Source organism: Pseudophryne corroboree, chromosome 11, assembly GCF_028390025.1.
Source record: "Pseudophryne corroboree isolate aPseCor3 chromosome 11, aPseCor3.hap2, whole genome shotgun sequence".
Lineage (NCBI taxonomy): Eukaryota > Metazoa > Chordata > Amphibia > Anura > Myobatrachidae > Pseudophryne > Pseudophryne corroboree.
Window position 1 is genome coordinate 356,638,066 of NC_086454.1, and position 144,179 is coordinate 356,782,244.

General features: G+C 46.4%; 1 long non-coding RNA gene across 1 annotated transcript; it reads left to right on the forward strand.

Moving 5' to 3' along the window:
- The first annotated feature begins 12,438 nt into the window (after positions 1-12,438).
- LOC134970275 (uncharacterized) lies at positions 12,439-79,335 on the forward strand. The gene is made up of 3 exons (XR_010189752.1): positions 12,439-12,622; positions 77,653-77,758; positions 77,850-79,335. It is a non-coding gene; the product is annotated as an uncharacterized LOC134970275 (long non-coding RNA).
- Positions 79,336-144,179: the final 64,844 nt, after the last annotated feature.

A 144,179-nucleotide genomic window follows, 5' to 3' on the forward strand; every position in this document is an offset into this window, starting at 1 on the left:
GTGTGGTAAATGGCATATTGGCAAGTTTACGCTTCTCCTCCGACAATTTTATTTTAGGTTTTGGAGTCCTTTTTTTACTGATATTTGGTGTTTTGGTTTTGACATGCTCTGTACTATGCCATTGGGCATCGGCCTTGGCAGACGACGTTGCTGGCATTTCATCGTCTCGGCCATGACTAGTGGCAGCAGCTTCAGCACGAGGTGGAAGTGGATCTTGATCTTTCCCTAATTTTGGAACCTCAACATTTTTGTTCTCCATATTTTAATAGGCACAACTAAAAGGCACCTCAGGTAAACAATGCAGATGGATGGATTGGATACTAGTATACAATTATGGACGGGCTGCCGAGTGCCGACACAGAGGTAGCCACAGCCGTGAACTACCGCACTGTACTGTGTCTGCTGCTAATATATAGACTGGTTGATAAAGAGATAGTATACTCGTAACTAGTATGTATGTATAAAGAAAGAAAAAAAAACCACGGTTAGGTCACTGGTATATACAATTATGGACGGGCTGCCGAGTGCCGACACAGAGGTAGCCACAGCCGTGAACTACCGCACTGTACTGTGTCTGCTGCTAATATATAGACTGGTTGATAAAGAGATAGTATACTCGTAACTAGTATGTATGTATAAAGAAAGAAAAAAAAACCACGGTTAGGTCACTGGTATATACAATTATGGACGGGCTGCCGAGTGCCGACACAGAGGTAGCCACAGCCGTGAACTACCGCACTGTACTGTGTCTGCTGCTAATATATAGACTGGTTGATAAAGAGATAGTATACTCGTAACTAGTATGTATGTATAAAGAAAGAAAAAAAAACCACGGTTAGGTCACTGGTATATACAATTATGGACGGGCTGCGGAGTGCCGACACAGAGGTAGCCACAGCCGTGAACTACCGCACTGTACTGTGTCTGCTGCTAATATATAGACTGGTTGATAAAGAGATAGTATACTCGTAACTAGTATGTATGTATAAAGAAAGAAAAAAAAACCACGGTTAGGTGGTATATACAATTATGGACGGGCTGCCGAGTGCCGACACAGAGGTAGCCACAGCCGTGAACTACCGCACTGTACTGTGTCTGCTGCTAATATATAGACTGGTTGATAAAGAGATAGTATACTCGTAACTAGTATGTATGTATAAAGAAAGAAAAAAAAACCACGGTTAGGTCACTGGTATATACAATTATGGACGGGCTGCCGAGTGCCGACACAGAGGTAGCCACAGCCGTGAACTACCGCACTGTACACTGGTTGATAAAGAGATAGTAGTATACTCGTAACAACTAGTATGACGACGGTATAAAGAATGAAAAAAAAACCACGGTTAGGTGGTATATAATACAATTATGGTTGGACGGACTGCCTGCCGAGTGCCGACACAGAGGTAGCCACAGCCGTGAACTACCGCACTGTACACTGGTTGATAAAGAGATAGTAGTATACTCGTAACAACTAGTATGACGACGGTATAAAGAATGAAAAAAAAACCACGGTTAGGTGGTATATAATACAATTATGGTTGGACGGACTGCCTGCCGAGTGCCGACACAGAGGTAGCCACAGCCGTGAACTACCGCACTGTACACTGGTTGATAAAGAGATAGTAGTATACTCGTAACAACTAGTATGACGACGGTATAAAGAACGAAAAAAAAACCACGGTTAGGTGGTATATATTATAATACAATTATGGATGGACGGACTGCCTGCCGAGTTCCGACACAGAGGTAGCCACAGCCGTGAACTACCGCACTGTACACTGGTTGATAAAGAGATAGTAGTATACTCGTAACAACTAGTATGACGACGGTATAAAGAACGAAAAAAAAACCACGGTTAGGTGGTATATATTATAATACAATTATGGATGGACGGACTGCCTGCCGAGTTCCGACACAGAGGTAGCCACAGCCGTGAACTACCGCACTGTACACTGGTTGATAAAGAGATAGTAGTATACTCGTAACAACTAGTATGACTATGACGACGGTATAAAGAAAGAAAAAAAAAACCACGGTTAGGTGGTATATAATACAATTATGGATGGACGGACTGCCTGCCGAGTGCCGACACAGAGGTAGCCACAGCCGTGAACTACCGCACTGTACTGTGTCTGCTGCTAATATAGACTGGTTGATAAAGAGATAGTATACAATACTACTAATATACTGGTGGTCAGGCACTGGTCACCACTAGTCACACTGGCAGTGGCACTCCTGCAGCAAAAGTGTGCACTGTTTAATTTTAATATAATATTATTTATCATGTACTCCTGGCTCCTGCTATAACAACCTGCAGTGCTCCCCAGTCTCCCCCACAATTATAAGCTTTATATACAATACATTGATGTGCAGCACACTGGGCTGAGCAGTGCACACAGACTGAGTCACTGTGTGACTGTGTATCGTTTTTTTCAGGCAGAGAACGGATATATTAAATAAAACAAACAACTGCACTGTCTCTGGTGGTCACTGGTCACTGTGGTCGTCAGTCACTAAACTCTGTCTGCACTCTGCACTCTCTTCTAATCTACAGTATCACAGCAATCTCTCTCTCTCTCTTCTAAATCTAATCTAAATGGAGAGGACGCCAGCCACGTCCTCTCCCTATCAATCTCAATGCACGTGTGAAAATGGCGGCGACGCGCGGCTCCTTATATAGAATCCGAGTCTCGCGAGAATCCGACAGCGTCATGATGACGTTCGGGCGCGCTCGGGTTAACCGAGCAAGGCGGGAAGATCCGAGTCGCTCGGACCCGTGAAAAAAAAAGTGAAGTTCGTGCGGGTTCGGATTCAAAGAAACCGAACCCGCTCATCTCTAGAAAAAACGGCATCTCGGTCAAAATCGGGACCTTAGTAAATATACCCCCTTGTCTTTAAAAGAGAGCTCTTCACAACTGCTCTGATTTGCTCAGTCACATGCCTTCAGCTGCACTGGGGTGCAGGGAGAAACACTGAAATCACAAACAGGTAAGACACACATTTCTAACTGTGCAGCACTCTGTTCCTTTTGCTAAACAGATGCTGCTGTCTACTGTAGATACTTTTTATATATATATATATATATATATATAATTTCTAATAATTGTATTTGAGCAATATGTTATGTAAATCATGCAGGCATTACATTCTGGTGTTAAAAAGTGAAAAGAGACAAAACACTGATAAATAAATGGAAGACATTGGGGGCTTGCTGCCTGGGCTTCCATTGGAGGGATAAAGGCAGAACTATTACATTAAATGAAAGTGATGTGTGACACAGAGCCTGCATACTTCCTCCACTGGGGTCACTGACCCGACCATTACTACAAGTGAGCTGTCAGGTGAGACAAATGGGCCCCATTCCACAACAAGTCATGGGAATCACTTAGCAACACATCCGACTGGAGCATCAGCTCTGTGGGTGAATAGATCTGAACTGGCTGTAAGAAATACAGCAATTCGCAGGAGTCTTAAAGGGCCACTAAATCCGATATACAACTATGGGCCTAATTCAGACATGATCGCTCGCTAGGGGTTTTTTGCACTGCTGCGAGCAGATAGCCGCCGCCCATAGGGGAGTGTATTTTTGCTTACAAGTGTGCGATCACATTTGCAGCCGAGCGGTACAATAAAGTAGCTCAGAACTTACTCAGCCGCTGCGATCACTTCAGCTTCTCAGGTCCCGGAATTGACGTCAGAACCCGCCCTGCAAACGCTTGGACACGCCTGCGATTTCCCAACCACTCCTAGAAAATGGTTAGTTGACACCCACAAACGCCCTCATCCTGTCAATCTCCTTGCGATCGCCAGTGTGAATCTTCGTACCGTCCATCGCACAGCAACGATCCGCTTTGTACCCGTGCGACGCGAAAACACTTAGCGTGCGCTCAGGTCTGAATGGGCCCCTATGAGTAAACATGTCAGGAGCTTACTGGAACTGAAGACGCTGGAAATAAAGTTGGGATTTCCTAGGACATCAATGACTTCCTGGCAGAAGGTCACATCACCAAGCCGTGTGTTTCCGCTTCTTTCAAAATATGGCTGATAACAGAGAACAATACCTTGTATGCACCTACGTTGCATTTGCAAATAATTTCATGTCGTGATGGAATATAAACCTTTAGATATGTATAAAACAGCCGCACTAACTGGGTGCTGTCAGGGGTGGATCACTGCAGTACATTACCTGGCTCCATAGTAAGATTTGAGGTTTGGCTATGCGGTTTATTCTCCCGTGCAGAGCCGGCCCTAACCAATATGATGCCCTAGGCAAGATTTTGGCTGGTGCCCCCTAGCACCACCACTGGTTCCGCCTCTGACCTTTCACCTCTTTCCCAGCACCATCACCCCTCACCCATAGAAGTCGTTATTTTGGTGTTTGTACCCCCTATATTTTAAATAGGAACAGTTCGCACATTTGGCGCACAGCCCAAAAAGGGGTGTGTTTTTGCTGGCAAGGGGCATGGCCACACAACAGTAACCCCAATTCAAATTACGCCACACAGTACTGCAACTTTATTCACATTTGATCATGCGATAGTGTCCATAATTCATATTACATCCCACAGTAGTATTACTTTACCTTATATACGTTACTCCTCACAGTAGAGCCCCTTATTCACATCACATCACACTGAATTGCTCCTTATTCACATTACACCACACCCTATTGCTCTTTATTCATGTTAGACGACACAGTAGTGCCCTTTCTATATGCAACGCCATATAGTAGAGCACCTTATACACATAATGCTTCACATTAGTAATGCATTTATACACATAATTCCACACAGTAATGCCCCTTACACATATGAGATACATTAATGTCCTTATAAACATAATGCGCCTTACACATTATGACAACCTTTATGAATGCCCTTTTACACATATTGTCCCTTACACATATGCCGCACATTATTAATGCCCTTATACACATAATGACACACATAGTGCCCCTTACACATATGTTGCACGTTATTAATGCATTTTTACATGACACACATAATGCTCCTTACACATATTCTGAACACTACTGCACAACCAACCCACTCACATGCACACAGCACTCACACTGCCACTAACACTGTGACCTCTGCCTCTGCTTGTATACAGATGTGTCCTCATAAATCTTGCCTCATTGCTAATGTCGGGCACCTTTTTTTAATGAAAATGCATCTTATTTGCATTGCTATGTAGCTAGGATGCACAAGCAGCTTCTGCTGATTAAACTGATATGCGGCATGCCTATATACTGTGTGAGACTGTGGCTGTATCTGCATATGAAATGCTACACACAGAATATAGGCATGCCGCATATCATTTTAATCAGCAGAAGCTGCTGATGCCCCTAGGCATATCAAATGCCCTAGGCAATTGCCTAGTTTGCCTATGCCTATGGCCGGCTCTGCTCCCGTGAGTGCAGGTAGTGCTGCTGACCGGTCTCCTAATACCCCCGCACTCACTGCACCCCTAGGTAGTTACACATTGGGGTTACATATTCATATTATTAATAGCTATGTCACATGTGCTTGCAGTACAATTCTTGTCTCTTTAATGGAGTTTTATCATGCAAACAGGTCTTTACATTTGTCTAATTTACTTAAATATGTTTTAGGCAAATTGTTTATTAAAATTATATGTTGAGAGACTCACTTCCTCTGAATGATCTTGTCCAGCACCATGAACCATCGTCCTCTGAGTCCATTAGAATATGATGGTAACCAGTAACAAGTAATTTCTGTCCGCAAAATACTCTATCACCGGCTGTTATGGCAGTTTGGTGTTGCCTAGAATGTGCAATCTGTTATGCTGCCACTAGAAGGCAGTGGTTACACAGTAGGTTGTTGTGTCCTTCTTCCATGTCTCCAGTAGGTGGCTCACTGTCTGTACCGCAGGACTCAGCTAATTGTGTAGTATTTTTGGGTAATAATAATTGTGTAATAATAACTATTGGATCTGGCCCCTACTGTATATATTTCTGGCCTGTTATCACTTAACTCCTTTATCTGACCTAAGATTGCTTTATCTAATATATATATATATATATATATATATATATATATATATATATATATATATACAAAATTGGAAATGCCGGCACTCCGTCTCCAGAATGTTTAAGATGCCTCGGTGCCTCCAATACAATGCTAAGCAGCAAGGTAATATGTAGAGCGAAAGTAGTGGCACTCACACGGACTTCTATTGTATCAAATAAACGGGCGCAGCACGCCACTGCAGGTTAACGTTTCAGTTTTATTATCAAAACTTTCGTCAGAACAAAGTACATTAGAAAGAAGCTTACCTTTATACCAAGAAACCCGTGAAGACACCCACATGGAAAACGAAGACTGCTGAGCGCAGGGTCGGTGACGTCACGATCCCGCGACGTGCGCTCTTGTGCGCATGTGCCGAACCCTCCGTTACCTAGCAACATGAATAACATTATGTGAAAAAAACCATCACCTTGATTGTTAGCTAACAAGCCGCAATGTCTCTTATATAGACTGCAGTGGCGTGCTGCGCCCGTTTATTTGATACAATAGAAGTCCGTGTGAGTGCCACTACTTTCGCTCTACATATTACCTTGCTGCTTAGCATTGTATTGGAGGCACCGAGGCATCTTAAACATTCTGGAGACGGAGTGCCGGCATTTCCAATTTTGTACATAGTCTAGGAGGAACAAGTGAGGAAAGCACCCCACAGCCCTCCTTTTCTTGCAAGGCACCGGTCCGTTTCTACATTTCACGGAAGAACCTCACGGGTGATTATTGGCTCCATATGCACAATTGGTGCACCTACACTGTGGTGATCAGCTAAACATAGCCCATACAACATGTCATTTGAGGCCAGTGGCTATCGTAGTATAGCTTTACCTTAGGGAGAAACGTTAAGTTTTTCTGACGCAGAGGCACAGGATATTTATTTTACCGATGACTTCGCTGCCACAAAAGGTTCGGATTCTAATGAGCAACTGTATTTCGAGCTTCTTAAATACAAGAAAAAAGAAATGGATTTTTTAATGCATGGAGTCACCCTCTCCGACTACCATCGGAATAAACAGATCCCCAGAGGATTCCGTATCAGGAATACCCCTACCATAGGGAGATATAACCAAGATTTCTGCAGGAGATGGGTGGCTGTATTGAATAAATGCAGCTTTGATCTTATTCTATTAGTGATTGAAGAGTCGGCACGGGAGTTGAAACTGATTAAATCCAGCATTTCCAAATTCGAGGACATGCACATGGAAGCCCTCACTAATGATCAGGAAACCAAGTGGTTAGACAAATTGACTGAACAGATGGACGCTTATAAGGCAAATTTGGTCAAATTCAAGAAAGAAAAGCTTTCCACAGTCCAGCGTGACTACATGGAGAGTAGGGTTTATGCCTGGGTCCAGAACCCTGGGGCACTCAATCGCCAGAGGTTTAGAGACAAGAAAAAGAATTACAGAAGTACCGACAGAGACACCTCCAGCGGGGAATATACCTCTTTCAGTGGATCGGAAGAAGCCGGCACGTCAAGTTCAGGTAAACCCCCTTTAGGGGTTCGAACCCGCGCACAGCGCGGCATACCCCCAAAAACCGCACGAGGAGGGGGGGGGGGGGCAGTGGAAAAGAGACCTCAAAAAAAAAGGAGCAAAAACAAGGAAGTAACCACTGTATTTAACCTTTCAGACCGGACACTAACTCAGCATGACATTTCCCTGCTCAACAAAGGCCTATCATTCATACCATCTGGAAAATTTGATGCCCTACAATGGCACGTTGATTCCTACCGCTTTGCCAGGCAACTTAGAATCAAGGAATATTTTGACAAGCAACCCTTGCAGCCTTTGGACCCGAAATCTGATGTTCCACCGCAGCTTAAGGTAAGGTCAAAATTTGACCCTTTTTCGAATAATCTCTCTTTGAAATGTTATACACGGACACTAGACCAGAAAGTGATAAGTTACAGTAAAAATGTGAGACCGATGCACAATAACATCAATAAAGAGGAACGTTTAGCATTGACTAATCTGCGCACATACACGGATATTGTGATCCGTACCGCTGATAAGGGGGGCGGTATAGTGGTACTTAATCTTGCAGATTATAAAGGTGAAATTTATTCTCAGCTGAACAATACTGAAGTCTACAAAAAATTGGAGCAAGATCCCACGATCCAGTACAAGATTGAACTGGATAATATACTAACAAAAGCATCAGAGGAAGGCACTATCTCTGTGGCCATGTCAAAGAATTTAAAACAGGAGTTTCCAATAGCCCCTGTATTTTACACCATACCCAAAATTCACAAAAATATGACAAATCCACCGGGCAGGCCCATTATTGCTGCAAGAGACTCGTTATATTACAAAATCTCACAGTTTATTGACATATATTTGCAACCAGTGGTACAAAGACAGCATATGTATTTAAAGGATACCACAACATTACTTAAAAGATTGCAGCAACATACACCTTTGCCACCTGGTTGTATATTATGTACTATGGATGTGGTGTCTCTGTACACTAATATACCACATGAAGAAGGCCTTACAGCGACAAGAAACCTCCTCCTCAATGACAGGGACTACAAAGGTCCTGATATAGACTTTATGATCCTGCTCCTAGGACTCACACTGAAATGTAACTATTTTCTATTCGATGGCCACTGGTATAACCAGCAAAAAGGGTGTGCGATGGGATCCTGCGTGGCCCTGGCGTTCGCCAACTCCTTCATGTTCGCCAAAGAGAAGGAATTATTATTTGATTCACCAGACTTTGCACAAAGGATAATATGGATCACAAGATTCATAGATGACCTGTTCCTGATATGGCAAGGAAATACACAAGAACTGGAACAAGCCATAACAAAAATCAACTCCATAGACCGTAACATCAAATTCACTTACACCATCAGTGACACAACGGTCAATTTTTTGGACGTCAAAGTTTCACTGGAAGGTAACCTGTTGTATACTGACCTCTACAAAAAGCCGACAGACCGAAATACATACCTGCATGCCTCCAGCCAGCATCCCCCGGCCTGTATAGGGGGCATCCCCTACTCCCAGTTTTTGAGGGTACGGAGAATAACAGATACCAAGGAGAAAGCAGAAACAGCCATTAAAGAGATGATGCAGATGTTTTTGGACAAAGGCTACAGATATGATGATCTGGTCCACGCTAAAAATAAAGCCCTAGCAAAATCAAGATCACAACTTATGGAACCAAAATCTAAAAATCCACTTAACAAGAAATCCCTACCCTTTGTACAACAGTACCAATAAGATAGTGGGTTTAACGTTAACACAGCTAAAGATCTATGGCCTATTGTCACTCTTGATCCAGAGTTGAAGGGTTTCAAAGACTATAAAATCTTGCCTAGTTTTTCTAGAAAAAAGAACCTTAAAGATCTTTTGGTTGTCAACGATATTGCACACCTCCAATCAGCTTCAAAAAAGAATTTTCTTTCACGAAAACCAGGCTGTTATAAGTGCACCGGCTGCACAACTTGCAGCTATTTGGAACCTGGAAACACTTTTAATCATCCACACACCGGTAAAAAAATTGACATTAAACATATTCTGACCTGTACTAGCAAGTTTGTAATATATTTTATACGTTGCCCATGTGGACTAATGTACATTGGTAAGACTACCTGTACTTTAAGAGAAAGAATGGCGACACATAGAATGTCGATTAGACATGCTTTGGAAGGCTCAGATTCAGAACAGCCTGTGGCTAGGCACTTTAAACTGCACCGACACAATTTGGCGACCTTGCGCTACAAACTTATAGATCATGTCCCCCCAAGTATAAGAGTAGGAGATAGAGGCAAGAAACTCCTACAATTGGAAGCAAGATGGATCCATTTTCTGGACACGGTGGCACCAAGAGGACTAAACGAACAATTGAATTTTAGTTGCTTTATTTGATTGTTTGTTTTATTTCAGTTTAAAAGTGCATTGCTTTCCCTCTGTTTGAATAACACGAGTACCCCATACTAAGTTTGTTAAATGGTTACAACCTGGTATCAGGTTTCTTTTAGTCTATATAAGAGACATTGCGGCTTGTTAGCTAACAATCAAGGTGATGGTTTTTTTCACATAATGTTATTCATGTTGCTAGGTAACGGAGGGTTCGGCACATGCGCACAAGAGCGCACGTCGCGGGATCGTGACGTCACCGACCCTGCGCTCAGCAGTCTTCGTTTTCCATGTGGGTGTCTTCACGGGTTTCTTGGTATAAAGGTAAGCTTCTTTCTAATGTACTTTGTTCTGACGAAAGTTTTGATAATAAAACTGAAACGTTAACCTGCAGTGGCGTGCTGCGCCCGTTTATTTGATACAATAGAAGTCCGTGTGAGTGCCACTACTTTCGCTCTATATATATATATATATATATATATATATAAATTTTGCGGTAGTGTTACGTGGACACAGTGTGCTATGGGCTATCTGATGAGTCCCGGTGACGCTCACGCAATTACCCTTGCCCAGCAGTCTTCTACCCTCCTGCAGCCAAAGACTTTGCCTATAGCAGCCACCTTTCCAGGGCAGATTAGGTCCGCCCCATACTCAGATGCCCCCAGGTTTTGAATATAGACAAGGAGGCTATTGGAGGCGGGGCAAGAGTATTTCACAGTACGGTGAGACGTACAGAACCCTAGCTAGATGCCGCTGCACTACTTGCAGATAGAGAGAGATAACTTAATGCCCATGAGTGCAACAATGCACAGGTTGGAATATAATATTAATATTACACAATAACTAAGTACTTGTACAGGGTGTTATGAACAACAAGACTGTAAATACTAATGATTTGCAAATGCAATAATGCACACAGTGCTGAACAACAAGACTGTAAATACTAATGATTTGCAAATGCAACAATGCACACAGTGCCTCTGTGGAAACTCCACACCAAAAACCTGAATGCAAGGCTAGCTGGATAAGATCAGGAAGGCAGGGTCTCAGGAACAAGGGTGTAACACAGGCTCACACGAGCCGACAGGTTCTCACAAGGGTAGCGATTTGGGAGAGGCCAGAAATGGAATATAAATGGTGCTAGCACCAATCAGAATCCAGTAGTCTCATTAATAAAACACTGTGCAGCTGCCATGCTGCATGTCTCTAGAACTTAAGCAATGGGGAACGCCTTCTGCTTCTGGCGTCCCCGTTGCCAAGGAATGCGGCGGCCCCCAGCGCCAGACTGTTGCTAGGTGCCGGGCGGGGACCAGGAGACCTAGCCCCCAGTTTCCGCCTGTTGCTAGTGCCGGGCGGGGGTCAGCGGGAGGTGCGGCGCCCCGGCTCCTAGGTAACGTCCAAGACATACGCCTCCCGGTGCTAACAGGTAGACAGGGGTTTTGACACATTTTCCGTTTAGTACATCCCACCCTCAGTCTGTTATTTGTCATTTTATACCTACAAGTTTACCATGTTGCATTGTATTATTGTATTATTATTCATTATGTGGATACCACAATGCAGTACAATCAAGGGAATTCTTTGTCGATTCACATACTAAGTCCCTGCCTCTCAGGCCCTAAAATTTTGCCCACGTCATTATTATGGGTCGGTGACCGTGTGCCAGAGGGTGTGGTCATAAGTAACAGGAGCGTGGCCTCACGAGAGCCCAAGTCTAACGGGTGTAGTACGGTAAGCCGGCGCTCGGGCTCCCGGCGACCAGCATACTGGCGCCGGGAGCCCAACCGCCGGCATACCGACAGCAGGGCGAGCGCAAAGGAGCCCCTTGCGGTCTCGCTGCGCTCGCCACGCTGCGGGCATGGTGGCGCGCTACACTATTTTATTCTCCCTCCAGGGGGGTCGTGGACCCCCACGAGGGAGAATAGCTGTCGGTATGCCGGGTGTCGGGATTCCGGCGAGAGTATACTGTGCGCCGGGATCTCGACATTCGGCATACTGAATACCACCCAGTCTAACATGCCGTCCAAGCACAGTGGCGTGAGGTGGAGTTGCTTGGCCAGGCCTTCAAACAGCCCATCAGGCCATTGGCCCTTCTGGCATTTGCCAGAAATTCCAGGCAGTCAGTCTAGCAGTAGAAGAGGGGGGCAATAGTTGACAGATGGGGGGAGGGGAGGCCACATAGGAGAGGGTGGGGCTCTGCACGGTGACATCCCGTTTGACCCAAGTTTAGGGCCACAGTGAGGTAAGACAGCAATTCTTACCGATATCTCTGGCGATGTAACCTCTGCACTGAGGCATGCGAGAAGACACGTCTAGCATAACCTAGCCAGGATAATGAAAAGTGCTATTAATGCAATGACTTCCCGCAGCTGCTTTGTGAGATCTAATTTCTCTCTAGGAGATCAAGTTCCCCCTGGCAGATAGTGAGAATAAATCCAAGTATTATTTAATTATGCTTTTAACAATAAAGGCCACTTTAATCTGCAACCTTTTGGAAGCCCTTGCCTTGTAGTCATTTATTCAAACAATGAAAAAGTCACCAGATATTTATATTGGCAAGAGTTATGAAAGAATGGAACACCTATCCGGGGCATTAACTTACGCTCTAACTGGCTCTGTGGAAGCTGCGACCTCCGCTTTCATTAGAACGGAGATTATTTAATGCATTGTCATCCGCCGAAGAGGAATGCTGTATATCCAAAGGGAAAGGTGAGCTCATTCGTGTTTCTTTTCAGAAAGATCTGTTCTCTAGGATAATTCCCTCAGTACAGGGCCCTTAAATGTCAGACCTTCAATAGGGAAACGTGAGGTCTGTACAAGGTTAAGGACAGTAAATTCTCCTCGGCTGAAGCTCTGGGAAGGAATTGCTTCTGTCCTTCCCTCTGCAGACAGGAACTGCAGGTATTTTCCTGAAATATAATACTTTATAGTTACGCAATGGCGTGTCATTTATGCAAAGCGCAGTACTTTTCCAACCATCATTTATATACATGTAGCGCCTGATTTACAAATGGACGCAGTAAGCGCAGCACCTTTGTACGTGGCGGCTGTGCAAAAAGGATGCGGCCTCTGGCTTCAGCACGCCCAGAAAATCAACCTGAATGCCCCGTTGTCTGGAACGCTGCCTGTCACTGCGCCCAAACACCATAGCAGCCCCAAATTTTCTCATTCGCAGTGCAGCCTCTGTGTCACCTTCTGCAGCCTCTGCATCACCTCCTGCAGCCTCTGCATCACCTCCTGCAGCCTCTGCATCACCTCCTGCAGTATCTGCGTCACCTCCTGCAGCCTCTGCATCACCTCCTGCAGTATCTGCTTCACCTCCTGCAGCCTCTGCATCACCTCCTGCAGCCACTGCATCACCTCCTGCAGTATCTGCATCATCTTCTGCAGCCTCTGCGTCACCTCCTGCAGTATCTGCGTCACCTCCTGCAGTATCAGCGTCACCTCCTGCAGCCTATGCATCACCTCCTGCAGTATCTGCTTCACCTTCTGCAGCCTCTGCTTCACTTCCTGCAGCCTCTGCGTCGCCTCCTACAGCCTCTGCATCACCTCCTGCAATATCTGCATCACCTCCTGCAGCCTCTGCTTCACCTCCTGCGTCACCTCTTGCAGTATCAGCATCACCTCCTGCAGCCTCTGCATCACCTCCTGCAGTATCTGCTTCCTCCTGCAGCCTCTGCTTCACCTCCTGCAGTATCTGCTTCCTCCTGCAGCCTCTGCTTCACCTCCTGCAGCCTCTGCGTCACCTCCTACAGTATCTGCATCACCTCCTGCAGTATCTGCATCACCTCCTGCAGTATCTGCATCACCTCCTGCAGCCTCTGCATCAACTCCTGCAGTATCTGCATTACCTCCTGCAGCCTTTGCATCACCTCCTGCAGCCTCTGCTTCCCCTCCTGCAGTATCTGTGTCACCTCCTGCAGCCTCTGCATCACCTCCTACAGTATCTGCATTACCTCCTGCAGCCTCTGCGTCACCTCCTGCAATATCTGCGTCACCTCCTGCAGCCTCTGCATCACCTCCTGCAACCTTTGCGTCACCTTCTGCAGCCTCTGCATCACATTCTGCAGCCTCTGCGTCACCTCATGCAGCCTCTGAATCACCTCCTGCAGCCTCTGCATCACCTCCTGCAGCCTCTGCGTCACCTTCTGCAGCCTCTGCGTCACCTTCTGCAGCCTCTGCTTCACCTCATGCAGCCTCTGCATCACCTCCTGCAGCCTCTGCATCACCTCCTGCAGCCTCTGCGTCACCTCATGCAGCCTCTGCGTCACCTCCTGCAGCCTCTGCGTCACCTTCTGCAGCCTCTGCGTCACCTCCTGCAGCCTCTGCATCATTTTCTGCAGCCTCTGCGTCACCTCATGCAGCCTCTGCGTCACCTTCTGCAGCCTCTGCGTCAGCATCATTTTTCAAAAAACCATTCTAGAAATTTCAACTTGATTTGAAATAATGTGGATTAAACGGATAATTTGCATGTGAGTAAAATGTAATGCTTTATACTATCACACCATTCAGTATAGCGTTGTTTAAAGTGTAAAGGAGTATTTCCTGCCTGCCTTGTCACTATGGCAAAAGACAAATCTTTTGTTTTATGTCTCCTTGTCTTTAAAGTAATCAAATCTTTACCATGTACATATTATTGTAATAGATATGATTTTGTTATTGTATATATTTAAATATGACCAGGTGAGTGTTTATTACACCCCTTCTTGATGGAAGGGGTTTAACCAGGAGTTGCCCAGGCATTATCTGGTCTGAGACTCTAGTTGGGTTTGATTGTTCCAGGCTGTAGCCATAGATCCAGCCCTAGGCATAGTCTTTATAGGCAAATGCCTAGGGGCATCCCAAGCCTAGGGCCGTCTGCGGATTGGGGCATTTGGACGGCTTCTACCGTGAGCTCAACTGCTCCGATCGGGCGCATGCAGCACCTCTTTTTTCTTTTCTTTTTGGTTGTTCGTTTTGTGGTGGAGTTACAGGTTCCCCATTAGAGGCAGCGGTTCAGTGTTTTCATTATATTTGTATGTTATATTTGCCAATCTCTCATTGTCACTCACTGTAAAAGATTACTTCCACAGAGCCCCCTCCTTAATATGCCATCAGAGCCCCGCAGCCATAGGGTAGGGTTAGGAGTCAGGACTCAGTAGAGGCGCCAGTAGAAAGTAATGCAGGCAGCTGCTGCTGCTGACAGTGTGGAAAGCAGTCACGGCTGAGACACAGCGCTGCCCGGCCAAACGTTTAATAGGTGCTGTCCTAACGCCGGCTGACGTACTGCGCTAGTCAAAGTTCCCAGCAGCTGCACTGAGCCCCTGCTCCACTTGAACGGCCTTGAGAGCCAGTCCTGGCAACGCTAGTAACAACAACCTTGCGGGCGCCTAGTAAAAGGACACCCCAAGAGTACATTATTGAACCATCTTGCTCTTTAAACATATGGCTCTGTCATGATGTAGTTAAAGAGCAAAAGAGTGTAAAGATAGTGTAATAATGTTGACAAAGCTGTTGACACAGCGAAACGCGTCGGTTTTTAAGAAGTCCTCCAGTACAGATCTCACAGATATCCTGGAACACGCCTAGAAGTCCACCCTTGCATAAACGGGGAACCATTTGCTGTCCAAACAAGGAGTATAGGACCAAGGTTTCAATAGGACTCTGCTGTCCGGAATCAAGCAATAAAGGTCTGTGCTTCTTACTCCGTAAGGACTAACAACATCTGACAAGTGATGTATGCACCTTTGGGACTGTGGCTTTATTTCCATGGACTTTAAACAGGAGATCATGTGAGGCTTCTATATATGATATCTATTCAAAACTGCTGTGTTGAGTTTGCCCCATTTTTTTTTATATTGCCAAATTTTAAAAGCATTTATAATTTTCTTCATATAAGTACTTATGATATGTTGCAACAATTATTTTCCTTTTTTTAATAAATTGTGTATCTTTATATCCAGTTCATAGCGCTGTATACCCTACTTTCGGAAATAATAATGTCTTCATGATAGAATAAAAACACCTGCAGTGCTAATATACAGTATATATAACATTTTATTGTTGCAGCACTGGAGGTGTACCTTAAATATTAATAGTCAATGTTTAAATCATACTTGCCTACCCTCCCAGAAAGGCCGGGAGGCTCCCGAAAATCGAGTGGCCCTCCCGCCCCCCCCCCCCACCGGAAAGGTTGGCAAGTATCCCGCTTTTCCTGGAAGCCCCCGCACTCCCCCTCGGCCGCCCACAGCAGAGAACAAATGGGCGGTCTGACGGGGATACGATGACCCGACTTGCGTCATCGTAGCTCTGCCCCCCCGCTGTACAGTGCCTGTTTTCTCTGCACTGTCTAGCGGGGGTGGGGCTACGATGACGTGACTATGGTGCCACACCCCAGGACTGCTTGCTTTCCCAATCAGCCACGCCCCCAGACCGCCCACATTGCCACCGGATATGCCCCCATTAGCCTACTACGCTGAAGCCTCCCGGAGGGTGGTGCAGCAAGGTAGGTAACTATGGTTTAAATAAAGGGAAGGGGAAATCCTGAACACTAGACAAGACCATAATAGTACAGGTGTATGTGAAAATGGTATCTGAAGGTCCACTATACAGAGCCAATAGATCCCAATAATTGGGATAACACTTATTGTGTGGATCTGCGCCCCTGAGAGGTAGGATTAGCACAGGGCTTGGAAAGAAAATAGACACTTGTCTTTGTGGGTGCACTCTTGAAAAATGTTTCAAATAAAACATAACTTTTAATATATTTAATTTGAATGGCTATGTAGAAAACACAAGATGTTCAATATAGACACAACATCTACACCGGCACTATGATTGCACCAACCATTTCACTTCATATACTGTACTTGCTCTCAAAATTCATAGATGGCATATATGCACATTTTCCCATACAGAGCCACAGTAGTTGTATACTGCCTTTCCTAGGAGTAGTCTCAACAATTAAACAGATAATACCCATGTAAATATTATCCCCTTCCCCTCCATAGGGCTTGCACTTACTGAAAAGTTAATATTTGCCACCATGCCTTCACACCGTTATAACACTGCTGCAACTTACAGTATGTCCACATGTTCAGAATTTTGATGCTGGCATAATGTAATGTTGACACTGTCAGAATGTCAACAATGATATTTTAGCCTAACCCTGATTTCATATGTCGATATCCGAACGACATTTTCCCAATTGCTCAAAGAAGTAAAAATGGAAAGAGGACTTAGCCTGTGCTCCTTCTGGTGTCTCAGATCAGTCAATCTCCATGATTTTTGCTCAGTGGTTTACTCTGGAACAAAACACATATATGGATTTATAGTGAATCACAGTTTAATAAAAATGTAAAATCAGCAGACAAGCGTGTAAAACACAATAGCAGCATATCACAGATGAGTAAGTGTATAAAAACACAATAGCAGCATATCACAAATGAGTAAGTGTATAAAAACACAATAGCAGCATATCACAAATGAGTAAGTGTATAAAAACACAATAGCAGCATATCACAAATGAGTAAGTGTATAAAAACACAATAGCAGCATATCACTAATGAGTAGGTGTATAAAAACACAATAGACATATCACTATGAGTAAGTGTATAAAAACACAATAGCAGCCTATCACAAATGAGTAAGTGTATAAAAACACAATAGACATATCACTATGAGTAAGTGTATAAAAACACAATATCAGCATATCACAGATGAGTAAGTGTATAAAAACACAATAGCAGCATATCACAAATGAGTAAGTGTATAAAAACACAATAGCAGCATATCACAAATGATTAAGTGTATAAAAACACAATAACAGCCTATCACAAATGAGTAAGTGTATAAAAACACAATAGCAGCATATCACTAATGAGTAGGTGTATAAAAACACAATAGCAGCATATCACAGATGAATAAGTGTATAAAAACACAATAGCAGCATATCACAAATGAGTAAGTGTATAAAAACACAATAGCAGCATATCACAAATGAGTAAGTGTATAAAAACACAATAGCAGCCTATCACAAATGAGTAAGTGTATAAAAACACAATAGACATATCACTATGAGTAAGTGTATAAAAACACAATAGCAGCCTATCACAAATTAGTAAGTGTATAAAAACACAATAGACATATCACTATGAGTAAGTGTATAAAAACACAATAGCAGCATATCACAGATGAGTAAGTGTATAAAAACACAATAGCAGCATATCACAAATGAGTAAGTGTATAAAACACAATAGCAGCATATCACAAATGATTAAGTGTATAAAAACACAATAGCAGCCTATCACAAATGAGTAAGTGTATAAAAACACAATAGCAGCATATCACTAATGAGTAGGTGTAAAAAAACACAATAGCAGCATATCACAAATGAGTAAGTGTGTAAAAACACAATAGACATATCACTATGAGTAAGTGTATAAAAACACAATAGCAGCATATCACAAATGAGTAAGTGTATAAAAACACAATAGCAGCATATCACAAATAAGTAAGTGTATAAAAACACAATAGCAGCATATCACAAATAAGTAAGTGTATAAAAATACAATAGCAGCATATCACAAATGATTAAGGCCCTCATTCCGAGTTGTTCGCTCGCTAGCTGCTTTTAGCAGCTTTGCACACGCTAAACCGCCGCCCTCTGAGAGTGAATCTTAGCTTTGCAGAATTGCGAACGAAAGATTAGCAGAATTGCGAATATAAATTTCTTAGCAGTTTCTGAGTAGCTCCAGACTTAGTCCTACACTGCGATCAATTCAGTCAGTTTCATTCCTGGTTTGACGTCACAAACACACCCAGCGTTCGCCTAGCCACTCCCCCATTTCTCCAGACACTCCCGCGTTTTTCCATGACACGCCTGCGTTTTTTCGCACACTCCCAGAAAACGGTCAGTTTCCACCCAGAAATACCCACTTCCTGTCAATCACACTACGATCAGCAGAACGAAGAAAAAACCTTGTTACGCCGTGAGTAAATTACCAAACTTTTGTGCAAATTTACTTAGCGCAGGCGCACTGCGAACATTGCGCATGCGCAGTTTGTGACTAATCGCTCCATAGCGAAAAAAAATAACGAGCGAACAACTCGGAATGAGGGCCAAAGTGTATAAAACCACAATAGCAGCATATCACAAATGAGTAAGTGTATATAAACACAATAGCAGCATATCACAAATGATTAAGTGTATAAATAAAACCACAATAGCAGCATATCACAAATGAGTAAGTGTATAAAAACACAATAGCAACATATCACAAATGAATAAGTGTATAAAAACACAATAGCAGCATATCTCAAATGATTAAGTGTATAAAAAACACAATAGCAGCATATCACAAATAGTGATGTGCACCGGAAATGTTTTGTGTTTTGTGTTTTGGTTTTGGATTCGGTTCCGCGGCCTTGTTTTGGATTCGGACGCGTTTTGGCAAAACCTCCCTGAATTTTTTTTGTCGGATCAGGTGTGTTTTGGATTTGGGTGTTTTTTTACAGAAAACCCTCAAAAACAGCTTAAATCATAGAATTTGGGGGTTATTTTGATCCCATAGTATTATTAACCTCAATAACCATAAATTCCACTCATTTCCAGTCTATTCTGAACACCTCACAATATTATTTTTAGTCCTAAAATTTGCACCGAGGTCGCTGGATGGCTAAGCTAAGCTACACAAGTGGCCGACACAAACACCTGGCCCATCTAGGAGTGGCACTGCAGTGTCAGACAGGATGGCAGATTTAAAAAATAGTCCCCAAACAGCACATGATGCAAAGAAAAAAAGAGGTGCACCAAGGTCGCTGGATGGCTAAGCTAAGCGACACAAGTGGCCGACACAAACACCTGGCCCATCTAGGAGTGGCACTGCAGTGTCAGACAGGATGGCAGATTTAAAAAATAGTCCCCAAATAGCACATGATGCAAAGAAAAAAAGAGGTGCAATGACGTAGCTGTGTGACTAAGCTAAGCGACACAAGTGGCCGACACAAACACCTGGCCCATCTAGGAGTGGCACTGCAGTTTTCTAGCGAGAGGATGAGTGCTCCATCCTCATGTGAATCTGAACCACTAGCCACGAACATAGGCCAGGGCCTCAGCCGTTCCTTGCCACTCCGTGTCGTAAATGGCATATTGGCAAGTTTACGCTTCTCATCAGACGCTTTGAATTTTGATTTTTGGGTCATTTTACTGAACTTTTGTAGTATACTTGACGACACAGAGGTAGGTAGAGCAGTGGCCTACTGTACCGTACTGCTATATATTATATACTGGTCGTCAGCAAAATTATGCACTGTCCTCCTACTATATATACTGCGCACAACTAAAATGCACCACAGGTATGGATGGATAGTATACTTGACGACACAGAGGTAGGTAGAGCAGTGGACTACTGTACCGTACTGATATAATACTGGTGGTCACTGGTCAGCAAAATTCTGCACTGTCCTCCTACTATATACTACAATGCAGCACAGATATGGAGCGTTTTTCAGGCAGAGAACGTAGATATTTTCAGCACACTGAGCACAGATATTTGCAAGCACACTGAGCACAGATATTTGCAAGCACACTGAGCACAGATATTTGCAAGCACACTGAGCACAGATATTTGCAGCACACTGAACACAACTGAGAGATCGCTGCACGTCCTCTCCCTATCATCTCCAATGCACAAGTAAAAATAGCGGCGACGCGCGGCTCCTTATATAGAATACGAATCTCGCGAGAATCCGACAGCGGGATGATGACGTTCGGGCGCGCTCGGGTTAACTGAGCAAGGCGGGAGGATCCGAGTCTGCCTCGGAACCGTGTAAAATGGGTGAAGTTCGGGGGGGTTCGGATCTCAACGAACCGAACCCGCTCATCTCTAATCACAAACGAACAGGTATTCCAATGGAGAAAGGTGCAGTGGATAATTTCCAAATCCTCTAGAACTGTGGCCAAACAGTTCTACACCAGTATACAGGCTTTTTTCAGGGAATCCCTGAATTCCCTTTTCCACGTCACACTGGAGCAGAAGAATAACTCTCCTTGTCTCTTTCTCCGACGCGTTTCAGCCCCCACGCTGGGGTCTTTTTCAACATATATGGATGTATTTTCACTATACATCCATATATGTGATTGGTTCCATGGTAAACCACTGAGCAAAATTGATGGAGATTGACTGATCTGAGACACCAGAAGGAGCGCAGGCTAAGTCTTCTTCCCATTTATACTTCTTTCAGCACTTGGTGAAGGGAAAGGGCCTCAGGAAAGAGTTCTATTTCCAGCTGCTCAATTGCGCACTATTAGATTTATTTTTGTTGTTTTTAGTACATTTTCCCAATGTGGATATTCTGAGTGTTGTCATTCTGACTACACCCCAATTCTTAGAACTTGTATTAGACCCTTGACATAGTGCCCCCGAATTGATAGAGCAAGACATTTCATTACAGCAATATATCAACTGGTGAGTGTATGGCCAACTGCTGATTCCTAATCACTTCATGTCTCCTAGCAGCATGTCTAACAATGATCCATACCATTAGGAAGACGGGTACAGCGGTCAGGAGTGACTGATTACTGGTGTGCAGGCAGGCTTTATGGTGTAAGTGGGTTGGGAACCGGTCAGGATCCCGGTGGTAGGGTTCCCGACAGTCAAAATATGACCCTGAAATCCCAACACTACTCAGAATGCCGGCAACACACTTTCGGCACCAGGATACCGATCGCCGGAATAACACACAAGGATTTGCTGGACCACCAGAGAGGTAAGCTGGGGGGGTGTTAGGTTTAGGCTGCGGGGAGAGGGTTAGGGTTAGGCACCGCCGGGGAGGGTTAGGCTTCGGGTGATGTTTGGTTAGGTTTAGGCTGCGTTGAGAGGGGGTTAGGGTAAGGCACCACCGGGAAGGGTTAGGCTTCGGGTGATGTTGGGTTAGGTTTAGGTTGCGGGGAGGGAAAATTAGGGTTAGGCATGCCTGGGGAGGGTTAGTCTTCGGGTGATGTTGTGTTAGGGTTAGGCTGTGGGGATAGGGGGTTAGGGTTAGGCACCGCCGGGGAGGGTTAGGCTTCGGGTGATGTTGGGTTAGGGTTAGGCTGTGGGGATAGGGGGTTAGGGTTAGGCATGCCTGGGGAGGGTAAGGCTTCGGGTGATGTTGGGGTAGGGTTAGGCTGTGGGGATAGGGGGTTAGGGTTAGGCACCACCGGAGAGGGTTAGGCTTCGGGGGATGTTGGGTTAGGGTTAGGCTGTGGGGATAGGGGGTTAGGGTTAGGCATGCCTGGGGAGGGTTAGGCTTCGGGTGATGTTGGGTTAGGGTTAGGCTGCGTGGAGAGGGGGTTAGGGAATGACATGCCTAGGGAGGGTTAGTCTTCGGGTGATGTTGGGTTAGGGTTAGGCTGTGGGATAGGGGGTTAGGGTTAGGCACCGCCGGGGAGGGTTAGGCTTCGGGTGATGTTGGGTTAGGGTTAGGCTGTTGGGATAGGGGGTTAGGGTTAGGCATGCCTGGGGAGGGTTAGGCTTCGGGTGATGTTGGGTTAGGGTTAGGCAGCGGGGATAGGGGGTTAGGGTTAGGCACCACCGGGGTGGGTTAGGCTTCGGGTGATGTTGGGTTAGGGTTAGGCTGTGGGGATAGGGGGTTAGGGTTAGGCCTGCCTGGGGAGGGTTAGGCTTCGGGTGATGTTGGGTTAGGGTTAGGCTCCGTGGAGAGGGGGTTAGGGTTAGGCATGTCTGGGGAGGGTTAGTCTTCGGGTGATGTTGGGTTAGGTTTAGGCTGTGGGGATAGGGGGTTAGGGTTAGGCACCACCGGGGAGGGTTAGGCTTCGGGTGATGTTGGGTTAGGTTTAGGCTGTGGGGAGAGGTGGTTAGGGTTAGGCACCACCAGGGAGGGTTACGCTTCGGGTGATGTTGGGTTAGGGTTAGGCTGTGGGGATAGGGGGTTAGGGTTAGGCACCACCGGGGAGGGTTAGGCTTCGGGTGATGTTGGGTTAGGGTTAGGCTCCGTGGAGAGGGGGTTAGGGTTAGGCATGTCTGGGGAGGGTTAGTCTTCGGGTGATGTTGGGTTAGGTTTAGGCTGTGGGGATAGGGGGTTAGGGTTAGGCACCACCGGGGAGGGTTAGTCTTCGGGTGATGTTGGGTTTGGTTTAGGCTGTTGGGAGAGGGGGTTAGGGTTAGGCACCACCAGGGAGGGTTACGCTTCGGGTGATGTTGGGTTAGGGTTAGGCTGTGGGGTTAGGGGGTTAGGGTTAGGCACCACCGGGGAGGGTTAGGCTTCGGGTGATGTTGGGTTAGGGTTAGGCTGTGGGGATAGGGGGTAAGGGTTAGGCATGCCTGGGGAGGGTTAGTCTTCGGGTGATGTTGGGTTAGGGTTAGGCTGCGTGGAGAGGGGGTTAGGGTTAGGCATGCATGGGGAGGGTTAGGCTTCGGGTGATGTTGGGTTAGGTTTAGGCTGTGGGGATAGGGGGTTAGGGTTAGGCACCGCCGGGGAGGGTTAGGCTTCGGGCGATGTTGGGTTAGGTTTAGGCTGTGGGGAGAGGGGGTTAGGGTTAGGCACCGCCGGGGAGAATTAGGCTCTGGTGGATGTTGGGTTAGGTTTAGGCTGTGGGGATAGGGTTATGCACCACCTGGGTGGGTTAGGCTTCGGGTGATGTTGGGTTAGGTTTAGGCTGTGGGGAGAGGTGGTTAGGGTTAGGCACCACCGGGGAGGGTTACGCTTCAGGTGATGTTGGGTTAGGTTTAGGCTGTGGGGATAGGGGGTTAGGGTTAGGCACCACCGGGGAGGGTTAGGCTTTGGGTGATGTTGGGTTAGGTTTAGGCTGTGGGGATAGGGGGTTAGGGTTAGGCACCACCGGGGAGGGTTAGGCTTTGGGTGATGTTTGGTTAGGTTTAGGCTGTGGGGAGAGGTGGTTAGGGTTAGGCACCACCGGGGAGGGTTAGGCTTCGGGTGATGTTGGGTTAGGTTTAGGCTGTGGGGATAGGGGGTTAGGGTTAGGCACCGCCGGGGAGGGTTAGGCTTCGGATGATGTTTGGTTAGGTTTAGGCTGTGGGGATAGGGGGTTAGGGTTAGGCACCGCCGGGGAGGGTTAGGCTTTGGTGGATGTTGGGTTAGGTTTAGGCTGTGGGGATATGGTTATGCACCTCCTGGGTGGGTTAGGCTTCGGGTGATGTTGGGTTAGGTTTAGGCTGTGGGGAGAGGTGGTTAGGGTTAGGCACCACCAGGGAGGGTTACGCTTCGGGTGATGTTGGGTTAGGTTTAGGCTGTGGGGATAGGGGGTTAGGGTTAGGCACCACCGGGGAGGGTTAGGCTTTGGGTTATGTTGGGTTAGGTTTAGGCTGTGGGGAGAGGTGGTTAGGGTTAGGCACCACCGGGGAGGGTTAGGCTTTGGGTGATGTTGGGTTAGGTTTAGGCTGTGGGGATAGGGGGTTAGGGTTAGGCACCGCCGGGGAGGGTTAGGCTTCGGGGGATGTTGGGTTAGGTTTAGGCTGTGGGGTTAGGGTTAGGCACCACCTGGGTGGGTTAGGCTTTGGGTGATGTTGGGTTAGGTTTAGGCTGCGGGCAGAGGGGGTTATTGATAGGCACCACCCTTTATAGAACATGTTCCCGAAGATCTCACTCATTCCAATAGAATTTCCTGCTATGCTAATATTCACATTTCTATTTGGACATACAATTAAGGCTGGAGCTTGTCTCTCACTGTAGACTGTCAGATGTTATGACCACAGCTGTACAGAAACGGTATAAGACTTATACAATTGAAGTCAAATAAGTAATTTACCTTTTGATATTTTTTTTTTAGTACATAAACCATTGATATGATTTTATTGTCATATTTTATAAGGCTAAATATTGCGTTAGACCAGATTGCCCTGGGTCTTGTTAGCTCTAGTACATGTGCGGAGAAAGGGTGTATAACACTCCTAGATTACACTTGACAGTCAATCATGCACTGACTGAGCAGCTAATTATACCGCTTTGCACATGAGCGCGCATAACCCGCGTTCAGGTGTATTTCAACCCTGGTCGCAAGCAGAGTTGAACTCGTGTTCAATCCGACTCACTGTGCAGGGTGAACAGGAGCTGGGTTGGTGTGACCCGTTTCCTGTTCACTCTCTCTGTATGGGCGGCCACCCCCGCCACGTCATCGCTGACATCACCAACTCGGCACTGTGCAGGGCGTGAGGCGGGCCACACACTGGGAGCTCCCATATCAGGCTCCCATGTGTGACCCGCTTCAGGCGGTCTGAAAGGGGTATTACTGTCTGTGTATGTAATATACTGATAATAAGTCAGTACATTCCCACAATTGAAAATATTCTGCTTCATATGGGACCAGTTTGCACTGAATATACAGTAGGTCCATTTTTATTAATATTTTTAACTTCCATCTTAATTTCTTTCCTCCAGAGAGACGCTAGACATCTGTGGCCTTCTAATACTGGGGGTAATTCAGACCTGATCGCTAGGCTGCATTTTCTCACAGCCTGCGATCAGCTCCGAACTGCGCATGCGTATGCACCGCAATGCGTAGCCGCGAAGGACCACAGCAACGGGGATCGGTGCATAGCGACGGGATGGTGCGAAAAAAGTGATCGCACGGGCGATCACAAGGTGACTGACAGGAAGAAGGCGTTTGTGGGTGGCAATTGATCGTTTTCAGGGAGTGTCTGCAAAAATGCAAGCATGTCCAAGCGTTTGCAGGGCGGGTGTCTGACGTCAATTCCGGTCCCGGACAGTCTGAAGTGATCTCAGCAGCTGAGTAAGTCCTGGGCTGCGCAGAGACTGCACAAGATCTGTTTGTACAACTCGGCTACACGTGATCGCACACTTGCACAGCTCAAAAACACTCCCCTATGGGCGGCGACTATCTGATCGCAGCGCTGCAAAAATCGCTGCCCAGCGATCAGATCTGAATTAGGCCCACTGTTTGGTAGCCCCCTCAACAGACATTTGTATTTCTTATTAAAAAAGAAAAGTCCATGCTGCCAGTGCCATCACATTGCTAGATATATGTAAGACTTAGATGATCATTGTGCTGCTCTAACAGTTGCTCAAAAAAAAATTAGGAGCACAAAAGGATTTCTCTGTTACACAGTGGCAGAGCCGGCCCTAACCAATATGATGCCCTAGGCAAGATTTTGGCTGGTGCCCCCTAGCACCACCGCTGGTTCCGCCTCTGACCCTGCACCCCTTTCCCAGCACCATCACCCCTCACCCATAGCAGTCCTTGTTTTGGTGTTTGTACCCCTTATATTTTAAATAGGAACAGTTCGCACATTTGGCACATAGCCCAAAAAGGGGTGTGTTTTTGCTGGCAAGGGGCATGGCCACACAATAACCTCAATTCCAATTACGCCACCGTGCCCGCAGCGCCGGTATGCTGGTCTCCGGGAGCCCGAGCGCCGGCATACCGTACTACACCCCTCACATGCACACAGCACTCACACTGCCACTAACACTGTGACCTCTGCGTCTGCTTGGATACAGATGTGTCCTCATAAATCTTGCCTCAATGCTAACGTCGGGCACCTTTTTTTATGAAAATGCATCTTATTTGCATTGCTATGTGGCTAGGATGCACAAGCAGCTTCTGCTGATTAAACTGATATGCAGCATGCCTATATACTGTGTGAGACTGCGGCTGTATCTGCATATGAAATGCTACACACACAATATAGGCATGCCACATATCACTTTGATCAGCAGAAGCTGCTGATGCCCCTAGGCATATCAAATGCCCTAGGCAATTGCCTGGTTTGCCTATGCCTATGGCCGGCTCTGCACAGTGGTAATGTGATATAATGAAAAAAAAAACCCATAAAACACACAACATACTTGACCAATATGTAATAATGGAAATGATCCTAAAATCTAATCTCTCTGAGATCTTGAAATTAAATTAGCAAAGACCCTCCCATCCCTTCCCCCTAATGAGGTTAATTTCAAACACCCAGCAGTATAGGGGGGTGGTCTTCAGTTTGCCGGCTGTCGGGGGCCTGGCGCACAGTATACCGGTGCTGGAATCCCGACAGTCGGCATACCGACACCGTTTCTCCCTCTTGGGGGTCCACGACCCCACTCGAGGGAGAAGAGATAGTGTGGCGCATGTAGCGCGCCACCGTGCCCGCAAGGGGCTCATTTGCGCTCACCACGCTGTCGGTATGCCGGCGGTCAGGATTCCGTCGCCGCTATGCCGTGCGCCGGAACCCCGACAGCCGGCATACCGTACTACACCCATGTAAGGTTGTTTGTACCAGTGGCTGCCAGACTTCAGGTGCCCAGGATTCTGCTGCTGCTTACACTTTCTGCAGCTCTCGTCTCTCCCGAGTAGCGGTTTGCACACAGTGACAGACGCGCCGATCTCCTCTATGCACACCGGCACACCGCACTATTTCTCGGCTCCTCTGTGCATCCGACTGCTCAGGGTCACGGCCGGATGTCGCTTGAGGTCCGCGATCGCCAGAACACTGAATGCATGTCACGGGAGAGGAGCACCGCACTGATGTGTTCAGCTCTCTGCTCGGCAGCTGCTATATTGGAAGCACATGGAACGGGGGAAAATGGAGAAAGTGCCCCCTTCAGGCCTGCAGCCCGGCGGCAGCTGACTCCATTGTCTCCGGCAGTTCCGCCCCTGAGTCCCACCCATTCAACTGCAAGGACAGAGACAACTAAGTGCTCGATTCAGACCTAATCGCTGCTGTGCATTTCCGCAGGATGGACGGTTATCGATTGACTGCGCATGTGTACGGATCGCAATGCGCATGCTTGAGGCCAAATTGCAAAAGAATCCAGCGAACGCAGGCTGATTGACTGTATGCGGACGTTTAGGGTGGTAACTGGCTGTTTCTGGGAGTGTCAGGAAAAACGCAAGTGTTTTCAGGGCGGGTGTGTGACGTCAGCTCCGGCCCCGATCAGCCCGTGTGTATCGCACTGTAGGAGTAGGTCCTGAGCTATGTACAGACTACAAAAAACATTGGCCCTCATTCTGAGTTGTTCTGCTTTTAGCAGCATTGCACACGCTAAGCCGCCGCCTACTGGGAGTGAATCTTAGCTTATCAAAATTGCGAACGAAAGATTCGCAATATTGCGAAAAGACTTCTCTGTGCAGTTTCTGAGTAGCTTGAGACTTACTCTGCCAGTGCGATCAGTTCAGTGCTTGTCGTTCCTGGTTTGACGTCACAAACACACCCAGCGTTCGCCCAGACACTCCTCCGTTTCTCCAGCCACTCCCGCGTTTTTCCCAGAAACGGTAGCGTTTTTTCCACACACTCCCATAAAACGGCCAGTTTCCGCCCAGAAACACCCACTTCCTGTCATTCACACTCCGATCACCAGAACGAAGAAAAAACCTTGTAATGCCGTGAGTAAAATACCTAACTGCATAGCAAATTTACTTGGCGCAGTCACAGTGCGAACATTGCGCATGCGCAGTTAGCGGAAAATCGCTGCGATGCAAAAAAAAATACAGAGCGAACAACTCGGAATGACCACCATTAGTTGGTGAGTGAGTTGCGAACGGATTTGCAGCTGACCAGCGTACGTAACGTTTTTCGCACAGCGTATGCAGACTTGCAGACTCGTAGTCTGGGTGAGTATTCACTCTGTTTGGGCAGCGACTATGTGATCGCAATCCCAATGTGACTATGTGATCGCTCCGCAGAGGAGGATCAGGTCTGAAGTGGGCCCTAAGATCCTTGCGACACCGGATCACCCATAATCACATTAATTGCGTATGCTGGAACCGACATACATGCAGTTTGCTAAAAGGTATCAAGATTCAGCTACAGAAGGGATTTGTGTGCAGCTCTTAATCAGGCCTATAATGAATGAATGTTCTTTGATCATCATGATGAAGCTTTGCTTGGAAGTCCATTAACAAGTTGTTGGACCTGTTACATATTTCTTTCTAAATCAACCAAAACTTGCCTTCATACAGTACATCTAGCCTCAGTACGCCCTGGCGGAAGTGAGCTGAAATGTCTCACGCAAGTCTGCTTGTGCCGAGCGTATTTTATCATTATGCATCTCTTTTGCCCGAAATGCAATGTGACTAGGATGCACCAGACAGAAGACTGTGCTGATTATTTTGATATGCAACACTTGTATATCTGTGTGCTGCTGAGTCTGTATACTGTATGTAGCACAATAAAATGTGGGGTGTAAAAAAGCTGCTGCCTTGCAGCGCTTTGTATGCAGATACAGAGACTCAGTCGCACCCAGATACACAAGTGTCTCCTATCAAATGAATCCTCACAGTCTCCTGGTGCATCCTAGTCATTGTGACTAAATGCGGTATCTACGATATTTACCCATGGCTAATGGATTTGCCCATGGCTATCCAAATAGACCCAAAAAGCTGTCGCTAGCCACTGCTTTGCCTGAAAGCCGCCCCGTCTCTGCGACCGTGAATCACACGTTTCACTGAAACTGCCTATTTTCGCAATTTTTTTTTTCAGGCGTCCTAATAGGATTGCCCCCACAAAAATATCGTCAAAAATCTGGAAAAATCACCCTAAGACTCATTTTCGGACGAAACAGATGCAAAAAGGCGTTCAGTGCAAGCGGAGTCTCACAGAATCTGGCCCTGCGACTGCAGCAACAATGGATGAGGACACATCTGTAGGTGCATTTAGAAAAAAGTGTAAAAAGTTCTGCAATCAAATGAAGTAAAGCGAATCTATTTTATTTGTGACGTTAAAAAAAAAAATGTGAAAATGCCACAGTGAGTGATATTTTTTTTTAACCACACAGGGCCGTATTTAATAGCTGTCGGAAGCTGCCGTCTTGTCGGAAAGACGGAAGCATCCGACATATTTCTGATGAAGGGGTTCCGACCTTTTCAAAGAGGGCACTTTTTCTCCGACAAGTCGGGAATTCCCGACTTGTCGGAAAACACGTGGTTCGGCGGAATAGGCGCCAATCCGTGCACTTCTGTCGGAGACGGGGCCAAATCTAACTGGTTTTGGCCCCTTTTTCGACAATCTCAATCCAACTTTAAAAAAAAGTCAGATTGAGCAGGACGTCTCCCCGGCCAGGCACCTCACTCTCGGCAGTGCCCCCTCCCTGCTGCTGTAGACATGTCCCCTCACCGGCCACTGCCACTGTCAGCTTCCCCCGGCAGCCACCACTGTCAGCTTCCCCCGCCGGCTATTACTGTCAGCTCCCACCCGCTGGCTGTCGCTGTCAGCTCCCCCTGCCGGCCACTGCCGCAGTAAGCTCCCCCACCGCCTGCCGCGGCAGTCAGCTCCCCCGCTGCAGCATTCAGCTCCACCCGCCGGCTGTCGCTGTCAGCTCCCCCTGCCGGCCGCTGCCGCAGTAAGCTCCCCCGCCGTGGCAGTCAGCTCCCCCGCTGCCGCATTCAGCTCCCCTCGCCAGCCGCCGCCATTGTCAGCGCACCCGGCAGCCGCTGACAGCAGCAGCAGCGTGACACTGGGAACGGCCAAATCCAACAGTCAAATTTGGCCGTTCATTAAATAGTCCTTGCCGGATCCATTCCGACAAATGCATGTCAGAATGGATCCGACACTTATTGAATATACCCCTAAGTATATACTGTTTGTAAATCGTAAATGTAATCTGCGCTTTTTTGTTTTGCTACACAAAAAATTCCGTCTTCCAGTAGTTAATACACAACATCTTGCAGGCTATTACATAAGGTCTTCTGTGTAATAATGCCAATAACCATTAAGAGCCGCAAATACGACTACATTATATAATAATAATAACAATAATAATAATAATAATAATAATAATAAAAAACAGCTGTTTTAATTTCTTAGTATAGTATTTACTATTAACTTTTAATACATTTTGAATACTCTACAGGTATTTCCAATACTCAGCCGTGGCACGGAAAATGACGGGTAGTTTTTATTCATTGTATATGTATTACTTATATTATTTTCATGTTTTTCTCTCTTACAAAACACGAGATTGAAGTAGCAATGCCATCACCTTTATTAGAGAAAAATAAACCCAGATTCTTACTTAACGGGATTTTTCTACAGTACGTTGATATCTTGTCACGAAGGCAAAGCGGAGATCCTGAAATCCTGTCACTCTGCAATATGAGCGCTTTTCTCAACTTCAAATCTCTAAAGTGAATTAACTTTTATTACTGTTTACTTGTAGCAGATGTCTGAGCGCTCAGACCTGTACTTTTTTCCAACACCGCTTTTATTAATTTTCATGTGTTTGCACATTGCTGGGAATTGTTCCTTACCGTCCTTCCAGAACGTACAGCATTAATAACAGTTGTTGCTGTAACTAATGCTATTATGCTGCCGCGCTTATCACAGGAATGAATGCTGAAAGGATCGGCTCAAGAGAGTCGTTTTCTAAGAGATTAGTAACATTTTTACCAATTTAACTTGGTCGTATCCAGTCCCATCAAATGGGATAATTCAGAGTTGTTCGTAGCAGCAACTTTGTTAGCAGTTGGGCAAAACCATGTGCACTGCAGGGGGGCAGATGTAACATGTGCAGAGAGAGTTAGATTTGGGTGTGGTGAGTTCAATCTGCAATCTAATTTGCAGTGTAAAAATAAAGCAGCCAGTGTTTACCCTGCACAGAAACAAAATAACCCACCCAAATCTAATGGGCCCTACACACTGGCCGATCCGCCGACGAGCTGCCCGACGGCGGATACGGTCGACGAGCGACCCAGCGGCGGGGGGGCAGTGACGGGGTTCACTCCCCCCGTCACGCGGCTCCATTGAAGTGCAGGCAAATATGGACGAGATCGTCCATATTGGCCTGCATGCACAGCCGACGGGAGACCAGCGATGAACGAGCGCGGGGCCGCGCATCGTTCATCGCTGGAGCCTCCACACTGAAAGATATGAACGAGTTCTCGTTCATTTATGAACGAGATCGTTCATATCTTTCAAACAAATCGGCCAGTGTGTAGGGCCCTTAACTCTCTCTGCAAATGTTATATCTGCCCCCCTGCACTGCACATGGTTTTGCCCAATTGCTAACAAACTAGCTGCTGCGATCAACTCAGAATTACCCCCTATATTCTATCGCCCTGATGAGTGTAACAAAACAATATAATATGTCAATCACAAAATCAGACTGACCGTGTTCCAGGTAAGTAAAGTTCCACATTGCTGTATAGAGGCATATATTAGTTGCCTCAACACATAACATATGACATTATGACATTGGGGGTCATTCCGAGATGATCGTAGCTGTGCTAAATTTAGCACAGCTACGATCATTCACACTGACATGCGGGGGGGACGCCCAGCACAGGGCTAGTCCGCCCCGCATGTCAGTGCCGGCCCCCCACAGAAGTGCAAAGGCATCGCACAGCGGCGATGCCTTTGCACTTCAAGAGTAGCTCCCGGCGAGCGCAGCTTTAGCGTGCTGGCCGGGAGCTACTCCTCGCTTCCTGGCCCGCAGAGGCTGCATGTGACATCACGCAGCCGCCGCGGATCCCCCCCCCCCCCAATGGTCCGGCCATGCCTGCATTGGCCAGACCACACCAACAAAACGGCGGCTAAACACTGCCATCCAGCCTCCTCCCGCCCAGCGACTGCCTCTGTCTCAGAGGTGATCGCTAGGCAACGACGGCTGCCATGCGCCGGCGCACTGCGGCGATGGCGCATGCGCACTTCCGACCCGATCGCTGCACTGCAAGAAACTGCAGCGAGCGATCGGGTCGGAATGACCCCCATTATGCGAGGATACCCCACCAAAATAAAAACAGTGAAAAACATATAAAAAGTACCAGTTTGGTACTTATAGTTCCACAGTGCGAGGCTGGTGCAGGGGGATGGCAGCCTGAAGCTTTGGTCTTGAAAAAGGTTCTGGTATGGACCGAAACGTTGACCTTGACCCTGTAACTATGTGAGGTTGGATTAAAGATCACCTTTTTCTATTTGGAGAAGTCTGGTGAGTGTGTTCCTTTTAAGCAATACATGCATTTTGGGACCTTGTCTGGATTAGAGAAGACTCGGGATCATGCAGTATCGGACTGGGGCATGAAGGGCCCACCGGGGGAATGCAGTGATAGGGGCCCATACTTAGGGGTGTGGCCAGCCTAAAAGGAGATGTGGCCAGCTTCCACAGAGGATTGAAATACACAATAGTTTAGTGCAGTGCAATGTAACATATCTACCATGTATAATACTAGTGCACAGTCTGGAACCTGATCCCTAGAGGAAGGAGTGGGCCCTCAGGCAGTGGGGCCTACCGGTGGTTTCCCTGGTACCCATGTGGGCCAGTCCGACCCTGGGATCATGCACCCCAGTGGTAGTGGCAATATAATTTGTGAGTGCAACTCTACATACTGTACTAACTCTGGTGGTCATTCCGAGTTGATCGCTCGCTAGCAGCTTTTAGCAGCCGTGCAAACGCTGTGCCGCCTCCCACTGGGAGTGTATTTTTGTGCAGTTTTAGAGCAGCTCAAAACTTACTCAGCGCTTGCGATCACTTCAGACTATTCAGTTCCTGTTTTGTCATCATGAACACGCCCTGCATTCGTCCAGCTACGCCTGCAGTTTACCTGGCATGCCTGCGTTTTTTCGAACACTCCCTGAAAACGGTCAGTTGACACCCAGAAACGCCCTCTTCATGTCAATCACTCTGCAGCCAGCAGTGCGACTGAAAAGCTTCGCTAGACCCTGTGTGAAATGACATCGTTTGTTGTAATAGTACGTTGTGCGTGCGCATTGCGCCGCATACGCTTGCACAGAAGTGCCTTTTTTTGCCTCATCGCTGCACAGCGAACGAATGCAGCTAGCGATCAACTCGGAATGACCACCTATATCACCAGATGGATTACACAGTGCTGTGACTTACCCATGTCACACTGACATCAGTGCCCTGCTGGCTGATAGCAGTTGGGTGGCCGCAGCATCCCTGAGGAGCTAAGGGAATGAAGGAAGCAATCTATCATCTGCAGTGTGCGGGAACGCCCTCCAGTGTCCGGCACCCATAGGCAGTTGCCTAAAGCTGCCTAATGGTGGCGCCGGCCCTGAATGTTGTATAGGTATTAGCCACAGTAGTGGTCAGGGTAGGAGACAGGGCGGTCAGGAGATGCTGGGCTTCAAGAAAGTAGAAAAGCTGAAAGTGAAAGTAATTAAAACAGATAATTGACAAGTGCCACAAACAGCGCCCCCTACCCTGCAGCGCTATGTGCGGTGTCCCCTCCGCACACACCTTGCTATGGCCCTGAGTGTTAGTGACTGAAACAAATGCGATATCTGCAGCAATAATAAGCATTTGGAAGGAGACTGCAGCTCTGGCAGTCTCAAGATTAATGCCGACGCCTAACAATAATCCTATTGGTTGCACTATTATCAGACACGGCCGTTTTCTGTGTGTGTGCGATCATCTGTCAACCATACCAACAGCCCCATACTGACTCTTGTCTATTATTACATCCCCATACGTCTGACCATGTTCTGTCGCTCAGCGTTTGCGCCCGGCAGTGAGACTGTCCCGCGTGCGGCCACGTTTTGTGCTCTTGTTCATTACAGAGTGGTTCTAGCTTCATCCACTTGAAATTTACCTGCGCACAAAATCCAATTTTAACGATCCTCAATAAATGCGATCATAAAATAGTATGAGACAGTTTTCTGCGGTAAGAGTGAAATGCTTTGTGACGTGTTCATCTGGCTAGTGAAAGTGAAGCTCCGCCATTGAATCTAATCGCATCTAATTAAAAATACAGCTTGTCAAAACCTATTACTACATTTCTGAATTGTCGTATCAAGGAGTGCAATAATACACACAGTAGCGTACAACACCAAGTGCCAGGAAACTTATCTCGCCTGACATGTTTACTGCAATAAGAGAAATCCGCTATTAAAATTGCCGGAGAAAGCCGTCTCCTGGAGGGCTGACAGCTACTGTCAACATGTGGCTCGCAGCGAGCGTGATGGGCCTTTAATTTATTTGAAGTTCAAGGCCCTTTGCTGCCAGACACCGTCATAAAGCCACGAGGATAGCCCTACAGATCCCACTGCTGTATTAGCATTTTCCAAACCGAATCATGCGTCGGCGTGGGTAAGCACCCCTGACGTGTCCATTCATCCCTAGATAAACATTTTATTTTAATGGGAAGCTCAGGCTCTAAGGATGAAACATATTTCAAGATATTTGGTGACCCGACGTAATATATGAACCATTTTGCAGTTCCTTTTGTGGGATAGGTGGCGCAACGGCGATGATGTCATTTAAAATTTGCTGAAAAGATGAACGCAAACTTTCAAATCTAATTGCTGTAAGAAGCGAACTGCAGAAAAATCCTGCACTGTATGACCACACTTTCTGAAGGTTACAAGGTTTGATAAATCTGCCCCAAAAGTTGCACCACATTTTTTAGTTAAAAACAGGAATGGATTTGAAATTTAGAGGTAGACATTTGTTGTTTATTTTGGAGATATGTGCCCAGATTTATCAAGCCTTGCACGGTTATAAAGTTCCAACCAATCAGCTTCTAACTGTCATTTTTGAAACACAGCCTGTAACATGGCAGTTAGGAGCTGTTTGGCTGGCACTTTATCACCATGCAATTTATCACTCTCCAAGGCCTGATAAATCTGGGCAATGGTTTGGGAAGATTGGGAGCTCAGCGTATAATGTCTCCTGCCTCCTCTATAATGTCATCTGCCTCCTCTATGTTTCCATGTAGACATAGTCTTGGGCAGTCCCAGGCTCATGAGTAGCTGCTTGGACACCATTTCCAGGCAACCCAAGCTGTGGGCTCTAATTGAGGGACATAAGTGCCTAGTCCTCATATATCTCTATTGGAACATGCAATGAAGTTAGCTGGATTCATAAGAAAAGGGCACAGCCATATGTATTGTCACCAAGAAAGAAGGTACCAATTGCCTCAACATCTCCATGGGCAATGATTACCAATGAGTCCATTTCAGTTGGTGTTGATAAAGGTTGCTATCTATCTTAAGCTGGGTTTGCATTATCCATTCATTGAGGACAATGTCAACCTGCATTATTTGATTTTGCGCTATCAGGCATGGTTTCTACTGGGACAACTCCTGGTGGTTTAAGAGCAAATTTGTTGACTATCCAGAGTGATTTATCTAGTCTGAGGCATGAAATGCCTATTGTTACTGGGACTTCCATCAACATACACCCCTGGAACCTATCTGCCAAGAGGTTACCGTTCCCATTTCTAAAATTGTGATTGTTGAATAGAATGCCCTAATCGGAAGGACTATGTCCGGAATTGCTGTGTGACAACCAATCTTGAGCCTTTCATGGGTGGGAAATGGGGACATATACACAAGCTATGGGAGAACTGGGGATGGTGGTGGTGGTGGTGTGGATACTGTTGGGCCATGATGGGGAATAGAACATGTATCTGATCATCAAACGTCTTTCAAACCATCAAATTTTCACACATGTGGTAACCTACTTTGTATTGTCTTGAAATGACTTTTAAAATGATGTTAAGTTACACTGGAAGGGGAAATACAGAGTTTGCCAGAGGAAAAGAACTACAGGGGTGGCCTACAAAGGAGATGGCTGATGTGTTACTTACAGTTGTATTTTAATCTCCATCTATATTGGTTCCTTGACACAAGTCAATATACACAATTATGGAGATAAAACGAACCCACAATTGTTATTCAACAGTAGAACTTCTTTAGCGAGAGAGCTCTGTATTTTTCCTCCAATTTATATAAATGCCTATACGTAGAGTGATGCTCACAGGAGATTATAAAACCTTTTTACAAGTAAATTAGTTAATAAATTCCCCGGCACAAGAGAAAGAGATTAAGTTTAATGCCAGAATAAAAGTTGTACAGTTATTCTTTTATACTGTGTTCAATTTAACTCTACAAGTGCATTAACTTCCAGGTAATTCACATTTTACAGTTGGTAGATGGGACTGTAATTTCTCCTAAATGTGCTGAATTATTCAGGCATGCCACTTAGAAAATACATTTTGCAGTTCCCACTGTTGTCCGAGCTTAGCGCCTAGTTAGTAATATTTAAAAGTCAATTCTGGAAAAATGTGGTGTGTGTGATATTCCATTATAGAAGGGCGGCATCCGAATCTCCTAGTGAAGCCTGCAATCCAAGTATTGCGCTTCTTCTCTTCAATTTTCTCTGCAGCGTAATGATAATATTGCCAGCGGAGGCTCTTTAGTGCTGCATAAATTCATGAAAAGCATTATGTGTATATCCAAGTTGATAGTTGTTTGTACAATCTAGAACGAGCTACTTTATAGCAGAAAGAAACATTCATTCAGGAGGAACCATTAGCAAAGAGGCTGGACAGTGTGGTCAGGTGGCACTCAATGTTTAAATGATCACAAAGGGAGCCGCTCTAGCTCAAATAGTTAGCAGTAACAGTATACGGTATAGCAGAAAAAAGCACTCATGCCACACTCAGTAATAATACATACCGTCATTTATACTGCATATTAGATATAAGAATTCACATCAGAACCATAAAATATACATTTATGGAATAAACAATAAAAACAAATACAATTCGCTGGTAAAGTATCGCTCTCTAGGTAAAGTGCTACAGGTCTAGCAATAAAGATATTTGTATTTTCATTTGGTAAATATTTAGGGGCTGATTTATCGAGTTTTATCATACGCAATGGGTTTTAAAACTTGCTGCGCATGACAATTGGCGATCCAGCCAGTCAGCTCCCAACGGTCATGTGTTTGAAAGATTGGAGCACCATTTATCATACCCAATGAGTTTTAAAACTCATGCGATGTCCTAGCGTAGACCAGATCTCACAACAAATGCGTTTTGGGGAATTAAATTGTTTTGTGGGTACCCCAATGTAATGTGCATCCACCAAAGCAATTGAATTGTTCACCCCCATGGGTGCGCATGTTGCCCATTCGTACCGGGTTAAGCCACGCAAGGTGGCTTAGCACCTCCTTAAGGGGTCTATTTACTAAGCCTTGGATGGAGATAAAGTCGCTGGAGATAAAGTACCAGCCAATTGGCTCCTAACTGCCATGCCATGCCCACAGGCTGTGTTTGAAAAATGACAGTTAGGAGCTGATTGGCTGGTACTTTATCTCCAGCGACTTCATCTCCATCCAAGGCTTAGTAAATAGACCCCCTAAGTCCTGGTTAGGGCTCTCAATTTGCCTTTTGAGCACTGAAACCACAACGTTTTTGCTCATTTCAGCTCACAACTTAGGTGGCTGCAAGCTGAAATGTTCCCCCTCCCCCGGCTACATGCACGCCCAAACGAAGCAACAATTGAGTTGCTCCGTCGGTTGCCATCTAGTGTAAGACAGGGGGGAAAACAATTGAATTCCCTACTTTGTGTCTTGATTGGACACTTTATCCAATTACTCTGTTTCGCAATGAATATACTGTATAACATGAATGCCTTCATTCACACTGAAACGCCTCGATGCCTGAAGAGGTGTGCACATTGCAAATGTATATCTACTTACGACATCCCGAAGGTATCTCTAAGGCTATTAGAGTTAGGGCCCGGGGGGGGGGAGGTTAGGGATAGGCATTCGGGGAGGTTAGGGATAGACACTAGGGGGTGGCTAGTTGTAGCCACCCATCCCAAATTTTTTTTTTTAGCCCTAGCCACCACCAGATGTTGGTTAGGATGGGTTGGTGGGTGCTAACTAGTGATGTGCACCGGAAATTTTTCGGGTTTTGTGTTTTGGTTTTGGATTCGGTTCCGCGGCCGTGTTTTGGATTCTGACGCGTTTTGGCAAAACCTCCCTGAAATTTTTTTGTCGGATTCGGGTGTGTTTTGGATTCGGGTGTTTTTTTTACAAAAAACCCTCAAAAACAGCTTAAATCATAGAATTTGGGGGTCATTTTGATCCCATAGAATTATGAACCTCAATAACCATAATTTCCACTCATTTTCAGTCTATTCTGAACACCTCACACCTCACAATATTATTTTTAGTCCTAAAATTTGCACCGAGGTCGCTGGATGGCTAAACTAAGCGACCCAAGTGGCCGACACAAACACCTGGTCCATATAGGAGTGGCACTGCAGTGTCAGACAGAATGGCAGATTAAAAAAATAGTCCCCAAACAGCACATGATGCAAAGAAAAAAAGAGGTGCACCAAGGTCGCTGGATGGCTAAGCTAAGCCACCCATCCCAAATTTTTTTTTTTAGCCCTAGCCACCACCAGAGGTTGGTTAGGATGGGTTGGTGGGTGCTAACTAGTGATGTGCACCGGGAAATTTTTCGGGTTTTGTGTTTTGGTTTTGGATTCGGTTCCGCGGCCGTGTTTTGGATTCTGACACGTTTTGGCAAAAACTCCCTTAAAAATTTTTTGTCGGATTCGGGTGTGTTTTGGATTCGGGTGTTTTTTTTACAAAAACCCCTCAAAAACAGTTTAAATCATAGAATTTGGGGGTCGTTTTGATCCCATAGAATTATGAACCTCAATAACCATAATTTCCACTCATTTCCAGTCTATTCTGAACACCTCACACCTCACAACATTATTATTAGTCCTAAAATATGCACCGAGGTCGCTGGATGGCTAAGCTAAGCGACCCAAGTGGCCGACACAAACACCTGGCCCATCTAGGAGTGGCACTGCAGTGTCAGACAGGATGGCAGATTTAAAAAATAGTCCCCAAACAGCACATGATGCAAAGAAAAAAAGAGGTGCACCAAGGTCGCTGGATGGCTAAGCTAAGCGACCCAAGTGGCCGACACAAACACCTGGCCCATTTAGGAGTGGCACTGCAGTTTTCTAGAGAGAGGATGAGTGCTTCCATCCTCATGTGAATCTGAACCACTAGCCATGAACATAGGCCAGGGCCTCAGCCGTCCCTTGCCACTCCGTGTCGTAAATTGCATATTGGCAAGTTTACGATTCTCATCAGACGCTTTTAATTTTGATTTTTGGGTAATTTTAAGGAACTTTTGTAGTATACTTGACGACACAGAGGTAGAGCAATGGACTACTGTACCTTACTGCTATATATATACTGGTGGTCAGCAAAATTCTGCACTGTCCTCCTACTATATACTGCGCACAACTAAAATGCAGCACAGGTATGGATGCATACTGCATAGTATACTTGACACAGAGGTAGAGCAGTGGACTACTGTACCGTACTGCTATATATATACTAGTGATGTGCACCGGACATTTTTCGAGTTTTGTGTTTTGGTTTTGGATTCGGTTCCGCGGCCGTGTTTTGGATTCGGATGCGTTTTGGCAAAACCTCCCTGAAAATTTTTTGTCGGATTCGGGTGTGTTTTGGATTCGGGTGTTTTTTTACAAAAAAAACCCAAAAACAGCTTAAATCATAGAATTTGGGGGTCATTTTGATCCCATAGTATTATTAACCTCAATAACCATAATTTCCACTCATTTCCAGTCTATTCTGAACTCCTCACACCTCACAATATTATTTTTAGTCCTAAAATTTGCACCGAGGTCGCTGGATAACTAAGCTAAGCAACCCAAGTGGCCGACACAAACACCTGGCCCATCTAGGAGTGGCACTGCAGTGTCAGACAGGATGGCAGATTTAAAAAATAGTCCCCAAACAGCACATGATACAAAGAAAAAAAGAGGTGCAATGAGGTAGCTGTGTGACTAAGCTAAGCGACCCAAGTGGCCGACACGAACACCTGGCCCATCTAGGAGTGGCACTGCAGTGTCAGACAGGATGGCACTTAAAAAAATAGTCCCCAAACAGCACATGATGCAAAGAAAAAAAGAGATGCAATGAGGTAGCTGTGTGACTAAGCTAAGTGACCCAAGTGGCCGACACAAACACCTGGCCCATCTAGGAGTGGCACTGCAGTGTCAGACAGGAGGATGGCACTTCAAAAAATAGTCCCCAAACAGCACATGATGCAAAGAAATAAAGAGGTGCACCAAGGTCACTGGATGGTTAAGCTAAGCGACCCAAGTGGCCGACACAAACAACTGACCCATCTAGGAGTGGCACTGCAGTGTCAGAGAGGATGGCACTTCTAAAAATAGTCCCCAAACAGCACATGATGCAAAGATAAATTAAAGAAAAAAGAGGTGCAAGATGGAATTGTCCTTGAGCCCTCCCACCCACTTTTATGTTGTATAAACAGGACATGCACACTTTAACAAACCCATCATTTCAGCGACAGGGTCTGCCACACGACTGTGACTGAAATTACTGGTTGGTTTGGGCCCCCACCAAAAAAGGAGCAATCAATCTCTCCTTGCACAAACTGGCTCTACAGAGGCAAGATGTCCACTTCCTCCTCATCCTCTGATTCTTCACCCCTTTCACTGTGTACATCCCCCTACTCACAGATTATTAATTCGTCCCCACTGGAATCCACCATCTCAGGTCCCTGTGTACTTTCTGGAGGCAATTGCTGGTGAATGTCTCCATGGAGGAATTGATTATAATTCATTTTGATGAACATCATCTTCTCCACATTTTCTGGAAGCAACCTCGTACGCCTATTGCTGACAAGGTGAGCGGCTGCACTAAACACTCTTTCGGAGTACACACTGGAGGGGGGGCAACTTAGGTAAAATAAAGCCAGTTTCTGCAAGGGCCTCCAAGTTGCCTCTATTTCCTGCCAGTATACGTACGGACTGTCTGACGTGCCTACTTGGATGCGGTCACTCATATAATCCTCCACCATTCTGTCAATGGTGACAGAATCATATGCAGTGACAGTAGACGACATGTCAGTAATCGTTGGCAGGTCCTTCAGTCCGGACCAGATGTCAGCACTCGCTCCAGACTGCCCTGCATCACTGCCAGCGGGTGGGCTCGGAATTCTTAGCCTTTTCCACGCAGCCCCAGTTGCTAGAGAATGTGAAGGAGGAGCTGTTGACGAGTCACGTTCCGCTTGACTTGACAATTTTCTCACCAGCAGGTCTTTGAACCTCTGCAGACTTGTGTCTGCCGGAAAGAGAGATACAATGTAGGTTTTAAATCTAGGATCGAGCACGGTGGCCAAAATGTAGTGCCCTGATTTCAACAGATTGACCACCCGTGAATCCTGGTTAAGCGAATTAAGGGCTCCATCCACAAGTCCCACATGCCTAGCGGACTAGCTCTGTTTTAGCTCATCCTTCAATCTCTCCAGCTTCTTCTGCAAAAGCCTGATGAGGGGAATGACCTGACTCAGGCTGGCAGTGTCTGAACTGACTTCACGTGTGGCAAGTTCAAAGGGTTGCAGAACCTTGCACAACGTTGAAATCATTCTCCACTGCGCTTGAGTCAGGTGCATTCCCCCTCCTTTGCCTATATCGTAGGTAGCTGTATAAGCTTGAATGGCCTTTTGCTGCTCCTCCATCCTCTGAAGCATATAGAGGGTTGAATTCCACCTCGTTACCACCTCTTGCTTCAGATGATGGCAGGGCAGGTTCAGGAGTGTTTGCTGGTGCTCCAGTCTTCGGCACGCGGTGGCTGAATGCCGAAAGTGGCCCGCAATTCTTCGGGCCACCGACAGCATCTCTTGCACGCCCCTGTCGTTTTTTAAATAATTCTGCACCACCAAATTCAATGTATGTGCAAAACATGGGACGTGCTGGAATTTGCCCACATGTAATGCACGCACAATATTGGTGGCGTTGTCCAATGTCACAAATCCCCAGGAGAGTCCAATTGGGGTAAGCCATCCTGCGATGATGTTCCTCAGTTTCCGTAAGAGGTTGTCAGCTGTGTGCCTCTTCTGAAAAGCGGTGATACAAAGCATAGCCTGCCTAGGAACGAGTTGGCGTTTGCGAGATGCTGCTACTGGTGCCGCCGCTGCTGTTCTTGCTGCGGGAGGCAATACATCTACCCAGTGGGCTACTACAGTCATATAGTCCTGAGTCTGCCTGGTCCACTTGTCCACATGTCCGTGGTTAAGTAGACATTGGGTACAACTGCATTTTTTAGGACACTTTTGACCTCTGGGATGACGATCGACTCCCACCTGCAACAACAGCAGCACCAGTAGTAGGCGTTACACTCAAGGATGCATCGGAGGAATCCCAGGCAGGAGAGGACTCTTCAGACTTGCCAGTGACATGGCCTGCAGGACTATTGGCTTTCCTGTCTAAGGAGGAAATTGACACTGAGGGAGTTGGTGGTGTGGTTTGCAGGAGCTTGGTTACAAGAGTAAGGGATTTAGTTGTCAGTGGACTGCTTCCGCTGTCACCCAAAGTTTTTGAAGTTGTCAATGACTTCTGATGAATGCGCTCCAGGTGACGTATAAGGGAGGATGTTCCTAGGTGGTTAACGTCCTTACCCCTACTTATTACAGCTTGACAAAGGCAACACGCGGCTTGACACCTGTTGTCCGCATTTCTGTTAAAATAAGTCCACACCGAAGAGGTGATTTTTTTTTGTAATATGACCAGGAATGTCAGTGGCCATTTTCGTCCCAATGAGAACAGGTATCTCCCCGGGTGCCTGACTTAAACAAACCACCTCACCATCAGAATCCTCCTTGTCAATTTCCTCCTCAGCGCCAGCAACACCCACATCCTCATCCTGGTGTACTTCAACAGTGACATCTTCAATTTGACTATCAGGAACTGGACTGCGGGTGCTCCTTCCAGCACTTGCAGGGGGCGTGCAAATGGTGGAAGGCGCCACCTCTTCCCGTCCAGTGTTGGGAAGGTTAGGCATCGCAACCGACACAATTGGACTCTCCTTGGGGATTTGCGATTTAGAAGAACGCACAGTTCTTTGCTGTGCTTTTGCCAGCTTAAGTCTTTTCATTTTTCTAGCAAGAGGATGAGTGCTTCCATCCTCATGTGAATCTGAACCACTAGCCATGAACATAGGCCAGGGCCTCAGCCGTTCCTTGCCACTCCGTGTCGTAAATGGCATATTGGCAAGTTTACGCTTCTCATCAGACGCTTTTAATTTTGATTTTTTTTTGGGTCAGTTTACTGAACTTTTGTTTTTGGGATTTTACATGCTCTCTACTAAGACATTGGGCATCGGCCTTGGCAGACGACGTTGATGGCATTTCATCGTCTCGGCCATGACCAGTGGCAGCAGCTTCAGCACGAGGTGGAAGTGGATCTTGATCTTTCCTATTTTACCCTCCACATTTTTGTTCTCCATTTTTTAATGTGTGGAATTATATGCCAGTAATATATCAATAGCAATGGTCTACTGTACCGTACTGCTATATATTATATACTGGTGGTCAGCAAAATTATGCACTGTCCTCCTACTATATATGCTGCGCAAAACTTAAATACACCACAGGTATGGATGGATAGTGTACTTGACGACACAGAGGTAGGTAGAGCAGTGGACTACTGTACCGTACAGCTATATATTATATACTGGTGGTCAGCAAAATTATGCACTGTCCTCCTACTATATATATTGCGCTAAACTTAAATGCACCACAGGTATGGATGGATAGTATACTTGACGACACAGAGGTAGGTAGAATAGTGGACTACTGTACCGTACTTCTATATATTATATACTGGTGGTCAGCAAAATTATGCACGGTCCTCCTACTATATATACTGCGCAAAACTTAAATGCACCACAGTGTCACGATCCGGGTATCTGGACGCCATTTCTTACCCATCAGATGCCTCCTAAGGCTGGCTCAGCGCTCCAGGACCGGATCCCATCTGTTATCCTAATGTTCACATTCCTGCATCCTCTCCTGTCTCTCTGAGACGCTGTCACAGTAACGCCTTATTACATCTGGCATGGCGTCTCCCGCGGCCTCCGCCGCCGTCCCTGAGCTTCTGCATGCAGAGTGTCAGAGTGGCGATTACGTCAGCCGCGGCCTCCGCTGTGTCCGCGTGGTTGGATGTGCACTTGTCAGCCTGGCGTCTCCTGTCTCCAGTGGCCGGCGCCGCCATTACTGTTTTCATTACCACATGGATTACAAACCAAACTTCCCTCCAAGTGTCTGCATGGGCGCAGCCATCTTGGATTCTGTCAGCCGATCATTTCCTCCAATCTGTTGTCAGTATTGTTAATCTGCATAATTGCCTAGCCAATCCCTTCCTTGCTGCAGGTATAAATACACTGTGCCTGAGCAAGGAAGGCGTCAGTGCTTTGGTTGTCAAACCTAGTTCCTGTTTGTCTCTCTCCTGTGATTGTCTTCCAGGTTCCAGCTCCTGTCTCAAGACTTCCACCATAGAGACCCGCACCAGCATTCCACCTGCGGTGTAGCCTGACTCTCCAATCCATTGTGGATTCATCTGTTTCCAGCTACAACATTACCTGCTTCCAGCTCAGCTTCCAGCAGAGTACAGCTTCCCTTAAAGGGCCGGTGTCCTTTCTACACTTTACCACTCTCCACCGGTATTATTATTTCTCCGCTCTCAAGTTCTACATTTCAGTTCATATTTCATCGCTCCCAAGTTCATTTATTATTTAACTGGTTCCAGCCAGTATCCACTCCGTGCTAACAACAGTCTGGTTCCAGCCAGTATCCACAGCAGCTGTTTTATCTTCAGCAACCCAGCTTTTCCTGGAACACCAGCTGGCACAATCCTGGGTTATCTCCATTGCTACAGTCGGGCCTGGTAAGGACTTTCCATCTAGAAGATCATAAGAACTATCTCACACTACCAGTGCCCTGTGGCTCCTGCCATCCTGTAGTACCCAGGAACTGTATTTATTCTTTGCTGACTTTTACGTTTTCTTTTACTGCTGCTGTGTTGCGGAGTTGTCATAATAAACATCATTGACTTTTATCCAAGTTGTCGTGGTCACGCCTTCGGGCAGTTATTATTCATGTTACTTACATGTCCAGGGGTCTGATACAACCTCCCAGGTTCCGGTACATCTCAGCCCCTACAACTGAGGCTGCCTCCCGTCAGCTCAGGCCCTCAGTTGTGACAGTAAGCACTGACCTAATGAATCCAGCCGGAGACCAGGATCAAGCGGCCAGGCCGATGCAAGAACTGGCAGCCCGACTAGAACATCAGGAGGCTGCACAGGGCCACATCATCCGCTGTCTCCAGGATCTCTCTACTCGGCTGGATGGGATTCAGACAACTCTCCGTGGATCAGGCGCGTCTGGTGCGTCAACCACAGTGACTCCAGCTATAACCCCACCCACCTTACCCATTTCTGCTCCACGTCTTCATCTTCCAACGCCAGCAAAATTTGACGGATCTCCAAGATTCTGCAGGGGATTTCTCAATCAGTGTGAGATTCAGTTTGAGCTACAACCTGGCAATTTTCCCAGTGACCGTACAAAAATTGCCTACATTATTTCTCTTCTCAGTGGCTCAGCCCTTGATTGGGCATCACCGTTATGGGAGAGGTCCGACACCCTGCTATCTTCCTACACTGCCTTCGTGTCAACATTCAGGCGCATCTTCGACGAGCCAGGCCGGGTAACCTCAGCTTCATCCGAGATTCTCCGTTTACGCCAGGGGTCACGTACTGTAGGACAATATCTGATACAGTTCCAGATCCTGGCATCCGAACTGGCATGGAACGACGAGGCCCTGTATGCTGCATTCTGGCATGGCTTATCTGAGCATATTAAAGATGAGTTAGCTACCAGAGACTTACCTTCTAAGTTAGATGAGCTAATCTCACTCTGCACGAAAGTTGATTTACGTTTCAGAGAGAGAGCAACTGAGCGTGGAAGATCATCTGCTCCAAAATCTTCTGCTCCTCCTCCTCGTCAACTGTCACCATCTAAAGATGAGCCCATGCAACTTGGCCGTTCCCGTTTAACTCCTGCTGAGCGCCGAAGACGTCTCTCTGAGTTTCTCTGTCTCTATTGTGCAGCTCCGTCTCACACCATTAATGCCTGTCCCAAACGTCCGGGAAACTCCAAATCCTAGCTCGCCAAGGAGAGGGCCGGCTAGGAGTAATGATCTCCTCTCCATCTCCTCAAGATTGTAATCTCCCAGTCTCGCTTCAAGTTGCTCAACGTTATCGGAACGTCATTGCCCTCCTTGATTCCGGAGCAGCTGGGAACTTTATTACCGAAGCCTATGTTAAACGGTGGTCCCTACCCACCGAGAGACTTCCTTCGTCCATTTCTTTAACTGCCGTGGATGGCAGCAAAATTTTTGATGCAGTCATTTCTTTAAGGACTCTACCAGTTCGTCTGAGAGTGGGAGTTCTTCATTCCGAACTTATTTCTTTTTTAGTGATTCCAAGAGCCACACATCCTGTGGTCCTGGGCCTTCCATGGCTCCGTCTTCACAATCCTACAATTGATTGGATGACTACGCAAATCCTGGCATGGGGTTCCTCCTGTGCTGAGACATGTTTGTTTAAAGTATTGCCTGTCTGTTCTTCCTCCCCCAGGTCGTCTGATGTTCCACCTCCTCCATATCAAGATTTCACGGATGTGTTCAGTAAAGCTTCTGCTGATATCCTTCCTCCTCATAGAGAATGGGACTGTCCGATTGATCTCGTTCCAGGGAAGGTTCCACCTCGAGGCCGAACTTATCCGTTGTCTCTGCCTGAGACGCATTCTATGGAGGAATATATTAAAGAGAACCTAGCAAAGGGGTTCATTCGACCTTCTTCTTCTCCAGCCGGCGCAGGCTTCTTTTTTGTAAAAAAGAAAGATGGTGGTCTGCGTCCGTGCATCGACTACAGAGGTTTGAACGACATTACCATCAAGAACCGTTATCCTTTACCCCTGATTACTGAGCTCTTTGACAGAGTTAGCGGAGCTACCATCTTTACAAAGCTGGACTTGCGAGGTGCATACAATCTCATCCGGATCCGTGAGGGTGACGAGTGGAAGACCGCCTTTAACACCCGTGACGGACATTATGAGTACCTCGTCATGCCCTTCGGATTGAGCAATGCTCCAGCTGTCTTCCAGCATTTTGTCAATGAGATCTTCAGAGACATTCTATACCGTCATGTCGTGGTCTATCTAGACGATATCCTCATTTTTGCCAACGATTTAGAGGAACATCGTTTTTGGGTTAAAGAGGTTCTGTCCCGTCTCCGTGTCAATCATCTCTATTGCAAATTAGAAAAATGCGTCTTTGAAGTCAAGTCCATTCCGTTTCTAGGGTACATTGTGTCCGGTTCCGGACTAGAGATGGATCCTGAGAAACTACAAGCAATCCAAAATTGGCCGGTACCCTTAACCCTCAAAGGGGTCCAGAGGTTCTTAGGGTTCGCCAACTATTACCGAAAGTTTATACGAGACTTTTCCACCATTGTGGCGCCTATTACTGCTTTCACTAAGAAGGGTGCTAACCCGTCCAAGTGGTCTGAAGAAGCCATGCAAGCATTTCATCTTTTAAAACAAAGGTTCATCTCTGCGCCTGTTCTGAAACAGCCTGACATCGACTCTCCTTTCATCTTAGAGGTGGATGCCTCCTCCGTTGGAGTAGGAGCGGTGTTATCTCAGAGGGCTAAAGATGGCCATTTACACCCTTGCAGTTTCTTCTCCCGGAAGTTCTCCCCAGCTGAGCGCAACTATGCCATTGGCGACCAGGAGTTGCTAGCCATCAAGCTCGCTCTAGAAGAGTGGAGGTATCTGTTGGAGGGAGCTTCTCATTCAATCACCATACTTACAGACCACAAGAACCTTTTATACCTGAAGGGCGCACAATGTCTCAACCCTCGTCAGGCCAGATGGGCACTTTTCTTTTCCAGGTTCGACTTTAAACTCCAGTTCTGTCCGGGCTCTCAGAATCGCAAGGCCGATGCCCTTTCCCGCTCATGGGAGCAAGAAAATGAGTCAGAGTCTTCAGACAAGCATCCTATTATAAATCCGTTGGCATTCTCCACGGTAGGGATGGACTCTACGCCCCCATCAGGGAAAAGTTTTGTGAAGCCGATGCTAAGGAAGAAGCTCATGCATTGGGCCCATGCTTCCCGTTTTGCCGGACATACAGGTATCCAAAAAACCCTGGAGTTTATCTCTAGGTCCTATTGGTGGCCAACTCTGAAAAAGGACGTCTTGGAGTTTATTGCATCTTGCCCAAAGTGTGCCCAACATAAAGTATCCCGCCAGTCGCCTGCGGGGCAACTGGTTCCACTATCCGTTCCCCGTCGACCATGGACCCACTTGTCGATGGATTTCATTACAGACTTACCCATGTGCAACAAGTTCAATACCATCTGGGTGGTAGTTGACCGGTTCACCAAGATGGCACACTTCATTCCTCTCACCGGTCTTCCGTCAGCTTCCAAGTTGGCTCAAGTATTCATACAAGAGATCTTCCGACTCCACGGTCTTCCTGAAGAAATTATCTCAGATCGAGGAGTTCAATTCACAGCCAAATTCTGGCGAAGTTTATGTCAAGTCCTCCAAGTCAAGCTAAAGTTTTCCACGGCTTACCATCCTCAGACCAATGGTCAAACCGAGAGGGTGAATCAGGACTTGGAGGCCTTCCTCCGCATCTATGTGTCCTCCTCTCAAGATGACTGGGTTCAATTACTTCCCTGGGCCGAGTTCTGTCATAACAACCAGTATCATTCTTCATCTGCTTCAACACCATTCTTCACTAACTTTGGATTCCACCCTAAAGTTCCTGAGTTCCAACCGCTTCCAGCAACTTCTGTTCCCGCAGTGGATATCACCTTGCATCAGTTTGCCAATATCTGGAAGAGCGTACGATCAGCTCTGCTCAAGGCATCGTTCAGGTACAAGAAGTTTGCGGATAAGAAGCGTCGAGCAGTTCCTGCTCTCAAGGTGGGTGATCGGGTATGGTTATCCACGAAGAATTTGAGGTTAAGAGTTCCCAGTATGAAGTTTGCACCTCGCTATATTGGTCCTTTCAAGATTGAACAAGTCATCAATCCTGTTGCTTACAGACTCCAGTTGCCTCCCTTCTTAAAAATACCAAGGACATTCCATGTTTCCCTGTTGAAACCGCTGATCTTGAATCGGTTTCATTCCTCACTTCCTCCAACTCCGAAAGTCCAAACTCAACGAGGCGTTGAGTATGAAGTGGCCAAGATCCTGGACTCACGTCACCGTTACGGTCAACTACAGTATCTTATTGACTGGAAGGGTTACGGCCCTGAGGAACGTTCATGGACCAATGCTTCTGATGTCCATGCTCCTGCCTTGGTCCGGAGATTCCATTCCAAGTTTCCTCAAAAGCCAAAGAAGTGTCCTGGGGCCACTCCTAAAGGGGGGGGTGCTGTCACGATCCGGGTATCTGGACGCCATTTCTTACCCATCAGATGCCTCCTAAGGCTGGCTCAGCGCTCCAGGACCGGATCCCATCTGTTATCCTAATGTTCACATTCCTGCATCCTCTCCTGTCTCTCTGAGACGCTGTCACAGTAACGCCTTATTACATCTGGCATGGCGTCTCCCGCGGCCTCCGCCGCCGTCCCTGAGCTTCTGCATGCAGAGTGTCAGAGTGGCGATTACGTCAGCCGCGGCCTCCGCTGTGTCCGCGTGGTTGGATGTGCACTTGTCAGCCTGGCGTCTCCTGTCTCCAGTGGCCGGCGCCGCCATTACTGTTTTCATTACCACATGGATTACAAACCAAACTTCCCTCCAAGTGTCTGCATGGGCGCAGCCATCTTGGATTCTGTCAGCCGATCATTTCCTCCAATCTGTTGTCAGTATTGTTAATCTGCATAATTGCCTAGCCAATCCCTTCCTTGCTGCAGGTATAAATACACTGTGCCTGAGCAAGGAAGGCGTCAGTGCTTTGGTTGTCAAACCTAGTTCCTGTTTGTCTCTCTCCTGTGATTGTCTTCCAGGTTCCAGCTCCTGTCTCAAGACTTCCACCATAGAGACCCGCACCAGCATTCCACCTGCGGTGTAGCCTGACTCTCCAATCCATTGTGGATTCATCTGTTTCCAGCTACAACATTACCTGCTTCCAGCTCAGCTTCCAGCAGAGTACAGCTTCCCTTAAAGGGCCGGTGTCCTTTCTACACTTTACCACTCTCCACCGGTATTATTATTTCTCCGCTCTCAAGTTCTACATTTCAGTTCATATTTCATCGCTCCCAAGTTCATTTATTATTTAACTGGTTCCAGCCAGTATCCACTCCGTGCTAACAACAGTCTGGTTCCAGCCAGTATCCACAGCAGCTGTTTTATCTTCAGCAACCCAGCTTTTCCTGGAACACCAGCTGGCACAATCCTGGGTTATCTCCATTGCTACAGTCGGGCCTGGTAAGGACTTTCCATCTAGAAGATCATAAGAACTATCTCACACTACCAGTGCCCTGTGGCTCCTGCCATCCTGTAGTACCCAGGAACTGTATTTATTCTTTGCTGACTTTTACGTTTTCTTTTACTGCTGCTGTGTTGCGGAGTTGTCATAATAAACATCATTGACTTTTATCCAAGTTGTCGTGGTCACGTCTTCGGGCAGTTATTATTCATGTTACTTACATGTCCAGGGGTCTGATACAACCTCCCAGGTTCCGGTACATCTCAGCCCCTACAACTGAGGCTGCCTCCCGTCAGCTCAGGCCCTCAGTTGTGACACACAGGTATGGATGGATAGTATACTTGACGACACAGAGGTAGGTAGAGCAGTGGACTACTGAACCATACAGCTATATATTATATACTGGTGGTCAGCAAAATTATGCACTGTCCTCCTACTATATATACTGCGCAAAACTTAAATGCACCACAGGTATAGATGGATAGTATACTTGACGACACAGAGGTAGGTAGAGCAGTGGACTACTGTACCACACTGCTATATATTATATACTGGTGGTCAGCAAAATTATGCACTGTCCTCCTACTATACATACTGCGTAAACTTAAATGCACCACAGGTATGGATGGATAGTATACTTGACGACACAGAGGTAGGTAGAGCAGTGAACTACTGTACCGTACTGCTATATATTATATACTGGTGGTCAGCAAAATTATGCACTGTCCTCCTACTATACATACTGCGTAAACTTAAATGCACCACAGGTATGGATGGATAGTATACTTGACGACACAGAGGTAGGTAGAGCAGTGGACTACTGTACCGTACTGCTATATATTATATACTGGTGATCAGCAAAATTATGCACTGTCCTCCTACTATATATACTGCGCAAAACTTAAATGCACCACAGGTATGGATGGATAGTATACTTGACGACACAGAGGTAGGTAGAGCAGTGGACTACTGTACTGTACTGATCTAATACTGGTGGTCACTGGTCTGCAAAATTCTGCACTGTCCTCCTACTATATACTACAATGTAGCACAGATATGGAGCGTTTTTCAGGCAGAGAACGTAGATATTTTCAGCACACTGAGCACAGATATTTGCAAGCACACTGAGCACAGATATTTGCAGCACACTGAGCACAGATATTTGCAGCACATTGAACACAACTGAGAGAATGCTGCACACGTCCTCTCCCTATCATCTCCAATGCACGAGTGAAAATGGCGGCGACGCGCGGCTCCTTATATAGAATATGAATCTCGCAAGAATCTGACAGCGGGATCATGACGTTCGGGCGCGCTCAGGTTAACCGAGCAAGGCGGGAGGATCCGAGTCTGCCTCGGACCCGTGTAAAATGTGTGAAGTTCGGGGGGGTTCGGATTCCGAGGAACCGAACCCACTAATCACTAATATATACTAGTGATGTGCACCGGAAATTTTTCGGGTTTTGTGTTTTGGTTTTGGATTCGGTTCAGCGGCCGTGTTTTGGATTCGGGCGCGTTTTGGCAAAACCTCCCTGAAATTTTTTTGTCGGATTCGTGTGTGTTTTGGATTCGGGTGTTTTTTTTATAAAAAACCCTCAAAAACAGCTTAAATCATAGAATTTGGGGGTCATTTTGATCCCATAGTATTATTAAACTCAATAACCATAATTTCCACTCATTTCCAGTCTATTCTGAAAACCTCACACCTCACAATATTATTTTTAGTCCTAAAATTTGCACAGAGGTTGCTGGATGGCTAAGGTAGGTGACCCAAGTGGCCGACACAAACACCTGGCCCATCTAGGAGTGGTCAGGTTGAGAGGAAAAATAAGAGGAAACTGTATGGTTGACGCACTAGAACAGAGTTTACTTATCTTAAAACTTAGCCTTTATTAAATATACATTAAATTATAAATTATTACCCAGACAACAGTGAAACATAAGAGTTAAAATCAGACAGACTAACATATAAGTGACACCTATGAGATAGGAAATTGTGAAGAAAAGATTTAAAAAGCGTGTCCGCGTGTATTTGATATGTATAATATTCGTGGGATTATTATATCTATTTAAATATTGCCATTATCTGATCCATTGGCAATATAATTCTTACAATGCAATGGCTGTTACTTTAATATTGTTAACCGGCTATCTATGATGTCTATTTATTCAGCAAAATCTTCTGGGGACAAATCCCAATTTAGGGACTAAAAATATCACCAGATTATATAGACGCAGATTGACTACCAATGAATGAATATAATAATTATATATAGTCAATTAATGCTACTGCATCTCAATATTATGATGCTGGGCCGGAATTAGCTGCAAGATGAATATCTCTATCTCCAAATTGTTCTCCGGGAAGGTAAGTATTGATTTGCACTCACTGTCTATGTTGGTACTCAAATACAAATTTTTCAAGGGTATGTGTAAAAAGGGGGGATCGAAGGGATTTGATTAGGAGATACGGCAGTCCCAATTATGGTATGGATCATTAAGGGATGTAGCAGTCCCTATTTCTAATATCCACCACAGAATTTGTAAGGGTATATATAAAGAGAAATAAATGAGATTTTATTTAGGGGATATAGCGATCCCAACTGTGGTATGGATCCTTAAGGGATATAGCAATCCCTATTTCTAATGTCCACCACACATATTTCCAACCTCATGCGGTAATCTGTATTTTATACTATCAGATCCGCTTAGATCACTCCTCTATTAAGATGTGTAGGCTGTAACGTTCTAGGGGACCATACTCCTTTAAGGATATAAGTCAATCCCACCTATCATATCTCTTACTCGTATCTCATTAGTATGATATAATCAAATATAGAAAAGGGGGGTTTTGTTTAGGGGATATAGAAGTCCCAACTATGGTATGGATCATTAAGGGATATAGCAATCCCTATTTATAATATCCACCACATATATTTCCAGCCTCATGCGATAGTCTGTGTTTTGTTATACCAGACTCGCTTTAATCACTTAAATTTATACATCGATCTCACATATCATATCCCTTACTAATGTTCCTTTAATATGATGTAATATAATAGAATATAATATATAGTAATACTGAACAGAGTAGTGCTGGTAGACTTTATAAGTCCCACATTTATTATACCTTCCCAGTAATGGTAAATAAATTCATCTATTATAACATATGACCACCTTATGGTTTCAGATATTTGCCACGTTATTTACTATAAAGTAGTGCATTACAGTGTGATGTATTATAACTTGTCACTGTCCCTTCATTTCAGGGGATACTTCACTGTAACATTCTAACATTCATACAATGTATCACAAATGTTGCAACTGATATAAATGATAGTAGCTATATCGTCCTATATATAGGATCACCTGTCTCCCATTCAATAGGATTAAGGGGGGTACTCACGGAGCGATCGCTGCTTAAAATCTAAGCAATCTGACTAGATTGCTTAGATTTTAAGCACGATCGCTCCGTGTGTAGCCCCCTCAGCGATAGCGATGCGCAGCCCCGCGCATAGCTATCGCTGCTGCTAGATTGGCCTGCATGCAGGCCAATCTAGCGGGTCGCTCACTTCACCCGCTGGGTGAAGTGAGCGGCCCCCCCGTCTCCCCCCGCACGCTCAGCACAGATCGCGCTGTGCTGAGCGCCGGGAGAGATGTGTGCTGAGCGGTTCGCTCAGCACACATCTCTCTGACATCGGCCAGTGAGTACTGGCCTTTACTCTCATCCACAGAAATCAGCTAATGTCCCTATATACTATCTAGGACCTCAGCTGCTGTGCTTAGAGTATTAGGAGTTCTGTTGCCAGCAGCACGTAGTATCCACATTATCAACTGCTGTCAGCATTTAGAATTTGAAACATTTGTTGCAGACGCTATCAGCAGGTGGCATTAGATACATTTGTTACAGTTAAATCATGCTTCATATCTTCTCAATTATAAGCAGTCACATACAGCTTCACTAGTAATAGCCATTTCCCTACAAATAAATATACATTTGATTTTATAACATATATGGACTACACGCGGGCACGCTGTGCCCTACACGCGTGTTTCACTGCACTAACAGGCAGCTTCGTCAGGGACCATCTAGGAGTGGCACTGAAGTGTCAGACAGGATGGCAGATTTAAAAAATAGTCCCCAAACAGCACATGATGCAAAGAAAAAAAGAGGTGCACCAAGGTCGCTGGATGGCTAAGCTAAGCGACCCAAGTGGCCGACACAAACCCCTGGCCCATCTAGGAGTGGCACTGCAGTGTCAGACAGGATGGCAGATTTAAAAAATAGTCCCCAAACAGCACATGATGCAAAGAAAAAAAGAGGTGCAATGAGGTAGCTGTGTGACTAAGCTAAGTGACCCAAGTGGCCGACACAAACACCTGGCCCATCTAGGAGTGGCACTGCAGTGTCAGACAGGATGGCAGATTTAAAAATAGTCCCCAAACAGCACATGATGCAAAGAAAAAAAGAGGTGCAATTAGGTAGCTGTATGACTAAGCTAAGTGACCCAAGTGGCCGACACAAACACCTGGCCCATCTAGGAGTGACACTGCAGTGTCAGACAGGATGGCAGATTTAAAAAATAGTCCCCAAACAGCACATGATGCAAAGAAAAAAAGAGGTGCAATGAGGTAGCTGTGTGACTAAGCTAAGCGACCCAAGTGGCCGAAACAAACACCTAGCCCATCTAGGAGTGGCACTGCAGTGTCAGACAGGATGGCAGATTTCAAAAATAGTCCCCAAACAGCACATGATGCAAAGAAAAAAAGAGGTGCAATGAGGTAGCTGTGTGACTAAGCTAAGCGACCCAAGTGGCCGACACAAACACCTGGCCCATCTAGGAGTGGCACTGCAGTGTCAGACAGGATGGCAGATTTAAAAATAGTCCCCAAACAGCACATGATGCAAAGAAAAAAAGAGGTGCAATTAGGTAGCTGTATGACTAAGCTAAGTGACCCAAGTGGCCGACACAAACACCTGGCCCATCTAGGAGTGACACTGCAGTGTCAGACAGGATGGCAGATTTAAAAAATAGTCCCCAAACAGCACATGATGCAAAGAAAAAAAGAGGTGCAATGAGGTAGCTGTGTGACTAAGCTAAGCGACCCAAGTGGCCGAAACAAACACCTAGCCCATCTAGGAGTGGCACTGCAGTGTCAGACAGGATGGCAGATTTCAAAAATAGTCCCCAAACAGCACATGATGCAAAGAAAAAAAGAGGTGCAATGAGGTAGCTGTGTGACTAAGCTAAGCGACCCTAGTGGCTAACACAAACACCTGGCCCATCTAGGAGTGGCACTGCAGTTTTCTAGCGAGAGGATGAGTGCTTCCATCCTCATGTGAATCTGAACCACTAGCCATGAACATAGGCCAGGGCCTCAGCCGTTACTTGCCACTCCGTATCGTAAATGGCATATTGTCAAATTTACGCTTCTCATCAGACGCTTTAAATTTTGATTTTTGGGTCATTTTACTGAACTTTTGTAGTATACTTGACGACACAGAGGTAGAGCAGTGGCCTACTCTACCGTACTGCTATATATATATACTGGTGGTCAGCAAAATTCAGCACTGTCCTCCTACTATATACTGCACACAACTAAAATGCAGCACAGGTATGGATGCATAGTATACTTGACGACACAGAGGTAGAGCAATGGACTACTGTACCGTACTGCTATATATATACTGGTGGTCACAGCAAAATTCTGCACTGTCCTCCTACTGTATACTGCGCACAACTAAAATGCAGCACAGGTATGGATGCATAGTATACTTGACGACACAGAGGTAGAGCAATGGACTACTGTACCGTACTGCTATATATATACTCGTGGTCACAGCAAAATTCTGCACTGTCCTCCTACTATATACTGCGCACAACTAAAATGCAGCACAGGTATGGCTGCATAGTATACTTGACGACACAGAGGTAGAGCAATGGGCTACTGTACTGTACTGCTATATATGTACAGGTGGTCACAGCAAAATTCTGCACTGTCCTCCTACTTTATACTGCGCACAACTAAAATGCAGCACAGGTATGGATGCATAGTATACTTGACGACACAGAGGTAGAGCAATGGACTACTATACCGTACTGCTATATATATATATAAACTGGTGGTCACAGCAAAATTCTGCACTGTCCCCTCCTACTATATACTGCGCACAACTAAAATGCAGCACAGGTATGGATGCATAGTATACTTGACGACACAGAGGTAGAGCAATGGACTACTGTACCGTACTGCTATATATATACTGGTGGTCACAGCAAAATTCTGCACTGTCCTCCTACTATATTCTGTGCACAACTAAAATGCTGCACAGGTATGGATGCATAGTATACTTGATGACACAAAGGTAGAGCAGTGGCCTACTCTACCGTACTGCTATATATATACTGGTGGTCAGCAAAATTCTGCACTGTCCTCCTACTATATACTGCGCACAATTAAAATGCTGCACAGGTATGGATGCATAGTATACTTGACGACACAGAGGTAGAGCAGTGGACTACTGTACCGTACTGCTATATATATACTGGTGGTCACAGCAAAATTCTGCACTGTCCTCCTACTATATACTAAAATGCAGCACAGATATGGAGTGTTTTTCAGGCAGAGAACGTAGATATTTTCAGCACACTGAGCACAGATATTTGCAGCACACTGAGCACAGATATTTGCTGCACACTGAGCACAGATATTTGCAGCACACTGAGCACAGATATTTGCAGCACACTGAACACAGAAACTGAGAGAACGCAGTCACGTCCTCTCGCTATCATCTCCAAAGCACGAGTGAAAATGGCGGTGACACGCGGCTCCTTATATAGAATACGAATCTCGCGAGAATCCGACAGCAGGATGATGTTGTTCGGGCACGCTCGGGTAAACTGAGTAAGGTGGGAAGATTCGAGTCTGCCTCGGAACTGTGTAAAATGGATGAAGTTCGGGGGGGTTCGGATCCCGAGGAACCGAACCCGCTCATCACTAATATATACTGGTGGTCAGCAAAATTCTGTACTGTCCTCCTTCTATATACTGTGCACAACTAAAATGCAGCACAGGTATGGATGCATAGTATACTTGACGACACAGAGGTAGAGCAATGTACTACTGTACCGTACTGCAATATATATATTGGTGGTCAGCAAAATTCTGCACTGTCCTCCTACTATATACTGGGCACAACTAAAATGTAGCACAGGTATGGATGCATAGTACACTTGACGACACAGAGGTAGAGCAGTGGACTACTGTACCGTACTGCTATATATATACTGGTGGTCAGTAAAATTCTGCACTGTCCTCCTACTATATACTGTGCACAACTAAAATACAGCACAGGTATGGATGCATAGTATACTTGACGACACAGAGGTAGAGCAATGGACTACTGTACCGTACTGCTATATATATACTGGTGGTCACAGCAAAATTCTGCACTGTCCTTCTACTATATACTATAATGCAGCACAGATATGGAGCGTTTTTCAGGCAGAGAACGTAGATATTTTCAGCACACTGAGCACAGATATTTGCAGCACACTGAGCACAGATATTTGCAGCACACTGAGCACAGATATTTGCAGCACACTGAACACAGAAACTGAGAGAAGGCAGCCACGTCCTCTCGCTATCAACTCCAAATCACGAGTGAAAATGGCGGCGATGCGCGGCTCCTTATATAGAATACGAATCTCGCGAGAATCCGACAGCAGGATGATGACGTTCGGGCGCGCCCGGGTTAACCGAGCAAGGCGGGAAGATTCGAGTCTGCCTCGGAACTGTGTAAAATGGGTGTAGTTCGGGGGGGGGTTCGGATCCCGAGGAACCGAACCCGCTCATCACTAGTGCTAACCTACTTACCCCCCAAACTTGTTGGGATTCTCAGATTTAGTCTGCCAGGGTCTGTCATGTTACTGCCAGCATCCCGAAATGCCGAGACCTGTGTACTCCCCTTTGAATGGGTTAATACGCCCTGCAAGTAATTCATTTTCATCTGCTGGTAGGCCTTGGCACTGTCCGCTGCCTCTTTCTTTTTATCACCACCATTTACAGTTTATTCATGATATAGTTAAATAAAAAGTCTGACCAATGTTTCAGGACACATCTGCTGTCTGGGTCTTTATTTATAGATGAGTGTTAGTATAACTGTATTATGATTGTAAACCTCCTAGTGATAATTTGTGGACCCCTTATTCAAAAGTAAAGCCTTCATTACCTTTAATACCAAGAAATAATGACACGGAGACTTGAATTTGGCAGAACATTGTTAGCTATTTATTGTACCCTAACCATTAGTAAACCTGTAAATTGAAAAATTTATTTAACATGCCGATTCAGCCGGCATATGGTGGCAGAAAAAAGAACGGCTCTATTAAACTGACGCTAACCTTAAAACGTTAAAATTCAAAACTATCCTAATTTAAATACAAACTATAAAATCGGTAATAGGTGCCTAACTCAAACCCCACGGTGACTACCCACCCTGATGGGTGATGCCGCTGCCCCCGGACGGGTGGTCGAGCGGCCTTAAAAGTCGATGGAGGTGAGTGCACCTAAACCACGCCAAACTGTAAATCACTACAGCTAACAAGACAAACTACAACCTGCCGTTCTTTTCCGCCAACAAATAGCCAACGATAACACCAGACTAACAATTCAAAGCCAAGGCACTCCGTGCCAGAACCTCTACCAAACAGGGTGGGAGGGCGGGAAGGCAATTTCAGCAGCAAGAGAGACCGAGCTGGTCTAGCATTCCCTATATATATTAACCCTCCCCTTTTTCCATGGGCTGTACTTTCCTCACAGTTAGGTCCACCCCTCACAGGATGTTTAACTCTCTCTATTCCCATGCAGTCATTTCGCTCTCCTTCTGTCATTTTCCGCCAGGGTGTTGAAAACTGACGTCTCATTTGGCCGCACACTGCCATACTGGGAGCCCCAGTGCCCTATTCCGTACTCAGCTCTGTGCTGAGCTCAACTCCTTCCTCTGGCCAGAACAAATTGTGCGCGCACGGCACGCAATGCACAAACCGAGGCACACAGCACCGCCAACCTCCTGCAGACTGGAGAAAGAGAAGGTGATGCAGTCAAAAACAAACACTGCAGTTATTTCATGTATATCTCTAGCATTACACAGCCTTTCATATATAAATATATTAATGTCAAAGTGGATGTACAGTACAGCAGGTTCTGTTGAAGGCAACATTCCATTTAGACTGAGATCTATAAATGCAACGTGCCTATGTTTTCAAAGCTCTGGAGCAAAGACTTTGGATGAGAACGTACCTTCTCCCTGCTAGTATAACACGTGGCCCTTACGGCTTCAGAAATCAGATCTAGGAAGAGCGGCGCCGGGTGTACGGTACCAAGATATCTGCTGGCTCCAAATAGATGTTTGAGAATAAATGTAATTCAGCCAAAAAATAATTTTTTTGTTCATTTCTTTATTTCGGAGAAGGATTTTGTTATTGTTTTTTTAATGTGTTTTGCAAACCTCCGGAAACGCGCAGTGAAAATACAGCTAGTTAAAATAGTCATACAGTATCAATTTCCATGTTCCCCCTCAATATTAAATGTGTTCCAATTCAATCAGCAGCTTCCCCATTTAATAAGATTTGTTTCTCTTTATCTTGATTGTATGAGTGCCTAATGATCAATTTAGTTCGTGCCATTACGAGACTTGTTCAGAGGCTGAGATAAAAAATAAATAAAAAAAAACACACCGAAAAAATAAATAAAAATAAACATGCAGCATAACGAGCTGCGGCTTTGCCCTTGGAGCTACAGACAGCTGTTCTAACAATGCCTGCTCGCGCTAGGAAACAATGTCAGATGATTCGCCCTTATAACACATACAAAGCCCAAATAACAAGCAGCATACGTACGGCCTCATGTGTAATTTGCATGAAACCAGCTAAAAACTTTCTTTAAGCACATTTGTCATTGCACTATTTCCAGTAGTTTGCACCAAATACATGAAAAAGGAGGGTAATAGAATTGCAGATATGGGGTCAGGATGTGAGACATTCTTCCACTCACTGGCTAAATAGCGGCACGGCCGGATTAAGCCTTGGGAGGGGTTCCTGGGCACTTAAAACAGGGGGAGTCCGGAGGAATGGAATTGTATATTATATTGTGCATATCTCCCAACATGACCCATTTCAGAAGGGGCAAAATGCTCTGTACCTGGACTTCTCTCTTAATATATGAATGGCATCACCTGTGTTGAACTATTTCATTGATAAGAAAAGTTTTACAATACAGGTAATTGCAATCATAAATTAAGAGGGAAGTCCAGGTAAAGAGCAGGTTGTCCCTCCTGGAATGGGTCATGGTGGGAGGTATAGATTGTGTATATTAAATTTAAACCAATGGTGTATATTACATTTAAAAAGTTTAATAATGCCTGGGTACTGTTTATAGCTATACCTAATTAAGAGACAACTATTTTATAAAGTTTTCCTGTAGTGGAACAAAGGCCACTTTATCAACCTTAAAATGCACATAGAAAAATATATATCTATAATTTATCTTACAAGAATGCAATAGCAGCAGCCTCTGTGCTACTTACACCCTGGGACAGGCCTCAGGAGGATTCTCTTTGTAGCTCTCTCTCTCTAGACCCGAATGCTCTCATTAGATAACAGGTTACACAGGACCCAGACACCCAGGTGGAGAGGAGGAGAAGCTGCGATCCCTGGGTAACTTGCAGCTCTCTGCCCTCTCCTAGTTCTCCTCTGGCTGGGAAGTTTTGTTGGTATCTCATGAAACTTGATACTCCTGTGTCTCTGCCTGTACTGCATACTCTCCTGCTCCCATTCTGGCTGCCCAGTTCTGCTGCTGCACAAGTGGGAGAGCTAGTGATGTCAGTATGCTCTGGCTGGGGGGCCCCTGACAGACGGGGTCCCGGGGTACAGTATGCACTGTGACCCCCACCCCCACCCCCTCTTAATCTGGCTATGCAGAGCGGTTTCAGTAACTAGAGGTGTGTGTGGAGTGTTTGGTTCTGATTTCATTATCACCAGTGGTCTTTTGGAAATGAGTCAGGAGTGGTCTTTATGAAAGACCACTCCTGATCGGCTACCTGTATATAAAGCAGGGAATCTTTGCCAATCTTAACTTATTGGCATCAGGCAAGCTCTGTCGAGTGGTCTATTAAGCTCCTATACGGATTTTCTTTTTAAGGTCTTAGATGAATTTGTATAAAAAAAAAAAAAAACAGCTGGGCAGAGGCATGTAAAGGCCCTCTTACAGTACCTGCAGAAGAAGTCATAGCCCCTTAGTAGAGAATGTACCAGTCATACTGTATGTCTCCAGTACCCAGGGGATAATTCAGATGTGATCGCTGCTGTGTGTTTTTGCACAGCGGGCGATCAGGCCCAAACTACATATGCATATGCACCGCAATACGCAGGTGCGTCGGCCAGCTACAGCGGGCATCGCCGGTCAGCGACGGGATTGTGCGAAGAATCCATTCGCATGGGTGTACGCAAGGTGATTGACAGGAAGAGGCCGTTTGTGGGTGGCAACTGACTGTTTTCAGGCAGTGTTCGGAAAAACGCAGGCGTCTCCAAGCATTTATTTGGAGGGAGTGTGTCTGACGTCAGCTCCAGCCCCGATCAGCCTGTTCTCATGGCACTGGAAGAGTAAGTCCTGGGCTGCGCACAGACTGCACAAATCGGTTTTTAGCAGCTTTGCTAACACATAGGAACACACACTTGCACAGCAAAAATACACACCCCTGTAGGTGGCGACTATCTGATCGCAGGACTGCAAAAATTGCTGCCCAGCGATCAGATCTGAATTACCCCCCCAGTACATAAATGAGGTTACAGAAAGAATATCCTCAACAAGTCTGGATTGGGCAGGCTAGGTGGTGGCCCAAGCATGGGATTTTTGTTCACCCACTGCCATGGGAAATTCAGGATATCTTACACAGGAGAAATAGAGTTTTTGCTGGATAAAATGTTTTTGAATGTACTAACCGATCTCAAATTGTCTTAGAGATGGTAATGTTTCTATTCTGGGTCTCAATACTGGTAGGGTTATTAGGAGTGAGACTCGGTCTATTCATGAAGCAGTGAAAAGAGCGGAGAAGTGAGCCAGTGGAGAAGTTGCCCATGGCAACCAATCAGCATTGAAGTAACATTTATAATTAGCATACTATGCAATTGTACGGAGCAGCTGATTGGTTGCCATGGGCAACTTCTCCACAGGCTCACTTCTCCACTCTTTTCACTGCTTCATGAATAGACCCCAGGGTAAAGACGAGGAAAGCTTCAGGGATAACCAGAGTCTGTTCCCCGATTTAATACATCAGCCTACTCAGGAACACAGCTTTATGATATATAGTATACAGTAGTGCACCCCAGCTAACTACATACGCATGCATATGAGGGAGGTACGTCTGAGCCTGGGATGGTTTCATCCGAAACAAAATAAAAAATTTAACAGATTTCAAATTCTTATCGCATTACAAAAATGCAGCAATATATATTTTAAAACATATTGTGACTACGGGGCATATTTATCATGTTAATTATTGGGCGCCGTGCATCACCCGATAATTAACATTCTGACTTGCCGTGAGAGCCGGAGCAATGATGAGGGTGAGGGAGCATTCACCATCTGTATATGGCGTATGTTCCCCGCAGGATTCATACCACGGGAATCACACTACGTATCGCTTAATTGCTTAATCAGCGACTTTATACAAATTCTTCAGCGAATATCGCTATCTGTGGCGGCGTGTCTAGGTCACGTTGGAGGACACATCTGTAGCATGTGAGTTCATCTTGAAATTGATAGAAATAATACCTTCAGATTTGCCTAAGTAAATATTGCTTGGACATATTAAAAATAGAGATGAACAGGTCCGGTTCTCCAAGAACCAGACCCACACAAACTTTGCAATCAGAGTCCGGATCGGAGTCCGGCTCGGGACTTCCCACCTTACTCGGATCCCAAAATGTCATCATCCTGCTGTTGGATCCTCGCTAGTTTTGGATTGTATAAAGGTCCCCGGTGATCGGCGCCATCTTCACTCCGGTTGTATTGGACGGATGTGTCTGTCTCTGTACTGTGTCCTTGGTCCTCTCCATTTCTCTCTCTATACATCCTCATTAGGTGAACTCATTAGTTCTTTTGACTTCCAATATCATCTCTATGCTGATGACACTCAAATCTATCTTTCCTCCCCTGATCTCTCCCCTGCTCTCCTCACTCGTATCTCCAACTGTCTCTCTGCTGTCTCTTCCTGGATGTCCCAGCGCTTTCTTAAACTTAACATGTCTAAGACCGAGCTGATCATCTTCCCACTAGAGATGAGCGGGTTCGGTTTCTTTGAATCCGAACCCGCACGAACTTCACTTTTTTTTTCACGGGTCCGAGCGACTCGGATCTTCCCGCCTTGCTCGGTTAACCCGAGCGCGCCCGAACGTCATCATGACGCTGTCGGATTCTCGCGAGACTCGGATTCTATATAAGGAGCCGCGCGTCGCCGCCATTTTCACACGTGCATTGAGATTGATAGGGAGAGGACGTGGCTGGCGTCCTCTCCATTTAGATTAGATTTAGAAGAGAGAGAGAGAGAGAGATTGCTGTGATACTGTAGATTAGAAGAGAGTGCAGAGTGCAGACAGAGTTTAGTGACTGACGACCACAGTGACCAGTGACCACCAGAGACAGTGCAGTTGTTTGTTTTATTTAAAATATCCGTTCTCTGCCTGAAAAAAACGATACACAGTCACACAGTGACTCAGTCTGTGTGCACTGCTCAGCCCAGTGTGCTGCACATCAATGTATTGTATATAAAGCTTATAATTGTGGGGGAGACTGGGGAGCACTGCAGGTTGTTATAGCAGGAGCCAGGAGTACATGATAAATAATATTATATTAAAATTAAACAGTGCACACTTTTGCTGCAGGAGTGCCACTGCCAGTGTGACTAGTGGTGACCAGTGCCTGACCACCAGTATATTAGTAGTATTGTATACTATCTCTTTATCAACCAGTCTATATTAGCAGCAGACACAGTACAGTGCGGTAGTTCACGGCTGTGGCTACCTCTGTGTCGGCACTCGGCAGGCAGTCCGTCCATCCATAATTGTATTATATACCACCTAACCGTGGTTTTTTTTTTCTTTCTTTATACCGTCGTCATAGTCATACTAGTTGTTACGAGTATACTACTATCTCTTTATCAACCAGTGTACAGTGCGGTAGTTCACGGCTGTGGCTACCTCTGTGTCGGAACTCGGCAGGCAGTCCGTCCATCCATAATTGTATTATAATATATACCACCTAACCGTGGTTTTTTTTTCGTTCTTTATACCGTCGTCATACTAGTTGTTACGAGTATACTACTATCTCTTTATCAACCAGTGTACAGTGCGGTAGTTCACGGCTGTGGCTACCTCTGTGTCGGAACTCGGCAGGCAGTCCGTCCATCCATAATTGTATTATAATATATACCACCTAACCGTGGTTTTTTTTTCGTTCTTTATACCGTCGTCATACTAGTTGTTACGAGTATACTACTATCTCTTTATCAACCAGTGTACAGTGCGGTAGTTCACGGCTGTGGCTACCTCTGTGTCGGCACTCGGCAGGCAGTCCGTCCAACCATAATTGTATTATATACCACCTAACCGTGGTTTTTTTTTCATTCTTTATACCGTCGTCATACTAGTTGTTACGAGTATACTACTATCTCTTTATCAACCAGTGTACAGTGCGGTAGTTCACGGCTGTGGCTACCTCTGTGTCGGCACTCGGCAGGCAGTCCGTCCAACCATAATTGTATTATATACCACCTAACCGTGGTTTTTTTTTCATTCTTTATACCGTCGTCATACTAGTTGTTACGAGTATACTACTATCTCTTTATCAACCAGTGTACAGTGCGGTAGTTCACGGCTGTGGCTACCTCTGTGTCGGCACTCGGCAGCCCGTCCATAATTGTATATACCAGTGACCTAACCGTGGTTTTTTTTTCTTTCTTTATACATACATACTAGTTACGAGTATACTATCTCTTTATCAACCAGTCTATATATTAGCAGCAGACACAGTACAGTGCGGTAGTTCACGGCTGTGGCTACCTCTGTGTCGGCACTCGGCAGCCCGTCCATAATTGTATATACCACCTAACCGTGGTTTTTTTTTTCTTTCTTTATACATACATACTAGTTACGAGTATACTATCTCTTTATCAACCAGTCTATATATTAGCAGCAGACACAGTACAGTGCGGTAGTTCACGGCTGTGGCTACCTCTGTGTCGGCACTCCGCAGCCCGTCCATAATTGTATATACCAGTGACCTAACCGTGGTTTTTTTTTTTTTCTTTCTTTATACATACATACTAGTTACGAGTATACTATCTCTTTATCAACCAGTCTATATATTAGCAGCAGACACAGTACAGTGCGGTAGTTCACGGCTGTGGCTACCTCTGTGTCGGCACTCGGCAGCCCGTCCATAATTGTATATACCAGTGACCTAACCGTGGTTTTTTTTTCTTTCTTTATACATACATACTAGTTACGAGTATACTATCTCTTTATCAACCAGTCTATATATTAGCAGCAGACACAGTACAGTGCGGTAGTTCACGGCTGTGGCTACCTCTGTGTCGGCACTCGGCAGCCCGTCCATAATTGTATATACCAGTGACCTAACCGTGGTTTTTTTTTCTTTCTTTATACATACATACTAGTTACGAGTATACTATCTCTTTATCAACCAGTCTATATATTAGCAGCAGACACAGTACAGTGCGGTAGTTCACGGCTGTGGCTACCTCTGTGTCGGCACTCGGCAGCCCGTCCATAATTGTATACTAGTATCCAATCCATCCATCTGCATTGTTTACCTGAGGTGCCTTTTAGTTGTGCCTATTAAAATATGGAGAACAAAAATGTTGAGGTTCCAAAATTAGGGAAAGATCAAGATCCACTTCCACCTCGTGCTGAAGCTGCTGCCACTAGTCATGGCCGAGACGATGAAATGCCAGCAACGTCGTCTGCCAAGGCCGATGCCCAATGGCATAGTACAGAGCATGTCAAAACCAAAACACCAAATATCAGTAAAAAAAGGACTCCAAAACCTAAAATAAAATTGTCGGAGGAGAAGCGTAAACTTGCCAATATGCCATTTACCACACGGAGTGGCAAGGAACGGCTGAGGCCCTGGCCTATGTTCATGGCTAGTGGTTCAGCTTCACATGAGGATGGAAGCACTCAGCCTCTCGCTAGAAAACTGAAAAGACTCAAGCTGGCAAAAGCACCGCAAAGAACTGTGCGTTCTTTGAAATCCCAAATCCACAAGGAGAGTCCAATTGTGTCGGTTGCGATGCCTGACCTTCCCAACACTGGACGTGAAGAGCATGCGCCTTCCACCATTTGCACGCCCCCTGCAAGTGCTGGAAGGAGCACCCGCAGTCCAGTTCCTGATAGTCAGATTGAAGATGTCAGTGTTGAAGTACACCAGGATGAGGAGGATATGGGTGTTGCTGGCGCTGGGGAGGAAATTGACCAGGAGGATTCTGATGGTGAGGTGGTTTGTTTAAGTCAGGCACCCGGGGAGACACCTGTTGTCCGTGGGAGGAATATGGCCGTTGACATGCCAGGTGAAAATACCAAAAAAATCAGCTCTTCGGTGTGGAGGTATTTCACCAGAAATGCGGACAACAGGTGTCAAGCCGTGTGTTCCCTTTGTCAAGCTGTAATAAGTAGGGGTAAGGACGTTAACCACCTCGGAACATCCTCCCTTATACGTCACCTGCAGCGCATTCATAATAAGTCAGTGACAAGTTCAAAAACTTTGGGTGACAGCGGAAGCAGTCCACTGACCAGTAAATCCCTTCCTCTTGTAACCAAGCTCACGCAAACCACCCCACCAACTCCCTCAGTGTCAATTTCCTCCTTCCCCAGGAATGCCAATAGTCCTGCAGGCCATGTCACTGGCAAGTCTGACGAGTCCTCTCCTGCCTGGGATTCCTCCGATGCATCCTTGCGTGTAACGCCTACTGCTGCTGGCGCTGCTGTTGTTGCCGCTGGGAGTCGATGGTCATCCCAGAGGGGAAGTCGTAAGCCCACTTGTACTACTTCCAGTAAGCAATTGACTGTTCAACAGTCCTTTGCGAGGAAGATGAAATATCACAGCAGTCATCCTACTGCAAAGCGGATAACTGAGTCCTTGACAACTATGTTGGTGTTAGACGTGCGTCCGGTATCCGCCGTTAGTTCACAGGGAACTAGACAATTTATTGAGGCAGTGTGCCCCCGTTACCAAATACCATCTAGGTTCCACTTCTCTAGGCAGGCGATACCGAGAATGTACACGGACGTCAGAAAAAGACTCACCAGTCTCCTAAAAAATGCAGTTGTACCCAATGTCCACTTAACCACGGACATGTGGACAAGTGGAGCAGGGCAGGGTCAGGACTATATGACTGTGACAGCCCACTGGGTAGATGTATGGACTCCCGCCGCAAGAACAGCAGCGGCGGCACCAGTAGCAGCATCTCGCAAACGCCAACTCTTTCCTAGGCAGGCTACGCTTTGTATCACCGCTTTCCAGAATACGCACACAGCTGAAAACCTCTTACGGCAACTGAGGAAGATCATCGCGGAATGGCTTACCCCAATTGGACTCTCCTGTGGATTTGTGGCATCGGACAACGCCAGCAATATTGTGTGTGCATTAAATATGGGCAAATTCCAGCACGTCCCATGTTTTGCACATACCTTGAATTTGGTGGTGCAGAATTTTTAAAAAAACGACAGGGGCGTGCAAGAGATGCTGTCGGTGGCCAGAAAAATTGCGGGACACTTTCGGCGTACAGGCACCACGTACAGAAGACTGGAGCACCACCAAAAACTACTGAACCTGCCCTGCCATCATCTGAAGCAAGAAGTGGTAACGAGGTGGAATTCAACCCTCTATATGCTTCAGAGGTTGGAGGAGCAGCAAAAGGCCATTCAAGCCTATACAATTGAGCACGATATAGGAGATGGAATGCACCTGTCTCAAGTGCAGTGGAGAATGATTTCAACGTTGTGCAAGGTTCTGATGCCCTTTGAACTTGCCACACGTGAAGTCAGTTCAGACACTGCCAGCCTGAGTCAGGTCATTCCCCTCATCAGGCTTTTGCAGAAGAAGCTGGAGGCATTGAAGAAGGAGCTAAAAGGGAGCGATTCCGCTAGGCATGTGGGACTTGTGGATGCAGCCCTTAATTCGCTTAACAAGGATTCACGGGTGGTCAATCTGTTGAAATCAGAGCACTACATTTTGGCCACCGTGCTCGATCCTAGATTTAAAGCCTACCTTGGATCTCTCTTTCCGGCAGACACAGGTCTGCTGGGGTTGAAAGACCTGCTGGTGACAAAATTGTCAAGTCAAGCGGAACGCGACCTGTCAACATCTCCTCCTTCACATTCTCCCGCAACTGGGGGTGCGAGGAAAAGGCTCAGAATTCCGAGCCCACCCGCTGGCGGTGATGCAGGGCAGTCTGGAGCGACTGCTGATGCTGACATCTGGTCCGGACTGAAGGACCTGACAACGATTACGGACATGTCGTCTACTGTCACTGCATATGATTCTCTCAACATTGATAGAATGGTGGAGGATTATATGAGTGACCGCATCCAAGTAGGCACGTCACACAGTCCGTACTTATACTGGCAGGAAAAAGAGGCAATTTGGAGGCCCTTGCACAAACTGGCTTTATTCTACCTAAGTTGCCCTCCCACAAGTGTGTACTCCGAAAGAGTGTTTAGTGCCGCCGCTCACCTTGTCAGCAATCGGCGTACGAGGTTACATCCAGAAAATGTGGAGAAGATGATGTTCATTAAAATGAATTATAATCAATTCCTCCGCGGAGACATTGACCAGCAGCAATTGCCTCCACAAAGTACACAGGGAGCTGAGATGGTGGATTCCAGTGGGGACGAATTGATAATCTGTGAGGAGGGGGATGTACACGGTGATATATCGGAGGGTGAAGATGAGGTGGACATCTTGCCTCTGTAGAGCCAGTTTGTGCAAGGAGAGATTAATTGCTTCTTTTTTGGGGGGGGTCCAAACCAACCCGTCATATCAGTCACAGTCGTGTGGCAGACCCTGTCACTGAAATGATGGGTTGGTTAAAGTGTGCATGTCCTGTTTTGTTTATACAACATAAGGGTGGGTGGGAGGGCCCAAGGACAATTCCATCTTGCACCTCTTTTTTCTTTTCTTTTTCTTTGCATCATGTGCTGATTGGGGAGGGTTTTTTTGGAAGGGACATCCTGCGTGACACTGCAGTGCCACTCCTAGATGGGCCCGGTGTTTGTGACGGCCACTAGGGTCGCTAATCTTACTCACACAGTCAGCTACCTCATTGCGCCTCTTTTTTTCTTTGCGTCATGTGCTGTTTGGGGAGGGTTTTTTGGAAGGGACATCCTGCGTGACACTGCAGTGCCACTCCTAGATGGGCCCGGTGTTTGTGTCGGCCACTAGGGTCGCTAATCTTACTCACACAGCTACCTCATTGCGCCTCTTTTTTTCTTTGCGTCATGTGCTGTTTGGGGAGGGTTTTTTGGAAGGGCCATCCTGCGTGACACTGCAGTGCCACTCCTAGATGGGCCCGGTGTTTGTGTCGGCCACTAGGGTCGCTAATCTTACTCACACAGTCAGCTACCTCATTGCGCCTCTTTTTTTCTTTGCGTCATGTGCTGTTTGGGGAGGGTTTTTTGGAAGGGCCATCCTGCGTGACACTGCAGTGCCACTCCTAGATGGGCCCGGTGTTTGTGTCGGCCACTAGGATCGCTAATCTTACTCACACAGTCAGCTACCTCATTGCGCCTCTTTTTTTCTTTGCGTCATGTGCTGTTTGGGGAGGGTTTTTTGGAAGGGCCATCCTGCGTGACACTGCAGTGCCACTCCTAGATGGGCCCGGTGTTTGTGTCGGCCACTAGGGTCGCTAATCTTACTCACACAGCTACCTCATTGCGCCTCTTTTTTTCTTTGCGTCATGTGCTGTTTGGGGAGGGTTTTTTGGAAGGGACATCCTGCGTGACACTGCAGTGCCACTCCTAGATGGGCCCGGTGTTTGTGTCGGCCACTAGGGTCGCTTATCTTACTCACACAGCGACCTCGGTGCAAATTTTAGGACTAAAAATAATATTGTGAGGTGTGAGGTATTCAGAATAGACTGAAAATGAGTGTAAATTATGGTTTTTGAGGTTAATAATACTTTGGGATCAAAATGACCCCCAAATTCTATGATTTAAGCTGTTTTTTAGTGTTTTTGGAAAAAAACACCCGAATCCAAAACACACCCGAATCCGACAAAAATAATTCGGTGAGGTTTTGCCAAAACGCGTTCGAACCCAAAACACGGCCGCGGAACCGAACCCAAAACCAAAACACAAAACCCGAAAAATTTCAGGCGCTCATCTCTCCTTCCCACCCTCCCGCATAACCTCACCTCCTACAATCTCATTATCTATTGATGGCACAACTATCTCCTCTAGCCCCAAGTGCGCTATCTTGGAGTAATCCTTGACTCCTCCCTCTCCTTCAACCCACACATTCAGCACCACTCGCAAACCTGCTGTTTACATCTAAAAAATATTTCCAGGATCAGACCCTTTCTCACCCAGGATGCCACTAAGACCCTCATCCACTCACTGGTCATCTCCAGACTGGACTACTGTAATCTCCTCCTATCTGGCCTTCCTGACAATTACCTCTCTACAGTCCAGTCTATCCTCAATGCTGCAGCCCAGCTCATTTTCCAAACGCACTATGTCCCCCTCCCCTCTCCTACAAGACCTTCACTGGCTTCCCTTCCCCTTCAGAATACATTTCAAAGTTCTCACACTCACTTACAAAGCCCACACCCACTCCTCTCCCAGTTACAGCTCTGACCTTATCTCCCTTTACACTCCTGCCTACTGACTACTTCCTCCCACTCCTACCTCCAAGATGTTTCACATGCTGCTCCCTATCTCTGGAATTCCCTACCTCTCCCCTCAGACTCTCCACCTCTCTACAAAACTTCAAATGGGCTCTCAAGATCCATTTCTTCACCAAACCCAGCCAACTCTCCTCCTAACCCTCTGTTCTACGCTCTCTATGTACCCCATCTGTGTCACCCCTGTCTGTCTGCTGCTCCCCTTTAGAATGTAAGCTCTCACGAGCAGGGCCCTCTTCCCTCATGTGCTTATCCTTTTCTTACTTTAATAATCCTCAACTGCACCAAATCCAGCAGTCTTCTGCCACCTGATACTTATTCCAGTGTCATCTGCTGATGTAATTATGTTTATTTACCCTGTACTTGTCCTATATTGTCATCAACTGTAAGTTGCTGTTTTCCTGTTTTGATTATTTATGTACTCTGTAATTGGGCGCTACGGAACCCTTGTGGTGCCATATAAATAAAGGATAATAATAATAGTCTGGCGTGGGGCGGGTGCTCTGTCTGCTGTATCTGAAAGGGGTGCTCTGCTGTATCAGTCCAGGCGGGTTGCTCTGTCTGCTGTATCAGTCCAGGCGGGATGCTCTGTCTGCTGTATCAGTCCAGGAGGGGTGCTCTGTCTGCTGTATCAGTCCAGGCGGGGTGCTCTGTCTGCTGTATCAGTCCAGGCGGGGTGCTCTGTCTGCTGTATCTTAAAGGGGTGCTCTGCTGTATCAGTCCAGGCGGGGTGCTCTGTCTGCTGTATCAGTCCAGGCGGGGTGCTCTGTCTGCTGTATCAGTCCAGGCGGGATGCTCTGTCTGCTGTATCAGTCCAGGCAGAGTGCCCTGTCTGCTGTATCAGTCCAAGCAGGGTGTTCTGTCTGCTGTATCAGTCCAGGTGGGGTGCTTTCTGCTGTTCAGTCCAGGCAGGGTGCTCTGTCTGCTGTATCAGTCCATGTGGGGTGCTTTCTGCTGTTCAGTCCAGGCAGGGTGCTTTCTGCTGTTCAGTCCAGGCAGGGAGCTTTCTGCTGTGTCAGTCCAGGCGGGGTGCTCTGTCTGCTATGTCAGTCCAGGTGGGGTGCTCTGTCTGCTGTATCAGTCCAGGCGGGGTGCTCTGTCTGCTGTATCAGTCCAGGCGGGGTGCTCTGTCTGCTGTATCAGTCCAGGCGGGGTGCCCTGTCTGCTGTATCAGTCCAGGTGGGGTGCTCTGTCTGCTGTATCAGTCCAGGCGGGGTGCTCTGTCTGCTGTATCAGTCCAGGTGGGGTGCTCTGTCTGCTGTATCAGTCCAGGCAGGGTGCTCTGTCTGCTGTATCTTAAAAAGGGCGCTCTGTCTGCTGTATCTGAAAGGAGTGCGCTGTCTGCTGTATCTGAAAGGGGTGCTCTGTGCGTCCATCCTGGGGCTCTACCCCAGTGTAAAATTAAAATAATAAAAGCTAAAAACAAAAAGCCTAAAAATATAATTGTTTGTCTGTACCCCAGTGTACTATACAATTTTTATTTTATTTTCAAAAGTACTGTGACACTGCTGGCCAGACCGCAGTATATTATTTCCTACTTATACACGTATTGTGCGACATTGTTGGTGAAGGTCAACTGCAGTGTTCGATCACTATTTTTGATGCATACACGTATTGTGTGACGCTGTGGGTGAAGGTGGTACCACATTAACATATTTTTTTTCCTACTCAACACGTATTGTGCAACACTGTTGGTGAAGGTCAACCGCAGTGTTCGATTACTATTTCTGACTCATACATGTATTGTGCGACACTGTTGGTGAAATTAAACCGTAGCATTTGATTATTATCTGTGGCCCATACACGTATTGTGTAGAGATGAGCGCCTGAAATTTTTCGGGTTTTGTGTTTTGGTTTTGGGTTTGGTTCCGCGGCCGTGTTTTGGGTTCGAACGCGTTTTGGCAAAACCTCACCGAATTTTTTTTGTCGGATTCGGGTGTGTTTTGGATTCGGGTGTTTTTTTCCAAAAACACTAAAAAACAGCTTAAATCATAGAATTTGGGGGTCATTTTGATCCCAAAGTATTATTAACCTCAAAAACCATAATTTACACTCATTTTCAGTCTATTCTGAATACCTCACACCTCACAATATTATTTTTAGTCCTAAAATTTGCACCGAGGTCGCTGTGTGAGTAAGATAAGCGACCCTAGTGGCCGACACAAACACCGGGCCCATCTAGGAGTGGCACTGCAGTGTCACGCAGGATGTCCCTTCCAAAAAACCTGAACCACTAGCCATGAACATAGGCCAGGGCCTCAGCCGTTCCTTGCCACTCCGTGTGGTAAATGGCATATTGGCAAGTTTACGCTTCTCCTCCGACAATTTTATTTTAGGTTTTGGAGTCCTTTTTTTACTGATATTTGGTGTTTTGGATTTGACATGCTCTGTACTATGACATTGGGCATCGGCCTTGGCAGACGACGTTGCTGGCATTTCATCGTCTCGGCCATGACTAGTGGCAGCAGCTTCAGCACGAGGTGGAAGTGGATCTTGATCTTTCCCTAATTTTGGAACCTCAACATTTTTGTTCTCCATATTTTAATAGGCACAACTAAAAGGCACCTCAGGTAAACAATGGAGATGGATGGATTGGATACTAGTATACAATTATGGACGGGCTGCCGAGTGCCGACACAGAGGTAGCCACAGCCGTGAACTACCGCACTGTACTGTGTCTGCTGCTAATATATAGACTGGTTGATAAAGAGATAGTATACTCGTAACTAGTATGTATGTATAAAGAAAGAAAAAAAAACCACGGTTAGGTGGTATATACAATTATGGACGGGCTGCCGAGTGCCGACACAGAGGTAGCCACAGCCGTGAACTACCGCACTGTACTGTGTCTGCTGCTAATATATAGACTGGTTGATAAAGAGATAGTATACTCGTAACTAGTATGTATGTATAAAGAAAGAAAAAAAAACCACGGTTAGGTGGTATATACAATTATGGACGGGCTGCCGAGTGCCGACACAGAGGTAGCCACAGCCGTGAACTACCGCACTGTACTGTGTCTGCTGCTAATATAGACTGGTTGATAAAGAGATAGTATACTCGTAACTAGTATGTATGTATAAAGAAAGAAAAAAAAACCACGGTTAGGTGGTATATACAATTATGGACGGGCTGCCGAGTGCCGACACAGAGGTAGCCACAGCCGTGAACTACCGCACTGTACTGTGTCTGCTGCTAATATATAGACTGGTTGATAAAGAGATAGTATACTCGTAACTAGTATGTATGTATAAAGAAAGAAAAAAAAACCACGGTTAGGTGGTATATACAATTATGGACGGGCTGCCGAGTGCCGACACAGAGGTAGCCACAGCCGTGAACTACCGCACTGTACTGTGTCTGCTGCTAATATAGACTGGTTGATAAAGAGATAGTATACTCGTAACTAGTATGTATGTATAAAGAAAGAAAAAAAAACCACGGTTAGGTGGTATATACAATTATGGACGGGCTGCCGAGTGCCGACACAGAGGTAGCCACAGCCGTGAACTACCGCACTGTACTGTGTCTGCTGCTAATATAGACTGGTTGATAAAGAGATAGTATACTCGTAACTAGTATGTATGTATAAAGAAAGAAAAAAAAACCACGGTTAGGTGGTATATACAATTATGGACGGGCTGCCGAGTGCCGACACAGAGGTAGCCACAGCCGTGAACTACCGCACTGTACTGTGTCTGCTGCTAATATATAGACTGGTTGATAAAGAGATAGTATACTCGTAACTAGTATGTATGTATAAAGAAAGAAAAAAAAACCACGGTTAGGTGGTATATACAATTATGGACGGGCTGCCGAGTGCCGACACAGAGGTAGCCACAGCCGTGAACTACCGCACTGTACTGTGTCTGCTGCTAATATAGACTGGTTGATAAAGAGATAGTATACTCGTAACTAGTATGTATGTATAAAGAAAGAAAAAAAAAACCACGGTTAGGTGGTATATACAATTATGGACGGGCTGCCGAGTGCCGACACAGAGGTAGCCACAGCCGTGAACTACCGCACTGTACTGTGTCTGCTGCTAATATATAGACTGGTTGATAAAGAGATAGTATACTACTAATATTATATATACTGGTGGTCAGGTCACTGGTCACTAGTCACACTGGCAGTGGCACTCCTGCAGCAAAAGTGTGCACTGTTTAATTTTAATATAATATTATGTACTCCTGGCTCCTGCTATAACCTATAACTGGCACTGCAGTAGTGCTCCCCAGTCTCCCCCACAATTATAAGCTGTGTGAGCTGAGCAGTCAGACAGATATATAATATATATAGATGATGCAGCACACTGGCCTGAGCCTGAGCAGTGCACACAGATATGGTATGTGACTGACTGAGTCACTGTGTGTATCGCTTTTTTCAGGCAGAGAACGGATATATTAAATAAACTGCACTGTGTGTCTGGTGGTCACTCACTATATAATATATTATGTACTCCTGGCTCCTGCTATAACCTATAACTGGCACTGCAGTAGTGCTCCCCAGTCTCCCCCACAATTATAAGCTGTGTGAGCTGAGCAGTCAGACAGATATATATAATATTATATATAGATAATAGATGATGCAGCACACTGGCCTGAGCCTGAGCAGTGCACACAGATATGGTATGTGACTGAGTCACTGTGTGCTGTGTATCGCTTTTTTCAGGCAGAGAACGGATTATAAATAAAACTGGTGGTCACTGGTCACTATCAGCAAAACTCTGCACTGTTCTGAGTACTCCTAATGCTCCCCAAAATTAGTAAATCAAGTGTCTCTCTAATCTATTCTAAACGGAGAGGACGCCAGCCACGTCCTCTCCCTATCAATCTCAATGCACGTGTGAAAATGGCGGCGACGCGCGGCTCCTTATATAGAATCCGAGTCTCGCGAGAATCCGACAGCGTCATGATGACGTTCGGGCGCGCTCGGGTTAACCGAGCAAGGCGGGAAGATCCGAGTCGCTCGGACCCGTGAAAAAAAACATGAAGTTCTGGCGGGTTCGGATTCAGAGAAACCGAACCCGCTCATCTCTAGTATTGTGTGACGCTGTGGGTGAATGTGGTACAACATAAATATATTTTATTTCCTACCCAAAACGTATTGTGCAACCGCAGTGTTCGATTACTATTTCTGACTCATACAAATATTGTGCGACACTGTTGGTGAAATTAAACCGTAGCATTTGATTATTATCTCTGACTCATACACATATTGTGTGACACTGTAGGTGGTATATTTTTGTGTGCTAATTGTAGTGTGTGCTGTACACCACTTGGTTCGTGTTTGTTGATAGATATGGAGGATGAACAATATAGAGGAGAGGCATAGATGGCGTAAAATCAAAGAAAATGTAAAAGTCGGATTAGTAAAACTCAGATTAGTGCAATAATATAACAAATAATAATTGTTGTCTATGCATTAAAGACGTCACCAATGCCCCAATGATTAATTTAAAATTCTAAAAACAAACAAATGAAACAAAATTACTAATCAATTCTTCTTTCCACTACATACATACTCTACTTCCGTTGGGCCCCTGTTCTAGTTATTGATAAAGTTCTGCGTCAGACCATTCTTGCTGATTTTGGTTTCATTTTTTTTTTAATTTACAAAGACAGCTTAAATCACATGAGTTGGCCTTTTTTTGTCCCTAGAGTATTATTAACCTCAATAACATTAATTTCCAGGCATTTCCATGCAATTTTGACCACAGTACAAACAATGAAAAATATATATTGTACAATTTATATTTTTAGATGCTGTAATCATCTGTACAGATTGTTTTCAGCCTCAATGTAGGATCAGTTTCTGAAAGTTATGTTCGACCTGGAGAAGGTTCCGCTTCATCCAGCTCTGCGCAAGGTATAGTATGTCGTACCATGTAAATGTTTTTTTTTACCAATATACACAACTAATTTTTGTATTATTTCAACATATTTCCACTTTATTGCAGGCATTGTGGCAAAAGGACTGCCATCGCGCAGAGTCCCGGATGTGGCTCCCTTATATGGAATTTGTAACCTGCAAGATCCGACGCTGGATGAAAACAATATTGTGATGTAGTCAAAATTGACTGGAAATGAGTGGAAATGGATTGTATTAGGGTTAATAATACTGTAGGATCAAAAACAGGCCCAAATTATGTGATTTTAGATGTTTTTATGATTAAAAAATAAAATACAGATCCAAAACTTGCAAGGGAGGTTTTGGCAAAACAAATACAGATCTAAAACATGGAGGAGATACAGGTCCAAAACAAGAACCCCAAACCCGAGATTTGGGCCGGCGCACTTCCCTAATTAAAAATAGAAACACATTAAGTAAACGTTTCCATATACAGGGACATCAAGGCAGTACAATTAGCCTAAGTGAAAATATCAGGAAATCATGACTCGCCATGTGGTCGATATGGAGTCTTATTCACATTCTCTATCAAGAACCCCCCAAACTCAACAGGAGGAACATGAAACAACTATTACTTGCCAAACAATGAAGACCTAAGTTCGGAAGGAAGAGGATGGCGGTGGAGGGATTTAGGGGGTAATTCAGAGTTGATCGCAGCAGCAAAATTGTTAGCAGTTTGGCAAAACCATGGCCCTCATTCCGAGTTGTTCGCTCGTTGCCGATTTTCTCTATATTGCGATTAGTCGCTTACTGCGCATGGTTATTTTACTAAAAAGTTAGGTATTTTACTCACGGCATAACGAGGATTTTTCATCGTTCTGGTGATCGGAGTGTGATTGACAGGAAGTGGGTGTTTCTGGGCGGAAACTGGACGTTTTCTGGGCGTGTGCGAAAAAACGCAGCCGTTTCTGGGAAAAACGCGGGAGTGGCTGGAGAAACGGGGGAGTGTCTGGGCGAACGCTGGGCGTTTTTGTGACGTCAAACCAAGAACGAAACTGACTGAACTGATCGCAGTGTAGGAGTAAGTCTCGAGCTACTCAGAAACTGCAAAGAAATTTCTTTTCGCAATTCTGCGAATCTTTCGTTCGCAATTCTGCTATGCTAAGATTCACTCCCAGTAGGCGACGGCTTAACGTGTGCAAAGCTGCTAAAAGCAGCTAGCGAGCGAACAACTCGGAATGAGGGCCCATGTGCACTGCAGGGAGATGTAGATATAACATGTGCAGAGAGAGTTAAATTTGGGTGGGTTATTTTATTTCTGTGCAGGGTAAATACTGGCTGCTTTATTTTTACACTGCAATTTAGATTTCAGTTTGAACACACCCCACCCAAATCTAACTCTCTCTGCACATGTTACATCTGCCCCACCCGCAGTGCACATGGTTTTGCCCAACTGCTAACAAATTTGCTGGTGCGATCAACTCTGAATTAGGCCCTTAGCTCCTAAGCAAGGGACATCTAGGAGGCATACACATTCTGCAGCAAATATATAAATTGGAAAGATTGTAAAAGTTAGAATAAACCATTTAAAACGTTTTGTTGTACATTATTCTCCCTAGAGCAGTTATCTTTAGCTACCAACTAATTTAATTAATTTCAATTAATTACTCCTAAAATGCTTCTTGTTCAAGCCTAATTTATTCAGGGCTGTCTTTCTTATACAGTGCTCTCAAATGTTTTTAATACGCTAAGAATTCTACACATAGCACTATGATTTCACGCATGACAATTTACCTTGATAAGGAACATCAAGGAGTGTATTTATGAAGCTTCTCAACGGACCTGACCTCAGAATTTAAAGCAGCATTAATATTATGTGCAAACCCTGGCAAGTTATACAATGAATATGAGTGCCGTTTTAAACATTGAGGTCAAACCTGACGCTTTGGAAATATAACGCTTAAGTCCTTGCAACTTTAGAATAAAACCATGTAAGTCTGCATTGCGATTGCAGTGCGTGTGCAGTCTGCCGATAACCGCTCAATTGTGATTGATTTAGGCCCAGTGATAGCTACATAATGAGATAGCGAGTCTGATTTAAAAAGAGCAGACTAGATGGGCCAAGAGGATCTTATCTGTCGTCAATTTCTATGTTTCAATTATTCTGAGTTGCAATGGCGATGTTCATGCTATTTGCAACTGCACATGTGCGAAAAGCTCTGAAAACCCACACGGTGCTGCGGTCGGGACAGGCGGTATCAGAAAGATGGCAGAAAAGTGATGGGAGTTCCTGCGTGGTAGCTGGTCAGTGGCTAGAAGTTGGCCAATCAGTGGGCGTAGTATGGCGGCTCCAGATAAAGGTTGCAGCACAGTCCAAAACTCCAATAGGGGATCCACATCAACTGCCACCCCAAACACTGCCAGTCATCCCTGGCCGGGGCTCACTGGCAGTTGGTGTGGCTCCCCTATTTGAGTTTTGGGCTGCGCTGCAGCCCCACCTCTGGTGCCGTCATTGGTTGCTGGTGTTTCCATGCGAGCAGCTGTGTTCCCAGAGACACAGAAGCCGACATAGGAGCCAAAGACAGATAGAGAAGCTGCAACTGCTGTAGGGCTGCTGCAAGATTCAAAGGTACAAGCTATGGTGGTAAGGACGCACCAATCGGTGTTACAGTGTGCACGGGCACTAGGAGTGGGCGTCTCGTTTCTTGCACCTTTGGCTAGATGGATGTACAGTACACTAGGGAAGGCATTTTTATGGCCATATATGTAGACTGCTGGATGTGCTCTTGTGTGCGATTCAGAACCCTGTGAGTCAACAGACGTTCAGCGAAGAAGATACCGGGAATTAGTCATGTGTAAAACTGGGGCTGGAAAAGGCAATGCAGGGGCATCTGCCCATGTAACTGCTCCCTGTATCCTGAAAAGAACAGGACTGAGCTTGCAGATGGTGGTAAGAACGAGGATCTCCAGCAGGGCTGCCATCAGAAATTGTGGGGCCTGGGACAGAGAAAATAGACAGGGCCTCCCATCAACAACAACAAAAAGTTTCTGCTGCGCTGCTCCACCCCTATGTGATGTCACACATCATGACGTTATATATAGGTGAAGCACTGCGGACATGCAGGAACGATGTTTTAAGTCCTCCCTGTGCATCACACCGCCGTTGTTGCACTGCCTGTGCAGCTCTCCAGGTTTTGGCTGAAGTAGCCAGGGGTGGGCTCCCATCTCTATAAGGGCCTTGGACTCCAGTCCCCACAGCACCCCCCCCCCCTTCCCCCCGATGGCTGCCCTGATCTCCGGATGTATGCGATGGAGTATATCTACTCCTTGAGATGGACTGAGGGCTAAACACATAATTTTTCTGCAAGTGTAACTGTGAGCTGCACTGTTTGGAGAGGTAGCAGTGGCTGCGGGCCATGCACCCAGGTAAGTATTCTCCTGAAGTGCCTCGTAAACTATGCTGTGTGGAATTTAAAAAGGGACAAACTGAAAGGTTTGTATGGTACCACCAGAGCACTAGCCACCTAGCACAGACTTAAGCAGCACACCTGCATAAATGTCTTTCCATTGCATATGTTGGAATATGTGTGTACAGGGAGGGGGGTGGTGGTATGGCAGAATGTTATTCAGCGGTCAATGCAGATGCAGGTGGAAGTACCTGGATTCTTCACCCGGAATTCCCCTCTTGAACCGGAACTCACTGCTGGAACCCTGGGGGTCATTCCGAGTTGTTCGCTCGTTATTTTTTCCCCGCAACGGAGCGATTAGTCGCGAATGCGCATGCGCAATGTCCGCAGTGCGACTGCGCCAAGTAAATTTGCTATGCAGTTAGGAATTTTACTCACGATTTTTTCTTCATTCTGGTGATCGTAATGTGATTGACAGGAAATGGGTGTTTCTGTGCGGAAACTGGCCGTTTTATGGGTGTGTGCGAAAAAACGCTACCGTTTCTGGGAAAAACGCGGGAGTGGCTGAAGAAACGGAGGAGTGTCTGGGCGAACGCTGGGTGTGTTTGTGACGTCAAACCAGGAACAACAAGCACTGAACTGATCGCAGATGCCGAGTAAGTTTGAAGCTACTCAGAAACTGCTAAGAGGTGTGTAATCGCAATTTTGAGAATCTTTCGTTCGCAATTTTACTATGCTAAGATTCACTCCCAGTAGGCGGCGGCTTAGCGTGTGCAAAGCTGCTAAAAGCAGCTTGCGAGAGAACAACTCGGAATGACCCCCCCTAGGCAGAGGGACGAAGAACCCCAGCCCCGGAGGACCCAATACGATAGTCACCACACGTTAGGACGGTGACATGAAATGTATTATTCAGGAACAAGATGGTCACCGCTATGGGTTTAACGGAGTAAGCAGAAAGTACAACTCACAATATGAGGAAAACAATACATGCATGAATACGGAATAGCATTGTACATAACCGTGTAAAGTCACCGTATACTGGTAGGATATTTCAACATACAGTTTACATTGGCATTTGGTATACTAAGTACTCTCAGCGCCCCATAAATGTCCACCAAGTTTCAATCTTATGCTAAAACGTTGAATACCAAATGTAGGGTAGTCTCTCTTATTCACTCTAAGTAGTGTGGGTTAGGCTGCACTAGAGGACTCTCTGCAATGTCTTTTATAGAGTAATCAAGCGGCTGGGCAAATGCCACCAAACCTTGTCCAGTAGAAGCATACGGTAGGTGCTGTGGCTAGCAGGAGGGTCTAGCAGGAACGTGCATGCAGAGATTGACGGTTAGCAATGGGGTCCTTAAAGCAGTCATTAATGTCAGAGGCTTAAACCAGTCTAAGCAAAATTAGCAAGAGGTGGCTTAGTTCAGTTCCCGAGAAGCAACAGCATACCACTGTCCCTCAGCGGAATACAGATAATGGGAGAATGCTAGAGGCGAGGTGATGAAAGGATTGCAAAAGTATATAAGCAGCACAGAGTCTATCCCTGGAGGCGGAGCTGGTTAACGGGTAGGCACAGCACAGGTCACTCACTCTAAAGCGGTTTTTCCTCACACTGTGGCCAGCATTAGCTGGCTGGCAGCACCTTGTAACAGAAGTACACTTGATATGTCCACGGGACCTTTTAGTTATAGACAAGTTCCTCACTATGCTTCCAATTAGTGAATCTAAATATGTGGTATAGTCTCTCCTTAGTGGCAGGGAGGCTCCTGACTCTCCTAGTTAGATGTACACCCTTTCAGACAGACTGCAGGCTAAGCAGCTGACTGGCAGCATGTCACTGAGGTAGAGGGAGAGCCGTGTGCAAGGGCTCTTGTCCTGACGGCTGCACTAAGTCTCTCACACACTGGTAGGGAAAAATGTCACTGGCTGAAATAGTGTTAGGTCCAAGTGCTGGCCAACTGGGTTTGGCTTGTCAGTAGTGGGGCTGTGAGCACCTTTGGTTACTTACTCACTCTGTCTCCTCCGGGCGCCTCTCTCGAAACAGCAACACGCTGGTCACACTCTCCACAGCGTGTTTCCTCACAGCGGTCTCCTCAGCAGCAGCTCCACTCTCCACAGCGTGTCTCCTCACAGCAGTCTCCTCAGCAGCAGCTCCACTCTCCACAGCATGTCTCCTCACAGTGGTCTCTTCAGCAGCAGCTCCACTCTCCTCAGCGTGTCTCCTCACAGCGGTCTCCTCAGTGACAGCTCCACTCTCCACAGCGTGTCTCCTCACAGTCTCCTCAGCAGTGGCTCCACTCTCCACAGCGTGTCTCCTCACAGCGGTCTCCTCAGCAGCAGCTCCACTCTCCACAGCGTGTCTCCTCACAGCAGTCTCCTCAGCAGCAGCTCCACTCTCCACAGCATGTCTCCTCACAGTGGTCTCTTCAGCAGCAGCTCCACTCTCCTCAGCGTGTCTCCTCACAGCGGTCTCCTCAGTGACAGCTCCACTCTCCACAGCGTGTCTCCTCACAGTCTCCTCAGCAGTGGCTCCACTCTCCACAGCGTGTCTCCTCACAGCGGTCTCCTCAGCAGCAGCTCCACTCTCCACAGCGTGTCTCCTCACAGCAGTCTCCTCAGCAGCAGCTCCACTCTCCACAGCATGTCTCCTCACAGCGGTCTCCTCAGCAGCAGCTCCACTCTCCACAGCGTGTCTCCTCACAGCAGTCTCCTCAGCAGCAGCTCCACTCTCCACAGCATGTCTCCTCACAGCGGTCTCCTCAGCAGCAGCTCCACTCTCCACAGCGTGTCTCCTCACAGCAGTCTCCTCAGCAGCAGCTCCACTCTCCACAGCATGTCTCCTCACAGTGGTCTCTTCAGCAGCAGCTCCACTCTCCTCAGCGTGTCTCCTCACAGCGGTCTCCTCAGTGACAGCTCCACTCTCCACAGCGTGTCTCCTCACAGTCTCCTCAGCAGTGGCTCCACTCTCCACAGCATGTCTCCTCACAGCGGTCTCTTCAGCAGCAGCTCCAATCTCCACAGCGTGTCTCCTCACAGCGGTCTCCTCAGTGACAGCTGCACTCTCCACAGCGTGTCTCCTCACAGCGGTCTCCTCAGTGACAGCTCCACTCTCCACAGCGTGTTTCATCAAAGAGGTCTCCTCAGAGGCAGCTCCACTCTCCACAGCATGTTTCCTCACAGTGGTCTCCTCAGTGGCAGCCCCACTCTCCACAGTCTGTCTCCTCACAGCGGTCTCTTCAGCAGCAGCTCCACTCTCCACAGTCTTTCTCCTCACAGCGGTCTCTTCGGCAGCAGCTCCACTCTCCACAGCGTGTCTCCTCACAGCGGTCTCCTCAGTGACAGCTCCACTCTCCACAGTGTGTCCCCTCACAGCGGTTTCCTCAGCAGCGGCTCCACTCTCCACAGCGTGTCTCCTCTCACACACACTGGTGCAAACCCCACCTCCTCTTTTTCCTGCTTTGCCACAGCTAATCAAAACTCCATCAGCCTTCTTACTTCCTCCTCCATTATAAGTAAGTTCAAAGGTCCTAGTGCCCGTCCGCTTACTGGTCCTGCTGATGTCTCCCAGGCAACAGCAGAAGGGAGTGTTAACCCCTTCAGCATTAACAGGATGGGTAATAATGGAAGCTCAGCCAGGGGAAAATTAGGGGACCTTACTCATGTCTTATCCAGTCCGACAGTTGCCTGCAATGTATACCCTTTGTAGTACAAATTAAGGGGGTCCAGTTCAGAGTATCACACTTACGCAGACGCTAATGCATGCAGCGGAGCATACAGGTCACCAGCCTGTGACTGTATCAAGAAACTGGTGCTGGATACAAGCCGTACCAGTGGTAACAATGCGTGGATCAGCACCATTACTACGTTACATCTACATCTAATTAGCCAAGACCCTGTAACCACCCAACACATTTCTAATATACTTCTTGGTGTGTTCAATCGAATCTGTACTGCAACGCTAAAAACACTGTCAGGATACATGCGCGATGCAACTGAGATGCATGTGCAGTCAAAAACACATTGGCCCCCACAGGAAAAAACACATTGGCATCCACAAGAAAAAAATAAAACACAATAGCCTCAATAGGAAAATAATAAAACACATTGGGGGTCATTCCGAGTTGTTCGCTCTGTAAAAATCTTCGCATCGCAGCGATTTTCCGCTTAATGCGCATGCGCAATGTCCGCACTGCGACTGCGCCAAGTAAATTTGCTATGCACTTAGGAATTTTACTCACGGCTTTTTCATCGTTCTGGCGATCGTAAATGTGATTGACAGGAAATGGGTGTTACTGGGCAGAAACAGGCCGTTTTATGGGCGTGTGGGAAAAAACGCTACGTTTCCGGAAAAAACGCAGGAGTGGCTGGAGAAACGGGGGAGTGTCTGGGCGAACGCTGGGTGTGTTTGTGACGTCAAACCAGGAACGTCAAGCACTGAACTGATCGCAGATGCCGAGTAAGTCTGAAGCTACTCAGAAACTGCTACGAGGTGTGTAATCGCAATATTGCGAATACATCGTTCGCAATTTTAAGATGCTAAGATTCACTCCCAGTAGGCGGCGGCTTAGCATGAGCAAATCTGCTAAAATTCACTTGCGAGCGAACAACTCGGAATGACCCCCCTTGAACTGAAAGGAAAAGACAAATATTTGTCTTTTCTTATCGGTTCAATGTGTTATATTGGCCCGCAAAGGAAACAGAAGACTCATTGGCTTCCACAGGAAAAAATAAACACATTGGCCCCCAAAGGAAAAAGTAACACATTGGCCATTATAGGAAAAGAAAATCACATTAGCCTTCACAGGAATAAACAAAACAAAACAAAAATTTCCACAGGAAAAAATAAAACACTTTCACCACCACAAGAAACAAATAAAATACAAACCTGCAAACTAGTAAATGTAAGTAATCAGTGTCTGGGGCTGGTGTTGCTGGTCGACCAGCTCATGTGATAGAACCCTCATATTAGCATACAGTGAGTGCACGATTGGCACACCCAGCTGACTCTCACTCACCTTGTTGCCAATAAATCTGTGGGCTCACTGAAGAATGAAGCCCCCTGCACCTTATTGACTCATCGCTCACCCACTATGGGAGAAACGTCATGACGTCTCTCCCTGGGCCAGATGTACTAAGCCTGAAAAGTGATAAATATCACAGTGATAAAATACCAGCCAATCGGCTCCTAACTGTCATTTTTCAAACACAGCCTGTGACATGACAGTTAGGAGCCGATTGGCTGGTGCTTTATCACAGTGATATTTATCACTTTTCAGGCTTAGTACATCTCCCCCCCTATGCACAGTGTGGGAGGCAAGAGTTGGAGCTCCAGAGTGCAGAAGAGCACTGCTACTAACATACTTTACAATGGGCACCCAACAAATAGAGAGTGTGGCAGCGGCCGGTTTAGACCCCAGGGCAACCCCCCCTGTATATTCAAGATAGGGACAGTGCGCAACATCAGAGTGTGCCAAAAATAAAGGGGCGTTGCTTCACGGGAGAAGGGGCATAGCCACAGAAAATTATTCCAGTTCACATTACATCGCACAGTAGTGTCCGTTATTCACATTACACCACACAGTAGTACCCTTTATGCACATTATGCCACACAGTAGCACCTCTTAAACACATTTCACCAAGCAGTAGAGCCCATTATACACATACACCACGGTAGAGCTGCTTATACACGTTACACTAGAGTAAAACCCCTTTTACACACTTTTACACGTTATTCCAGGCAGAGCTTCTTAAACACATTGGGGGTAATTCCAAGTTGATCGCAGCAGGAAATTTTTTAGCAGTTGGGCAAAACCATGTGCAGTGCAGGTGGGGCAGATGTAACATGTGCAGAGAGAGTTAGATTTGGGTGGGTTATTTTGTTTCTGTGCAGGGTAAATACTGGCTGCTTTATTTTTACACTGCAATTTAGACTGCAGATTGAACACACCCCACCCAAATCTAACTCTCTCTGCACATGTTACATCTGCCTCCCCTGCAGTGCACATGGTTTTGCAAAACTGCTAACAAAGTTCCTGCTGTGATCAACTCAGAATTACCCTCATTATGCCATGTAGAGCCCCTTATACATGTCATGCCAGACAGAGTCCCTCATAACCATTACACCATAGTAGAGCCCCTTTTACATGTCATGCCATGGTAGAGCCCCTTTTACACATTAGGCCAGGTAGAGTCCTTTATACGTGCTACACCACGGTAGAGACCCTTATACATGTTACACCAAAGTAGAGCCGCTTCTACACATTATGCCAGGCCCAGCCTGCCTCTGACAGACATCTGCTACATCCTCAAGCCTGTACCCACATAATGCCTGATTCCGATTTGTATGGAATTGTACAGGGAAGCATCTGTACAATTCCGTACAAATTAAATGCAAATGCAGCAGGAGGCACCTGTAGGAGCAAGACCTGCCAGATCAAAGTGCTGTGTTTGTGGGCGCAGCATGGGATCCCCATCACGGCCATTGGTCGCGACTCGTGATGGTAGCAGACCTCGGTCAGTCTACGTAAACTGAAGCTTGCTCAGATGACGCAGACCCTGGGCCCAGCACGCCTACAAATTTTGGAAGAATGGCGCCAGTTGCCACCCCCTCTCCTGTCACCCACCACCCACCCACTGCGATCACGCTGTAATTGTGATCACACTGCAATTAGAGCGTGATCGCAGGAGCTGTGGATGCCTCCTGCCAGCGCAGCCTGGTTGCTACGGCAGGAATCCCACCGCCATTTTTTTTATTGGAGCAGCTGTGTGTGCCGCCTCGAAAACGCCGCCAACACCCCTCCATTTCCCTTATGCCACCCTAAAACTGCTTGGTCGCTGCCCCGCGAAAACCCTGCGAAGCCTCTTCCTGTCAATCAGGCAGAGGCGTTTGCAGTTAATGCGACCGAATCGCATTAACCGCATGTGCTGGACGGGATCTGCATGCGCACAGTGCTGCTGCCGGGGTTATTGCGGTTGCATCGGTTTCCAACTAGGGGAATGTCCATTATGGAGGACGGATGGAGAGAAAAACACAGCGGTGCAGCCGCACGTGTGCAGAAGGCACAGACCAGAGATCGTGCAAGCAAGGGGCAGCGCAGAACGCTCCTCTGCAATAGAAAATTCCACTTTCCCGTTTATTAATACCATAACGGAGCAGACACAGCTCTCCCTGCGTATAGGACACCTTCCAGTGTTATTGTGTAATGTAACCATAGCATCGCTGCATTGCTAACACTGCCAAACCAAAGCTCTACGTCAACGCGGGGTATAAGTGTACACATACATGCCTGATACGTGTCTGATGCAGTCAGTTACAGTTACACAGCTGGACACGTCGTCTTTACATACATCCAGCTGAATATATTCAGGTAAACGCACTTCTCCTTCTGTGCAGCCGCTCCTGGGGGATACAGTTGTGTCTGACGAGGATGCATGACTTTTCCCTAATATATCTCACACAAGCCTAAGCATGCACCCACGCTTCCAGCATCTGACTCACACAGAGGACAGGTACCGCTCTGCGGCTGACACATGATAAACTATAGCACTCACCCTCCCTCCTTTCTCTCTCTCTCTCTCTCTCTCTAAAACATCATCTCCTTACAAGCGACACAAATACTACTGTGATGTGTGTGCAGGTGTTGGGTGTGGTATAGCTCATAGACAGTTAAAAGATAGACAGTCATTAGTTAGACACTATATGGTCAACAGTCAAAAGTCAGACAGGGTCAAAAGTCAGACAGTCAAAAGTCAGACAGGGTCAAAAGTCAGACAGTCAAATGTCAGACAGTCAAAAGTCAGACAGGGTCATAAGTCAGACAGACAAAAAATAATTTTTTTGTGTTTTTAAACATTTTTAACCCAAAATTGGTGAAATTTGTCCGCTCGCCACGCTTCGGGCTCGGTGTCTCATTCCGCTCCGCTTCGCTCACCACAACTTTACTAAAAGGTAATAGTTTGTGTGACATGGATAGTAAATGAGGCAAAAGTTGTAAAAAACAGAAAAATCAAACATTTTTTTTGTGTCTGACTTTTGACCCTGTCTGACTTTTGACTGTTGACTGTCTGACTTTTGACCCTGTCTGACTTTTGACTGTCCTACTTTTGACTGTCTGACTTTTGACCCTGTCTGACTTTTGACTGTCTGACTTTTGACCTTGTCTGACTTTTGACCCTGTCTGACTTTTGACTGTCGACCATATAGTGTCTAACTAATGACTGTCTATCTTGTAACTGTCCGTCTATAGACAGGAACCCGCAGGTGTTGATATTGCAGAGGTATATATGCACACATCAGCGCATGACGCACACTATGACCAGACCTGTTACTTAACCAGTGGTGTTTGTTTATTGACGGATAGCAGGCACAGCCGTACTCACTGTTACATGTACTCTGGTGATGGAGTTGAGCTTGAATGGAGCAGGGTTTTATACTAGTCACAAGTTGGATAGTGGTGCGGGGATGCTGGAACAGATTCAGTTGCAGGTATGAATCAGGTCTCTCATAAACAGGAGTATTCTGTCTTCCATTATATCACACTACACAGTCTCACACAGTATCAAGTAAAGATGATCAGTACAGATTTCGGTGGCCATCTTGAGATAGGGCATGAAGCCTCCCTGGAGAATAGTAAGACTGGAGCAAACTCAGTAGTACACTCCCCTTTCTCTGACGTCCTAGTGGATGCTGGGGACTCCGTAAGGACCATGGGGAATAGCGGCTCCGCAGGAGACTGGGCACAGCTAAGAAAGATTTAGGACTACCTGGTGTGCACTGGCTCCTCCCACTATGACCCTCCTCCAGACCTCAGTTAGAATATTGTGCCCGGCTGAGCTGGATGCACACTAGGGGCTCTCCTGTGCTCCTAGAGAGAAAGTATATTTTAGTTTTTTTATTTTACAGTGAGAACTGCTGGCAACAGACTCACTGCAGCGAGGGACTAAGGGGAGAAGAAGCGAACCTACCTAACTGGTGGTAGCTTGGGATTCTTAGGCTACTGGACACCATTAGCTCCAGAGGGATCGACCGCATGGGACCGGCCATTGGTGTTCGGTCCCGGAGCCGCGCCGCCGGGCCCCTTACAGAGCCAGAAGCAAGAAGAAACCGGAAAATCGGCGGCAGAAGACATCAGTCTTCACCAAGGTAGCGCACAGCACTGCAGCTGTGCGCCATTGCTCCTCATACACACTTCACACTCCGGTCACTGAGGGTGCAGGGCGCTGGGGGGGGGGGGGGGCGCCCTGAGAAGCAATAAATGCACCTTGGCTGGCAAATATATCACAATATATAGCCCCAGAGGCTATATATGTGATAAATACCCCTGCCAGAATCCATAAAAAGCGGGAGAAAAGTCCGCCGAAAAAGGGGCAGAGCTATCTCCCTCAGCACACTGGCGCCATTTCTCCCTCACAGCTCCGCTGGAAGGAAGCTCCCTGGCTCTCCCCTGCAGTCTACACTACAGAAAAGGGTAAAAAAGAGAGGGGGGGCACTAAATTTAGGCGCAATATACATATAGCAGCTATAAGGGGATATAATTTAGTTAATCCCTGATTTATATAGCGCTCTGGTGTGTGCTGGCATACTCTCTCTCTGTCTCCCCAAAGGGCTTTGTGGGGTCCTGTCTTCTGTCAGAGCATTCCCTGTGTGTGTGCGGTGTGTCGGTACGTCTGTGTCGACATGTTTGATGAGGAGACTTATGTGGAGGAGGAGCAGGTGCCTATAAATGTGTTGTCACCCCCTGCGGGGCAGACACCGGAGTGGATGGACTTGTGGAAGGAATTATGCGAAAGTGTCGACTCCTTACATAAAAAAATTGACGACATGCCAAATGCGGGGCAGCCGGCTTCTCAGCCCGTGCCTGCCCAGATGTCTCAAAAGTCATCAGGGGCTCTAAAACGCCCGCTACCTCAGATGGCAGACACAGATGTCGACACGGATACTGATACCAGTGTCGACGACGAAGAGACTAATGTAATGTCCAATAGGGCCACTCGTTATATGATTGAGGCAATGAAAAATGTTTTACACATTTCTGAGGTGACCCCAGGTACCACAAAAAAGGGTATTATCTATTATGTTTGGGGAGAAAAAACTACCAGTAGTTTTTCCCCCTTCTGAAGAATTGAATGAAGTGTGTGAACTAGCGTGGGCTTCCCCCGATAAAAAATTGGTAATTTCAAAAAAATTACTAATGGCGTACCCTTTCCCGCCAGAGGATAGGTCACATTGGGAAACACCCCCTAGGGTGGATAAAGCACTTACGCGCTTATCAAAAAAAGGTGGCACTGCCGTCCCAGGATACGGTCGCCCTAAAGGAACCTGCTGACAGAAAGCAGGAGGCTCTCCAGAAAGCTATATATACACACACTGGTATTATACTGAGACCAGCTATTGCCACATCATGGATGTGCAGTGCTGCAGCTGCATGGTCAGACTTCCTGTCAGAAAACATTGACACCCTAGACAGGGACACTATATTGCTAAACGTAGAGCATATTAAAGACGCTGTCTTTTACATAAGAGATGCACAGAGGGATATTTGCCGGCTGGCATCAAAAATAAGTGCACTGTCCATTTGTGCCAGGAGAGGGTTATGGACCCGGCAGTGGACAGGTGATGCAGATTCTAAAAGGCACATGGAAGTTTTGCCTTATAAGGGTGAGGAGTTGTTCGGGGATGGTCTTTCAGACTTAGTGTCCACAGCAACAGCTGGGAAGTCAGCATTTTTGCCACATGTCCCCTCACAACCAAAGAGAGCACCGTATTATCAGGTGCAGTCCTTTCGCCCCCAAAAGAGCAGACGGGGTAGAGGTGCGTCCTTTCTGCCCAGAGGCAGAGGTAGGGGAAAAAAGCTGCAGCATACAGCCACTTTCCAGGAACAAAAGTCCTCCCCCGCTTCTTCTGCTAAGTCCGCCGCATGACGCTGGGGCTCAGCAGGCGGAGCCAGGTACGGTGGGGGGCCGTCTCAAAAACTTCAGCAATCAGTGGGCTCGCTCACAGGTAGATCCCTGGATCCTTCAAGTGGTATCTCAGGGGTACAGGCTGGAATTCGAGACATCCCCCCCCCCCGCCGTTTCCTCAAATCTGCCTTACCAACGACTCCTTCAGAAAGGGAGGCTGTGCTAGAGGCAATTCACAAGCTGTATTCCCAGCAGGTGATAGTCAAGGTGCCCCTACTTCAGCAAGGACGGGGTTACTATTCCACAATGTTTGTGGTACCGAAACCGGACGGTTCGGTGAGACCCATTTTAAATTTGAAATCCTTGAACACATATTTAAGAAAATTCAAGTTCAAGATGGAATCGCTCAGGGCGGTTATTGCAAGCCTGGAAGAGGGAGATTACATGGTATCTCTGGACATCAAGGATACTTACCTGCATGTCCCCATTTACCATCCTCACCAGGAGTACCTCAGATTTGTGGTACAGGATTGTCATTACCAATTCCAGACGTTGCCGTTCGGCCTGTCCACGGCACCGAGGGTATTTACCAAGGTAATGGCCGAAATTATGATACTCCTTCGGAAAAAGGGAGTTTTAATTATCCCATACTTGGACGATCTCCTGATAAGGGCGAGGTCCAGAGAGCAGTTGTTGGTCGGCGTAGCATTATCTCAGGAGGTGCTACACCAGCACGGTTGGATTCTGAATATTCCAAAGTCTCAGCTGGTTCCGGCGACACGTCTACTGTTCCTGGGGATGATTCTGGACACAGTCCAGAAAAAAGTGTTTCTCCCAGAGGAGAAAGCCAAGGAGCTGTCATCTCTAGTGAGAGGCCTCCTGAAACCAAAACAGGTGTCGGTGCATCATTGCACGCGAGTCCTGGGAAAGATGGTAGCTTCCTACGAAGCGATTCCATTCGGCAGGTTCCATGCCAGAACCTTTCAGTGGGACCTGTTGGACCAATGGTCCAGCTCGCATCTTCAGATGCATCGGTTGATAACCCTGTCTCCAAGGACCAGGGTGTCTCTGCTGTGGTGGCTGCAGAGTGCTCATCTCAGAGAGGGCCGCAGATTCGGCATACAGGACTGGGTCCTGGTGACCACGGATGCCAGCCTTCGGGGCTGGGGTGCAGTCACACGGGGAAGAAACTTCCAAGGACTTTGGTCAAATCAGGAGTCTTCCCTACACATAAATGTTCTGGAACTGAGGGCCATTTACAATGCCCTAAGTCAAGCAAAGCCCCTGCTTCAAAACCAGCCGGTTCTGATCCAGTCAGACAACATCACGGCAGTCTCCCATGTAAATCGACAGGGCGGCACAAGAAGCAGGACGGCGATGGCAGAAGCCACAAGGATTCTCCGATGGGCGGAAAATCACGTGTTAGCACTGTCAGCAGTGTTCATTCCGGGAGTGGACAACTGGGAAGCAGACTTCGTCAGCAGGCACGACCTCCACCCGGGAGAGTGGGGACTTCATCCAGAAGTCTTCCAACTGATTGTAAACCGTTGGGAAAAGCCACAGGTGGACATGATGGCGTCCCGCTTAAACAAAAAGCTAGAAAAATATTGCGCCAGGTCAAGAGACCCTCAGGCGATAGCTGTGGACGCTCTAGTGACACCGTGGGTGTACCGGTCGGTTTATGTGTTCCCTCCTCTTCCTCTCATACCCAAGGTACTGAGGATAATAAAGAAAAGAGGAGTAAGAACTATTCTCATTGTTCCAGATTGTCCAAGAAGGTCTTGGTACCCGGAACTTCAAGAATTAATCTCAGAGGACCCATGGCCTCTGCCGCTCAGACAGGACCTGCTGCTGCAGGGGCCCTGTCTGTTCCAAGACTTACCGCGGCTGCGTTTAACGGCATGGCGGTTGAACACCGGATCCTAAAAGAAAAGGCTATTCCGGAGGAAGTCATTCCTAGGCTTATTAAAGCTAGAAAAGATGTAACCGTACAACATTATCACCACATATGGCGAAAATATGTTGCGTGGTGTGAGGCCAGGAAGGCCCCAACGGAGGAATTCCAGCTAGGTCGATTTCTTCACTTCCTACAGTCAGGGGTGACTATGGGCCTAAAACTGGGTTCCATTAAGGTCCAGATTTCGGCTCTGTCGATTTTCTTCCAAAAAGAACTGGCTTCACTGCCTGAAGTTCAGACATTTGTCAAGGGAGTGCTGCATATTCAGCCTCCTTTTGTGCCTCCAGTGGCACCGTGGGACCTCAACGTGGTGTTGGGTTTCCTAAAGTCACATTGGTTTGAGCCACTCAAAACCGTAGATTTAAAATATCTCACGTTGAAAGTGGTCATGCTTTTGGCCTTGGCTTCGGCAAGGCGTGTGTCAGAATTGGCAGCTTTGTCATGTAAAAGCCCCTATTTGATTTTCCATATGGATAGGGCAGAATTGAGGACTCATCCCCAGTTTCTTCCTAAGGTGGTATCAGCTTTTCACTTGAACCAACCTATCGTGGTGCCTGCGGCTACTAGGGACTTGGAGGACTCCAAGTTACTGGACGTAGTAAGGGCCTTGAAAATTTATGTTTCCAGGACGGCTGGAGTCAGGAAGACTGACTCGCTATTTATCCTGTATGCACCAAACAAGATGGGTGCTCCTGCTTCAAAGGAGACTATTGCTCGCTGGATTTGTAGCACAATTCAGCTTGCGCATTCGGTGGCTGGCCTGCCGCAGCCTAAATCTGTAAAAGCCCATTCCACGAGGAATGTGGGCTCTTCTTGGGCGGCTGCCCGAGGGGTCTCGGCTGTACAACTTTGCCGAGCTGCTACTTGGTCAGGGGCAAACACGTTTGCAAAATTCTACAAATTTGATACCCTGGCTGAGGAGGACCTTGAGTTCTCTCATTCGGTGCTGCAGAGTCATCCGCACTCTCCCGCCCGTTTGGGAGCTTTGGTATAATCCCCATGGTCCTTACGGAGTCCCCAGCATCCACTAGGACGTCAGAGAAAATAAGATTTTACTCACCGGTAAATCTATTTCTCGTAGTCCGTAGTGGATGCTGGGCGCCCGTCCCAAGTGCGGACTGTCTGCAATACTTGTATATAGTTATTGTTAACTACAAGGGTTATTGTTGAGCCATCCTTTGAGAGGCTCTGTTGTGTTCATACTGTTAACTGGGTATAGTATCACGAGTTATACGGTGTGATTGGTGTGGCTGGTATGAGTCTTACCCGGGATTTAAAATCCTTCCTTATTGTGTCAGCTCTTCCGGGCACAGTATCCTTACTGAAGTCTGGAGGAGGGTCATAGTGGGAGGAGCCAGTGCACACCAGGTAGTCCTAAATCTTTCTTAGCTATGCCCAGTCTCCTGCGGAGCTGCTATTCCCCATGGTCCTTACGGAGTCCCCAGCATCCACTATGGACTACGAGAAATAGATTTACCGGTGAGTAAAATCTTATTTTCACCAAGAATTACAGTTAAGAATCAAATAAGTAATCTGCAATAGCACTGTGGGTGCAGGACCACTGGCCACACCTGATGTCCGTGCCGCTGTCCGCCCGCTGCTTACTAGATGCATTGGCCGGCTTCTTCTCCTAAAGGTAGCTGGGCAGTGGCAGCTTCAGTAGGTCATCAAGCTCCAACTTTGACCCTCCCGTCCCGGCTTCCCCTTGTGTGTCTGCACAGCCTGCGGCTTCTTCCTTCTGGGAGAGATGACGTTTCAAGTATGGGAGTGTGAGGCACCAATTCTCTTTCTGGCACCAAAATGTCTAGTCACGGCTCTGCCTATGGGTTAATTTAGTGTCTTGTCACCACGATGCAGCCTTGCTGTCCACCAGACACTGACAATGGAGGGGCAGCATCTGGAAGCCTCTTACCGGGGAAGCTACAAGCTGCTGCACCTCCAGGTGATGCTTTATATGTCATGGGATGGAGGTGTGTCACGTGGCTCTGTTGTCACAGACCGTTGCCAGTACGGAGTGGGGCTGTATCAAAGGGAGCAGAGGGTGGGCAGCCTGGCATCACCGAGCATGGGGAAACTGGGCCATCATACAGAACTTACCCCAGAATCCAGCACAAGCTGCGGAAAGTTATAGATTCTGGAGCTTTCTGCTTATAGGCACATCCAGCCCTAAAGAATTCTGTCAGAACTGCTGCGCCGTGGGTCCGCAGAAGATGCTGTAGCTCCAGCTTCTGCTCTGGACCACTTTAATACATATGCTGAACTATACTGTTGGGGAGATGTATCAAACCATGGAGAGGTATAAAGTGGAGAGAGATAAAGTGACAGTCATTCAGCTTAGAACTGTCATGTCACAGGCTGTGTTTGAAAAATAACAGGATTTGATTGTCACGCTCGGCTTGAGTTGAGGATCTGACGACTGATAATTGACTGGGAGAACAGCTATCGGCAAAGGAAGGAAACGAGGTGGCTGAATGTAGTTCTTACTCATGGATTGAAGACTTATGCTAGCCATACATCAGGGAGATATCATTCCAACCAGCCAACTATTTGGCTGGTTGGAATGATAATCTGGCAGTGTGTGGAAGCAAACGATTATCAGCCGTTTGCTTCCACAGGCTAAAAAACGTCCAGAAACAATCTGTCCAACTAGTTGGGAAAATCAAACTTGTTTGATTTTCCCAACTAATCGTTCAGGTGTAGGGGGAACTTTCCCCCCAACTGAACGATAAGTAGGTGCAGAGACGGCCTTAGGCATAGGCAAACTAGGCAAATGCCTAGGGCATTTGGTATGCTTAGGGGCACCACCAGCTTCGGCTTATTAAAATGATATGCAGCATGCCTATATTCTGTGTGTGACTGCGGCTGTATCTGCATACAAAATACTACATTGCAGTGTGTTCCTGGAAATCACTGTCATGTAGCATTTCATATGTAGATACAGCCACAGTCACACACAGAATATAGGCATGCCGCATATCGGCCCTCATTCCGAGTCGTTCGCTCTGTAATTTTCTTCGCATCGCAGCGTTTTTCTGCTTAGTACGCATGCGCAATGTTCGCACTGCGACTGCGCCAAGTAATTTTGCTATGAAGATAGTATTTTTACTCACGGCTTTTTCTTCGCTCCGGCGATCGTAGTGTGATTGACAGGAAATGGGTGTTACTGGGCGGAAACACGGCGTTTTATGGGCGTGTGGATAAAAACGCTACCGTTTCCGGAAAAAACGCGGGAGTGGCTGGAGAAATGGAGGAGTGTCTGGGCGAACGCTGGGTGTGTTTGTGACGTCAAACCAGGAACGACAAGCACTGAACTGATCGCAGATGCCGAGTAAGTCTGAAGCTACTCAGAAACTGCTACGAGGTATGTAATCACAATATTGCGAATACATCGGTCGCAATTTTAAGATGCTAAGATTCACTCCCAGTAGGCGGCGGCTTAGCGTGTGTAACTCTGCTAAAATCGCCTTGCGAGCGAACAACTCGGAATGAGGGCCATCATTTTAATCAGCAGAAGCTGCTTGTGCATCCTAGCCTCATAGCAATGCAAAAAATAAGATGCATTTTCATAAACAAAAGGCACTAGATGTTAGCAGAGCTGCCAGCTGACTCATGCCAGGCATCTCCTGCAGAACTAGCGGCGGTGCTAGGGGGCACCAGCCAAAATCTTGCCTAGGGCATCATATTGGTTAGGGCCGGCTCTGAGTGGGTGGACGCTTCTGTCATCACTGCCGGCTGCGCTGACTTTGTCATCCCAGGATCCCCGGCAGCGGTACTATGGAGCAGGAGCAAGTTCAGGGGTCACACCGGGACCCCAGCTTTGGCACCCCACCCAAGATCACTGCCCCCCACCCCCGCAATTGCGTCACCGCACCCATGGTCACTACCCCCCCACCGTGCGCGATCGCGGCACCTCCGCACCCCACCCGCAATGAGAATGAAGGGACAGAGACAGCAGGCGAGGGGGCTATCACTGAGGAGATGGAGGTGGATGTCACATAGAAGCAGTGACCGGCTCCGTACCCCCCTCCCCCCATGCCCCTGTGTGCTGTGACACATATAGGAGCATGATCCAGCTAATTAACACACCAACATGTTCCATTCCGTTATACCTATATTGAACATGTTGATGCGTTAATTGGGGGGGGGGGGTAAACAGAGAGAAAGAATTAATTAGACGTGAAACATTGGATGTTAGCTTTAAATTCCCTGGTTCCCAGCGGTTTAAATGAGGGGTGTGAAATCACACCCTACATTTGATAGGCGCGTAACACTGCAACGATGAATGATGTGCAGTTATCTGTCATTATATATGGAGATACGACATCATCCTTGTGTATAAAGATAAAAAGTCATGATGGATGTAATCTATTCAAAATGTCCTTCCAAGTGGTAACTCTTTATCTTTCAGTATATATAGCATTAGTAATCAGAAGAAATGCAATTAACAGCATATAGAAGCAATAAGTTCTACATACGATGACAGCCGGACTGTTTATTTAAAAGTGAAACAGTGTTTTTAGTCTAGTCCACAGGTTCTCAAACTCGGTCCTCAGGACCCCACACGGTGCATGTTTTGCAGGTCTCTTCACAGAATCACAAGTGACATAATTAACTCAATCTATGGACCTTTTAAAATGTGTCAGTGAGTAATTAATACACCTGTGCACTTGCTGGGTTACCTGCAAAACATGCACTGTGTGGGGTCCTGAGGACCGAGTTTGAGAACCACTGGTCTAGTCCATAGGTTCTCAAACTCGGTCCTCAGGACCCCACACAGTGCATGTTTTGCAGGTAACCCAGCAGGTGCACAGGTGTATTAATTACTAGAGATGAGCGCCTGAAATTTTTCGGGTTTTGTGTTTTGGTTTTGGGTTCGGTTCCGCGGCCGTGTTTTGGGTTCGAACGCGTTTTGGCAAAACCTCACCGAATTTTTTTTGTCGGATTCGGGTGTGTTTTGGATTCGGGTGTTTTTTTCCAAAAACACTAAAAAACAGCTTAAATCATAGAATTTGGGGGTCATTTTGATCCCAAAGTATTATTAACCTCAAAAACCATAATTTACACTCATTTTCAGTCTATTCTGAATACCTCACACCTCACAATATTATTTTTAGTCCTAAAATTTGCACCGAGGTCGCTGTGTGAGTAAGATAAGCGACCCTAGTGGCCGACACAAACACCGGGCCCATCTAGGAGTGGCACTGCAGTGTCACGCAGGATGTCCCTTCCAAAAAACCCTCCCCAAACAGCACATGACGCAAAGAAAAAAAGAGGCGCAATGAGGTAGCTGTGTGAGTAAGATTAGCGACCCTAGTGGCCGACACAAACACCGGGCCCATCTAGGAGTGGCACTGCAGTGTCACGCAGGATGGCCCTTCCAAAAAACCCTCCCCAAACAGCACATGACGCAAAGAAAAAAAGAGGCGCAATGAGGTAGCTGTGTGAGTAAGATTAGCGACCCTAGTGGCCGACACAAACACCGGGCCCATCTAGGAGTGGCACTGCAGTGTCACGCAGGATGGCCCTTCCAAAAAACCCTCCCCAAACAGCACATGACGCAAAGAAAAAAAGAGGCGCAATGAGGTAGCTGACTGTGTGAGTAAGATTAGCGACCCTAGTGGCCGACACAAACACCGGGCCCATCTAGGAGTGGCACTGCAGTGTCACGCAGGATGTCCCTTCCAAAAAACCCTCCCCAAACAGCACATGACGCAAAGAAAAAAAGAGGCGCAATGAGGTAGCTGTGTGAGTAAGATTAGCGACCCTAGTGGCCGACACAAACACCGGGCCCATCTAGGAGTGGCACTGCAGTGTCACGCAGGATGGCCCTTCCAAAAAACCCTCCCCAAACAGCACATGACGCAAAGAAAAAAAGAGGCGCAATGAGGTAGCTGTGTGAGTAAGATTAGCGACCCTAGTGGCCGACACAAACACCGGGCACATCTAGGAGTGGCACTGCAGTGTCACGCAGGATGTCCCTTCCAAAAAACCCTCCCCAAACAGCACATGACGCAAAGAAAAAAAGAGGCGCAATGAGGTAGCTGACTGTGTGAGTAAGATTAGCGACCCTAGTGGCCGACACAAACACCGGGCCCATCTAGGAGTGGCACTGCAGTGTCACGCAGGATGTCAATTCCAAAAAACCCTCCCCAAACAGCACATGACGCAAAGAAAAAAAGAGGCGCAATGAGGTAGCTGACTGTGTGAGTAAGATTAGCGACCCTAGTGGCCGACACAAACACCGGGCCCATCTAGGAGTGGCACTGCAGTGTCACGCAGGATGTCCCTTCCAAAAAACCCTCCCCAAACAGCACATGACGCAAAGAAAAAAAGAGGCTTTTTACTGATATTTGGTGTTTTGGATTTGACATGCTCTGTACTATGACATTGGGCATCGGCCTTGGCAGACGACGTTGCTGGCATTTCATCGTCTCGGCCATGACTAGTGGCAGCAGCTTCAGCACGAGGTGGAAGTGGATCTTGATCTTTCCCTAATTTTGGAACCTCAACATTTTTGTTCTCCATATTTTAATAGGCACAACTAAAAGGCACCTCAGGTAAACAATGGAGATGGATGGATTGGATACTAGTATACAATTATGGACGGGCTGCCGAGTGCCGACACAGAGGTAGCCACAGCCGTGAACTACCGCACTGTACTGTGTCTGCTGCTAATATATAGACTGGTTGATAAAGAGATAGTATACTCGTAACTAGTATGTATGTATAAAGAAAGAAAAAAAAACCACGGTTAGGTGGTATATACAATTATGGACGGGCTGCCGAGTGCCGACACAGAGGTAGCCACAGCCGTGAACTACCGCACTGTACTGTGTCTGCTGCTAATATATAGACTGGTTGATAAAGAGATAGTATACTCGTAACTAGTATGTATGTATAAAGAAAGAAAAAAAAACCACGGTTAGGTGGTATATACAATTATGGACGGGCTGCCGAGTGCCGACACAGAGGTAGCCACAGCCGTGAACTACCGCACTGTACTGTGTCTGCTGCTAATATATAGACTGGTTGATAAAGAGATAGTATACTCGTAACTAGTATGTATGTATAAAGAAAGAAAAAAAAACCACGGTTAGGTGGTATATACAATTATGGACGGGCTGCCGAGTGCTGACACAGAGGTAGCCACAGCCGTGAACTACCGCACTGTACTGTGTCTGCTGCTAATATATAGACTGGTTGATAAAGAGATAGTATACTCGTAACTAGTATGTATGTATAAAGAAAGAAAAAAAAAACCACGGTTAGGTCACTGGTATATACAATTATGGACGGGCTGCCGAGTGCCGACACAGAGGTAGCCACAGCCGTGAACTACCGCACTGTACTGTGTCTGCTGCTAATATAGACTGGTTGATAAAGAGATAGTATACTACTAATATTATATACTGGTGGTCAGGTCACTGGTCACTAGTCACACTGGCAGTGGCACTCCTGCAGCAAAAGTGTGCACTGTTTAATTTTAATATAATATTATGTACTCCTGGCTCCTGCTATAACCTATAACTGGCACTGCAGTAGTGCTCCCCAGTCTCCCCCACAATTATAAGCTGTGTGAGCTGAGCAGTCAGACAGATATATAATATATATAGATGATGCAGCACACTGGCCTGAGCCTGAGCAGTGCACACAGATATGGTATGTGACTGACTGAGTCACTGTGTGTATCGCTTTTTTCAGGCAGAGAACGGATATATTAAATAAACTGCACTGTGTGTCTGGTGGTCACTCACTATATAATATATTATGTACTCCTGGCTCCTGCTATAACCTATAACTGGCACTGCAGTAGTGCTCCCCAGTCTCCGCCACAATTATAAGCTGTGTGAGCTGAGCAGTCAGACAGATATATATATAATATTATATATAGATAATAGATGATGCAGCACACTGGCCTGAGCCTGAGCAGTGCACACAGATATGGTATGTGACTGAGTCACTGTGTGCTGTGTATCGCTTTTTTCAGGCAGAGAACGGATTATATTATGTACTCCTGGCTCCTGCTATAACCTATAACTGGCACTGCAGTAGTGCTCCCCAGTCTCCCCCACAATTATAAGCTGTGTGAGCTGAGCAGTCAGACAGATATATATAATATTATATATAGATAATAGATGATGCAGCACACTGGCCTGAGCCTGAGCAGTGCACACAGATATGGTATGTGACTGAGTCACTGTGTGCTGTGTATCGCTTTTTTCAGGCAGAGAACGGATTATAAATAAAAGTGGTGGTCACTGGTCACTATCAGCAAAACTCTGCACTGTACACTACTGAGTACTCCTAATGCTCCCCAAAATTAGTAAATCAAGTGTCTCTCTAATCTATTCTAATTCTAAACGGAGAGGACGCCAGCCACGTCCTCTCCCTATCAATCTCAATGCACGTGTGAAAATGGCGGCGACGCGCGGCTCCTTATATAGAATCCGAGTCTCGCGATAGAATCCGAGCCTCGCGAGAATCCGACAGCGTCATGATGACGTTCGGGCGCGCTCGGGTTAACCGAGCAAGGCGGGAAGATCCGAGTCGCTCGGACCCGTGAAAAAAAACATGAAGTTCGTGCGGGTTCGGATTCAGAGAAACCGAACCCGCTCATCTCTATTAATTACTCACTGACACATTTTAAAAGGTCCACAGGTGGAGCTAATTATTTCACTTGTGATTCTGTGAGGGGACCTGCAAAACATGCACCGTGTGGGGTCCTGAGGACCGAGTTTGAGAACCTGTGGTCTAGTCAATAGATACTTTATTGTGAAGACGCGCTGATATCGCTAATTATAGATCAACAGGATTATTTATTTGAAAGTGAAACATTGGACAAAATTTACTAAGAATTCGAGTTTGTCCGATTTGTGTTTTTTTTTCTAAGTCCCAATCCGGGAATTCACTAAGCACCAATCTCGGCAGTGTTTGGACTATTCGTAATGGTTTGATTGGCAAAGTTCAGAAATACGAATGAATAGACCATCGGTCAAACGCGGCTGTTATTTCATACAATACGGGAATTCACTATTCATTCGTATTTGGGTGTTAGTCTCTGAGTGCTCAATTGCGGTCGTATTTTTTTGCGAATCGGTAAAAAAAGCGGCAAAAAAATAGACCTGCTTTTTTCAGCCGTGTTTACATGTGTTGACACTTACAAATCATTCACACCTGAATTAGGATGCCTATAAATAGGACACAAACTTCTCTCATGCAAAATAATTTATTTCCTTATGTTTGCTGGCCAAAAATTGTAGATTTGTAAGGCAATACACATTTAACAACATATATCCATTATTACACACATTTGTGTTCAACTTTCAAATATTTCAAATGTTGTTGATTCTGCATCATGTTTTTAAATATGATTACTTATTTTTAACACACACAAACATGGCACAACAATAATGTCAGTCATTTTCGGACTGAATTATCTAAATATTACTCCCAACATATTAGGAATCTTTTAGCCAACTCAATTGTGTTTTTCTTGTCAATTCGTCTAGAGAAGAAATGTAAAACAGTTACAATTCACATTGTAAATTGTATTGGTCATGGATGAATCTGCCTGGCTGCCAATTAGTCTGTCTTCTGGCTCAAAGAATTATTAGAATCTAGAAAGAGTAATGATTAGAAAAAAATCAAGTGGTCTGCTCTCTGCCTGCTTAAGACAATCTGCCTGGCTGCCAATTAGTCTGTCTGCTGGCTCAAAGAATGATTAGAATCTAGAAAGAGTAATGATTAGAAAAAAATCAAGTGGTCTGCTTTCTGCCTGCTTAAGACAATCTGCCTGGCTGCCAATTAGTCTGTCTGCTGGCTCAAAGAATGATTAGAATCTAGAAAGAGTAGTGATTAGAAAAAAATCAAGTGGTCTGCTTTCTGCACGCTAACATCTATGTGCAGCTCAAACAACAGTTTCCTACTAACAAAAAATACAAAGATGATAAAGAAGAAATGTGTGTACAAAATACCTTTTGTTGTTTGTACCAGTTATAATTAATGATGTTGTACAAATTGTCAAGGAGCTAAGTGTTATATATATTCTGTTAATCATACACTTGGTAAGTGTTTTTTTTCACTTCTCTTTAAAGAAATGGGTGTGGGTTTTTTTTATGTTTATTTGGGTGGTTGCTTGTCCTGGCCTTTGCCTTTACCACTGTCGTGTTGGCGTGCTCTGGAGCGCCTTGGTGGTGATGACACTGGCGTTACATTTGGAGTAGTCGTACCAGAACTGCTGCTTGTTTGCTGTTGCTGCAGGGATCTGAGTGTTTCATTGAGGTTACTGAGGGTGGCATTGAGTTCACGTGTTGCAGCATTTTGATTGTCTACAATTCTGGACATGGATTCATTGATCATTTGATTGCTTTCTAAAATGTTTATATAGCTTTGCTGTTGTCTGTGCTGTTCTTCCATTATGCGCTGTAAGTTGCCCATGACATGTGTAATGTCTGCACGTATGATTTCCATGGTATTTGCAATTCCTGTGTTTGTTTCATTTTGTCTACTCAGATTTCTGCTGATTGGTCTGAGGTGAGATGGTAGGCTTGCAAACATTTTGGTCTGCCTACGCAGGCAATCTTCATTAGTGGCCTGCTGTCTAGCCCAAATGGTCCAGAACACTTGATCAGGGCCTTGTGTTACTGGTGTTGTTGGGCTGTGTTGGGTTGGTGGTGTGCTTTGCTGTGGGGGAGTACTCACAGGTGCTGGGGGCTGATTCCTTCGCTTACTGGATGCATTTCTAACATGATTGTGTCATCCATGTCACTGTGTTGCTGTTGTTGCAGAGAAATGCTGGTACCAGGACTAGAAGCTGAAATTAAAAACATTTATCCATTACTTATCCATATGTTTAATACATTGGTACAAAGCACTAAACATGGAACACATGTAATGGACTGGTGCTTTCAGATATCCGGCCTAGCAACATCATCACTCATTACTTAAATACATACATATGCCTGTTTGTGGCAAATGTGTCTGGTTACTTCATTCTGAAAGCAAACACATGAGTTGTATGGTACATCAGACATACTCCTGCCTAAAAACACATTTGTAATCCATAATGTGTTGCCTTATAGTGTCTCCAACCAAAACATAGTAATGTTTTTGTATGCAGTTGGCAATGTTAGGACAAGCACACATGTGTAAATGATTCTAACAACCTTACTATTTTCAAAGCTTACACATGAGTTTCTGTTGCAGCATCTTCCACACAATGTGCTACTCTATGGCTGAAGTGGACATACATATCTTTACTGGATGTTGTGTAGGCCATTTTGTTTGGTTTCCATTTCATGTTTTACTGACTTGGGTAAGTATAGCACATTTTGATGGGTATTGACTTAATGAGTTTAATTAAATGGTTTTTTAAAGATCTGACATTTTTAATTGTTATCACAGTTTGTTACTCACAATCAAGATGAGGGGAGTGTGGTTGTCGTCTTGGAGGTGTGTCCAAAATTTAGAGTGGGGGCACCGAACAAACAGTAGATAATCTTCGTGGCGGGGTAGCCTGCTGTGGTTGGCCCTGGACATCAGACCTTGCTTTCTTTGCTGCCACATGTTTTTTGTGGTGTGTTCCAGAAGTGCGCCTTCTGCTGCTTAAGACTTCTTTGGATGGACCTAGTATTGAAAGTAACATTTTGTTATGGCCATTCATTTACAAACCTAACCTATACTACAATGGACACTTTACCTGCTTCCGCAGCGTCATCATCATCAGATGTGATGGGAGTGACTGTAGGACGACCAGTACTGCTTTTTTTCAACACTGTAAATCCAAAAAAAAAAAAAAAAAATGATTCATGCTATTGTTAATACATCCACCCATTATGCTTATAAACATTACATCTTTAAAAAATGGATGTTTTTGAATCTAAAAATAAGGACATTAAACACAAAAAGCACAACAACAAACCCAAAACATTGTCCAATAGCCATATGCACTATGGAAAGTGCAACACAGGGAATCATATACAGGACACAGACATAGGACACAATTCCAAAAACATACACTAACAAGCCAAAACACACACAGCTTCATTTTCAAATAAAATGAAAAAAAAAAAAAAAAAAAAAAATACAGATGCGATATAGAAATAGTTCTGTGATGTGGCACTCCAAACACACATTAACACAATATGAGGCCAACAAAAATTAAAACAAAAAAAAAAACAGTAAGGTAACTAATAGTGATGAGCACCGGAAATTTTTCGGGTTTTGTGTTTTGGTTTTGGGTTCGGTTCCGCGGCCGTGTTTTGGGTTCGAACGCGTTTTGGCAAAACCTCACCGAATTTTTTTTGTCGGATTCGGGTGTGTTTTGGATTCGTGTGTTTTTTTCAAAAAACCCTAAAAAACAGCTTAAATCATAGAATTTGGGGGTCATTTTGATCCCAAAGTATTATTAACCTCAATAAGCATAATTTCTAGAGATGAGCGGGTTCGGTTTCTCTGAAACCGAACCCGCACGAACTTCATGTTTTTTTCACGGGTCCGAGCAGACTCGGATCCTCCCGCCTTGCTCGGTTAACCCGAGCGCGCCCGAACGTCATCATGACGCTGTCGGATTCTCGCGAGACTCGGATTCTATATAAGGAGCCGCGCGTCGCCGCCATTTTCACACGTGCATTGAGATTGATAGGGAGAGGACGTGGCTGGCGTCCTCTCCATTAGAAATTAGATTAGAAGAGAGAGAGAGATTGTGCAGAGTCAGACAGAGTTTACCACAGTGACCAGTGCAGTTGTTGTTAGTTAACTTTTATTTATTTTAATATATATCCGTTCTCTGCTATATCCGTTCTCTGCCTGAAAAAAAACGATACACAGCAGCAGCCAGTCACACAGTGTGACTCAGTCTGTGTGCACTCAGCTCAGCCCAGTGTGCTGCACATCAATGTATAAAAGGCAAAGCTTATAATAATTGTGGGGGAGACTGGGGAGCACTGCAGGTTGTTATAGCAGGAGCCCCCAGGAGTACATAATATTATATTAATTTAAAATTAAACAGTGCACACTTTTGCTGCAGGAGTGCCACTGCCAGTGTGACTAGTGGTGACCAGTGCCTGACCACCAGTATAGTAGTATATTGTTGTATGTATTGTATACTATCTCTTTATCAACCAGTCTATATTAGCAGCAGACACAGTACAGTGCGGTAGTTCACGGCTGTGGCTACCTCTGTGTCGGCAGTCGGAACTCGGCAGGCAGTCCGTCCATCCATAATTGTATTACAATATATACCACCTAACCGTGGTTTTTTTTTCTTTCTTTATACCGTCATAGTGTCATACTAGTTGTTACGAGTATACTACTATCTCTTTATCAACCAGTGTACAGTGCGGTAGTTCACGGCTGTGGCTACCTCTGTGTCGGCAGTCGGCAGGCAGTCCGTCCATCCATAATTGTATTATTATTATAATATATACCACCTAACCGTGGTTTTTTTTCCATTCTTTATACCGTCGTCATAGTGTCATACTAGTTGTTACGAGTATACTACTATCTCTTTATCAACCAGTGTACAGTGCGGTAGTTCACGGCTGTGGCTACCTCTGTGTCGGCAGTCGGCAGGCAGTCCGTCCATCCATAATTGTATTATTATTATAATATATACCACCTAACCGTGGTTTTTTTTTCATTCTTTATACCGTCGTCATAGTGTCATACTAGTTGTTACGAGTATACTACTATCTCTTTATCAACCAGTGTACAGTGCGGTAGTTCACGGCTGTGGCTACCTCTGTGTCGGCAGTCGGCAGGCAGTCCGTCCATCCATAATTGTATTATTATTATAATATATACCACCTAACCGTGGTTTTTTTTTCATTCTTTATACCGTCGTCATAGTGTCATACTAGTTGTTACGAGTATACTACTATCTCTTTATCAACCAGTGTACAGTGCGGTAGTTCACGGCTGTGGCTACCTCTGTGTCGGCAGTCGGCAGGCAGTCCGTCCATCCATAATTGTATTATTATTATAATATATACCACCTAACCGTGGTTTTTTTTTCATTCTTTATACCGTCGTCATAGTGTCATACTAGTTGTTACGAGTATACTACTATCTCTTTATCAACCAGTGTACAGTGCGGTAGTTCACGGCTGTGGCTACCTCTGTGTCGGCAGTCGGCAGGCAGTCCGTCCATCCATAATTGTATTATTATTATAATATATACCACCTAACCGTGGTTTTTTTTCCATTCTTTATACCGTCGTCATAGTGTCATACTAGTTGTTACGAGTATACTACTATCTCTTTATCAACCAGTGTACAGTGCGGTAGTTCACGGCTGTGGCTACCTCTGTGTCGGCAGTCGGCAGGCAGTCCGTCCATCCATAATTGTATTATTATTATAATATATACCACCTAACCGTGGTTTTTTTTTCATTCTTTATACCGTCGTCATAGTGTCATACTAGTTGTTACGAGTATACTACTATCTCTTTATCAACCAGTGTACAGTGCGGTAGTTCACGGCTGTGGCTACCTCTGTGTCGGCAGTCGGCAGGCAGTCCGTCCGACCAGAATTGTATTATTTATTATTATATATACCACCTAACCGTGGTTTTTTTTTCATTCTTTATACCGTCGTCATAGTGTCATACTAGTTGTTACGAGTATACTACTATCTCTTTATCAACCAGTGTACAGTGCGGTAGTTCACGGCTGTGGCTACCTCTGTGTCGGCAGTCGGCAGGCAGTCCGTCCATCCATAATTGTATTATTATTATAATATATACCACCTAACCGTGGTTTTTTTTTCATTCTTTATACCGTCGTCATAGTGTCATACTAGTTGTTACGAGTATACTACTATCTCTTTATCAACCAGTGTACAGTGCGGTAGTTCACGGCTGTGGCTACCTCTGTGTCGGCAGTCGGCAGGCAGTCCGTCCATCCATAATTGTATTATTATTATAATATATACCACCTAACCGTGGTTTTTTTATACCACCTAACCGTGGCAGTCCGTCCATAATTGTATACTAGTATCCAATCCATCCATCTCCATTGTTTACCTGAGGTGCCTTTTAGTTCTGCCTATAAAATATGGAGAACAAAAAAGTTGAGGTTCCAAAATTAGGGAAAGATCAAGATCCACTTCCACCTCGTGCTGAAGCTGCTGCCACTAGTCATGGCCGAGACGATGAAATGCCAGCAACGTCGTCTGCCAAGGCCGATGCCCAATGTCATAGTACAGAGCATGTCAAATCCAAAACACCAAATATCAGAAAAAAAAGGACTCCAAAACCTAAAATAAAATTGTCGGAGGAGAAGCGTAAACTTGCCAATATGCCATTTACCACACGGAGTGGCAAGGAACGGCTGAGGCCCTGGCCTATGTTCATGGCTAGTGGTTCAGCTTCACATGAGGATGGAAGCACTCAGCCTCTCGCTAGAAAACTGAAAAGACTCAAGCTGGCAAAAGCACCGCAAAGAACTGTGCGTTCTTTGAAATCCCAAATCCACAAGGAGAGTCCAATTGTGTCGTTTGCGATGCCTGACCTTCCCAACACTGGACGTGAAGAGCATGCGCCTTCCACTATTTGCATGCCCCCTGCAAGTGCTGGAAGGAGCACCCGCAGTCCAGTTCCTGATAGTCAGATTGAAGATGTCAGTGTTGAAGTACACCAGGATGAGGAGGATATGGGTGTTGCTGGCGCTGGGGAGGAAATTGACCAGGAGGATTCTGATGGTGAGGTGGTTTGTTTAAGTCAGGCACCCGGGGAGACACCTGTTGTCCGTGGGAGGAATATGGCCGTTGACATGCCAGGTGAAAATACCAAAAAAATCAGCTCTTCGGTGTGGAGGTATTTCACCAGAAATGCGGACAACAGGTGTCAAGCCGTGTGTTCCCTTTGTCAAGCTGTAATAAGTAGGGGTAAGGACGTTAACCACCTCGGAACATCCTCCCTTATACGTCACCTGCAGCGCATTCATAATAAGTCAGTGACAAGTTCAAAAACTTTGGGTGACAGCGGAAGCAGTCCACTGACCAGTAAATCCCTTCCTCTTGTAACCAAGCTCACGCAAACCACCCCACCAACTCCCTCAGTGTCAATTTCCTCCTTCCCCAGGAATGCCAATAGTCCTGCAGGCCATGTCACTGGCAAGTCTGACGAGTCCTCTCCTGCCTGGGATTCCTCCGATGCATCCTTGCGTGTAACGCCTACTGCTGCTGGCGCTGCTGTTGTTGCCGCTGGGAGTCGATGGTCATCCCAGAGGGGAAGTCTTAAGCCCACTTGTACTACTTCCAGTAAGCAATTGACTGTTCAACAGTCCTTTGCGAGGAAGATGAAATATCACAGCAGTCATCCTACTGCAAAGCGGATAACTGAGTCCTTGACAACTATGTTGGTGTTAGACGTGCGTCCGGTATCCGCCGTTAGTTCACAGGGAACTAGACAATTTATTGAGGCAGTGTGCCCCCGTTACCAAATACCATCTAGGTTCCACTTCTCTAGGCAGGCGATACCGAGAATGTACACGGACGTCAGAAAAAGACTCACCAGTGTCCTAAAAAATGCAGTTGTACCCAATGTCCACTTAACCACGGACATGTGGACAAGTGGAGCAGGGCAGGGTCAGGACTATATGACTGTGACAGCCCACTGGGTAGATGTATGGACTCCCGCCGCAAGAACAGCAGCGGCGGCACCAGTAGCAGCATCTCGCAAACGCCAACTCTTTCCTAGGCAGGCTACGCTTTGTATCACCGCTTTCCAGAATACGCACACAGCTGAAAACCTCTTACGGCAACTGAGGAAGATCATCGCGGAATGGCTTACCCCAATTGGACTCTCCTGTGGATTTGTGGCATCGGACAACGCCAGCAATATTGTGTGTGCATTAAATATGGGCAAATTCCAGCACGTCCCATGTTTTGCACATACCTTGAATTTGGTGGTGCAGAATTTTTTAAAAAACGACAGGGGCGTGCAAGAGATGCTGTCGGTGGCCAGAAAAATTGCGGGACACTTTCGGCGTACAGGCACCACGTACAGAAGACTGGAGCACCACCAAAAACTACTGAACCTGCCCTGCCATCATCTGAAGCAAGAAGTGGTAACGAGGTGGAATTCAACCCTCTATATGCTTCAGAGGTTGGAGGAGCAGCAAAAGGCCATTCAAGCCTATACAATTGAGCACGATATAGGAGATGGAATGCACCTGTCTCAAGTGCAGTGGAGAATGATTTCAACGTTGTGCAAGGTTCTGATGCCCTTTGAACTTGCCACACGTGAAGTCAGTTCAGACACTGCCAGCCTGAGTCAGGTCATTCCCCTCATCAGGCTTTTGCAGAAGAAGCTGGAGGCATTGAAGAAGGAGCTAACACGGAGCGATTCCGCTAGGCATGTGGGACTTGTGGATGCAGCCCTTAATTTGCTTAACAAGGATTCACGGGTGGTCAATCTGTTGAAATCAGAGCACTACATTTTGGCCACCGTGCTCGATCCTAGATTTAAAGCCTACCTTGGATCTCTCTTTCCGGCAGACACAGGTCTGCTGGGGTTGAAAGACCTGCTGGTGACAAAATTGTCAAGTCAAGCGGAACGCGACCTGTCAACATCTCCTCCTTCACATTCTCCCGCAACTGGGGGTGCGAGGAAAAGGCTCAGAATTCCGAGCCCACCCGCTGGCGGTGATGCAGGGCAGTCTGGAGCGACTGCTGATGCTGACATCTGGTCCGGACTGAAGGACCTGACAACGATTACGGACATGTCGTCTACTGTCACTGCATATGATTCTCTCAACATTGATAGAATGGTGGAGGATTATATGAGTGACCGCATCCAAGTAGGCACGTCACACAGTCCGTACTTATACTGGCAGGAAAAAGAGGCAATTTGGAGGCCCTTGCACAAACTGGCTTTATTCTACCTAAGTTGCCCTCCCACAAGTGTGTACTCCGAAAGAGTGTTTAGTGCCGCCGCTCACCTTGTCAGCAATCGGCGTACGAGGTTACATCCAGAAAATGTGGAGAAGATGATGTTCATTAAAATGAATTATAATCAATTCCTCCGCGGAGACATTGACCAGCAGCAATTGCCTCCACAAAGTACACAGGGAGCTGAGATGGTGGATTCCAGTGGGGACGAATTGATAATCTGTGAGGAGGGGGATGTACACGGTGATATATCGGAGGGTGAAGATGAGGTGGACATCTTGCCTCTGTAGAGCCAGTTTGTGCAAGGAGAGATTAATTGCTTCTTTTTTGGGGGGGGGTCCAAACCAACCCGTCATATCAGTCACAGTCGTGTGGCAGACCCTGTCACTGAAATGATGGGTTGGTTAAAGTGTGCATGTCCTGTTTTGTTTATACAACATAAGGGTGGGTGGGAGGGCCCAAGGATAATTCCATCTTGCACCTCTTTTTTCTTTTCTTTTTCTTTGCATCATGTGCTGATTGGGGAGGGTTTTTTGGAAGGGACATCCTGCGTGACACTGCAGTGCCACTCCTAGATGGGCCCGGTGTTTGTGTCGGCCACTAGGGTCGCTAATCTTACTCACACAGCTACCTCATTGCGCCTCTTTTTTTCTTTGCGTCATGTGCTGTTTGGGGAGGGTTTTTTGGAAGGGACATCCTGCGTGACACTGCAGTGCCACTCCTAGATGTGCCCGGTGTTTGTGTCGGCCACTAGGGTCGCTAATCTTACTCACACAGTCAGCTACCTCATTGCGCCTCTTTTTTTCTTTGCGTCATGTGCTGTTTGGGGAGGGTTTTTTGGAAGGGCCATCCTGCGTGACACTGCAGTGCCACTCCTAGATGGGCCCGGTGTTTGTGTCGGCCACTAGGGTCGCTAATCTTACTCACACAGCTACCTCATTGCGCCTCTTTTTTTCTTTGCGTCATGTGCTGTTTGGGGAGGGTTTTTTGGAAGGGACATCCTGCGTGACACTGCAGTGCCACTCCTAGATGGGCCCGGTGTTTGTGTCGGCCACTAGGGTCGCTTATCTTTCTCACACAGCTACCTCATTGCGCCTCTTTTTTTCTTTGCGTCATGTGCTGTTTGGGGAGGGTTTTTTGGAAGGGACATCCTGCGTGACACTGCAGTGCCACTCCTAGATGGGCCCGGTGTTTGTGTCGGCCACTAGGGTCGCTTATCTTTCTCACACAGTCAGCTACCTCATTGCGCCTCTTTTTTTCTTTGCGTCATGTGCTGTTTGGGGAGGGTTTTTTGGAAGGGACATCCTGCGTGACACTGCAGTGCCACTCCTAGATGGGCCCGGTGTTTGTGTCGGCCACTAGGGTCGCTTATCTTACTCACACAGCGACCTCGGTGCAAATTTTAGGACTAAAAATAATATTGTGAGGTGTGATGTGTTCAGAATAGGCTGAAAATGAGTGTAAATTATGTTTTTTGAGGTTAATAATACTTTGGGATCAAAATTACCCCCAAATTCTATGATTTAAGCTGTTTTTTAGGGTTTTTTGAAAAAAACACCCGAATCCAAAACACACCCGAATCCGACAAAAATAATTCGGTGAGGTTTTGCCAAAACGCGTTCGAACCCAAAACACGGCCGCGGAACCGAACCCAAAACCAAAACACAAAACCCGAAAAATTTCAGGCGCTCATCTCTAATAATTTCCACTCATTTTCAGTCTATTCTGAACACCTCACACCTCACAATATTATTTTTAGTCCTAAAATTTGCACCGAGGTCGCTGGATGACTAAGCTCAGCGACCCAAGTGGCCGACACAAACACCTGGCCCATCTAGGAGTGGCACTGCAGTGTCACGCAGGATGGCCCTTCAAAAAACTACTCCCCAAACAGCACATGACGCAAAGAAGAAAAAAAAGAGGCGCAATGAGGTAGCTGTGTGACTAAGATAAGCGACCCTAGTGGCCGACACAAACACCTGGCCCATCTAGGAGTGGCACTGCAGTGTCACGCAGGATGGCCCTTCCAAAAAACACCCCCCAAACAGCACATGACGCAAAGAAAAAAAGAGGCGCAATGAGGTAGCTGTGTGACTAAGATAAGCGACCCAAGTGGCCGACACAAACACCTGGCCCATCTAGGAGTGGCACTGGACATCAGACCTTGCTTTCTTTGCTGCCACATGTTTTTTGTGGTGTGTTCCAGAAGTGCGCCTTCTGCTGCTTAAGACTTCTTTGGATGGACCTAGTATTGAAAGTAACATTTTGTTATGGCCATTCATTTACAAACCTAACCTATACTACAATGGACACTTTACCTGCTTCCGCAGCGTCATCATCATCAGATGTGATGGGAGTGACTGTAGGACGACCAGTACTGCTTTTTTTCAACACTGTAAATCCAAAAAAAAAAAAAAAAAAAATGATTCATGCTATTGTTAATACATCCACCCATTATGCTTATAAACATTACATCTTTAAAAAATGGATGTTTTTGAATCTAAAAATAAGGACATTAAACACAAAAAGCACAACAACAAACCCAAAACATTGTCCAATAGCCATATGCACTATGGAAAGTGCAACACAGGGAATCATATACAGGACACAGACATAGGACACAATTCCAAAAACATACACTAACAAGCCAAAACACACACAGCTTCATTTTCAAATAAAATGAAAAAAAATAAAAAATACAGATGCGATATAGAAATAGTTCTGTGATGTGGCACTCCAAACACACATTAACACAATATGAGGCCAACAAAAATTAAACCAAAAAAAATACAGCAAGGTAACTAATAGTGATGAGCACCGGAAATTTTTCGGGTTTTGTGTTTTGGTTTTGGGTTCGGTTCCGCGGCCGTGTTTTGGGTTCGAACGCGTTTTGGCAAAACCTCACCGAATTTTTTTTGTCGGATTCGGGTGTGTTTTGGATTCGGGTGTTTTTTTCAAAAAACCCTAAAAAACAGCTTAAATCATAAAATTTGGGGGTCATTTTGATCCCAAAGTATTATTAACCTCAATAAGCATAATTTCCACTCATTTTCAGTCTATTCTGAACACCTCACACCTCACAATATTATTTTTAGTCCTAAAATTTGCACCGAGGTCGCTGGATGACTAAGCTCAGCGACCCAAGTGGCCGACACAAACACCTGGCCCATCTAGGAGTGGCACTGCAGTGTCACGCAGGATGGCCCTTCAAAAAACTACTCCCCAAACAGCACATGACGCAAAGAAGAAAAAAAAGAGGCGCAATGAGGTAGCTGTGTGACTAAGATAAGCGACCCTAGTGGCCGACACAAACACCTGGCCCATCTAGGAGTGGCACTGCAGTGTCACGCAGGATGGCCCTTCCAAAAAACACCCCCCAAACAGCACATGACGCAAAGAAAAAAAGAGGCGCAATGAGGTAGCTGTGTGACTAAGATAAGCGACCCAAGTGGCCGACACAAACACCTGGCCCATCTAGGAGTGGCACTGCAGTGTCACGCAGGATGGCCCTTCCAAAAAACACCCCCCAAACAGCACATGACGCAAAGAAAAAAAGAGGCGCAATGAGGTAGCTGTGTGACTAAGATAAGCGACCCAAGTGGCCGACACAAACACCTGGCCCATCTAGGAGTGGCACTGCAGTGTCACGCAGGATGGCCCTTCCAAAAAACACCCCCCAAACAGCACATGACGCAAAGAAAAAAAGAGGCGCAATGAGGTAGCTGTGTGACTAAGATAAGCGACCCAAGTGGCCGACACAAACACCTGGCCCATCTAGGAGTGGCACTGCAGTGTCACGCAGGATGGCCCTTCCAAAAAACACCCCCCAAACAGCACATGACGCAAAGAAAAAAAGAGGCGCAATGAGGTAGCTGTGTGACTAAGATAAGCGACCCAAGTGGCCGACACAAACACCTGGCCCATCTAGGAGTGGCACTGCAGTGTCACGCAGGATGGCCCTTCCAAAAACTACTCCCCAAACAGCACATGACGCAAAGAAAAATGAAAGAAAAAAGAGGTGCAAGATGGAATTGTCCTTGGGCCCTCCCACCCACCCTTATGTTGTATAAACTAGAGATGAGCGGGTTCGGTTCCTCGGAATCCGAACCCGCCCGAACTTCATGTTTTTTTTCACGGGTCCGAGCGACTCGGATCTTCCCGCCTTGCTCGGTTAACCCGAGCGCGCCCGAACGTCATCATGACGCTGTCGGATTCTCGCGAGACTCGGATTCTATATAAGGAGCCGCGCGTCGCCGCCATTTTCACTCGTGCATTGAGATTGATAGGGAGAGGACGTGTCTGGCGTCCTCTCCATTAGAATAGAGATAGATAGATTAGATAGAGAGAGATTGTGCAGAGTCGCAGACAGAGTTAGTTTACCACAGTCAGTGACCAGTGCAGTTGCTAGTTAACTTTTATTTAATATAATATATCCGTTCACTTCTCTCTGCTATATCCGTTCTCTGCCTGAAAAAAAAAACGATACACAGCACAGTCAGTCACACAGTGTGACTCAGTCTGTGTGCACTCAGCTCAGCCCAGTGTGCTGCACAGTCATCAATGTATAAATTAAAAGCTTATAATTAATTGTGGGGGAGACTGGGGAGCACTGCAGGTTGTTAGCAGGAGCCAGGAGTACAATTATATTAATTAACAGTGCACACTTTTGCTGCAGGAGTGGTGACCAGTGCCTGACCACCAGTATAGTATTGTTGTATACTACTAATATCTCTTTAAATATCAACCAGTCTATATTAGCAGCAGACACAGTACAGTGCGGTAGTTCACGGCTGTGGCTACCTCTGTGTCGGCACACGGCAGGCAGTCCGTCCGACCAGAATTGTATTATTTATTATTATATACCTACCACCTAACCGTGGTTTTTTTTTCATTCTTTATACCGTCATAGTGTCATCCTAATTGTTACGAGTATACTACTATCTCTTTATCAACCAGTGTACAGTGCGGTAGTTCACGGCTGTGGCTACCTCTGTGTCGGCACACGGCAGGCAGTCCGTCCGACCAGAATTGTATTATTTATTATTATATACCTACCACCTAACCGTGGTTTTTTTTTCATTCTTTATACCGTCATAGTGTCATCCTAATTGTTACGAGTATACTACTATCTCTTTATCAACCAGTGTACAGTGCGGTAGTTCACGGCTGTGGCTACCTCTGTGTCGGCACACGGCAGGCAGTCCGTCCGACCAGAATTGTATTATTTATTATTATATACCTACCACCTAACCGTGGTTTTTTTTTCATTCTTTATACCGTCATAGTGTCATCCTAATTGTTACGAGTATACTACTATCTCTTTATCAACCAGTGTACAGTGCGGTAGTTCACGGCTGTGGCTACCTCTGTGTCGGCACACGGCAGGCAGTCCGTCCGACCAGAATTGTATTATTTATTATTATATACCTACCACCTAACCGTGGTTTTTTTTTTCATTCTTTATACCGTCATAGTGTCATCCTAATTGTTACGAGTATACTACTATCTCTTTATCAACCAGTGTACAGTGCGGTAGTTCACGGCTGTGGCTACCTCTGTGTCGGCACACGGCAGGCAGTCCGTCCGACCAGAATTGTATTATTTATTATTATATACCTACCACCTAACCGTGGTTTTTTTTTCATTCTTTATACCGTCATAGTGTCATCCTAATTGTTACGAGTATACTACTATCTCTTTATCAACCAGTGTACAGTGCGGTAGTTCACGGCTGTGGCTACCTCTGTGTCGGCACACGGCAGGCAGTCCGTCCGACCAGAATTGTATTATTTATTATTATATACCTACCACCTAACCGTGGTTTTTTTTTCATTCTTTATACCGTCATAGTGTCATCCTAATTGTTACGAGTATACTACTATCTCTTTATCAACCAGTGTACAGTGCGGTAGTTCACGGCTGTGGCTACCTCTGTGTCGGCACACGGCAGGCAGTCCGTCCGACCAGAATTGTATTATTTATTATTATATACCTACCACCTAACCGTGGTTTTTTTTTCATTCTTTATACCGTCATAGTGTCATCCTAATTGTTACGAGTATACTACTATCTCTTTATCAACCAGTGTACAGTGCGGTAGTTCACGGCTGTGGCTACCTCTGTGTCGGCACACGGCAGGCAGTCCGTCCGACCAGAATTGTATTATTTATTATTATGGCCCTCATTCCGAGTTGTTCGCTCGGTATTTTTCATCGCATCGCAGTGAAAATCCGCTTAGTACGCATGCGCAATGTTCGCACTGCGACTGCGCCAAGTAACTTTACTATGAAGAAAGTATTTTTACTCACGGCTTTTTCTTCGCTCCGGCGATCGTAATGTGATTGACAGGAAATGGGTGTTACTGGGCGGATACACGGCGTTTCAGGGGCGTGTGGCTGAAAACGCTACCGTTTCCGGAAAAAACGCAGGAGTGGCCGGGGAAACGGTGGGAGTGCCTGGGCGAACGCTGGGTGTGTTTGTGACGTCAACCAGGAACGACAAGCACTGAAATGATCGCACAGGCAGAGTAAGTCTGGAGCTACTCTGAAACTGCTAACTCGTTTGTAATCGCAATATTGCGCGTACGTCGGTCGCAATTTTAAGAAGCTAAGATTCACTCCCAGTAGGCGGCGGCTTAGCGTGTGTAACTCTGCTACATTCGCCTTGCGAGCGAACAACTCGGAATGAGGGCCTATATACCTACCACCTAACCGTGGTTTTTTTTTCATTCTTTATACCGTCATAGTGTCATCCTAATTGTTACGAGTATACTACTATCTCTTTATCAACCAGTGTACAGTGCGGTAGTTCACGGCTGTGGCTACCTCTGTGTCGGCACACGGCAGGCAGTCCGTCCGACCAGAATTGTATTATTTATTATTATATACCTACCACCTAACCGTGGTTTTTTTTTCATTCTTTATACCGTCATAGTGTCATCCTAATTGTTACGAGTATACTACTATCTCTTTATCAACCAGTGTACAGTGCGGTAGTTCACGGCTGTGGCTACCTCTGTGTCGGCACACGGCAGGCAGTCCGTCCGACCAGAATTGTATTATTTATTATTATATACCTACCACCTAACCGTGGTTTTTTTTTCATTCTTTATACCGTCATAGTGTCATCCTAATTGTTACGAGTATACTACTATCTCTTTATCAACCAGTGTACAGTGCGGTAGTTCACGGCTGTGGCTACCTCTGTGTCGGCACACGGCAGGCAGTCCGTCCGACCAGAATTGTATTATTTATTATTATATACCTACCACCTAACCGTGGTTTTTTTTTCATTCTTTATACCGTCATAGTGTCATCCTAATTGTTACGAGTATACTACTATCTCTTTATCAACCAGTGTACAGTGCGGTAGTTCACGGCTGTGGCTACCTCTGTGTCGGCACACGGCAGGCAGTCCGTCCGACCAGAATTGTATTATTTATTATTATATACCTACCACCTAACCGTGGTTTTTTTTTTCATTCTTTATACCGTCATAGTGTCATCCTAATTGTTACGAGTATACTACTATCTCTTTATCAACCAGTGTACAGTGCGGTAGTTCACGGCTGTGGCTACCTCTGTGTCGGCACACGGCAAGCAGTCCGTCCGACCAGAATTGTATTATTTATTATTATATACCTACCACCTAACCGTGGTTTTTTTTTCATTCTTTATACCGTCATAGTGTCATCCTAATTGTTACGAGTATACTACTATCTCTTTATCAACCAGTGTACAGTGCGGTAGTTCACGGCTGTGGCTACCTCTGTGTCGGCAGTCGGCAGGCAGTCCGTCCATCCATAATTGTATTATTATTATAATATATACCACCTAACCGTGGTTTTTTTTTCATTCTTTATACCGTCGTCATAGTGTCATACTAGTTGTTACGAGTATACTACTATCTCTTTATCAACCAGTGTACAGTGCGGTAGTTCACGGCTGTGGCTACCTCTGTGTCGGCAGTCGGCAGGCAGTCCGTCCATCCATAATTGTATTATTATTATAATATATACCACCTAACCGTGGTTTTTTTATACCACCTAACCGTGGCAGTCCGTCCATAATTGTATACTAGTATCCAATCCATCCATCTCCATTGTTTACCTGAGGTGCCTTTTAGTTCTGCCTATAAAATATGGAGAACAAAAAAGTTGAGGTTCCAAAATTAGGGAAAGATCAAGATCCACTTCCACCTCGTGCTGAAGCTGCTGCCACTAGTCATGGCCGAGACGATGAAATGCCAGCAACGTCGTCTGCCAAGGCCGATGCCCAATGTCATAGTACAGAGCATGTCAAATCCAAAACACCAAATATCAGAAAAAAAAGGACTCCAAAACCTAAAATAAAATTGTCGGAGGAGAAGCGTAAACTTGCCAATATGCCATTTACCACACGGAGTGGCAAGGAACGGCTGAGGCCCTGGCCTATGTTCATGGCTAGTGGTTCAGCTTCACATGAGGATGGAAGCACTCAGCCTCTCGCTAGAAAACTGAAAAGACTCAAGCTGGCAAAAGCACCGCAAAGAACTGTGCGTTCTTTGAAATCCCAAATCCACAAGGAGAGTCCAATTGTGTCGTTTGCGATGCCTGACCTTCCCAACACTGGACGTGAAGAGCATGCGCCTTCCACTATTTGCATGCCCCCTGCAAGTGCTGGAAGGAGCACCCGCAGTCCAGTTCCTGATAGTCAGATTGAAGATGTCAGTGTTGAAGTACACCAGGATGAGGAGGATATGGGTGTTGCTGGCGCTGGGGAGGAAATTGACCAGGAGGATTCTGATGGTGAGGTGGTTTGTTTAAGTCAGGCACCCGGGGAGACACCTGTTGTCCGTGGGAGGAATATGGCCGTTGACATGCCAGGTGAAAATACCAAAAAAATCAGCTCTTCGGTGTGGAGGTATTTCACCAGAAATGCGGACAACAGGTGTCAAGCCGTGTGTTCCCTTTGTCAAGCTGTAATAAGTAGGGGTAAGGACGTTAACCACCTCGGAACATCCTCCCTTATACGTCACCTGCAGCGCATTCATAATAAGTCAGTGACAAGTTCAAAAACTTTGGGTGACAGCGGAAGCAGTCCACTGACCAGTAAATCCCTTCCTCTTGTAACCAAGCTCACGCAAACCACCCCACCAACTCCCTCAGTGTCAATTTCCTCCTTCCCCAGGAATGCCAATAGTCCTGCAGGCCATGTCACTGGCAAGTCTGACGAGTCCTTTCCTGCCTGGGATTCCTCCGATGCATCCTTGCGTGTAACGCCTACTGCTGCTGGCGCTGCTGTTGTTGCCGCTGGGAGTCGATGGTCATCCCAGAGGGGAAGTCGTAAGCCCACTTGTACTACTTCCAGTAAGCAATTGACTGTTCAACAGTCCTTTGCGAGGAAGATGAAATATCACAGCAGTCATCCTACTGCAAAGCGGATAACTGAGTCCTTGACAACTATGTTGGTGTTAGACGTGCGTCCGGTATCCGCCGTTAGTTCACAGGGAACTAGACAATTTATTGAGGCAGTGTGCCCCCATTACCAAATACCATCTAGGTTCCACTTCTCTAGGCAGGCGATACCGAGAATGTACACGGACGTCAGAAAAAGACTCACCAGTGTCCTAAAAAATGCAGTTGTACCCAATGTCCACTTAACCACGGACATGTGGACAAGTGGAGCAGGGCAGGGTCAGGACTATATGACTGTGACAGCCCACTGGGTAGATGTATGGACTCCCGCCGCAAGAACAGCAGCGGCGGCACCAGTAGCAGCATCTCGCAAACGCCAACTCTTTCCTAGGCAGGCTACGCTTTGTATCACCGCTTTCCAGAATACGCACACAGCTGAAAACCTCTTACGGCAACTGAGGAAGATCATCGCGGAATGGCTTACCCCAATTGGACTCTCCTGTGGATTTGTGGCATCGGACAACGCCAGCAATATTGTGTGTGCATTAAATATGGGCAAATTCCAGCACGTCCCATGTTTTGCACATACCTTGAATTTGGTGGTGCAGAATTTTTTAAAAAACGACAGGGGCGTGCAAGAGATGCTGTCGGTGGCCAGAAAAATTGCGGGACACTTTCGGCGTACAGGCACCACGTACAGAAGACTGGAGCACCACCAAAAACTACTGAACCTGCCCTGCCATCATCTGAAGCAAGAAGTGGTAACGAGGTGGAATTCAACCCTCTATATGCTTCAGAGGTTGGAGGAGCAGCAAAAGGCCATTCAAGCCTATACAATTGAGCACGATATAGGAGATGGAATGCACCTGTCTCAAGTGCAGTGGAGAATGATTTCAACGTTGTGCAAGGTTCTGATGCCCTTTGAACTTGCCACACGTGAAGTCAGTTCAGACACTGCCAGCCTGAGTCAGGTCATTCCCCTCATCAGGCTTTTGCAGAAGAAGCTGGAGGCATTGAAGAAGGAGCTAACACGGAGCGATTCCGCTAGGCATGTGGGACTTGTGGATGCAGCCCTTAATTCGCTTAACAAGGATTCACGGGTGGTCAATCTGTTGAAATCAGAGCACTACATTTTGGCCACCGTGCTCGATCCTAGATTTAAAGCCTACCTTGGATCTCTCTTTCCGGCAGACACAGGTCTGCTGGGGTTGAAAGACCTGCTGGTGACAAAATTGTCAAGTCAAGCGGAACGCGACCTGTCAACATCTCCTCCTTCACATTCTCCCGCAACTGGGGGTGCGAGGAAAAGGCTCAGAATTCCGAGCCCACCCGCTGGCGGTGATGCAGGGCAGTCTGGAGCGACTGCTGATGCTGACATCTGGTCCGGACTGAAGGACCTGACAACGATTACGGACATGTCGTCTACTGTCACTGCATATGATTCTCTCAACATTGATAGAATGGTGGAGGATTATATGAGTGACCGCATCCAAGTAGGCACGTCACACAGTCCGTACTTATACTGGCAGGAAAAAGAGGCAATTTGGAGGCCCTTGCACAAACTGGCTTTATTCTACCTAAGTTGCCCTCCCACAAGTGTGTACTCCGAAAGAGTGTTTAGTGCCGCCGCTCACCTTGTCAGCAATCGGCGTACGAGGTTACATCCAGAAAATGTGGAGAAGATGATGTTCATTAAAATGAATTATAATCAATTCCTCCGCGGAGACATTGACCAGCAGCAATTGCCTCCACAAAGTACACAGGGAGCTGAGATGGTGGATTCCAGTGGGGACGAATTGATAATCTGTGAGGAGGGGGATGTACACGGTGATATATCGGAGGGTGAAGATGAGGTGGACATCTTGCCTCTGTAGAGCCAGTTTGTGCAAGGAGAGATTAATTGCTTCTTTTTTGGGGGGGGTCCAAACCAACCCGTCATATCAGTCACAGTCGTGTGGCAGACCCTGTCACTGAAATGATGGGTTGGTTAAAGTGTGCATGTCCTGTTTTGTTTATACAACATAAGGGTGGGTGGGAGGGCCCAAGGATAATTCCATCTTGCACCTCTTTTTTCTTTTCTTTTTCTTTGCATCATGTGCTGATTGGGGAGGGTTTTTTGGAAGGGACATCCTGCGTGACACTGCAGTGCCACTCCTAGATGGGCCCGGTGTTTGTGTCGGCCACTAGGGTCGCTAATCTTACTCACACAGTCAGCTACCTCATTGCGCCTCTTTTTTTCTTTGCGTCATGTGCTGTTTGGGGAGGGTTTTTTGGAAGGGACATCCTGCGTGACACTGCAGTGCCACTCCTAGATGTGCCCGGTGTTTGTGTCGGCCACTAGGGTCGCTAATCTTACTCACACAGTCAGCTACCTCATTGCGCCTCTTTTTTTCTTTGCGTCATGTGCTGTTTGGGGAGGGTTTTTTGGAAGGGCCATCCTGCGTGACACTGCAGTGCCACTCCTAGATGGGCCCGGTGTTTGTGTCGGCCACTAGGGTCGCTTATCTTACTCACACAGCGACCTCGGTGCAAATTTTAGGACTAAAAATAATATTGTGAGGTGTGATGTGTTCAGAATAGGCTGAAAATGAGTGTAAATTATGTTTTTTGAGGTTAATAATACTTTGGGATCAAAATTACCCCCAAATTCTATGATTTAAGCTGTTTTTTAGGGTTTTTTGAAAAAAACACCCGAATCCAAAACACACCCGAATCCGACAAAAAAAATTCGGTGAGGTTTTGCCAAAACGCGGTCGAACCCAAAACACGGCCGCGGAACCGAACCCAAAACCAAAACACAAAACCCGAAAAATTTCCGGCGCTCATCTCTAGTATAAACAGGACATGCACACTTTAACCAACCCATCATTTCAGTGACAGGTTCTGCCACACGACTGTGACTGAAATGACGGGTTGGTTTGGACCCCCACCAAAAAAGAAGCAATTAATCTCTCCTTGCACAAACTGGCTCTACAGAGGCAAGATGTCCACCTCATCATCATCCTCCGATATATCACCGTGTACATCCCCCTCCTCACAGATTATCAATTCGTCCCCACTGGAATCCACCATCTCAGCTCCCTGTGTACTTTGTGGAGGCAATTGCTGCTGGTCATTGTCTCCACGGAGGAATTGATTATAATTCATTTTAATGAACATCATCTTCTCCACATTTTCTGGATGTAACCTCGTACGCCGATTGCTGACAAGGTGAGCGGCGGCACTAAACACTCTTTCGGAGTACACACTTGTGGGAGGGCAACTTAGGTAGAATAAAGCCAGTTTGTGCAAGGGCCTCCAAATTGCCTCTTTTTCCTGCCAGTATAAGTATGGACTGTCTGACGTGCCTACTTGGATGCGGTCACTCATATAATCCTCCACCATTCTTTCAATGGGGAGAGAATCATATGCAGTGACAGTAGACGACATGTCCGTAATCGTTGTCAGGTCCTTCAGTCCGGACCAGATGTCAGCATCAGCAGTCGCTCCAGACTGCCCTGCATCACCGCCAGCGGGTGGGCTCGGAATTCTGAGCCTTTTCCTCGCACCCCCAGTTGCGGGAGAATGTGAAGGAGGAGATGTTGACAGGTCGCGTTCCGCTTGACTTGACAATTTTGTCACCAGCAGTTCTTTGAACCCCAGCAGACTTGTGTCTGCCGGAAAGAGAGATCCAAGGTAGGTTTTAAATCTAGGATCGAGCACGGTGGCCAAAATGTAGTGCTCTGATTTCAACAGATTGACCACCCGTGAATCCTTGTTAAGCGAATTAAGGGCTCCATCCACAAGTCCCACATGCCTAGCGGAATCGCTCTGTGTTAGCTCCTCCTTCAATGTCTCCAGCTTCTTCTGCAAAAGCCTGATGAGGGGAATGACCTGACTCAGGCTGGCAGTGTCTGAACTGACTTCACGTGTGGCAAGTTCAAAACTTTGCAGAACCTTGCACAACGTTGAAATCATTCTCCACTGCGCTTGAGACAGGTGCATTCCACCTCCTATATCGTGCTCAGTTGTATAGGCTTGAATGGCCTTTTGCTGCTCCTCCAACCTCTGAAGCATATAGAGGGTTGAATTCCACCTCGTTACCACTTCTTGCTTCAGATGATGGCAGGGCAGGTTCAGGCGTTTTTGGTGGTGCTCCAGTCTTCTGTACGTGGTGCCTGTACGCCGAAAGTGTCCCGCAATTCTTCTGGCCACCGACAGCATCTCTTGCACGCCCCTCTCGTTTTTTAAATAATTCTGCACCACCAAATTCAAGGTATGTGCAAAACATGGGACGTGCTGGAATTTGCCCAGATTTAATGCACACACAATATTGCTGGCGTTGTCCGATGCCACAAATCCACAGGAGAGTCCAATTGGGGTAAGCCATTCTGCGATGATCTTCCTCAGTTGCCGTAAGAGGTTTTTAGCTGTGTGCGTATTCTGGAAAGCGGTGATACAAAGCGTAGCCTGCCTAGGAAAGAGTTGGCGTTTGCGAGATGCTGCTACTGGTGCCGCCGCTGCTGTTCTTGCGGCGGGAGTCCATACATCTACCCAGTGGGCTGTCACAGTCATATAGTCCTGAGCCTGCCCTGCTCCACTTGTCCACATGTCCGTGGTTAAGTGGACATTGGGTACAACTGCATTTTTTAGGCCACTGGTGAGTCTTTTTCTGAGGTCTGTGTACATTTTCGGTATCGCCTGCCTAGAGAAATGGAACCTAGATGGTATTTGGTACCGGGGACACAGTACCTCCAACAAGTCTCTAGTTGGCTCTGCAGTAATGATGGATACCGGAACCACGTTTCTCACCGCCCAGGATGCCAAGGCCTCAGTTATCCGCTTTGCAGCAGGATGACTGCTGTGATATTTCATCTTCCTCGCAAAGGACTGTTGGACAGTCAATTGCTTGGTGGAAGTAGTAAAAGTGGTCCTACGAGTACGACTTCCCCTCTGGGATGACCATCGACTCCCAGCAGCAACAACAGCAGCGCCAGCAGCAGTAGGCGTTACACGCAAGGATGCATCGGAGGAATCCCAGGCAGGAGAGGACTCGTCAGAATTGCCAGTGACATGGCCTGCAGGACTATTGGCATTCCTGGGGAAGGAGGAAATTGACACTGAGGGAGTTGGTGGGGTGGTTTGCGTGAGCTTGGTTACAAGAGGAAGGGATTTACTGGTCAGTGGACTGCTTCCGCTGTCGCCCAAAGTTTTTGAACTTGTCACTGACTTATGATGAATGCGCTGCAGGTGACGTATAAGGGAGGATGTTCCGAGGTGGTTAACGTCCTTACCCCTACTTATTACAGCTTGACAAAGGCAACACACGGCTTGACAAATGTTGTCCGCATTTGTGTTGAAATACTTCCACACCGAAGAGCTGATTTTTTTGGTATTTTCACCAGGCATGTCAATGGCCCTATTCCTCCCACGGACAACAGGTGTCTCCCCGGGTGCCTGACTTAAACAAACCACCTCACCATCAGAATCCTCCTGGTCAATTTCCTCCCCAGTGCCAGCAACACCCATATCCTCCTCATCCTGGTGTACTTCAACACTGACATCTTCAATCTGACTATCAGGAACTGGACTGCGGCTGCTCCTTCCAGCACTTGCAGGGGGCGTGCAAATGGTGGAAGGCGCATGCTCTTCACGTCAAGTGTTGGGAAGGTCAGGCATCGCAAACGACACAATTGGACTCTCCTTGTGGATTTGTGATTTCGAAGAACGCACAGTTCTTTGCTGTGCTTTTGCCAGCTTCAGTCTTTTCATTTTTCTAGCGAGAGGCTGAGTGCTTCGATCCTCATGTGAAGCTGAACCACTAGCCATGAACATAGGCCAGGGCCTCAGCCATTCCTTGTCACTCCGTGTGGTAAATGGCATATTGGCAAGTTTACGCTTCTCCTCCGACAATTTTATTTTAGATTTGTGAGTCCTTTTTTTACTGATATTTGGTGTTTTGGATTTTACATGCTCTGTACTATGACATTGGGCATCGGCCTTGGCAGACGACGTTGCTGGCATTTCATCGTCTCGGCCATGACTAGTGGCAGCAGCTTCAGCACGAGGTGGAAGTCGATCTTGATCTTTCCCTATTTTTGGAACCTCAACATTTTTGTTCTCCATATTTTAATAGGCACAACTAAAAGGCACCTCAGGTAAACAATGGAGATGGATGGATACTAGTATACTTATGGATGGACGAGCGACTGCCGACACAGAGGTAGCTACAGCCGTGGACTACCGTACTGCGTTTGCTGCTAGTATAGACTGGATGATAATGATATAAAAAATATATATATATCACTACTGCAGCCGGACAGGTATATATTATATAATGACGGACCTGCTGGACACTGTCAGCACTGCAGACTCCTAAAGTAAGCTACTAGTATCAAGAAGATAGAAAAAAAAAACACAACAGGTAGGTGGTATACAATTATGGATGGACGAGCGACTGCCGACACAGAGGTAGCTACAGCCGTGGACTACCGTACTGCGTCTGCTGCTAATATAGACTGGATGATAATGATATAAAAAATATATATATATATCACTACTGCAGCCGGACAGGTATATATTATATAATGACGGACCTGCTGGACACTGTCAGCACTGCAGACTCCTAAAGTAAGCTACTAGTATCAAGAAGATAGAAAAAAAAAAACACCACAGGTAGGTGGTATACAATTATGGATGGACGAGCGACTGCCGACACAGAGGTAGCTACAGCCGTGGACTACCGTACTGCGTCTGCTGCTAATATAGACTGGATGATAATGATATAAAAAATATATATATATCACTACTGCAGCCGGACAGGTATATATTATATAATGACGGACCTGCTGGACACTGTCAGCACTGCAGACTCCTAAAGTAAGCTACTAGTATCAAGAAGATAGAAAAAAAAAAACACAACAGGTAGGTGGTATACAATTATGGATGGACGAGCGACTGCCGACACAGAGGTAGCTACAGCCGTGGACTACCATACTGCGTCTGCTGCTAATATAGACTGGATGATAATGATATAAAAAATATATATATATCACTACTGCAGCCGGACAGGTATATATTATATAATGACGGACCTGCTGGACACTGTCAGCACTGCAGACTCCTAAAGTAAGCTACTAGTATCAAGAAGATAGAAAAAACAAACAAACACAACAGGTAGGTGGTATACAATTATGGATGGACGAGCGACTGCCGACACAGAGGTAGCTACAGCCGTGGACTACCGTACTGCGTCTGCTGCTAATATAGACTGGATGATAATGATATAAAAAATATATATATATCACTACTGCAGCCGGACAGGTATATATTATATAATGACGGACCTGCTGGACACTGTCAGCACTGCAGACTCCTAAAGTAAGCTACTAGTATCAAGAAGATAGAAAAAAAAAAAAACACAACAGGTAGGTGGTATACAATTATGGATGGACGAGCGACTGCCGACACAGAGGTAGCTACAGCCGTGGACTACCGTACTGCATCTACTGCTAATATAGACTGGATGATAATGATATAAAAAAAATATATATATCACTACTGCAGCCGGACAGGTATATATTATATAATGACGGACCTGCTGGACACTGTCAGCACTGCAGACTCCTAAAGTAAGCTACTAGTATCAAGAAGATAGAAAAAAAAAAAAAACACAACAGGTAGGTGGTATACAATTATGGATGGACGAGCGACTGCCGACACAGAGGTAGCTACAGCCGTGGACTACCGTACTGCGTCTGCTGCTAATATAGACTGGATGATAATGATATAAAAAATATATATATATCACTACTGCAGCCGGACAGGTATATATTATATAATGACGGACCTGCTGGACACTGTCAGCACTGCAGACTCCTAAAGTAAGCTACTAGTATCAAGAAGATAGAAAAAAAAAACACCACAGGTAGGTGGTATACAATTATGGATGGACGAGCGACTGCCGACACAGAGGTAGCTACAGCCGTGGACTACCGTACTGCGTCTGCTGCTAGTATAGACTGGATGATAATGATATAAAAAATATATATATATCACTACTGCAGGACAGGTATATATTATATAATGACGGACCTGCTGGACACTGTCAGCAGAATGCGTTTATAGAATAAAAACACCACACGACGAGTGTTTAACTTTTTCAGGCAGACAATCACAATATACTGGTGGTCACTGGTCACTGGTCAGTCACACTGGCAGTGGCACTCTGGCAGCAAAAGTGTGCACTGTTAAATATATGTACTCCTGCTATAACTGCTCCCCAGTCTCCCCCACAATTAAGCTGTGTGAGCAGTGAGCACTCAGCACAGTCAGATATACATAGATGATGCAGCACACTGAGGCTGAGCACAGATATGGTATACTGTGTCACTGTGTATCGTTTTTTTTCAGGCAGAGAACGGATTATCTCCTATATAATAGCCCAGATCTGTGACTTTGTGATTCATTTGCTAACGCTGAGCGGAGTCACAACAGTGGGCGGAGTTAGTCAAATGAGTCACAGATCTGGCCAAATCTACAGGAGACTAGGAGCAGAAGCAGATAGTATGGGCATGGCACAGGCAGGGGTGCATACCTCCCAGCTTTCTTCAGGCAGAAGGAGGGACACACACTCAGCGAAAAGGGGGCGTGGCTTCACGGGAGGGCTCTGTGAGCTGCTGGCATGCCCCCAGGGGCTGATTATGAGTCCGGGGGGCCCAGGGCACTTGAGACAGGGGAGCCCTATCTCATTGCTGTGCCTGCTGTGGGTTGGGGGCGTGGCCTGATCGCGGCCCGCGAGGCCACGCCCCTTTACGCAAATTCCGTTTTTTTTTTTTTAATGGAATTGTGGCCCCTCAGCTAGCAGCTAGGGCTACATCCAGAGGAGGTGGTCGCTCCCCCCTAAACACCCGCACAGGCAGAAGAAAGCAGGGAGACTGCTGCCTCCCTGCAGCACCACAGACCTGCCAACACGCAGCAGCGTGTGCTGACAGTAGCACAATGCTGCCGTTGTTGCTGGCAGGACGGGGGGGGGGGCTTCTGGGCTGGGACAGAGCTACTCGAGCCGGGGGGCCCCCTAAAACTGTGGGGCCAACGGTACGTACCCCCTGCCCCCCCCCTTAATTCGGCTCTGCTGCTGGAACCCCCCCTTAATCCGTACCCCCTGATGCCCCCTCTCCCTCTGTCTCCACTATTCACCGCTGCTCTGCTAAGCAGAACAGCGAGTACAGGAGCTTTCCAACTGACCCCCCCATTACCGCGGGACACTGCGACCCGCGGGTGGGACAGCGGGACAGACCCAAAAAAATGGGACTGTCCCGCGAAAATCTGGACATTTGGGAGGTATGGGGATGTGTGAGGGGGTATGCCGTACAGACAGACGGGCACCGGCTCACTGTGTACTTGACCCCCCCCCTCTCTGGCGCGGAGGAGCGTCACTTTCTGGCACACTCCACGCTTCTTAGCTGCAGTTTTGTGGGGCACCTGCCGCTGTGCAGGTTCTGTACTGCCTCTGTTATCTCCAGCCCCGGCAACCCCACCGCTAGCTGCAGCGCTGCCACCCACAGTGAGGTGCGCCCAGCTCCTTCACACACTTTAGCCGGCGGGTAACGCTGCAGAAGTCCGAGCTGCTTGCAGGCTCCGACCCCCTCCTCCCTCCAGCCGCAGCATCTCCTGGGGGCTAACCAGTCACTCCCAGTCTCCCCTTACCACAGTGCCCGGCAGCTGCGCGAGGTCTGCGGTGTGTGACTGAGGAGGGGGGGAGGGATGCGGACGGGCAGAGGAAGCAGGACTCCAGCCTAAGAGAGTCAGCCATGCCAAGTCTCCACCAGCAGCAGATCCCAACAGGTTGGAGTGGAACAGCAGCAGCCAGCAGCAGTGACTCTGGTAAGACACATCTGTCTGTCACCACTGTTTTGTCCCTAATACCAATCTCTCCCGTGCCCTGTGTTCTGTCATGTCCCTGTCACCCCTGGCCTTGCCCTGCCACCCTTATCCTGGCCCTTTCACCCTTATCCTGGCCCTGTCACCCTTATCCTGGCCCTGTCACCCTTATCCTGGCCCTTTCACCCTTATGCTGGCCCTGTCACCCTTATGCTGGCCCTGTTACCCTTATGCTGGCCCTGTTACCCCTATCCTGGCCCTGTTACCCCTGTGCTTGCCCTGTCAACCCTATACTGGCCCTGTCACCCCTGTCCTGTTCCTTCCACCCCTACCCTGGCCTGTCACCCCTATCCTGTCCCTGTCATTTCTGTCCTGGCCCCGTCGCCCCTGTCCTGGCCCCGTCACCCCTTTTCTGACCCTGTCACCCCTGTCCTGGCCCCGTCAACCCTGTTCTGACCCTGTCACCCCTGTCCTGGCCCTGTTACTGCATACCCTCCAACTACCTTTTTGGCAGGTACAGTACCCGCAGCGCCTCCAGACCTCTCCCCAATGCACCACACCTCCGCACCTTCCCCTCCACCCCTCCCCCACACGCTGTGCCTCCAGACCCCCTACACCACCCACGGCTCCCACTCCTCCGCCCCTTCACCACCAATAGCACATCCAGGCCCCCTCCACCATCCACCCCCTTTATATGTCTCCCCCCACACCTGCCCCCCTCCACCCGCAGCATCTGCAGACACCCTCCTCCATCCGCGGTCCCCCCCTCACCCACCCCTCCCCCACCAATGGCACCACCGCACCTGCCCCTCCACCACCAGCAGCACCTCCGGACCTCCTTCCCTATGCGCCGTACCACCCATACTTGCCCCTCCCCTACCCATGGCGCCTGCGGACCCCTACCCCACCCCTGGCACTCCCGCCCCTTCCCATCCCACAGCACCTCCGGAACCCTTCACCCATCCACAACATCCCCACACCTGCCCCTCTCCCACTCATGGCACCCCTGCCCCTCCCCCACCTGCAGTGCCTCCGGACCCCTCCCCAATCTGCATCCCCCACTCCTCTGCCCCTCCCCCACCCGCAGCACCTCCCGACTCTTCCCCATCCGGGCCCCATCCCCACTTCTGCCCCCCCTCCACCTTCAGCATCTACAGACACCATCCGCAGTCCCCCCCCCCGCACCCGCTACATTCTGTACATCGTGCCCTGCAGGTGCTGTTCACGCCGTCGCAAGGGGCTGCGCCTCCTTCACCATTGCACGCCCTTTCATTGTGCAATATTTAACCACTAACAAAGGAATGCAGGTAATACTTTATATAATACAAATATTGAACCCCAGAAAGGCATGCAAGGGTTAAGGGGGCGTAGCCCCTTGCGACGGTGTGAAGAGCGCCCGTAGGGCGCGATGAAGCACCTAGTATTAAATAATAATAAAACTGCACTGGTGGTCACTGGTCAGTCACTAGTAAACTCTGCACTCTCTGAGTACTCCTAAGCTCCAGTAAATCAAGTGTCTCACTCTCACTATCTATTTCTATTCTAAACGGAGAGGACACCAGCCACGTCCTCTCCCTATCAATCTCAATGCACGTGTGAAAATGGCGGCGACGCGCGGCTCCTTATATAGAATCCGAGTCTCGCGATAGAATCCGAGCCTCGCGAGAATCCGACAGCGGGATGATGATGTTCGGGCGCGCTCGGGTTAACCGAGCAAGGCGGGAAGATCCAAGTCTGCCTCGGACCCGTGTAAAAAGCGTGAAGTTCGGGGGGGTTCGGTTTCCGAGAAACCGAACCCGCTCATCACTAGTAACTAAGTCTGCAGTTGTTGTGTCAGTGTACAAATACAGACTCAAAATGAACCAGCAAATAGTGGCCTTGACTTAAACAATATTACATTGAGTACTAATGAAATTACACATGTAACTGCCTTCAAAGACACTTTGCACTACTCCAGCCTCTAACATATCAACCACTGATTTGGAAACATTGCACATGGATAACAGAATAAAAAAAAATAGTCCAACTTTCAAAATGTACAATGTGCAAAAGTAAAACATTATTGCTGGACAATTCAATGACACACCAAGTCCAAACTACACATGGAAAATGTACTGTCCAAAAACCACATGACATACAAGCAAGTAAGACGTTACATTGACTTTTGTATGAAACATGACCCAAAACAATGTATTTGATGACGCACACTTGAAGATGGGAGTAATATGCAACGTCACATGACACACATTTAAAACATACAGTAAGCCAGAAGTAATGTCATAGAATGTTAAGGCAAATACACATGCTCACCATCCTTCCTGGGGCGATCGGAATCCCGGACATGGGTTGCAGACACTACTTCTGGAGGGATTATAGTCCGCATGGGCTCCTCATAGTCCAGATATGTGGCAATAAAGGGCGGACCACCACCGGTTTTGCGAGCCGACTTCGCCTCCTTGGCCATTTTGGACTTGACACGTCGCTTTATGTCATAGTACCGTTTGCGGCACGTGTCCTCCGTCCGCTTCACCACGCCCTCACTATTTACAGCAGCAACTACTTTCGCCTACAACACCGTCTTCTTCCGTGTTGGCACCTTGGCGGACTCAGGCCCAAATAGCTGCCGCTGATACTTCATCAGCTCCCGCACCAATGCCACATTTTCTGCATAACTAAACTTGACATTCCGCCCAGTCTTAGTAGTGGTGCGTGGCTGTGGAGCTGTCTGACTGTCACTATCACTGTCACTTGAGGCTGCTGCAGCAACCTCACCAACCTCCTCCACCTCACTAACCTCACTAACATTCACCTCCTCCACCTGACCGACCTCCTCCCCCTCACTAACACCCTCTACTTCACTCACCTCAGCCACCTCTGAGTCACACATAATTGTGTGACTAAACAATTAACCACTACACTAATCACACACACACACACACACACACACACACACACACTGACAAGGGACTATAAATAAAAAAAAATAGGACAAAAATTGAGACAAAACCAAAAAATACAAGACAACAAGAATGACAAAACTACTTTCAAACACAATACCACACTCAGAACTCGCAAAAAATACTCCTCCAAACAAACACTACTCACCAAACTCCACCGCACAACCTCTCTCCTCACCACTAACTAAACCCACGAGGTGCGGACGGTTTGGGGCGTATTTATATGGTTGCGCACAGACACTCCTACCATCTGAAACACAACCAATCACGAACGGGAATGAAAACCGAAACTAAAAGTGAAAATGCGGCCGCGGGAAAAAAAAAACCCTTCCGCGTTTAACTTAGAAAAAACCCCAGCAAAAACAACACAAACACGTACGCAAACGACAATGACGGCCGTAAATGTGCCAAAAAAAACCGACTGACATCGACATCGGAAAACACGAAAACAATAAACTCGAATGCTTAGTAACTTGGCGTATATAGTTTGAAAAAGTTGCATGAAATTGCACCCGATACAAAACGAGTTTAAACACTACACAAACCGACTCAAACACGAATATTAGTAAATTTTGGCCATTGTTTCTGGACGAGAGATTCTCTGTTGGGAAGATTTGCTGCTGTTGCCAATAATAGATCAATATGTAAAACCGACAAAAGTTTTTAAAAGCTTTTTAGTTTATTTTTATCTTTCTATTTTTAAAGTTTTGTTAATTGCAAAGTGGTGTATATTACCCAAAGGATTCCGGGATCTTATTGATAGGAGCAGCGGTTCCTTATTGTTTGTATTGGGTACTAGCGAGATACAGTATAAGGAGTGGAGTGATTTTTATCAAGTCCAAGTGTGGTATTAAATAATGGTGTGAACCATCTAGGAATAGCGCGGTGTTTGAACTGTTTGTATCTTGCTGCATATATATATATATACACACACATACATACACACACACACACACACACACATATATATACTGTATATAGCAACATCTAGCTCCTTCCCTGCCTGCATCCACCCCAAGAATACCAAGAATCACCTGTCCGCATCCCCCACCGCAGCATAGACTCCCATGCTTGCATCCCCCAAAGCAGTCTCCCCTGGCCGCACCCACCTCCAAGATCAGCTCCGGCACCAGCACTAGCAGCACTATAGTGTCCCCTACCTGCACCCCACTATCACCCGCCACCCCTAGCCCCCCCGCAATTGCCAGCTCTGGCAGCAGCACTATAGTGTCCCCTACCTGCACCCCACTATCACCCGCCACCCCTAGCCCCCCTGCGATCGCCAGCTCTGGCAGCAGCACTATAGTGTCCCCTTCCCCTATCCTACCCCCCAATATCACCCACTGCCCCTAGCCCCCCCCCCGCTATCGCCAGCTCTGGCAGCAGCACTATAGTGTCCCCTACCTGCACCCCACTATCACCCACCACCCCTAGCCCCCCCGCGATCGCCAGCTCTGGCAGCAGCACTATAGTGTCCCCTACCTGCACCCCACTATCACCCGCCACCCCTAGCCCCCCCGCGATCGCCAGCTCTGGCAGCAGCACTATAGTGTCCCCTTCCCCTATCCTACCCCCCAATATCACCCACCGCCCCTAGCCCCCCGCGATCGTCAGCTCTGGCAGCAACACTATAGTGTCCCCTTCCGCCATCCTACCTCCCCCCCCCCCCCCCATTATTACCTGGCACCTAGCCTCCTGCGATCACCAGCTCCATCGGCAGCATTATAGCCATCCCCTTCCTGCATTCTACCCCCTGCGATCACCCAACACCTCTATTCCTTGCCGTTACCTGCCCTCGTGGCAAATCCTCCACTTTTATAAAGAAAATAGCACAGTTTTATTAAAATAAACATGCAAAAGTTTTTTTGTTTCCTTTAAAAAAAAACAACACATTATTTATTCAAAACCTGCTGAAGTAGGCAGGCACTGTCCGCCTGCTTCGGTGACATCACAAGTAGGACAGAAGTTAGCAGGTTGGTTGGTCTGATGAATAGTTGGTTAGATGTGTGGAGCACTGTTTTAGTTGAACAGACAAGTTAGATGGTTGGAAGTTTGGAGTGTTGGAGAAAAGTTGGTCTGAAGTTGATCTGAAGTTGGTCTGATGTATGACTAGCATTAGGCCCGAAGATGTAGAGGGGTAGGCAATGAGGACAATGAACGAGAACGATACACTGAAGGAAGATTAATTCAGCTTTACTGAGACCTCAATCATACACAACGACTAGGAGATAAGTCTGAGTGAGTTCTGAAAGACGAAATGCTCGTGACTTGTAAACGATGCTAAAGAACACTGAATGAAGAGTTGACTTGTGATTTGTAAACAACGCTGAAGAACACTGAATGGAGAGATGACTTGTGATTTGTAAACAATGCTGAAGAACACTGAATGGAGAGATGACTTGTGATTTGTAAACAACGCTGAAGAACACTGAATGGAGAGATGACATGTGATTTGTAAACAACGCTGAAGAACACTGAATGAAGAGTTGACTTGTGATTTGTAAACAACGCTGAAGAACACTGAATGGAGAGATGACTTGTGATTTGTAAACTATGCTGAAGTACAATGAATGAAGAGTTGACTTGTGATTTGTAAACAACGCTGAAGAACACTGAATGAAGAGTTGACTAGTGATTTGTAAACGATGCTGAAGAACATTGAATGGAGAGATGACTTGTGATTTGTTAATGATGCTGAAGAACACTGAAGAGATGACTTGCGATTTGTAAACGATGTTGAAGAACACTGAATGGAGAGATGACTTGTGATTTGTAAACAATGCTGAAGAACACTGAATGGAGAGATGACTTGTGATTTGTAAACAATGCTGAAGATCACTGAGAGATGACTTGTAATTTGTAAACAATGTAAACTGAATGAAGAGTTAACTTGCGATTTGTAAACGATGTTGAAGAACAATGACTGAAGAGGCGACTTGAAGAGCGATGTTGAAGAGAGGATCGCTGTGAGCACCATCAGCAAACAGAGACCCTCTACCAGATAGAGGACCCAGTGGTTAAACCGCAAGAGCAGGTGGACTGGGAGCAAAGGACTGCAATAACAGAACTGACCACCGGGCGGCCACAACAGAACCAGGACACCAGGGGTTAACCTGGGAGCACAGAGCTTGAGCACCTTACAGCAGCAAGTAACTTGAAGCACTGGCACCATAGCTAAGCATTAACTCGTTTTTATAAGGGAAGACTGCAACCCTACCTACACTGGTCACATCCCCGGGAGTTGCGGTGTACGGTACCCCCTTTCTCCAACCACAGACCCACTGCAATAGATTAATATAAGATAAAAAATAGGGGTTGTGTAAAATACCCAACAATGAAAAAAACATCTTTAAAATTTAGTGCGTTACAGAATATAACGCTCAACAGTTTCGTACAGATGAATCACGCCAAAGCACTTTGTCTAATCTTGTATTAAGAAACGAGGCCCCTTTTTGAGGCGGCATTGGACCTGGGATAATATTCTTCAAGGACACCTGAGGTTTGAACTTCAGACACAATCTATTTTTACCAATGCGAATTAAGGGAAATAGATCCTTTCCAGTCACAGGAGGAAGTGGTAGCGGAGCTCACAGTAAGAATATTTCACTTTACTGAGCGGCGGCGGCGGCAGGGCAGACTGAAGTGCTGGCGAGATGATACAATTACTCCTTTACTGGAGCTGAAGACATAAAACTTTCACGGAATCTGTTCCAGCAGAAACTACAAAACAGTTTTGTCATCAGTATCCTCATATCAGGGTCATTCTCTTGACAAATGAGTATATCAGATAGGAAATGGTATCGCTGGAGATTGCCGCTAATGGCAGCTTTAACTTCAGAGATGACCGGGAATAAAAGTACGTAGTTTGTTTGGTGGGATCAGTTACTGGAGTCCTGCGGTAGGTAATGAATGAGTATTACAGCATGACAAGTCTCGGAGAGATGAGATGATGGCAAGAGAGGAAAGTCGGCAATTTCATATTGTGCTCAGTATTGGGGGTGGACAGCATGCTATTGTTCTTAATGAACGGTTGAGTGGATACGGAATGTTCATGTCCTGTGCATAACAGTGTATTGTGGTGTTACACCGGAGGAATGCAGGGGGAAATACTTAATTTATACAGGAGCTGAGCACTGACTGATAATAACACACAGGGGTATATTTACTAACATTCGTAATTTTCGGAAAAAGGTCAAAGTTCAATCACGAATGACATCGAAAGTGTAAACTTGCAACTTTTTGAATTTATTACGACTAATTTACTAAGCTGTCGTATTCGGATTTTTCATTTGTTCCGATGTCGATGTCATTCGTGTTTTTTAACCTTTTTTACGGCAGTGATTAGCAAAACACTGCCGACTTTTTCAAAATGAATCTCGGCCGGATCTGTGTGATCCGTGCTGGGGTTCTTTTTTTTTTTCAAATAAACACTGTAAAACGGAGAAAAAAAATGCGTGGGGTCCCCCCTCCTAAGCATAACCAGCCTCGGGCTCTTTTTGCCGACCCTGGTTGCAGAAATATGGGGAAAAAAATGACAGGGGTTCCCCCATATTTAAGCAACCAGCATCGGGCTCTGCGCCTTGTCCTGGTTCCAAAAATACGGGGGACAAAAAGAGTAGGGGTCCCCCGTATTTCTAAAACCAGCACCGGGCTCCACTAGCTGGACAGATAATGCCACAGCCGGGGGTCACTTTTATATAGTGCCCTGCGGCCGTGGCATCAAATATCCAACTAGTCACCCCTGGCCGGGGTACCCTGGGGGAGTGGGGACCCCTTCAATCAAGGGGACCCCCCCCAGCAACCCAAGGGCCAGGGGTTGAAGCCCGAGGCTGTCCCCCCCATCCAATTGGCTGCGGATGGGGGGCTGATAGCCTTTTGTGAAAATGAAAAGATATTGTTTTTAGTAGCAGTACTACAAGGCCCAGCAAGCCTCCCCCGCATGCTGGTACTTGGAGAACCACAAGTACCAGCATGCGGCGGAAAAACGGGCCCGCTGGTACCTGTAGTACTACTACTAAAAAAATACCCAAAAAAAGACAAGACACACACACCTTGAAAGTAAAGATTTATTACATACATCCACACAAACATACAAACATACTTACCTATGGCCCCACGCAGGTCGGTCCTCTTCTCCAGTAGAATCCAAGGGGTACCTGTTGAATAAATTATACTCACCAGCTCCAGGGTCCCAGGCTCCTCGTAGCATCCATTTGTAATCCACGTACTTGAATAAAATAAAAAAACGGACACCCGAGCCACGCACTGAAAGGGGACCCATGTTTGCACATGGGTCCCCTTTCCCCGACTGCCAGAAACCCACTCTGACTGATGTCTAAGTGGGTTTCTTCAGCCAATCAGGGAGCGCCATGTTGTAGCACCCTCCTGATCGGCTGTGTGCTCATGTACTGATTGACAGGCGGCACACGGCAGTGTTACAATGTAGCGCCTATGCGCTCCATTGTAACCAATGGTGGGAACTTTCTGCTCAGCGGTGAGGTCACTTTCGGTCAACCGCAGGGCAGAAAGTTCCCACCATTGGTTACAATGGAGCGCATAGGCGCTACATTGTAACACTGCCGTGTGCCGCCTGTCAGTCAGTACAGGAGCACACAGCCGATCAGGAGGGTGCTACAACGTGGCGCTCCCTGATTGGCTGAAGAAACCCACTTAGACATCAGTCAGAGTGGGTTTCTGGCAGTCGGGGAAAGGGGACCCATGTGCAAACATGGGTCCCCTTTCAGTGCGTGGCTCGGGTGTACGTTTTTTTATTTTATTCAAGTACGTGGATTACAAATGGATGCTACGAGGAGCCTGGGACCCTGGAGCTGGTGAGTATAATTTATTCAACAGGTACCCCATGGATTCTACTGGAGAAGAGGACCGACCCTCGTGTGAACATAAGGTAAGTATGTATGTATGTTTGTGTGGATGGATGTAATAAAACTTTACTTTCAAGGTGTGTGTGTCTTGTCTTTTTTTGGGTATTTTTTTAGTATTAGTACTACAGGTACCAGCGGGCCCGTTTTTCCGCCGCATGCTGGTACTTGTGGTTCTCCAAGTACCAGCATGCGGGGGAGGCTTGCTGGGCCTTGTAGTACTGCTACTAAAAACAATATCTTTTCATTTTCACAAAAGGCTATCAGCCCCCCATCCGCAGCCAATTGGATGGGGGGGACAGCCTCGATTGAAGGGGTCCCCACTCCCCCAGGGTACCCCGGCCAGGGGTGACTAGTTGGATTTTTGATGCCACGGCCGCAGGGCACTATATAAAAGTGACCCCCGGCTGTGGCATTATCTGTCCAGCTAGTGGAGCCCGGTGCTGGTTTTAGAAATACGGGGGACCCCTACTCTTTTTGTCCCTCGTATTTTTGGAACCAGGACCAGGCGCAGAGCCCGATGCTGATTGCTTAAATATGGGGGAACCCCTGTCATTTTTTTCCCCATATTTCTGCAACCAGGGTCGGCTCAAAGAGCCCGAGGCTGGTTATGCTTAGTAGGGGGGACCCCACGCATTTTTTTTCCCGAAAATAACCACTTTTCCACCCCTTCCCACTGATATACATGCACGGATCTCATGGATCCGTGCATGCCTATCCAATCACGGGAAAAAAAAGCAGGTCTGGTTTTTTTTAGCACTTTTTTACGAGTTGTAATTTTTCACGGCAGTGGGGTATATTTACTAAGATTCGTATTTTTCAGAATCATGTTCAAGTTCAATCACGACTGACATCGACAGTGTAAATCTGCAACTTTTTGAATTGATTACGACTCATTTACTAAGCAGTCGTATTCGTATTTTCCGTATCTTCCGATGTCGATGTCATTCGTGCTTTTTTGCTGCTGAATGCGGCCGCGTTTGCTATTTTGCGGCCGCGTTGTTGCGTTTTTTTTACGACTGCGTCACAAGTCTGTTACGGCAGTGATTTGGAATTTGCGGCCGCGTTTTTACTCCTAAGTTTCGTTTACGTCACGCGGCCATGATTGGTTGTATTCGTGAAGGAGGAGTGTCTGTGCATGTTACTATAAAAACGCCCCAAACACTCCGCACCTCGTGGGTTTAGCTAGTGGAGAGGAGAGAGGAAGGTGTATTTGGAGTTGGTGAGTTTGGTGGAGTTTTTGGTGGATTTGGAGAGGAGTTTGGTGATTGTTGAGTGCTGTACTGTGTGTGTTAGTAGTCTTGTGATCTTTGTAGTATTGTTTTTTCCTAGTTTGTAAACTTTTTTGTCCTTGTTTTTTTTTTCAGTCTTTTGTCATTGTTTGTGAGTGAGTGAGCGTGTGTGTTGGCTGTGTGGTGTGTAGTAGGAGTAGTGGAGGAGTGTGTTTTGTGTTTTCATTTTTGTGTGTTTTATGTTGTTTGTCATGTCCGACTCAGAGGTCAGTGTGGTGGCGGAGGTTAGTGAGGTGGAGGCTGGTAGTGAGGTGGAGGCTGGTAGTGAGGTGGAGGCTGGTAGTGAGGTGGAGGGGGGTAGTGAGAGGGAGGAGGTTAGTGAGGAGGAGGAGGAGGGGGTGCCTGTTGCTGGATTTTCCAGTGATAGTGATGGTGTTGTGGCACCGCAGCCACGCACCACTACCAAGACTGGCAGGAATATAAAGTTCAGCTATGCTGAAAACATGGCGTTGGTGCGTGAGCTGATGAAGCACCATCGCCAATTGTTTGGTCAGGATGCTGCCAGGGTGTCCTCCCGCAGGAAGTCTGCCCTGTGGGGGCAAGTCATACTTGCTGTGAATAGTGAGGGTGTGGTGAGGCGGACAGAGGACACGTGCCGCAAGCGTTTCTATGATATTAAGCGGCGTGTCAAGGCCAAGATGGCCAAAGAGTCCAAATCTGCACGGAGAACCGGAGGTGGGCCACCTTTACGTGTAAGCTCGGGACTGGGAGGAGCCTGTGCGGGCATTGATTCCTGGCGAAGTGGTGTCTGCTACTCATGTCCGGGATTCGGACCGACCCACGCAGGATGGTAAGTTTGTTTTGTAATATTGTTCTTAAAATGTCTGTAAAATTTAGTTAATTTCATTTTTAAAGTTTAAAGGATGATTTTTTTCTCACAAAACAGATTGCATGCCTATGCTCCCTAAGGTGTGTTTGTGTTTTGAATGTTTTTTTTTTGTTTTTTTGTTGCAATTTTTGGCGATAATGCTTGAACATGTGTGTTTGTTTAAAATCCACAAAAGGTTTTTGTTTTTTTAAAAAACAGAAAAGCGGGGAAATTTTTACAACATTACATTTTAAAAATATTTGCAAGTACTCAATCTCTGCAATATCTGAGACCAAAACTTATTTTAAATAAATTTATTGTGTGCCACATCAAGTACATTTTGATATTCAACTCAAATCATGAATGTAGAAGCTCTTAAGCTTAAAAAATTGTTTTAAACAAAACCATATAGATGCTTACAGTACATTAATGGTTTTCAGTGGGTCATTTTTCCAAAAACATGGTAATAATGTTGGGGTCACTTTTTCCACAGTCACACAGACCAGCCGCCCAGACAGGCCTCACACAAGTCAGGATGATGCGGTATTGCAGGTAAGTCTTCACTGTAGTCACATATTCTGAAAACACATAGAAGTACAAAATATTAAGTTTAAATTTTGCACCTAGGTTCTGCTTCTGGAAGCCGACCTCCTGTAAGGCGCCCATCACAGGGCTTGGGCCACTTACCCAGGAGGCCAACTAAGACACGGCGTCTTGGCTCTGATTCCGCACCTCCATCATCCCCACCCAGGCGAAGACTTTCGGCAGTGTCACCCCAGCCACCACTGGCACTATTGTCGAGTTCGCAGAGTGATGAGGCCAGATCACCTCAGTTATCTGGTGAGTAAAAACATAAATTAAACACATAAGCAATAATATACACAGTACACTTAAGATGTTGTTAGTTGGTTTGGAGTTTACATGTTTTCCTCAACAATCAATGTGATGTAACGTCTTCAATTGCTCAAGGTGCTTTAATAAAATTAGATAAGGTCTTAGTGGATGGTCTAGACAACCTATTTGTATGAAAAGAACAGATTTGAGGATACATTAAGCACACACACGTTCACATTTTTTAAAAAATATGAATAAAATTAAATGTTGGACCGGAAAAAAAAAAACCATTCGAGTGTTCACACATCGCCCCTGTCCAGTATGTAGATGGCTTACTTGCTCCGCTCCTCTGGACTATACAGGTAAGTAGTCTATATCGTGGTGAGGGGAGGGAATCTAACAGTGTAATGGTGTGGAGGGAATTTAGTTAAGTGAGGAATATGCAAATTTGGCAATGTTTGCGCCTGTGTTGGTTTTTTAAAATATAAAATTATAAATTGTTAACGTTGAGAAAAACAAGTGCTAATAATGCAAAAATGTAGTATTAGGAATGTATTAATGTGTTGCATTAGCCAGGCCAAATTAATAAAAATTACAACATTGCATGTTGCCTACCCCATACAGAGCACAACTTGATGTCCGCCGAGGACCAGCAGGGACCAGAACAAGAGCCATCCTTCACACTGCAACTTACAGCTGTTGATCCAAGCATGCCAATACAGTTGCAGGATATACCCCAACCATCCATCAGTCCCCAACTGGCACAAGCTCCGCCCCCAAGCCAAATTCCTGGCGATTTTTGGGCCAGTTGGACAAGCCAACAGGCCCAAAGCAATGCCACCCTGACCCAACATACACAACACCTTGCCAGTCTGCCCCATCATCTACCGCGTATTAGTCGCAACTCGGGCAGACTGATAGTACAAGTAGGGAGAATGGCTACCTCAATGGAGCAAATTAGGGCTGAAAACAGCCAAATGAATGCACATTTATCCCGCATTATAGATGAGCAACAGCGACATCAGCAGGCACTCGTTCAGATCATTCAACACAATCAAGTGGTGAATGAGGCCTTATCCAGGATTGTAGCCAGCCACACTGCTACAAACACTCAGCTGATTGCCAGTTTAAATAATTTGAGCAGCAATATTGCTATGATGGGAGCTCAGCAAGTTACCTCCAGCTCGGGGACCACGACCCCTGTTCAAACGCCAGTAACCTCCCCTGTCCGGCGTTCCTCAAGAGCACGTGCCAGTGA